This window comes from Eptatretus burgeri, chromosome 11 (genome assembly GCF_056783735.1).
Source record: "Eptatretus burgeri isolate ZD-2024b chromosome 11, Ebu_testis_v1, whole genome shotgun sequence".
Lineage (NCBI taxonomy): Eukaryota > Metazoa > Chordata > Myxini > Myxiniformes > Myxinidae > Eptatretus > Eptatretus burgeri.
In genome coordinates, this window is record NC_140971.1 from 50,158,634 (window position 1) to 50,302,812 (window position 144,179).

A 144,179-nucleotide genomic window follows, 5' to 3' on the forward strand; every position below is an offset into this window, starting at 1 on the left:
CATGGAAATGGGACGGAAACACAGGAATGAGACGGGGAACACGGAAATGGGACAGAAACACAGGAATGAGACGGGGAACACGGAAATGGGAGGGGACACAGGAATGAGACGGGGAACACGGACATGGGAGGGGAACACAGGAATGAGACGGGAACATGGAAATGGGAGGGGAACACAGGAATGAGATGGGGAACACGGAAATGGGAGGGGAACACAGGAATGAGACGGGGAACATGGAAATGGGACGGAAACACAGGAATGAGACGGGGAACACGGAAATGGGACGGAAACACAGGAATGAGAGGGGGAACACGGAAATGGGAGGGGACACAGGAATGAGACGGGGAACACGGACATGGGACGGAAACACAGGAATGAGACGGGGAACACGGAAATGGGACGGAAACACAGGAATGAGACGGGGAACACGGAAATGGGAGGGGAACACAGGAATGAGACGGGGAACATGGAAATGGGACGGAAACACAGGAATGAGACGGGGAACACGGAAATGGCACGGAAACACAGGAATGAGATGGGGAACACGGAAATGGGAGGGGACACAGGAATGAGACGGGGAACACGGACATGGGACGGAAACACAGGAATGAGACGGGGAACACGGAAATGGGACGGAAACACAGGAATGAGACGGGGAACACGGAAATGGGACGCAAACACAGGAATGAGACGGGGAACACGGAAATGGGAGGGGACACAGGAATGAGAGGGTGAACCGCGGACATGGGAGGGGAACACAGGAATGAGACGGGGAACACGGAAATGGGACGGAAACACAGGAATGAGACGGGGAACATGGAAATGGGACGGAAACACAGGAATGAGACGGGGACCACGGACATGAGAGGGGAACACGGAAATGGGAGGGGACACAGGAATGAGACGGGGAACATGGAAATGGGACGGAAACACAGGAATGAGACGGGGAACACGGAAATGGGAGGGGAACACAGGAATGAGACGGGGAACACGGAAATGGGAGGGGAACACAGGAATGAGACGGGGAACACGGAAATGGGAGGGGAACACAGGAATGAGACAGGGAACACGGAAATGGGAGGGGAACACAGGAATGAGACGGGAACACGGAAATGGGAGGGGAACACAGGAATGAGACGGGGAACACGGAAATGGGAGGGGAACACAGGAATGAGACGGGGAACACGGAAATGGGAGGGGAACACAGGAATGAGACGGGGAACATGGAAATGGGAGGGGAACACAGGAATGAGACGGGGAACACGGAAATGGGAGGGGAACACAGGAATGAGACGGGAACACGGAAATGGGAGGGGAACACAGGAATGAGACGGGGAACACGGAAATGGGAGGGGAACACAGGAATGAGACAGGAACACGGAAATGGGAGGGGAACACAGGAATGAGACGGGGAACACGGAAATGGGAGGGGACACAGGAATGAGACGGGAACAGGGACATGGGAGGGGAACACAGGAATGAGACGGGAAACACGGAAATGGGACGGAAACACAGGAATGAGACGGGGAACATGGAAATGGGACGAAACACAGGAATGAGACGGGGAACACGGACATGAGAGGGGAACACAGGAATGAGACGGGGAACACGGAAATGGGAGGGGGACACAGGAATGAGACGGGGAACACGGAAATGGGACGGAAACACAGGAATGAGACGGGGAACACGGAAATGGGACGGAAACATAGGAATGAGACGGGGAACACGGAAATGGGACGGAAACACAGGAATGAGACGGGGAAACCAGACATGGGAGGGGACACGGGAATGAGACGGGGAACACGGACATGGGAGGGGAACACAGGAATGAGACGGGAACATGGAAATGGGAGGGGAACACAGGAATGAGATGGGGAACACGGAAATGGGAGGGGAACACAGGAATGAGACGGGGAATATGGAAATGGGACGGAAACACAGGAATGAGACGGGGAACACGGAAATGGGACAGAAACACAGGAATGAGACGGGGAACACGGAAATGGGACGGAAACACAGGAATGAGACGGGGAACACGGAAATGGGACAGAAACACAGGAATGAGACGGGGAACACGGAAATGGGAGGGGACACAGGAATGAGACGGGGAACACGGACATGGGAGGGGAACACAGGAATGAGACGGGAACATGGAAATGGGAGGGGAACACAGGAATGAGATGGGGAACACGGAAATGGGAGGGGAACACAGGAATGAGACGGGGAATATGGAAATGGGACGGAAACACAGGAATGAGACGGGGAACACGGAAATGGGACGGAAACACAGGAATGAGACGGGGAACACGGAAATGGGAGGGGACACAGGAATGAGACGGGGAACACGGACATGGGACGGAAACACAGGAATGAGACGGGGAACACGGAAATGGGACGGAAACACAGGAATGAGACGGGGAACACGGAAATGGGAGGGGAACACAGGAATGAGACGGGGAACATGGAAATGGGACGGAAACACAGGAATGAGACGGGGAACACGGAAATGGCACGGAAACACAGGAATGAGATGGGGAACACGGAAATGGGAGGGGACACAGGAATGAGACGGGGAACACGGACATGGGACGGAAACACAGGAATGAGACGGGGAACACGGAAATGGGACGGAAACACAGGAATGAGACGGGGAACACGGAAATGGGACGCAAACACAGGAATGAGACGGGGAACACGGAAATGGGAGGGGACACAGGAATGAGAGGGTGAACCGCGGACATGGGAGGGGAACACAGGAATGAGACGGGGAACACGGAAATGGGACGGAAACACAGGAATGAGACGGGGAACATGGAAATGGGACGGAAACACAGGAATGAGACGGGGACCACGGACATGAGAGGGGAACACAGTAATGAGACGGGGAACACGGAAATGGGAGGGGGACACAGGAATGAGACGGGGAACATGGAAATGGGACGGAAACACAGGAATGAGACGGGGAACACGGAAATGGGAGGGGAACACAGGAATGAGACGGGGAACACGGAAATGGGAGGGGAACACAGGAATGAGACGGGGAACACGGAAATGGGAGGGGAACACAGGAATGAGACGGGGAACACGGAAATGGGAGGGGAACACAGGAATGAGACGGGAACACGGAAATGGGAGGGGAACACAGGAATGAGACGGGGAACACGGAAATGAGAGGGGAACACAGGAATGAGACAGGAACACGGAAATGGGAGGGGAACACAGGAATGAGACGGGAACACAGGAACGACATGCATTGGCATAGAAAGGGGGGTGCGGGGAGGGTGGTCCGCCCAGGGTGACAGCCAGGTGTGTGGGGGGGGGCATTTTTGTTGCAAGTGACATAATATTATTTCCCTAAAAATGAAAACAGTAACTCACGAATAAACTTAATTTAGTTGGGACACTTACCATAGCAAGGAAAAGAGCAATCAAAGATTGCAGACCCTCATCAGGACTTCTTTTGAGTGGTGTATTTTTATAGGTTTTAGGGTAAATTTTATCCCTAGATGACCCTCAAAAATTTTCATACTGATTGGATGTGGCATTCGACATATGCAATTATGACGTCATAATGAGGGCACCTATGACGTCATAAAAAATCACTCATTCCCCATGAGGACTTGCCATGTAACAAGTTTCGATTTTTTTGCTTGGTGCGATTTCAGAGATACAGAAGTCCAAAGTTTTTCCATTTTTCTAATATGGCTGCCACACCACGAGACATATGATATCATCATTATCATTACACCATTCCACACGAGTAGTCGCAGCAATGGTGACAATTTCGTCTCAATCCAACAAGCGGTTGCGGAGAAAAACACGAAAGTTCTGTATGGACTAACAAACAGACAGACAGACACATACAAATGGACCCAAATGCAATACCCTCTCCTCTGGCGAGGGGAATCAGGTCAGGTATGGGAGCATGTGCCAGAACAGCACGTCGCTGCGTCCACTTTCCGCCGGTACTCCAAGGGCCTCCGTCTGACCATCCCCCAGGCAGATGCCAGGCCCATCCCCATCTCCTTGAGATGATGGTCAACCTGTTGCAACCATGAGGCACGTGGTCGACCCACTGGCCTCCTCCACTCATGAGACTCCCTCGCTGAGAGAATCTGGTGAGCAGGATCAGAGTCAGGAAAACGAGCCACATGTCCATACAGCCGCAACTGACGCTCACGGACTATGCAGGTAACAAATCTCATCCGAGTCTCTCTCAGCAACCGCTGGTTGGACACAAAATCCGACCAGCGATAGCCAAGGATTCTCCGAAGAAACCTGGTACCAAAGGAATTAAGTCTCCATCTCAGATCCTTGGTCAGAGTCCAAGTCTCGCACCCATAGAGCAAGACTGGAAGTACCAAGGACCTGAAGACTCGGACTTTCGTCCTCCCGCATAGGTACCGGCAGCGCCACACCCCATGATCCAGTGAATCCATGACTCCCCAGGCCCGACCCAGACGTCTATTGACCTCTGACTCGCAGCCAGCAGAGACATGAATATCACTGCCAAGGTAAGTGAATCTCTCCACGACCTCAACATCCTCACCACAAACAGACACAGACAGGACAGCAGCATCCAAGATGTCACCGAAAGTCTGGATCTTAGTTTTGACCCAAGAAACCCGTAATCCCAACGGCTCCGACTCCTCATTCAGCACCTCGAGGGCCCCCAAGAGGATGTCTAAAGTCTCCGCAAAGATGACTTAAATATCAAGGGGAATAATTGAGTCGAAGTTCCTGAACCCGAAGGACGCCTGAAATAAAAGGCCAAATATTAAAAATAAAAACACCAGTTGATCGTCCCCGCCTGCTTCCTTTTTTGTACCCGCCTCGTTTTTTTGCATTATTTGTTATTTTGTGAAACGTCCACGGAATTCTTTTTTTTAAAATCGCATCGTGTTGGAAGGAAGCTGCGCAGTGAAGCAGTTCCACCACTTAAAAAGTGGCTCAGTTCGGAACTGACGGTTACGTCCCCAACAAGTGGGGTGAACTTACTGTCCTGATGCAAATCAACAACAACACAACAAAACCTAAACAGCAAAGAAATGAAAAATTAAATAACAACAACACACTCTTATCAAATGAAACACGAAAGGGTAGAAGGGTTCTTCTTATTCATTTTTGATGAACAGATCGAAGGAAGGACATAAGGTATATTGAAGCGGTTTGCACCAATTTAAATCCATTCTCTTATTATTCTTAAATCCATTCTTATTTCTTATTACCTCCGCCGCTTATTACCTCCGTTTGTTTGTCTGATTTTGTACAGGATATCTCAAAAAGTTGTGGACGGATCCGGATGAAATTTTGTGGATAGGTTCAGTGTTTGACAAGGACGAATTGATTAGATTTTGGTGAAGATTTACTTCCGGATTGGACTACTAAAATTTCTAAAGTGATTTCACCATTGAGAGATAGGGCCAAAAAGGATATATAGCACGATATCTCAAAAAGTTGTGGATGGATTCGGATGAAACTTGGTGGACATATTGGGTGTTTGACAAGGAAGAACCGACTCAATGTTGGTGATCCGGATCTGAGAATTTTTTAAGCGATTCTTCACCATTGAGAGGTCGGGCGAAACTGATATATAGCATGATATCTCCAAAAGTTGTGGACGGATTCGGATGAAACTTGGTGGTCACATTGGGTATGTGGCATGGATGAATTGATTCGATTTTGGTGAAGATCCAGATCTTGATACGAGAATTTTTTTATGGTGATTCTTCACCATTGAGAGATATAGGGCCAAAAACGATATAGTACTGGAAAGCATGATATTTACAAAAGGCATTGGCCCTGATATGTTCTCGTGGATCAGGCATTACATGGCGGAGGTATATGCTCTACCAAGTTCCCTTATAGTTTCCAATTACTTACTATAGGTACAGTACTGGAATCCTCGGGTAGGGGGAGGGATGTGTCAAAGGAAGGGTCCACCTAGTGTGCCAAATACTCTAGTTTCTAGGTATGCCCCTGATTAGAAGGGAATACAGGAATGAGATGAGAATGGCAAACTGGAAAGAACTATGAATACAGGAATGAGATGCGAATGGCAAACTGCAATGAGACTCGAACGCATCGCTCCTTTGTATTTGAGCTAAGTTTCCCAGCATGCTGTGCACTCCTTTTTGCCCACCTCCTCTCTGAGACATTATTGGCCACAACCATTGGTCAGCAAATGGAGGGCGTGGCCATTTGCACAAATCAACCTCTTCCTGCATTTGCGTTTTCACCCGCCATGGGAAAATTGTCTTCAGAAGTGTCGATAGTGATAGATGATGGATGATAAATGCAACAAAACAGATTTGCCACCCCCCAAAAGTTCCGTTCGGGGCAGCCGCACCATTCGCCACCCCTCGCCATGCTCGTGTGTCTGTATATATATATATATATATATATATATATATATATATATATATATATATATATATATATATATATATATATATATATATATATATATATATATATATATATATATATATACCGGTACCAGTGGTCAGCAGGGTACCAGTGGAAATTGTGCTACTGCTGGGCGAAGGAGGAGAAGGAGACGGGAAGGCGAGTCCGGAGGCAGTGGGAGAGGGGGAAGGGTAGAAGTGTGGAGATGAGAGTTGGAACTCTGAATGTTGGGACGATGACTGGCAAAGGGCGAGAGTTGGCTGATATGATGGAGAGAAGAAAGGTGGACATACTGTGTGTACAAGAGACCAAGTGGATGGGGAGTAAGGCGAGGAGCATTGGAGGTGGTTTCAAACTGTTCTACCATGGTGTGGATGGGAGGAGAAATGGTGTCGGGGTAATCCTGAAGGAAGATTATGTCAAGAGGGTATTGGAGGTAAGGAGAGTGTCTGACCGAGTGATGAGTGTGAAGTTGGAAATTGAAGGGGTGATGATTAATGTCATCAGTGCATATGCCCCACATATGGGGTGTGAGATGGAATATAAAGAAGATTTCTGGAGTGAGTTAGATGAAGTGGTGGAGAGTGTATCCAAGGATGAAAGAGTGGTGATTGGAGCAGATTTCAATGGGCATGTTGGGGAAGGGAATAAAGAGGATGAGGAGGTGATGGGGAGGTTCGGTCTCAACAAGAGAAATGTGGAAGGGCAAATGGTGGTAGAGTTTGCAAAAAGAATGGAAATGGCAGTGGTAAATACGTATTTCAAGAAGAAGGAGGAACACAGGGTGACATAAACGGAGTATATCGGGAGAAGGATGTTGAAGATGGAGCCGCCAGGCAGGAGGAGAAGAGGAAGGCCAAAGAAGAGGTTCATGGATGCGGTGAGGGCGGACATGCAGGTGGTTGGAGTTTCAATGGAAGATGTGGAAGATAGAGCGAAATGGAGATGGTTGGTCCGCTGTGGCGACCCCTAACGGGAGCAAGCCGAAAGAGGAAGAAGAAGAAGATATATATATATATATATATATATATATATATATATATATATATATATATATATATATATATATATATATATATATATATATATATATATATATACATACGTGTGTGTGTATATGTATATATATATATATATATATATATATATATATATATATATATATATATATATATATATATATATATATATATATATACATACGTGTGTGTGTATATGTATATATATATATATATATATATATATATATATATATATATATATACATACGTGTGTGTATATGTATATATATATATATATATATATATATATATATATATATATATATATATATATATATATATATATATATACACGTGTGTGTGTATATGTGTGTATATATATATATATATATATATATATATATATATATATATATATATATATATATATGTATGTATGTATATATGTATATGTATATATATATATATATATATATATATATATATATATATATGTATATATGTATATATGTATATATATATATATATATATATATATATATATATATATATATATATATATATATATATATGTATATATATATATATATATATATATATATATATATATATATATATATATATATATATATATATATATATATATATGTATATATGTATATATATATATATATATATATATATATATATATATATATATATATATATATATATATATATATATATATATATATATATATATATATATATATATATATATATATATGCCATTGTCTCTCTCTCTGTGGCAAATTTCTCTGTTCTTTATGCACGGCCACATCTTTTAAGTTACAGACTCCAAACTCGGGGTTCAAATACAACTTTGTGTGGTGGGTAACATAGGCTTTGTGGCTGCGGCCTCACATCAGACCTGGTGGGCGGGGTGGGGGATGTAAATTCTCGATGTAAATGTGTACCGTGTAGTGCCATCTGGTGGTGGTGACAGATTGTATTACAATTTCGATTTTTACCTGGGTAATGTTGAGGTTAAAGCACTTATTTGCATGCGTTAATTTGGCCTTCTATTCTCCACCCCTCCCCTTCCTCCCACCCCACAAAATAAAACCCACAAAACAAAACAAAAACAGAGGGGCCTGTCAAAGCCTGTCATCGTGCGCGAGACATTTTGATTGGGAAAGGACATGAGGATGAACCAGGGAGGGGGGGGCAAAGGGGGTAAGGGGGTTTGAGAAGGCCGTGAGGACGGAGATAGGAAGAGGGGTTGTGGTTAGGGATTATTGGTGAAAGCACTCTATGCATGGCTAAATTTGTCTTCCTTTCCTTCTCCTTTTCACGCAAAATATTTGGCAAACAGAACATCTAATTTGTCCATCAGTGAAGCGACGGGTGGGCTCTGCTTATATTATCATAATAAAGCTATGTTGAAAATTAGATTACAAAGCTCAAATGATAATTTTAAATTTCAGGTTAATTGGATGAAAATTGGAACGATTTTATGTGATGCTGACCTTTGACCTTTTGACCAAATTATTAATTTGTCTTTTCTATACTCTCATAATAAAGTTTCTGCTGGCTACTGTTGAACCCTTCTGGCTATTGTTGAAGCGCCAAGTGGCATGCTCTTACTGGCTGTCGTAATTTCGTCTTTGCTTTTAAAATCTGAACAAGGTGTAGCCTCCTTGATAACTTCGCCATCGGTGACTGGTTGCTGATGTTTCACAAGCAGATGGCTAATGTGAAGAAATGGCTCTTTGCGACCCTTGCCTTTAGCCACAGGTTATGAAAAGAGTGAGTGTTGAGCTTTCAAAATGCTCTTTCACTCCCAAAGTTTCTTCTTCCAAATCGCACAGTTTAAAGGAAACTTTCTTTGAAATTTTGCTTGCATTGTCTTGTGATACCATTCCAAATTATCTCTTTTAACTTCAGGCTACAAATGAAACAGATGCTCTTGTCTGTGATATTTGTAAAAATAAATTCACTTTCCCATTCCGAGTGGAAATTGTACGTTTTCTTGGACAGCCTTGGTTCCTCGTTCGTCATTTTGGCTTTCAGAAATTAATCTTAGGAACAAGAAAAAAGATAAAATTTAAAGCCTAGCTTATTCCATGTTCCATCAGTTCGACAACAGGCAATGAGCATCTTATAACTAACTGTCTGGTCATCGTAGCAGTACAGTGACTGCATCAGAGATGGATAATTGGTAATTTAAACGCAAATTATTTATGATTGACCTGTGCACTGACATTTAGCTCTTTTTTAACTCTCCAGCAGCTTGCATTTGCGACCCATGGCCACCACCACCGTTCAGTTTTACAAATACCTTACATCATTTTGCCTTTTCTCTCTCTCTCTCTCTCTCTCTCTCTCTCTCTCTCTCTCTCTCTCTCTCTCTCTCTCTCTCTCTCTCTCTCTCTCTCTCTCTCTCTCTCTCTCTCTCTCTCTCTCTCTCTCTCTCTCTCGCTCTTTTCTGTATTAAAAAAATATATAATAATTTTTTGACCTGTCGATCGTGATTGAATGGTAGAAAACCACTTCTCTGGACTATCCTGCCAGCACCCATTTTTTGGTGAGCACTTGTGAATTGCATCCATGGTTTAATGACATTTTGTGAAGATCATATTGTTCCACTGGAAAAAAAATCATGATCAAACGTTAATCCCCGAGTAATTGTCATGCAGGCTTTCACGCTCTTCCCTCAAATACAGGCTTCCATTCGCCATTTCTGAGCTACCGACATCTCAAAACAGATATTGTGTTGCGTTATTGCACATTCGAGATTTGGGGGTTCACTCCATCCCTAGTTAAGTGGTTAGAGGAATTTTGGACTATAGATTTGCAACATTTATGTATAGGTATGTGTATCTGCATCGAATAATGATATTCTAGCTGTATTTTGGTGATTGAGAATCACATAACTAACCAACTGGAGCACTGGAGTATCAGGAGGAACCCAAACAGCCAAATATGGAGTCATTAGGTGAAACCTAGATAGGATTTGTGTTTCAGCTGCTGCTCCTCTACCCACAAACCTATCCAGGTGCAGCCAAATGAACCTCACAGAAACTTAGTTTGAGAACTTAATTTAAAGCATTTAATATTTCTTAGTCTGCCCTGGGTCCTCAATACTTTTTACCAGATTCATAACTAATTATTTAGGTGTTGAGCATGGAATTATGAAACATTTTGCTATGTGGTCAACTAATCAGAGTGGGAAAACAGAATTAAGAGTTTCTTTCTAATTCTGTGACATCGTTTTGTGTGAAACGTTTTGCATGAAATCAAAGTATGAAACGTGAAACTCGGGGTATCAGTCAGGCTTCTTTTGCCTGATATCATATGCAATTTCCCCAACAGCAATTCATGAAATTATTCTGCCTGTGACATTTCAACTTCCATTTGATGAAATCTGGCAGCAGTGCCTGGATTTGGTTATAATCTCCAGAAGAAAGTGTGTCCTGCTGGGATTCATGTCCTCGCATACAGTTGTGGAGCATTGACGGAACAGCTGATATGCTGAAATGGTGCCCAACACCAATGCTTATGAGTATCCAGTGGCCATATGCCTGGTGTTGGCTTATTGGTTAGGGTGGTGGGATTTGGATCCTAGGGTCCTGAGGTCAAATGCCACTCAGCTGTTGAATTAATACCAGGTGGGGTTAACTCCGCCTGTCATTCTTCCTAGATTGGGAAAATGCGTGCCAGCTTGCTAGTATACTGCGTCGGAGTGGCGACCCATCCAGGATTGTGCCCAATAGCCAAGGAGACTGCTTAAGCAGCACCAATGCTCTGCACAGAGTATGGTCCCAATCTCCTCCTCTCCAGTGGCCATGAAAAAGTACTGCTTGATTGTCCCATGGACATTTCTAATACGTGATTATTTTTCTCCAAATGTTCAACTGCATTCTCAAATAACCAACTCCCTATTAAAGTACAAGCAATGGATATACTGCATTGATATTCATCAAATTCAGCCGAGGATGCATTATAAACAGACCAAGACACATGGCCACCGAGAAAAATACCACGGAAGATATACGGTAATCTGCAGAGATCTGCCTCATTTCTAGCTCTGCCTCATGGAACAGCCCAAAACTAAAGTGTAAACAAGTAACAAAATGTTTATTGACCAAAGAGGAGCACAACTCGTTCATACATTTTCACGTTTTGTTTGAACATCGTCTGCATCGGTACTATGCCATCTTTCTTGTGTCTCGCGAAACAAAAAAAACAATGTGATCCCTTCAATCTTCCGACTCATCCACTTGATAATCTCATAATGTGCCCATTTTCATTGAATGTCCGCAAATATTTACATTTGCTTTCAAACTGCCTCTTACACTTGTCCCTCCAATTCCATCATGTGAACTCTTTCTATGACTTGCAGCAAAGGTTTTGTTAATTGGAATGCCACTCTGCTTCAAGTCCCAGATCTTTTTTCTGCTAACATTAATTACTTTAATTTTTTTGGCTCTTTCCAGGATTGTTGGCCCATCATTGAAAGAGATACTTTTCTTTTAACGTGTTAACACCTTCGAGCAGGTATGGACAACATTTCATGATTCTATTCAGTCTGGCATCACATAAAGAAATAAAACCTCTAGTTGACCATTTTCACTGTCATGTACAGTAAGAGGATGCATCATAAACAAACAACCCACAACCAACTCCCCCCCCCCCTCCCGCCCCTCACTCATCACAAATTAACAACAAGGTGCCTTTCTTTAATGTACTCTGCTATGGCATTGATATCAATAAATGACACATTTTCTCCAAAAGTTGTATATCAAATCTCTATCTACTGTGGCTGGCCTTGCGCTTTAACCTGACATTGTAATTTTTTTATGAGCTGAGGGCAACAGAGGTCGGACTTGTTCTTGTGACTACTTTTGAGGACTATTCCTTTTCCAGTAACAAACCACAGTAATTGGGGGATTTCCCACTCGGTCTTTATAGTACGAAGAAGTGAGAATGTGGGACCTCCCTGTCTTACGAGACATATTCTCAGTTGATGAACAGGAGAGAGAGAGAGAGAGAGAGAGAGAGAGAGAGAGAGAGAGAGAGAGAGAGAGAGAGAGAGAGAGAGAGAGAGGGAGAGAGACAGAGAGAGACAGACAGACAGACAGACAGACAGACAGAGACAGAGAGAGACAGAGAGAGACAGAGAGAGACAGAGAGAGACAGAGAGAGAGAGAGAGACAGAGAGACAGAGAGACAGAGACAGAGAGAGAGAGAGAGAGAGAGAGAGAGAGAGACAGAGAGAGAGAGAGAGAGAGAGAGAGAGAGAGAGAGAGAGACAGAGAGAGAGAGAGAGAGAGAGAGACAGAGAGACAGAGAGACAGAGAGAGAGGGGGGGGGAGAGAGAGAGAGAGAGAGAGAGAGAGAGAGAGAGAGAGAGAGAGAGAGAGAGAGAGAGAGAGAGAGAGAGAGAGAGAGAGAGAGAGAGAGAGAGAGAGAGAGAGAGAGAGAGAGAACAAACAAAAAAGAGGGATAGTGCCACAGCCTATCTTGCAGAGGCATAAGGAACACTCCCTCACAGTCATCTACAAAATTATACGGTAGATTCACCATTGATGAAAAGTCTGCAAAATGATGCAATGGATTTTTCAGTGATAAAGAAGAAAAGGGTTGACAGGATTGCCTAGAGCAGGGTTTCTTAACCTTTTTATATGCCCAATATATATATATATATATATATATATATATATATATATATATATATATATATATATATATATATATATATATATATATATATATATATATATATATATATATATATATATCGAGGTGTATTATGTGATAGCGGTCGTCCGTCTGTCTGCCTGTCAGTCCGTCCGTCCGTCCGTTCTTGTCTGCACTCTAACTCCCAAAGTTTTCACCATTCACGTTTCATATTTGATACACAGGTACAGACTGTGGAGACGGTGTGTCACGACATACGTTCGTCATCTAAAGTGGTTGTCATGGCAACCAGGATGCTGTTTTCCATGTAATAGCACAATTCTGTATATGCCTTCTTGTTCGGGCATATATTTAATATTGTTACCCCCTTTGAAATTGCCGAATAATGATATTTCCCCCCACCACATTATCAACACTAAATTAATAAAAAAGACTAAAATTTATGAAAAAAAAATTATTCCAATAAATATTTTCATTAAAATATTTATACACAATTTATTGCATAACATTAACAGTCTTATATTATTTTAACATTAGCATTCCTAAAATCTGTCGTGTTGACTGTCATAGTACGATATTTTCTTTTATAGTGTTGCCAGATAAGCGCGTTAATTTCCATTGAATATTTGTTCCGCTAATTTTTCATCGCTTGGGAAGCGTATTTGGACAACGTATTCAACGCAATAATTAGTTTGAAAATTGTTCAACCTAAAAAATAATTTCCCCCCTGAAATCCGAAAATTTCCCCCCAGGAGGAAATTTTCCCAGGTTAAGAATTACTGGCCTGGAGGTATGCACAATCACCTCTAAACCATCTCGCCTGTGCTTGAATTCCGACCCAACTATGAACCGTCATCCCGGTATTTCACAGGTAGGGTATGCCGTCTCTCGCACGGACGTTATTTGTTGATAATTTAAACACTAAGAAGCAGATTAAATGTGACTCCTCACGTCTGTAATGTGTCTAACACGCCCAACATTCCTCCATTATGAATCACTTAAATCATTACCCTTTGTAATCTGTTGATTTATTTCTTTTATAAATCGTTCTGCCTGTCAATCAGCAAACCAGGAAGGCGATTGCCTTTCACACAAGATCACTTTTCTCTGCCTTTTTTCACAAGATTCACTTTTTTTCCATCACATTAGACTTGGGGGTCATTATTAACGGTGCACGAGAAACCCATCTGCTGTCATTCGTTGGTGAACGATAAAGATCCCACAGTGTCCTTCGCGAAATGTAGGCAAGCCATCGCCGGCACCATGGCCAAATTACAAATTCTTGTCCTAACTACCTGAAGAGGGATGGCAAACATACCCTGGCATAGAAACTGGCCCAGCATAACCCTGGCCCAGAAACTGCTTCGGCAGAACCAACACTCTTTTACAGAGTATGGTACATTGGATTAGAACGAAGAAATAAACAAGATTGGTCCAGGAATGCTCTCTTGAGCAACACCGTCTTCTCGTAGTCGAGTATGGAAGAGAACGCCAAACAAACCAACCCACTGCTGGTGAGCATGGCAGAAATTTCATTGCCAGTCCGGAAAAGACCCATAACAGCATGGAAAGAATGGCAGGGTGCCAGAAAATCAAATAAATTTGGGATGTATAGTACATTTCCATGACCTCTTGTTTGAGATTAAGTGTGTTCATCAACTTTTGACATGGAAGAATCTGTCTGTTTAATGTTGCATGAACTAAGTTGAAGCTAAATGATATTTAGACATTATAGAGTTAGAGAAGAGATTATTGAGGTGTTCTACAATGCTTGATTCCATTACCTCACTTAATTTGTTTAATGGGTTGACAACTCTATCGTTGAGATGGTCAGTTTTGGCATCATTATGAACTGCTGTATCATTGATGACTTTCCATGATGACAGTCTGAGAGTAGACATTGCAAATGACAGTCTTGAAAATTAAAGTGATGACCTCATTGGGTCCAGCAGCAGTGGAGGGGTCAAGAGTGGCAATAAATTTATCCACCTTCACTTTAGTGAAAAGTCACATGCTGGAAGGGAGATTTTTTTTTGAATACCTTGTCGAGACTCGAATGAGAGCTAACACACAATGCATAGCAAGGAGGGCATGAGACAAGAGGGGTGGGAAAGGGAAGGACAAAACAGTGGGGAACAGAGACATTAGGAGATCTGTGGAAGGGAGAGGGATGGAGCGGAGAACACGCGGTATACAAGATGGACATTACAGGAAATTTCAGGAAGGAAAGCAGGGAATTTGAACGAGGTGGATTAACGAGGTGGATTTGGGGTGGATTAACGTGTGTCGAACATATCGAGGATTTCGATGGGGGATGATAAGAGGTGGTGGTGAACAGCTGTCTTGAAAGCCTGGAGGGAAGAATTGGATTGAACAGAGTGAGGGAGTTTATTCCAAAGGCGGGAAAAAAGAGGAATGAAAGAGTTTAGGTGAGCAGTGATACGTGATTTTGGTAGTTTTACCAGAAGGGGGTTGCTGGCGGACCTTGAGCGTCCTGCGGAAATATGGTGGGGACATATCGCAGACACAGCAAGGGGGGCGAGACATGGAGAGGAGATGGTAGAAGACAGAAAGACCACCGACCTGCCTGCAGTGAGAGAGTGAGAGGCCCAAAGACTCAGTCTCATCGCCGAAGATACAAATGATCCTAAATGCCTTGGTTTCCACAGCGTGAAGCCGAGAAAGGTGGGAGGAAGGAGCACCAGCCCAGAGGGGAGAGCAGTACTCCATCAGGCTGTGGACAAAAGCTTTTTATGTGGTCAGGAGCTCAGGTGGGCCGAGGAACTTTCAGTGAGGAGGTAGGAGGGAGGCAAGAATGGAGAAGAAACCTTAGCCTTTTTTGCAAAAACATGTAGGTTTGGCACTCAGTTTTAGCATGAGCACAGTCCGTCATGACTCTGTATTGGTACGTCTGAGAATGCAAACACAATGATTGTGAGCTCCAAGAAGAGACAACAGGTACCCTTCATTGAGGTTAGCTATCAGGCGTAAGAGGGAAGCTGTGTTTTGTCCATTGCCTCATTGTGTGAATAACTGTTTTTGGACAGAGTAGTGAGGGGCATTAAGGTAGGAACCGATGAGGAAGAGACAACATAATATTGAGAAATTATTTCCAGGAACTGTCTATGTCCAGAGATGAAGAGATTTTGGAGCAGTCAGTGGAAGAGATGGTCGGCTGCAAGCTAGATTAATCAGACCTATCAATTTACCAGACATGGCAGTACCTTGGTAGTTCCCTGAAAATAACTAGGGTGGGAGACACTTTCAAGAGTACATTATCTGATGAGCCAAGTATAAGTTGAGTAAGAGCAGGAAACATTGTGGAGGGGTTTGAACATTATTCATTTTAGCAGATATTGAGAGCCAAAAGAGGACATTTTGATTTGGGAATCCACATTTAGTGAGGCCAAAACTGTCAAAAAAGGCCTTGACAGCAACACCATGGATCAATGGTGAGAGTTAATTGGTAATTCCCTCCAATTTCTGGTGAGAGATGTGATTTGAGTCAGATATATATATATATATATATATATATATATATATATATATATATATATATATATATATATATATATATATATATATATATATATATATGGATTATGTGGGAGCTCATTGGTTATTCCATCAAATTATGGGTGAGAGATGTTATTGGGTCTTTTTTTAATTGACATAGTCGAGGTTCGTGGAAGATGGGGTACACTGAAAGAGGAGCTGTTATTTATATGTTAATTGCTGTTGTCATTTTGCATGTGGTACAAGCTTGGGAACCTCGGCGGTGCATGTTTGTCTATGCCGTCGCTGCTGATTCGCCAACATGTGATGAAACCAGTCCGGTGGCTGAGGGGTGTGTGTGGCATTGTGATTCTCATGAATGTGCTATGTGTGTCGGCAGCTGCATAAGAATTTGGGTTGGGTTCGAAATGGCAAAGGGCTTACCTTGTGTAGCTTTATGCAGCTTTCGTAGTCTATAAGAGGATGGGGGTAAATATATATTTTCATATATATATATATATATATATATATATATATATATATATATATATATATATATATATATATATATATATATATATATATATGAAAATATACACTGGCGGGGTATGCTTACATATTGGAAGCAATAACGAGCCCAGCTTCCCCATTGTCTCGGGTCGCTCACCTGCATTTGATTTTTCACTTATTTATGTTCATTCATTTTTTCATTTATATATATTTTCATTTACAGATGCTTTCTGAATGTTCTGTTTATTTTTTATTTTTCCTGGTGTATCGACATTGATGTCCATCAGCACACAAAATGATTGTGCTTCCCCATTGTCTTGGGTCATTCATTTGCATTTAATTTTTCCATTTATTTATTACAGCGCGTGCGCTGTATACAATTGCATTGAGTTTGAAATGTCCCCGGTGTCTACCATGTCTCCGGTGTCCCCCCCCCCACCCCCCACGTGCCTCAAGACAGCCAATGACGGCCATCCGGTAGATGGTAGTGCGTAACTTAGACGGAAATAGCGACAATTGATGGAAATAACCGAGTATATCAATGGAAATTTGTGAAACTAATGTGTTATATTTGTGAAAACCATTGAATTTATTGCTTGATGGGAAAAAAAACAAGAAACGCTCCCCTCTCATGTACGAACGAACGAAAGACGTCATTTCCGCCCACCATCGCATTTCGCGCCGAACACCGAACGTTGAAAGCAAAGTTCTTCTTATTTTACATCATTCTTTTGCGGCCCCCTGCCACGCTGTATCGAACGATTTCATTCCTTCTGTTATATATAAAGGTGTTTATCACAATAATAACAAGATTTTTACATTTCAAATATTAAGTATGCTTTTTTATTGTTTTTCAACTGAAAAAGCATAAATTGCATATTTTAACATTAATGTACTCATTTGCTTCACCACACGCGCTGTATTGAAGGATTTCACTTGTTTTCATTGATAAATATTTTCATTTACAGGTGCTTTTGAATAGTTCTGTGATTTTTTTTTCCTGGTGCTTCGGCTTCGATGTCCATTGGCACGCAAAATTACTGTGCTTCTGTATTGTCTCAGGTCGCTCACCTGCATTTCTTTTCATTTATTTGTATTTTCATTTATGGACTCTTTCCAATGGTTTTGTGATTTTTTTCCCAGTGTATTGGATTCGATGTCTGTCGACACACAAAATTTCACCTTTCTACGTTACCCGGAAGGTACCGAACATTAATGTCAGTGAGTGAGTGAGTGAGTGAGTGGTTTGAATGAGCTTTATATACACTGCCTACAGAAAGTACATAACCGCTTTCAAAATTTTCACCTTTTGTTGCCATATAGTCTGGAATTGAATTGCATTAAATCAGACTTTTCCACCTTTATTTATACATCGTAACCCACAACTTGTAAGTGAAAAACAAATTCTATATATCCCAGAAAATTAATAAAATATACAAAACTAAAATATCTTGGTTGGATAAGTGTCCACCCACCTGAGTTAGTACTTGGTGGAAGCACCTTTGACAGTGATTACAGCTGTGAGTCTGTTGGGATGGGTCTCCACCAACTTTGCAATATTTGCCAATTATTCTGCACAAAACTATTCAAGCTCAGTCAAGTTGCATGGGGCACGTTGATGAACAGCAATCTTCAAATCATGCAACAGATTTTCGATTGCATTTAGGTCGAGGCTCTGACTCGGCCACTCAAGGACATTTATTGTCTTGTTCCTTAGCCACTCCTGTGTAGCTTTGACTGTGTGCTTTTGGTTGTTGTCATGATGAAAGATGAACTTCCATCCCAATTTCAGCTTTTGAACAGAGCGCAGCAGGTTTTCCTCCAGGATTTTTCTGTATTTTGCTCCATACATTTTCCCTTTTATCCTGATAAGTGCCGCAGTCCCTGCTGATGAGAAACATTGCAGTAACATGATGCTGCCACCACCATGCTTCACAGGAGGGATGGTGTTCTTTGGGTAATGTGCTGTGTTGGGTTTGCACCAAGCATAACGTTTTGCATTTGGCCAATAAGTTCCATCTTGGTTTCATCAGACTACAAAACTTTTTGCCACATTGCTTCAGAATCTCTGGAGTGTTTTTTTGCATACCATAAACAGGACTCAAGGTGGGCATTTTTGAGTAATGGCTTCCTTCTTCCCACCCTTTCATACATGTCAGACTTGTGGAGTTTTTGGGATATTGTTGTCAAATGCACAAAGTAACCAGTCTTTGCCATAAAGGCATGTAGCTCTTTCAAAGTTGCCATTGGCCTCTTGGTGGCCTCTCTGATCAGTCTCATCCTTGCTTGGTCATCCAGTTTGGAGGGACGGCCTGATCTAGCCAGGGTCTTGGTGGTACCATATGCCTTCCACTTCTTAATGATTGTGTTGATTGTGCTCCAAGGGATATTCAAGGCCTTTGAAATATTTGGTATACCCTATTCCCTGATCTGTGTCTTTCCACAACTTCATCCCAGAGGTCTTTTGAAAGCTCCTTGTTGCTCATGGTTGAGTTGTGAAATGCACTCCCCAGCAGAGGAAACCTACAGGAACAGCTTATTTTATTCTGAAATAATCAAAATCACTACAATTTAACATAGGTGGAGGCCAATTAACTTGGTGTGTGATTTTGAAGGTGATTGGTTACACCTGAGCTAATTTACAGTTTATGAGGGGGGTGGACTCTTATCCAGCCAAGATATTCTAGTTTTGTATTTTTAATTAATTTTCTGAAATTTGTAGAATTTGTTTTTCACTTGGAAGTTGGGGGTTACGATGTGTAAACAAATGTGGAAAAAGTCTGTTTAATGCAATTTAATTCCAGGTTATAAGGCAACTAAAAGTGAAAATGTTGAAAACGTGTGAGGACTATATATATATATATATATATATATATATATATATATATATACATATATATATATATATATATATATATATATATATATATATATATATATATATATATATATATATATATATATATATATATATATATATACATACACACACATGTATATTGTTACGGTTGTGGAAATTCACAGAACTCCATTCAGGTTCCCCGGAGGTCAGTTATTTTGGGAAGTGTGTGTTCCAGGTTAGATTTCCCCACCAATGTATAACGGAAATTATTCGTATGCCGGGCTGTGCATCTTCAGTTGGCCGTTATTCTGTCTCTGTCTACATTTTAACAACAACAACAACGTCAACCACGTCCGCGTAAAGCCCGTGATTTCAAACACGTCCGCGTAAAGCCAGTGATTTCAAACACGTCCGCATGAAGCCAGTGATTTCAATCACATCCGCGTGAAGCCGGTGATTCCAAGCACGTGCAAGCATGACTTGCAAAACGGATCAAAAAGGACTTACCCTCTGAAGGAGCTGGCCAATCGAAAGTGAGAGGGGCGGAGCCAGCCAGGGGTGAAGGGTCAAAGGTGAAAGTGCGAGCACCCCCCCCCCCCCGAACCCGATAAAGAGCCATGCTGGAACGCCGAGAACGGAGTTAAGTTGAAGTTGAGTTGGAAGTTGGAGTTGGGCTGAGCCGTTGGAACGAGTATGGAGTTCGTGGCTTGCGGTTGGCAGTGGGAGTGGAGAGACGCCCCATTGGAAGCTGGAGAGTTCGGAGTTCGGGCAGTTGGTTCGCTGGGGGTACGCCGGCGCAACCAGGTGGCCTGAGGTGAGACCCATTCATTCCTACAGCGCGTCGTCTGCTAGACCAGGCCACAGTGGGGGCCAGACGACCAAGGGAGCCAGTTGGAGCTCAGGGGTCCGGGCAAAATTGCTGAGGGTCGCCGAACCAGGACCCAGCGAGTCACCAAGAGGGTGGCCAGGTAGCCCGCTCGATCTCTCGAAGCCCCTTCGGTCATCCCAGCTCCGAACAATTATAAAGGCTCAAGAGCCCGGTTCTTTCTTGCTTTCTTGGGTTTTGCATGAAAGTCTGTGGCGCCTTGTCCCTAAGTAGAACTGATTAAGTTCATGTACATAATAAATAGACATCGGCTGTAGGTTTTTGCTCGTGTCTTGTCCCCATCCCCCCCATTAATTGCATATTTGCATTTGAAATAAATGTCCCCATTTTTGAATGTTAACCTGCTCGTTGTGTCACTTTCTGCCATTGACTGCCATGATGCGTTCGGAATGTTAGCTGGCTGATTATAAGCCGATAAAACATACATCTGGTCTGACGGGGCTTGGCGATAAACAAAACCACTCAGCAATCGCATACGGAATGAGCTGCTTAAGCGGCTCGTTTTCGTGCAGGTCCCATCGAGGTATAAACTCCTGGCATTTCTTTCCGCGCTAATAATTAGGTACATCGACAATTCGGCGATCGACCCTGTAGCGTGTGGACAGAAGAGTTGGCTGGTTTATGGTGTGTTAAAAACACCCATAGCTGGGTTTCGGCATTGATCGGGAAGCTGCGACTAGATTTCCACGTTCGGTGGGTGCGCGCGGCCGCAATAGAGCTAAAGGCAGTCGTCCGCATGCTGGAGTGGTGGAAATCGACAACAATATATATATATATATATATATATATATATATATATATATATATATATATATATATATATATATATATATATATATATATATATATATATATATATATATATATATATATACACACACACATATACACACAGTCTGTCATGTCACTGAACAACTCCTTCAATTTATTGTGAAATCATACCAAACCTCCGGTCTGTACAAACGCCGAAAATAACTAGGGTGGGAGACACTTTCAAGAGTACATTATCTGATGAGCCAAGTATAAGTTGAGTAAGCTGTTAGCTGTTGGGAACCTCGGCGGTGCGTGTTTGTCTATTGCTCCATACATTTTATTTATTGGCTAACAGACACCAAAACCCTAACCCTAACAGTATTCATATTGTGATAAGTTCCTGTAAGAGAACTGTATTTTACACCCTCCCATGTGTATGTATATCCTCAGGGTTTTTTTATTTTATTTTAATTTTAATTTTTTTGAAAGAAAATGTTTTTTTTTAACTTAAATATTAAACTGCAATTGCTTATGAAAATGTAATATCACAAATATGATAAATAAATTTGTGCCAAAGAAATGTTTGAATTATTCTTGGTGTAAATCATGCCAACACAGTAACTCATGTTATTGTGTAAACAAAAGTGGAAAAGAGGAGCTGTTTGGTTCTTGTGCAGTATTATCCTGTTAAAAACAAGCATGTGTCACTGTGATTTTTATGTATATTTTATCGTCATATGATTCATCTTTCCATAATGGTTTCCTTTTTTTGAACAAGCTGCACAAATGTCAAGATTTCCCATCTAATTTCCTTTTTTAAAAGGTTGAATACCTCAATGACAATGTGTATGTAATCAGCCAGAAAAAAAATAATACAGGTCATATATTTTAAAATCACATGAAGGTACCTTTATGGATTATACTTGTCCAAATTTTGAGCAAAATGCTATTCTTTTCTACAGCAGCTCTTCACCATTGTCAGAGGATGTGCGATTGCAATGAATACTGATGCGTTCATGAAGGCCTATTGGGAGAAAGACTGTGATGGAAAAAAAAAGCATCGGTTGAAGCATTGAAGCACCCAACACATGAGCTGGTCTATCAATCTGGGGCTTGTGCATTCACTGCCAGGTTGGAGGGATAGTAAAGGTGGGGAGGCAGCGGTGGATTGGGGGAGGAGGATGGGGGGGAGGGTTTAAGTGCACAGTGTGTTTTTACACTCTCCATTGGCTGCCTCAAGTGATGGATGGTATGTGTCATGGCACTCGCTGTTTGCAGGATGTGAAGAGGGCTTTTCGCTCTTATATGCTGAGCGAGCTGCCGTTTGCTGAATGTACCTTGAGCTGAACGCTGCTGACAAGCTGGGCTTTGCAAGTAGTTGTGGGAGTGGGGGTGGGAGGAGGAGGAGATGGAAGAGGGTGGGATGGGATGGCTTCAGAAGAGCAGAAGCAATTCAAATCTAGGGAGGGCAGAGGTGGAGGGACAAGCTTGTTGGAAATGCACTGTTGGCTGAAACAGCTCCAGCAAATTAAGAAAGCCATCACAATTGTCATTTCACTGTCGCTATTGTATTTATCATGAGTAGACAATGCACAAATTGTACAGAAGGAGGAGTGTTCAACTGTTTGAGTGCTGTTGGCCAAGATTGTAGCCTCACTGGAACTGGCTGTTGGCCACTATCATGGCCCATGTCATTGTTTAACAATCTGTATTGCTTGTTCTTATGGTTGCCTCCTACAGTTGCCTTATAAACAATAGAGACGTTTTATTCAGTTTGCCTGAAAAAAACATCATGTTGTCATATTGCATCCTGGAAAATTCAGCACTCAAAAAGTTAAATAGAGTTAAATAGAGAATGTATGTTATCGTTGTCCGCAACTTTTGTTTAATGGGAGAGGGTCTGCATTGTCAGACCTTAAAAAGACTTCTCTGCACGAGAAGCTCTCAAACAGCTAGGATCGACATCCTATACCCTTACCCATTGGAAGAATGCACAGACATGTCACAGAAAAGTGGAATGCAATATATTGTACATGCGACAAAAACGTCTTCCATACAACAAATTGGATTAATGTTTTTGCCAACCTTCAAATTATTCAATCAATCGACAGCAAAAATTACAAGAACGCACAATGCTATGATATACACAAGCAAGAACGATGCAGGGATTGGAAAATGTGTCTTTCTCCATTATAAAACTTCAGTCTGATCCCTGGACGCCATGACTTTTAATCTTTTGATCGTAACATGATGCAGCCTTGCTACACATGGCATGAAAGGGGCTTTGGCAATTTGTGAGGTCATGCTTAAGAAGCTAATTTCTTCCTTTCAAGTTGGCCTTGTTCATGAATGAACACTTTGTTTGAAAGACAGCATGTTCAAAGAAACAGTTTCCAGACGTTTTTCTTTTCTCAGTTATATTTGGAGTTCAAAGTTAAGTGATTAGCAGTGGAGATATCAATTTACCTAAACATGGATGAGATAACGATAGACTGATCCATTCCGGCTTTTAGAAAATGTTTTGGGTTACGATCCTTAAATTTTAAAGGTCAAACAATACCGTTGAATGTCTGTCAAGCTGAGTGTGCAAATGCATTCCGGGCCTTGTGGAAACAACAGCTGCTCTGACAGTCTGCCTTGTGTATTCAAATTCTGAGGACCCATTACCTGAATTATTTTGGTTACTTCCTCATGTATGCGTCGTTTGTTCACTCAATATTCCTGCAGTGCAGCCTGCACAGTCAGGAATATCCTCTCCTAAGATATTCCTGAGAGTACAGAATACATGATATGTTGGACCAGGTTATATTGTACCTCTGAATGTCGCTGAAGAAGTAAGCCATGTCTCTAACAGGAAACCATACATTGAATACTATTTTAGTTCTGTTCATTTCTGTGTATAACTTGAAATGATGAACTCTCTTCAACAGCATTATTACTGAGTATGCCTGCACATACTCGAATATATTTTTAAGAAGGATAAAGATTTGATGTCAAAATTCCTGTAAGAGAAATGGAGGTAATTTTGTAGGTAGAGGACGAGATGGGAATCTGGCAAGAACTTATTTTCAATTCACTTCCACTCTTTTGTCCTACTTTTCTCATGTCTATGAAATGACCTTCCTGAGTGTATTCCGTCATCCTCAATTCCCTCCATTCCTAAAAAGTGACAGTCCATCACCACCTATCATTTCCTACCTACCCATGAGCTTTTAATGCTTTCAGAAATGTTCTGCTTCTCTTGTTTTCCTGTGTCTTATGACTTGTATACTCTGTGAATTATTTCACTTCCTCAATTACCTATCTATGACTTCCTTACTTTAACTAGAACCTTATATCCTTTGTCGACCTGTTTTCTTTAGCCTCACTTTTAGTTTCTTGATATTCCATCCTATCATGTTGAGCTCTTCCATGAGCCTTGGCACCTGTTAAAAAAAGCTGTTGGTTATTGATGGAGGAGGAAGGGATTGAAAGGCGGCATGGGGGGGGGAGGCAGGGAGTGGGACATCATGGGGGCAAGGAAGAACCCATATAAGTAGGTACGTATCAGGAGAGGGGTCGGCAACATAATTGAATAATGACGTTCTTAGGATATAAATGTCTCAAATGATTATTGTGATCAGTCTAGGTTCCCCTAAATATATTGAAAGATATCTTAAGCATATAACAGCATTGCTTCTGATACATTGCACTAAAATCGATGGATAATCTCACAGCTCCCTGCAGACTCTACTTATATCAAATGGAGCGCTTTGCTCATACAATTTTTCTGCTACACTTAATGCTTTGTGACATGCAGGACACGGATAAAGTGGAGAAAGTGTCTGTGGTTGTCCCGGGCTACAAGGAAGCTGACTGCATGGCTCCCAAGCGCCTCACCAACCGAGTAAGTGGTGTCAGATTAAGTGATGAAGATGGATAGAGACTCCATCGGAACATTCTAATGGAGTAAAGGTGTGTTTCTTGCCATATTTCGATGCTTCACTAAGTGGGAACGTTAGATGGCTGCTGTTGTGCTGGAATGTGCATCAAACAATGCAATTGCTTTTACAAGAGGGGTAAGTTGTTTTCAACTAAATATTTGTCAAAAGAGCTCTGGGCATAAAAGCTCTGCTCTTGTCATAAAATCAAAAGCTCTGATCAAAATAACGACCGGATGTTATCCTGATAATAAATTTGGCAAACGCTCGGCAAGCATGGAATTTGCCGAGGGTATCAGTGCACAATATTCTATGAAATGCTTTTTAAACTTCGGTTGTGACCTGTTTTCAGCACAAAATTTGCACCTTGTTCTATCATCTATTGCACGTTTGCATCTTTGTCTTTTTTCACTTTCACTTTCGGTCCTATCGAGATTTTTCTACATCATAGTTAATGGAAAAACGATGAAAGAAATTTTAAATTGAGGTCGGAAGTTTGATGGAATTTAGAAATAACTTTATTAATTTAAAACAGCAAAAACAAAAATTAAATCGAGTTAAGCAAAATATCAGACCTCAGTATCGCTGGGATTAACTTAGCCTCCAACTCGGAACCACCCTTCTCTGTGTTAGTCAGGAGGATGCGACATTGAGTGATTCTCACTCAGCTGTTAGAAATAATGGAAGAAAGAGCTATTACTTCACCATTGATCCATTGAAAGTAACCTCACCTGCTGTTGGTATGGCCTGGATTTTCCATCTGTAAACACCTGCAAGGTTGCATTGACATGCATGTCCTTAATTTTCTGTATTCTTTTTCTAAGTGTTACTCTCATACTCGTATTCATAAATCACAACATCTATTCTATACGATAATGAAGCTAAGTGTTTATTATCTCCTTCGAGACGAAGCATCAACAGTCCATGAAACAGCTCTATTGTACTGTACTTGGTGTACATGACTCTGAATCGCTTTAATTTTTCGCTCGCTATCACGAGCAAAGGAGCAAAATGTAAGGGGGTTAAAAAGTGAAGCCGAGACTGCCGACTATTAGCTATGTAGCACGAGGTACGTCACCGAACATGATTGGTCCAGTGCTATCACATGCCGCCAAGTATTAGCTGTGAAGCACTAAGTACGTCACCAAACATGATTGGTCCAGTGTTATCACGTGCCTACCACAGAACAGACCACCACCACCACCTCTGTCACCCGTCCATGGAATGGGTAATCTACTAGTAACATGTAGTGAGCAGCGAGGTGATCACCAAGTTCATGGAATTGACGAGTTATTGAAGTGGAATTGAAATGAAAAAGTAGTCTTTTAAAATACAGCCTTTCACTACATCAATGCAAATGAGCTATTATCTTCAAATTAGATCTATTCTGATAACTTCCAACAACCCAGACTAAACATTACCTGATTTACCCTTGTGAAGTTTTGAGATGGACATTAATATGGCCTTCTTTTGTTAGTCCGGGAGCCAACCTGTGTACGAGGCTGTTTTAGGGTTGGACCTTACAGCCTCTGCTATAAAATTTTACACCCCCAGGATGTTTAGATATATGTTTGCAGTTCATGAAAACCAATGTTGGCAATTCATAAGCTCTTGCGAAAAATTTTGGCGGACGTTTTTGTTTGAGGAAGATTTGAAAAATTTGATAAAACAGCAATTGTCAATAAAATTTCTAAAAAAATTAAAAAATCACATTCATGAAAAATAAATGTGAACTAAATGTAAGAATTCAATCAGTGCATTGTAAAATGACAAAAAAAATTGCCTTTGTGGAAGTAAACCTCGTAAAAGTACATAATTTTGTGAAAAATGCCTTAAAAATAACGTTTTTTGAAGATGGCCTTTAGAACTTTTCTTATCATAGGCAGATGCTGCATTAGAATACTAATTTCTCTTAATGTGATATGAACATGGTATCCATGGCTAATTAAAACAGCAAATTTGAGTGAGTTCTATCAATTTTTAAAGAGAAAATTAACATTTTTGTCAACCAAAGTTACCCCTACCCCCAAAATCCTCTTACTCTATTGAACACAGTTCGGTTAAGGTTTGCTGGATCCAGGTTGGGTACTTCACAGTTCACTCTTCCAAAGGAAAATTCAATGGTGTTTGGAGTGACATGGCCCTGGAGCAGACATACAACAATGAAGGGAAGACATCTCTGTTCAAAGGCATATCTCAGGCACCAGCTGCTCGAGATAAATATGTGAAGACAGCACCATTTCTCACAGCTGTATCAGAGAACATAAAGTCTATGGCTAATCTAGGCCAACAGGAATCTACTCATCATGGAGAAACACATAAGCAGGCAACAGAAGAACATATGCATGTTGAGGAGATCAAGAAAGTGATATGCCAGCAGATGATAAACCCATTCCAGTGTAACAACCAAGTGGATCTGCTCAATAGAGCAACTGGTGAGAAGGATGCTTCAAAAGACTTGGTCCATGCTCAAGCTAAGGGCATGGAAGCCATTATGAAAGCAGAAGAGGTGGTCTCTATTAAGATTGAACCACTGAAGCTGGTAACTTTCTCCTCACAGAAGAAATCAAAACCATCAAGGAAACAGAGTTTAATCAGGATCTATCAAGATGAGACTGCAGCTACACGTGTGCTGTGTTTCTATCGAGATGCCGACCCAGTCACAAGACAGATGCATTTTCCCATGAGTGGACAGACTACCCATCATCCCTGTTTGAGGTTGACCCACGCTTAGCACAGGGGTTTGTAATGCGCAAAGGCAACAAGTCTGATTTCGTGGCAGTGCTAATTGCTGAAGCTGAGCAGGATGTTGTTTTACAGCTGCCATCATTACCACAGAGTGACCTATACACAGTTTATCTGGTAGACACAATGGCATTTGTAAATAAATACCAAAAAATGGGTGTGAAAACATTTGGTGAACTTCCCCAGCTGTATCTTCGCAAGCTCCTGCAGTTGAAACCTGAAATGTGCAACTGTGTCAACATCATTGGTGATCAGTATGATTTTGATGATAGCCATACTTTGAAGGGTGATGAGCAGCAGAGGAGAAACCAGACAGACCAGGCAAGACAATTCTCACCATCCAAGAGTCTAGAAATTCCGGACTGGAATTTACTCATGAAGAATCCAAGAAATAAAGGAAATCTTCAGAACTTCATTGGCACTTCCCTTTGTGAGAGTCCTGAAGCTATTCCGGATGGAGTGACCATCATTCTTGGTGGTATGATGGAAAACAAAGGTCACACTCTTTCCATCACATCAGCATCAAGTTCAGTTCTGGACTTACCTTGTGAAGAACATGAAGAGGCAGACACAAGGATTATTGCTCATCTTGCATATTGTGTGGAATATCTTGATCACCATCGAGCTGTTGTGCATGCAACAGATACAGACATAATTATGCTGTGTATATATCACTTCTGCTGCTTGAACACATTGCAAGAACTCTGGATACAACGGCAGAATCAATACCTACCTATTCATGAGCTGGTAGAAGTGTTGAGCAAGAAGTACCAGAAAATCCTCTTGATGTCGCAGCTACACTTCTGTGCACATATGTGTTGTGTGGATGTGACACAGTGAGCTACCCATTCAGAAGGGGAAAAGAAGAGGTCAGGTCAGGTATGGGAGCATGTGCCAGAACAGCGCGTCGCTGCGTCCACTTTCCGCCGGTACTCCAGGGGCCTCCATCTGGCCATCCCCCAGGCAGATGCCAGGCCCATCCCCATCTCCTTGAGATGATGGTCAACCTGCTGCAAACATGAGGCACGTGGTCAGCCGACTGGCCTCCTCCACTCATGAGACTCCCTCGCTGAGAGAATCTGGTGAGCAGAATCAGCGTCAGGAAAATGAGCCACATGTCCATACAGCCGCAACTGATGCTCACGGACTATGCAGGTAACAAATCTCATCCGAGTCTCTCTCAGCAACCGCTCGTTGGACACAAAATCCGACCAGCGATAGCCAAGGATTCTTCGAAGAGACCTGGTACCAAAGGAATTAAGTCTCTGTCTCAGATCCTTGGTCAAAGTCCAAGTCTCGCACCCATAGAGCAAGACTGGAAGTACCAAGGACCTGAAGACTCGGACTTTCGTCCTCCCGCACAGGTACCGGCAGCGCCACACCCCATGATCCAGTGAATCCATGACTCCCCAGGCCCGACCCAGACGTCTATTGACCTCCGGCTCACAACCTGCGGAGACATGAATATCACTGCCAAGGTAAGTGAATCTATCCACGACCTCAACATCCTCACCACAAACAGACACAGACAGGACAGCAGCATCCAAGATGTCACCGAAAGCCTGGATCTTAGTTTTGACCCAAGAAATTCATAATCCCAACGGCTCCGACTCCTCATTCAGCACCTCGAGGGCCCCCAAGAGGATGTCTAAAGTCTCCGCAAAGATGACTGCATCATCTGCAAAATCAAGGTCCGAGATCTTGACATTGCCAAACGATGCACCGCAACTTGATCTCTCCGACATCCTCCCTAAAATCCAGTCCATACAAGTGCTGAAAAGTGTGGGGGCAAGTACACATCCCTGACGAACTCCAGTAACAACTGGAAATAAGTCAGAGATGGTACCACCACACTTCACAGCACTCTCAGTACCAGAGTAGAGTTCAGACATCAGATCGATCAGTTTTGGTGGCACCCCACGAAGACCAAGAATCCTCCAGAGGACATCCCGATTCACTGAATCGAACGCTTTACAGAGATCAACATAGGCTGCAAGCAGCCCCTGCCGAAACTCTCGTCTGCGTTCGGTGAGGACACGAAGGGCAAGGATACGGTCAATCGTTGACCTCTTTGGTGTAAAGCCTGACTGCTCTGGACGCTGGTGCTCAAGCAGATGGTGGCGAACCCTATCAAGAATTATCCGAGCAAAGACCTTGCCCGGCACTGAGAGCAGCGTCACCCCTCTTCCAGTCAGTTGGGATGATGCCTGTGTTCCTGTGAAAAGAAGAGCGGCACAGGTTTCTCTGGGACTGATAGGAAACCTTCCCCACCTTGTTGATTTTGGAAGAGATAGTGAAATGGCAGCAACAGAATGTGTCATTGATGAGGCCAGAGTATACTGGACTGCTCTGTATGGCCAAAAAGGGTTCAGCTGTTTGGATACCCTCAGGCAGCATATGATTGTCTCTTCAAAATTAGACCTTAGGTAACTGCCAGCAACAGAAGATGCGTTTTACTTCCTTGTTTTAAGAGCATTGTATCAATTGCTTCTGTATAGACGTGCACATCTCAGTGACCGAGCACTTCCCCCAGCCACAACATTTGGCAGAACCCTTATCAATGGAAAACTGGTCCCAATTCTCATGTCTAAGCCAGCCAAGCCAAACATAGACAAAACGGTGTCTTGCATGTGCAAATTATCCAAATGTCTGAAACGATGTTCATGCAAAAAGGCTGCTGTGCCTTGCTGAGTGACATGCATATGCCTTCGTCAGAGAGGTTCATGTGGTGGAGTTGTTTCAGAGAGTGACTCTTCCTCTGAAGAGGATGTTTCATGTCACAATATTGTGTTAATCCATTTCTAATTTTATCTTCCTTAAAACCATGGCATGTAAAAGTATGTTCTTGTTCCTGACCCCATTGATAGTCAAGCATTTCTGAGTTGCATAAATCTTTTGTTGTTTGACATATAACCTTGTCAATTGTAGGTAGGTTAAATCACCAATTGTGACATAGGAAATGAACTCCTCTTTAATATGAGGGGTCATTTGTGTATATAGGTTTAGTGGTTATGATTTTAGGACAATATGAATTACCCCTATCCCCATCCTACATCTTCGCTTTTGCCAACATTTTGTTATCAGAGGGGGCTCGCATAAGTGTTGACTGTGTTGTTGCGCAAGAGTTTCACCATTGCCAACATTGGTTTTCATATACTCAAAGGGTGTCTCTTTATGAAAATCAACACAAAAATTTTATAGCAGACCGGGCAATTTTTTTTTAATTTTGATCGGTTGGCTCCCGGACTATGTGGTCTTATAGCCAGATCAATGACCAGTGTTGGAGTTGCTACGATGACGAGGTAGAAAGTTAAAGGTACAATCGACTCCTAAAAAGAAGTAGCTAATGATACGGTGTTTAAAAAAGAGCAATGCAACTTTAAATGTTTGTTTACAAAGAAACAGAAACCTCAGAAATGTGAATCAAACATTTCTTGAAAGCTTATGACATGGTTGTTTCCATCACTGATTGCTATTGCAGTAAGTCACTGCTCAAGTTCGTCAGAGCCCAAGGTCTGAAATTGGCATTTATGCAAAATCCTTGTAATTGACATTGTCAATGTGTGCCCCTCCTTGGTTCAGACAGGCATTGATCCTGACTCCAAAGTTCTGTCCAACTTTCCTGTAGGTCTCATGTGGCACTGCCTGGATGTATTATGACACCTCCTGCTTCAAATCATCCAATGTGGCAGGGTGGTTGGCATAGACAGATCCCTTGGCAGCCCCCCACAGGCAGTAGTCCAGAGGGTTCAAGTCTGGGCTATGGGGTCCCCAGTCATGAGTGGTACCCAGGGAAACGAGGTGGTTTCTGAAGAGCTGCCACAGGAAAATGATGGTTTCACCCACTGTGTGCGGGGTGAACAGTCCTGCATAAATCAGGACATGCTGAGCTGATTTGGGGTGACCTTTTTGGTTAGATTATGATGAAACTTCTGCAGCATGGCCTGGTAGCACTCACTGACGATTGTCACCATCCTGCTGTTGTCATTCTCAAACCAGTAAGGCCAAAGCGTTCCCCATCTGGCAATGAAGGTGCAGAAGCATGTGAGTTAGGCCCTTTCAGGTACCTCTCAGTGATCTCCTCAGGTGGTTCTGCCCCCTACATTTGTGGTTGTTGATGGCACCATTCAAGTGGAAATGGGCTTCATCACTGAACCAGATCAGGTTGATCCAGTTTGTGTACCACTCCATCCTGTCACTGAGCCAATTGCTCATATTAAGACTCCTTCTCATGTCATCTTGACCCAGTTTATGCCTAATAGAGATGATGTAAGGGAAAAGCTTCAGTTCCTTAGTGAGGATACGCCAGACTGATGTTGGTTTGATGCCGAGCTCCCGGGAGTTCTGATGGTGGGACTTCTTGGGACTGTCCACTGCAGAATCCCGCATGGCGTCGATGTTGGCTTGGCTCTTGGTTACTGATGCTGGCCTGACACTGTTGCCCTTGCTCTGGTTGTAAACTGTACCCTTGTGCTCAAAATGTTTCACAATACGTTGAATGGCACAATTTGTGTGTCCATCACATGTTTTGAAGTTGTATTCCCAGCAGAACCTCCGGCAGGTGTCTACATATGATTTAGTCTCATATCACGGAGGCACCACTTTTGTCTTCTGCTTCACTGTCGATGGCATAGTTGAGCTATGGAGCTAAAAATTCCAGAGAAAAAATACCACGATAACATCACCAAACTCTGAAAAGGAAAACGGTATCGGTCAAAAAAAACAAAGAAATGGCAGGAAGTCAAAGTTGTATCAATCTTTTTGAAACACCCTGTATTTGCTCTTGAAGGTATTTTGAAAGTGTAGCTTCCTACTTTTGAAGCAACTTTCGCATCAAACTTAATTGATTGAAATTAAAACTTTTGGTCAAGGAATACTCTGTGAAAAAGTGAAATAAGGTTTAGCTTCTCTTCAGAAACACAACTTTTCACAAAATATGCCTAATGAAAGAAAGAGAAAAAGCATTATCGTCGTGCTTCTGGGTAAGGTATTTTAAAAATGGATTCTTTATTTTAGATAACCTCTTCCAACAGAAACTTGTGTCAATGGACTCCAGGATTGGTGTGTTGCAGGTCCTGCAATCTTCAAAGTAAGGGATTGGTTGCATTGACAGCAAGATCAAACAACATTCGGCCAAGCTAGGTGTAAAAAAACAAACATGGAAACACGTTAACTGATGCCTGTGTTGTGTTGAACTTTGTGTTCAGTTTTACTCATCAAAATGCATTTCCTTAAGTTGGTGTTAAGATGTTTTCGACTTTTGCGGGTACCTCCGATTTGTTTGGCACAGGAAGTAAATAGACAAGTAACACTTCTCTGTAGTGGTTTTACTCCTCGTCAAGGTTTCTTTGACAAAATTAAGGTTCTTTAATCGATCGACGGTAGTCGGGGGTAGTCCAACCTTGAGATTATCGAAAAGATAAACATAAAGCAACACACCGACACAGCACTCGTATCCAGATCCGGATTCGGATCTTCGCCAAAATCGAATTAATTCGTCCTTGTCACACAACCAACCTGTCCACCAAGTTTCATCCGAATCCATTCACAACTTTTTGAGATATTGTGCTAACCTTAATTTTTTTTGAAACTTTGAGAAGGAGACTTGATATCTTTTTGTGAGAGATAGGGTTTTGCCCTATCTCTCAATGGTGAAGAATCACTTAAAAATATATCAGATCCGGATCTTCAGCAAAATTGAATCAATTCTTCCTTGTCAGACACCCAACTTGTCCACCAAGTTTCATCCGAAATCCATCGACAACGTTTTTGAGATATTGTGCTATATATCGTTTTTGGCCCTATCTCTCAATGGTAAAGAATCACTTAAAAAAATTCTAGTAGTCGAATCCGGATCCAGATCTTCAGCAAAATCTAATCAGTTCGTCCTTGTCACACACTGAACCTAACCACCAAGCTTCATCTGGATCCATCCACTATTTTTTGAGATATCCTGAACACAGACAAACAAACACAGAGAGGGGTGAAAACATAATCTGCTTCACCTCCGGTGGCGGAGCAAAAAATGCCAGAAACTGCTCATTAGCGAGAGTTGGCTCGACCTATAGAAGCAGCCAGAAAATCCCAAAGACTCTTGATCTTTTTACAGACTGTAAGATCGAACTTCAACATTAACACTTGCTAACGTTTAACTCATCTCTACAATTTACAACTGGGTTATATTCTCAACAAACGTTGCAGGATATGATAAAATAAACAATTTGTTCTCCATCGAATCATCGGCATACAAGTGTTAACAATGCATGGAACATAATATCCTGCGTAACAGTCACTCATCAAGAATTTGTGATGCCCAATTTCAATTTTTCAACCTGCACACCATATTTGTGCAAACCATCAAGAAACACAAAGGAGAATCATTAGCAAATGAAACATCAATGAGAAAGTGTTAAAGATCATGGTTAAACAACACTGCTCAAGTAGTTTGCCTCTTCATTCTCTGCCTCATAATTGGTTTGGTTGTAAACCGATGATTTGGGAAAACGTGGCTAATGTCACGATTTGGTTATTGACAAACTTTTACATGATCCATGCACGATAATGGTTGACGATCAGTCTGTAAAACAAATTCTGTCACATCGAGAAACGGCATAAATATGTCAATGCCCCACAAACAGCAAGTCCTTCCTTCTCTATGGTTGAGCGGAGTCTTCTCTCGGTTCATCAGTGTCGTCCTTGCAAAACTCAAAGGGACGAGTTTGTCCTCATATTTCTGCAAAAGAACAGCTCCAATTTCAATGTTGAAAGCATCGGTCCTTTGCATAAATAGCTTCATTGGGTCCACTCGTCTTGAGATGTGTTTTTTTTTGTTTGTTGAAAAGTTGCTTGATGATCCTGTGAGTCTTCTCGTGAGAATACCCCCATACCACCCTTTTTGGCCACATACTAAAATGACACAGTGAAACATATGTTCTTGTGGATCAGGAGGTATGCACACATAATCACCTCCACCATCGACGGTGGAAGGATGTTATGTTTTCACCCCTGTCTGTCTGTTTGTGTGCAGGATATCTCAAAAAGTTACGGACAGATCCAGATGAAATTTGGAGAACAGTTTGGGTGTGTAACAAGGACGAACTGATTAGAATTTGGTAAAGGATCTGGATCTGATAATTTTTCAGTGATTCTTCACCATTGAGAGTTAGGGCTAAACATATATATATATATATATATATATATATATATATATATCATTTTTTCGATAGATATGTATATCACAACATCTCAAAAAGTTGTTGACAGATTTGCATGAAACTTAGTGGGCAGGTTGGGTGTGTAACAAGGCTGAATTGTTTCGATTTTGATGAAGATCCGGATCCGGATCCAGCTACGAGAATTATTTAATTTCTGAAGTGATTCCTCACCATTGAAAGGGCCAAAAACGATATGCAGCATGATATTTCAAAAATGCATTGGGCCCGATATGTTCTCGTGGATCAGGCATTGTGCGCTAGAGGTATGCGCTCTAATGGGTTCGCGCTGTAATCCTCGTTGTATATCCAGTCAGGCCCACGGATAAATCAGTCGTGGGCCATGGTGCCTCTCTGATCCTTTCCACATTGTTGTTGTAAGGGCCTAACATGCCACATTCTCTTTTGTGACCCACATTGCTCACATTATCCATCCTGATCACACACTTGGAAGGTCTGGCTATCAGGGAAGCTGCAGCCATCATGTGGAGTAACTTCCTTATTGTGGAAACACCCTCGCTCCAAGTCTGAATATAGACCAAAATGTCAACAAAATAGCGATCAACATTTGCCATGCCGACCAGCAACCTTCTCATGCTTCGTAATAGCATAGCTCCTGAAATCATCATCCCGAATGGCATCTTCAAAAACTCTTAAGTGCCATCTCGAGTCACAAATGCTGTCTTGTAAACATTTTCCTCAGCTACCAATGTCTGACAATGCCTCTTCCTCAAATCAATATGAGTGGCATACTTATCACCACTGATGCCCTGTAAGAGTTTATTGACCATCACATTGGCGGCGGATCAAATGCAGTGGTATTATTAAGCTTCCAGTGGTCAACACGTGGAATTAGTCCACTTTATTTTTTATGAACTATGCCCACTGGTCATGTGTATGGTGAGTTGGACTGCCAAATTATTATCACTTCCAAAATCTCTTATATGTCCTGTCTAAGAGACTCCCAAACACAACATGGTACTGCATTTGGTTTTCAATGCACAAGCTCATTTTAAATGAGGTTAATGTGTTGAAGGATTAATGTTCCCTGAAAATCACAAGGAATACAGGTTGATAATCATTGATTTGGGACCTCAACTCCATATTTTGTCACAGGTGAGATTCTGATCAAACCTCACATCTTCCACCATTTCATTGGGCTTTCATTTGCCGAGTTTTAACAGTTTGTCAAAATTGACCACATCCTCCATGGTCACTTCAGTCAGCTCCACAACAGTAGTGGTATTGACAGCTGGATACATGTCTTCCACCTAATCATCTTCCTGCTACAGCTTCAGTTCGTCAATATTCCCAATAGGATGTCTGGTCTCTGCTAACACCACAAGAGGAGCAAACTGACCACCCTTCCGTGCCTGGACCCAAATGTCACTGCACAATTCTCTTGCCACACTGGGTCTGGAACATCCAGTGCCTTAGCTCCTGGTACGTTACCAACTATTAAATCACAATTTGCATCTGGCAGGCACTGCACTTTCACTACACCAGTCACACAAGGAGTTTCTACACCAATATTGACAATCGACATCATCTGTCCCGTATTGTCACTCAATAGCACAAATCTGAACTTCCATAGCTACCGATCCAACTTAAACATCTCCTTCCTCATTATGATTCCCCTGCAACCTGTGTTGCTCAAGACCTGTGCACAAAGTGCTCCCAACCTTCCCCTTCATTACTGACAAAAGCCCTCTAGCTCTAGTTAATAGGTTGAACACAGGCATTGCTCACCAGTGGAAGCTTCTTGTCATAAGCAATTAATGGTCCAATCCAATGTGAGATTCTAACTTGGTATCCAACACCTTTAACATCGGGACTTAAAGGAACACTCTAGGCATATTATCTTGTGTCTACATCATAGTAACGGGATAAAGAAATCCTGGAAATCATTTTCTATCACTCTATGAAGTAAATATTTCAAGAAAAGTATGTAGAATTTTGCTTGTAAATGACCGAGTTTTGACCAATCAGTTCGACCCCAAATGTGATGATGGCATCCGTCCTAACCTTCGAACAGCTGACAGAGAAACCAGAGTTATCGAGTGTGGCTTATCCTGTTAGTTTTCGTTTTTGGAGATCAAACTTGTGATGAGTCCAGTACGACCATATTCATTTCAACGCGAGGAAAGTCGTTCACGACTTTATTGATGACAGCTTGCAATCAAGCGATGAAAGCCTGGAGGAAGGTGTGGGTACTGAAAGCACCGACTGTACCTTCGGGCAATGTGTTGTAGTGGCGAGTGAGGTGGAGTGTGTCTGCGGCCATGAACTTCCTGCTGTGATTTCACTGAACCAATTCGATGAAGAAAGTTGTGTGACAGAGAACAGACTGTTCGAGAGATAAGGACGTTCTTGAAAAAGCTCGAGTTGTTTTACATGACGCCATGACTCGTGGACCTCAGGAAGACCCCCCTACTGAACGGCTGAGTCAAATGTATGCCCACTAAATATTTTTGGACCATTTGACTCGAATAAAGATCAATACCAAATGATTTGCCTAACAACTTATGTTACACACAGCATACATGCCGGCCGGTATACATACCACATGCCATCTACTATATAGATCTTTTTTCCTCAAGACTGAACAAATGCATTTAAAAAAATCTGTTCCCTTTCCCAGAGAATCAGATGTTTATTTTCTTCTTGTAAATGCTTACATTGTGGGATATGTGGTGGATAGAAATGATCACATAGTATAACCATATATCCTTAATATAATTCACGGACCGGTGTTTGTGTGTTTGTTGGGCTGCTCCTCCTACAGTTCTGGCCCAATTACAGCCAGACTTGCTACATATGATCAGCGTAACCCCAATTAATGTATAGGGGTGTTTTTATCTTTGCCAGTGGTCTTGGGGGGGGGGAGGGAGTGAGGGGGTAACGCAAATTCTCTCCGTAAATGTGTATCGCGTAGCGCCACCTCTAGGTGGGGGAGGATGTTACAAGTCTTCCAGTCCAGTATTCCAGTCCCCCCCCCCCATTTTCCAGTGCAATGAGATGTTTTGAATTACAAGCAGGATGTATGTTTTTGTTTCATGCACTTAACCTGGGTTATTTATTTTTCCTATACAGCGCATTCATTGGGCTATACACTGCCCAAATAAAGGTATGTGTCAGAAGAACGTGTTGTATGCTTGGAACAAGGTCGCCTGTAGGGCGGGTACTCTGCTGGTACTTACCAATGCCTGATCTTGGTTTACAACTCTTCATGCACTGGACACAAAAAGTGCTCTTTTTTGGACACACTCTACCATCGTGCTCTCAGATGCTTGGAAAAACTAAATATGGCGGGAACAGCATTTTGTTTCAGTAAATTTCTTGGTTTAAGTCCCGACAAATGGTTTAGGTCTCTTCAAAGCAGTTGTGCTTAAAATGCTCTGACCAAAGATGTCTCTTATCAAGTCTCTGAGGAACTCGAGCGACTCTGATTCTGGAACCATTTTTTTCCCCACTGATCTCGCTGTTTAACTGGCAACTAAAAGTAACTAATGTTTTCCGTTTTGTTCCTCGTCCTATCATCCATGTTATTCGAACAGCTAAAGGCAGCCCACTGCGGAAATCGCTTGAATACAATGGATACGAAGTAGTCGACTGATATTTATCGCTAACAAATATGCCAGGCTTCTACAATGCATAGGACGGATGTCATGAGCAAAAGCGGTGCTCGATAATGAGGTGACCCAGCAAGTTTGCATGAACAACCCAAAGGTGCGTTTACATTGATACACTTGTTTTTATAAGTCACATATACTCACAGATGTGGGTTTTGAAACATGGACGGATGAAGCAAAGCCTTTCTAAAAATGCCCGGAGTGTTCCTTAAAGGGTTCACCAGGCTGCCGTCACTAAAAAGCATTGACCACTCACACTAACTTCAGATGACAGTCTCACAAACACCATAGCACAGTCATCCAATGCACAAAGCAGCGCATGGCTCATCCCCTCTCCTCTCACCTGAGTTGACCAGCAGCGTCGCAGTTTGAGTTAGCTTCATCTCCACCTCTTCAAGAACGCTTTTCTTGCCCTCTCCTCTACTTGAGGGCGATCCCCACTGAAGGCTCTTCCAGCCTTCAATATGAGTGGTGAGCTGTTGTGCTGTCTCTGACTCTATCTCTAAAACACACATGTCTCTGAAACACACATGAGGCAAACTCTCACTGCATGTATGTATGGTCCATTAACAGTGCACATAAAGCAACACACTAACTGTCGCTCATCATGAATGTGTGACAGTTTTAAAGTATGACTGTGTGGCAGGATTTCTCTTGTTTTCATTTCCCCTGTCAGCCATACTACAGTAGCATTTTATTTCGTTTATTCATTTTTAGTGTGTCTAATTCAATTATTCCACTGTTTTTGTCCCAATTCCAAATTTGCCAAATTTTACCATGTACACTGTTATGGTTCTAGCTAATTTCTGTCTTCACTGTAAGTTGCATGATTATTATTATAATTATTAATATTATTATTATTATTATTCTTCAGTCGGTGGTAAGACATTCCATAACAAGAAAGAAAGATAGAGCCAAGTCAAAACAGTTAACTCCATGTGCTTCAGCTGCAAAAAGATCCAAGTATCTAACTTTATAGCACTAGAAGCAACGACATTTGGCTGAGAAAAGTAGCTGGCTGCTGTAAACAGCTGCCATCAAATAAAAGTACTTCACAACTGCAAAGCTACTGAAAAATAGCTCACAACATCACTTTATACATGTACATAGGTGCTCCCACTATAAACGAGGTGCTCCCCAACACTATGCCTGGTGTTGGCTTAATGTTTCGGGTGGTGGGCTTTGGATCCAAGGATCCTGAGTTCAAATCCCGCTCAGCTGTTGAATTAATACCAGGTGGGGTTAACTCTGCCTGTCATCCTTCCGAGGTCAGCAAAATGAGTGCCAGCATGCTGGTATACTGTGTCGGAGTGGCGACCCGTCCAGGATTGTGCCGAATAGCCAAGGAGACTGCTTAAGCATCACCAACGCTCTGCACAGAGTATGGTCCCAATCTCCTCCTCCTCCTTCTCCCAACACTGTGTCAGACATACATGAGGCTTTTGTTGTGGTCTTACAGACTTGTTTGAAACACACATGAGATTTTCTTGTAGTCTTATATAACTATGCTTGAGACAGATTGAGAATACATGAGACCTTTCTTTCATTCTTTTGTGCTCTTAATCCTGTGGTTGATACGTACATATCCTCTTCTTGTCTTCTTCAAGAGTTGCACAAGGCCTTCCTTGTTCTCCAACAGCCATGTCTGAGTCATCCATGGGGCATTACTCATGCTCCATTGTATTCTGATATATGTTTGAAATGCACAGAAAGCATTTTTTGTGCTCTTTTGTGCTCCCGACACTTTTGAGATATGCATGAGACCTTCCCTGTCCAATCATCGTTATATTTTTGACAGATATGAGCCTCCTTGTGCCGATTTCATTGAGAGCATCATCCCTCAAGAGGTGCAGAATCTACTGCCCTCTCACTAAAGAAGGGCTCACGTTGGCCTGTATGTCTTATTTCACCCGTAATCTGGTCCTGCAGCACTTGCCCTTGCAGCTGTCAGCCCCTCCTAAACCAACCCATGAAAAGACATTCCTCCAGTAATTCCGTCTTTGTCAATCTTCCAATGCCAAGCCTCCAAATGTCACTTGCACTCTTTTGGGCTGCTTTTCTCCATCCAAAAGAATTGCCTTCCTGGTCTGTTCAATCACATTTTCCCCTCCAGTGCTTACATGAGGCTTTCATTGTGGTCTTGTAGTTTTGAGACATGCATGAGACTTTCCTTATATTCTTGCAGCTGTGTGTTTGAAATGCTTTGAGGGTAAAAGAGAGCACAAGGAAGGCATCGCATATGTTTGAGGCAATGGATCATTTTCCAAGTTTGACCATAACATTCAGTACCCCATTCTATAAAATTATTGCTTTCCCCTTCCGAATCAACTGTTCTGTGCTATTTTTTTTTTTTTTTAAACGACATTATGTTGGAATGCCGGGATGTGATATGATGGGATTAATGCACCACCTGACCTTTTTCCACCCTCGTTTCCTTTATCCTTGTCATGTTATACAACTTCAAATGTGGGAGAAGAGAAATTATCATCGTTTCAAATCACCTGGCTGGTAAATACTCTCAGATCACAATGAAAACAAGGTACCAATGTTGTTCACTCAAAGGGGAGGGGAGAGGAAGGGCAAGGGGTGGAAGAAGGTAGAGGGAGGGGGTGGGGGAGGAGAATGAAGAGAGAGAAGACAAATAAATGAAAAAGTTGGGCAAGGGTAAAGTCATTTCATTGACCTTTGCCTTTGAGTATCAGTTCCTTAAGCTGACAGATGTGATGATTCTGCTCCACAGTTTTTCATGCAGCGTAGAATGTGAATTACCTTCCAGCTCAGTACAGTATCCCTGTAGCTTGCCATGGAGCAAATTCTGCCTTAGTCAGCGATGGTATAATTAAACTGGCTGACGGAGGTTAAAACATTGATTGCTATCGCCCATACAATCCATCTTGCACCAAGTGAAATGCCAAACGAATATGGCAGCATCTCGCCTCTGTGCAGTACAGTAGAATACTGTTTGCCTTATTTTGAATCATCCTCTCTGAATATATATATATATATATATATATATATATATATATATATATATATATATATATTTATATATATATATATATAACAAAGACATAGATATAGATATAAATATAGATAAAGATATGGAATGAATGTGAGCATAAGGCAGCAAATTGGCACCCCATGTCTTATCTTCCTTTCTTTACAGACAAACTAAGAGCCTGTCCTTACAGATGGGAGAAAGAGGAAGCAGGACCTGGAGTAAATGTTTACTATAGTGCCATTGTAAAACACAAACAAAGTCTTCCCTCTCAGGGATAGTGTGGGGGGTAATTGGTTAGGGTTTAAAAGATAAGGTAAGATATGGGATGGATTGGGTTTAGGGAGAGATAAAAGAACCAGATTAATAGAACATGTTGGGGATGATTTCACAGTGTGAGATGGTATTTGTAGTAATGCCTTTTTTACAGTACCATCATGTGCAATCCAGGCTGGGAAAACATCCAAAATAAATTAATGACATGAAAGTCTCAATCACAATGTACTATGAAGTGAACAAGCCCCAGAAAGGAAGGACTTTTTTAACTTACTGTCATATCCAGGTCAATTAACCCCAATGCTGGACGGATGAGCCGAACTGGCTTTTTGCTCCCTCAGACGACATTCCAAGTGAATGGTGGGTTGACACACGCGAGAACTGTGAGACAGGAGAACCTTAATTCTTGTAAAACTGATGGGTCATACAACAGAAAATTTATTCCCAGATTTAGTAAGGTTGCTCAGCCTCTTCATGAGCTCACTCACAGAGAATCTGGAAAGCTGGAAGCAGGGAAAATTGGAAATTTGGGAGAATGACTTGGGGTGGTGTGATGAGGGTGGTGGGGGGGGGAACAGGGATGTCAGGGTGGTTAACAAGGGTAGAAAGGATCATGGTTTTGGATCGGGGACACTCTGTTATGTTGGTGAACAGCTCTTTTGAAGACTTGGAGGAAGGAGTAAGATTGAATACAACGTGGAAGTTGATTCTACAGGTGGGAAAAAGAGGAACAAATGAGTGGAGATGAGCAGTGATTCTGGATTTTAGGAATTTCACCAAAAGGGGGTTGATGGTAGACCATGTTTGCCCTGTAGAAACCTGGGAGGACAAAGCATGGAAAGAGCAGAGGGCGATTTTGTCAAGATGCAGAAACCTTGTGATTTTGTCAAGATCTCATGGATGAAGGATGTCCCTGCAGAGGATGGAGTCATCAGCAAATAGGTAAAGGGGATTTTTCAGAGAGTCAGAGAGATCCTTTATGAAGATCAGGAATAGAACTGGGCCCAGAACACTGCCTTGGGGTACTTCCGCTTTGAAAGAGAGAGGAGATGAAAGGATTCCTGACCTGATCCTCAATCTATGCAAAATACTGGGGATTACCAAACTAAACACTCCAACCTCCAGTGTGATGGCAGTTGAGAGGTTCAACCGCATGCTGAAGATACTGTTTCTGAAACATGCACCTCATTTTAGGAACCAGTGGGACATGTACCTATTGGGAGTCCAATGGTCTTATTGAAACACTCCCCATATTTCAACTGGAGAAAATCCCTTGTTTTTACTGTTCGGCATTGACCGTCCTTCCCCCATGGAGGTATCGTACTTGCCTATGTCAGACACTAGCCCTATTGAAGTCAAGGACTATCTTGACAAGCTTTTGCTCTCCCTGTCCTCTGCCAGACAGCTTGCAGTGGAGAGCATCCAGAAGGCTCAAACCAAGTACAAGGGACATTTTACAATTGAGCAACAAACAAGCTTGACTACAGGCTGGGGTGTTAGGTTTTGGTTTGATTCTCACAAGAAGAATCTTGACGACAGGAAACTGAGACCCACACATCGGAGTTGTGAAAGTGTACTCCCATCAGCATGGGGAGATGCGTGAGCACCAGTCACGAGTTTGTGCATGCCCCATACATTTTCCCACTGGCTACTTGATACGGCAGCAAGAGAAAGGGGCTAGGCTGTCCACTCAATCGGATCGGTCAGCTGTTAAACTCAGAATCTTCCAATGAGAAAACTGAGACTGAACATGAGTGGGACAAGAGTGACTGGAGAACAGGGTCAACTGTCATGGAATTAGGGTGAAACCCAGACTCGACTCACCAAGGATGGAGTAGCAGACATCCGAATGAGGAGTGAAGATCAGACAAGATAAAGTAATCACTACTCCTTGAGAGGGGAAGCCAAGTGGGTGAAATGTTTTGACATGTGAAGATGCTTAAGGGTGAGCTTTCTGGGAAGGGACAGGGGTGATGTCATGGATGGGTGATGTTATGTTATGTAATAGATGCATTAGAATATGAGATAGACAAGAAAAACTCACTCAGAGACAAGAGGGGAGGAGCAATGGGGTTATCGGAGGAAGAAGGGGGAGAATCCCAAAAGCGAACCTTGGAGCTTGCTTGGACTTGTCTTGTATTTTGCCATGTATGATCCCTATTATTCCCCTCGCCAATTTTTAATTTTTTTTAATTACCCTCACCGAAGGATTTGGAGAGGGAATTGCATTTGGGTCCGTTTGTTACTTACGAAATCGAAACATTTCGTAAGTATATTGATGACTTCTGTCCTCTTTTTGTATGTTTGTTTGTTTGTGTGTTTGTGTGTTTGTGTGTTTGTGTGTTTGTTTGTAGGCACGATAACTCGAGAACGGAAGAACCTACCAATGTCAAATTACACCATCTGATTCAGGAGGGTCATGGCTAGTGCTGATTAGATTTTGGTAAAAATCGGTCAAAGGTCAAGGTCACAGTGAGGTCAAACATTCGATTTTTGATGGTTTGGTACAGAATCATCGTAGAAACTTTTGGTTTGCGTCGCTACCTTCTCGAGAGACAGCTTTTATTAGACAAGGTCAGAGGTCAAGTTGACGATTTCGTAAGTACCAGTCTATGACTGCTTGTTTGTTTGTCTGTCTGTTTGTTTGTCCACACAGAACTTTAGTGTTTTTCTCTGCATCTGCATGTCGGATTGGGACAAAATTTTCACCATTGGTGCAACTACTCATAGAGAATGTTTTAATGATAATTATGACATCATACATCACGTGGTGTGTCAGCCATATTGGAAGAATGGAAAAACTTTGGACCTCTGTATCTCTGAAACTGCATCAAGGAAAAAACAGGCAGTCATAGACTGGTACTTACGAAATCGTCAACTTGACCTCTGACCTTGTCTAATAAAAGCTGTCTCTAGAGAAAGTATCAAAGCAAACTAGAAGTTTCTATGATGATTCTGTTCCAAACCATCAAAAATCGAATGTTTGACCTCACTGTGACCTTGACCTTTGACCGATTTTGACCAAATCCAATCAGCGCTAGCCGTCACGCTCCTGAATCATGTGGTGTAATTTGACCTTGGTTGCTTCTTCCATTCTCGAGTAATCTGTACCACACCATCAAAAATCGAATGTTTGACCTCACTGTGACCTTGACCTTTGACCGATTTTGACCAAAATCTAATCAGCACTCGCCATCACCCTCCTAAATCACGTGGTGTAATTTGATATTGGTAGCTTCTTCCGTTCTCGAGTTATTGTGCCGACAAAAAAACACACACACAAACAAACAAACAGAGGACGGAAGTCATCAATAAAGATTTCGTAAGTAAAAATTAAACTTGGCACATAGCAAGTACTCCTCATGGGGAATGAGTGATTTTTATGACGCCATAATTGCATATGTAGAACGCCACATCCAATCAGTATGAAAATTTTTGAGGGTCATCTAGGGATAAAATGGTGCACAGAAAAAATAATCATGACGTCATCAGTCACTTGATTTGGTAGCCATATATATATATATATATATATATATATATATATATATATATATATATATATATATATATATATATATATATTGTATTTACAAACCTTAAAAAATCTTCTCTGAATTGGCTGAACATATGGAGGGAAACTTTACAAGTATGACCACCTGTCCATGAGAAACAAAAGGTTCACACATGATTTGGCAGCCATATTGGATTTACCCTAAACCCTATAAGTAAATACAGCACTCAAAAGAAGTCTTGGTGAGGGTTTGCAATCTCTGATTGCTCTTTTTTTGTAATGGCTTGTAATACCCCTTTACTTCACACTGTGAGCGGCACTATTCGATTGTGTCCAGCGGTTTAGAATGCATAGAAGACAAAGGAACACACATTTTTGATTTTTATGTGCCATACACTTTATTGAGCATTGGTTCTGCCCAAGCAGCTTCCTGACGAGGGTTATACTGGATGATTTGCCATTGTTTTCCCAGCGTAAACAAACAAATACTTGTTGAATTATATATAGTATGATTACATATGTAAGATATATATATATATATATATATATATATATATATATATATATATATATATATGTAAGATATATATATATATATATATATATATATATATATATATATATATATATGTAAGATATATATATATATATATATATATATATATATATATATGTAAGATATATATATATATAAAGAACCCATCCTTAGACTGTGTAATTCCCCCAGAATTGATGTATTATATTCCCATATGGCATATGCTATCATCTTCCTGCAGTAAATGTGGTCTTTGCTTCAAAATGCCTTGATGGTGTTGTGGTCATAGGGTTTCTTGTGTCAGGCAATACGCAAGAGCTGAAACAAAATGTATTCCACATTTACCAAAAGTTGGATCAGTCTGTCATGCAGAATATCATTGATTCTCAATGTATCACTGGTTCAAGCACTGTGTGATAATACCAAAGGACATTCTACCATATACTTAACTTGATATCATATCACAGATGGTTAAAATAAATTTTGTTTACAATCAGGAGTGTTTTTATTAGTCTGTCAGGACACTGTATGTTCAAAAAAAGTGCTGAAAAGTGGGACGCTGCACTCTAATTGTGTCAGCTTAAAATATCGTTTTCTATTGCAATCAATTTGTTGACAAAAATTTTAAGAATATGAGACCTCATTATTCTACAAATGCACCTTCAATACACACATGCTCATCTGGACTCTGTCAGGCATTATATGCAAGAAAGGAAAACATTTTTTGAAACTTAATGATAATTATGTATGAAAATTGAATAACCTTGACTGAAATTAAATGAAAAACCTTTATTACTGTGTTCTTTCGTGATTGTCTAAGATTCTTGCTTTAGTTCCACACTCAGCCTGATGTTTATTGTGCTGGAAGATTTGTCTTGTTTGATTGCATTTTGATTTTACTGCATTGTGAACATTTGTATCCATCAGAAGCCTTGGCCGAGTATCGATTATTCTGTGATTATTTTTCGATGCCTATTCTGAATCCCACTGCTCCTCCCTTCCAGACCCTCAAACCACTCTGCAAGACTAGTTCCCTGAGAGCTCACAAAAAATGATGAATGTCATCTTTTGGAGCAACTTGTCATATGACAGATCCTATTGAAATATTCTGTATTTTATTAGATTTATTTTTAAATTTTCAGTTTGACTCTGACATTTAGTACTTGCTTAATCTAGCAAGATTAAGCATCCAGAACTCACGAGTTTAAAAGGTAATTTTCCCAACCCCATCTTAGATATGATGAAAGAATCATTTGCCATTCCAAAGACCATCTCCACTGGACCACCAAGGTAATTTATGTGAAAGTAGAGTCTGCTGCAGGAAGAATCCATCAAGAAATGGATTCTGCCACAATTCTAACACCATTGTCAAAATTTAAAACATTCATCTGTGAAACTGTAGGTATTGTGTAAGGTCATTGTTTTGGGGTGTACCCTGTATGTATATTAGTGTATATATATATATATATATATATATATATATATATATATATATATATATATATATATATATATATAAAATTGGGGGGGGGGGCATAGGTCTCTGGCCACTGGAGATTGGGGAAGTGTTTGGCATCCTCCACATGTTTCGAATTACCTGCCGATCACATCAAGTGCCTTCTGATTGAATGGTTTGCGTTGGCGGGAGCAATTGTGTGGGTGGCAGACGGATGGTTGTTCTTTACTGATAATGCGATTTTACCATGTGAGATGTAATCTGTGGCTACACTCACCAAAACAGTCAGAAAATGCGTCTGATGTTTAAACGACGAATGTGGTCATCATTGATTAGATATTCATTGCAATGCCAACCTAATGAGGGCAAATATGCCTGAAATTCAGGTAGATGGCTGCGCTCAATTGAGATCACGCACGTACGCACACACATGTGAGTGAGTCAGTGGTTGGAAATATAGATTGTATGTTTGTGTGTGTGTGTATATATATATATATATATATATATATATATATATATATATATATATATATATATATATATATATATATATATATATATATATATATATATATATATATATATATATATATATATATATATGGAGGGTGAGGGGTCTACACCCTCTCATGATGGAAAGTCCGTTTTTTGTGCCTACCTGTTATTCTCTGGTATTTTGTCCACTGTTATTCTCTGGTAAAAATCTTGTCCAACCAAATCATTCCACACGGATGAAGAATCTCCAGCAAAGAATCTATACTATAATGGAGCTAATACCAACAATGCGAGACCAACACCAAAGCATCCTACAACTTCAAGGAGAGCTCACCCCTTCCTCGCTCCCCCCTCCCTCCTTTCTCACTCTTCTCCTTCCTTTCACTTTTTCTCCTCCCTCCCCTCCCCTCCCCCCTTCATAATTCCTTCAGCGAAGCAATGGGTTGTATTTGCTTGCATATCTAATATATAAAGCTCATTCTACCCACTGACTCACTGACTGACATTAAAGATCGGTACCTTCCCGATGAAATAGAAAGCTGAAATTTTGCGTGCCAATGCACATCGAAGCCCATACACCGGGAAAAATTACAGAACCATTGGAAAGTGTCCGTAAATGAAAATATCAATAAATGAAAAAAAAATGAAAAATCATGCAGTTGAGCGACCTGGATTCCAAATGGTTGCTGCAAACGGTTGGCAATCTCCAAACTTCGAGGAGTTCTGTGGCGTTCATGGTCACACATCTGATCAGCATGTCGACTTGTGTACCTGCAGCACTGCACAAGATGCAGAAGACTATGGGACTTCGTTAATTGGCTTCATGTCCATTCTCCCTTCTCATACCAGGAGCGTGATGCCCTGTCTCCATCTCTAATGGGGTTGTAGTATTTCGATAAGGCAGTGAATGTGGATGAAATCTATGCAGTCGGTAAACCAACAGCAGAAGTGATGACAGGTGACAACTATGCTGACTTCAAGTTGAAGTGTAAAGACAGAGTTTACCTCTACTGGCAGTGCAAAACATCAAGTATTGGGCCGCGGACAGGAAGTGGAGGTCAAACACCACTCTCCTCTTCATGCATGTGATGTTTGTAATCAAGCACAAAATGGAAATGTAGGAGAGGAGTACCTGCGCTTTGAGTTCGGGAGGCAGCCTCCATCCCTATTTGACAAAGGGATCATGCACATGAACACCAAAAGTGTCCTTGCAAACATCTTGAAATCAAAGGTGAATGTTCATTCAGAAATTCCACAGAATGCCCGATTCGTCCATGGTTGAGGCCATCTTTTGCAGAGCGTGTGCTGGCTCAGTGGTGCACATATGACCAGGTGTGTGACACCGACGTGGCACATGTCCTCAAAAATTAAGGCCTTCAATCCATGATCATTTTTTATGGATATGGTTACACAATTTCTCCCGGAGCAGCAGAGCAGCGTTGCCGAGCAACCCAGAATGCCTCGACAGAAATCATCTTTGAGTTTAGTATGATGACGACAACCTCTCAAAAAGCTTTCTTGTTTAAATGCCAAGAACAAAGAAACTCCTCGCTAAACTCATTACCAAGTTTGAGAGCACTGATGTGGTGTGCAAGTGGAGCATTGCAGATGCTGATTACCTTAGTGCTCAAACTACAATGACAACTGCAGAAGATGATCAAACCAGACCTGTTGTGGTTGTAGCCACTGACAATGATTTGTTGGTCATGCTTACTGCGCAGGTCACAGCTAATATGGACCTGCATATGCTTTTCGGATTTAACCCAATATCTGTCTACAGCATTCAGGAAATGCAGTAATCTATCAATTCCATAATGAAAGCCCATCTCATGTTCATAAATGCCATTACTGGTTGCAACATGATTTAAGCCTGATACAGCAGATGGAAAAAATAAGGTATTGACCATTTTTGATTGTGTAGAGGAGGACTGGGACGAGGGGGGGGAGGGGAGGTCCTGAATTCATTTTCTGAGCCGGGCTCGACTCACGATGAAGTTGCATGCGTAGGTGAGCTCCATCTCCAAAAGTTGTATGGAGCAGTTTGGTGTACCTCCGAGAAAAGCACCGTTGCATATGGCACATGAAGCAAATCGGCAGAGACTGTCTCTTCAGACGGGTTCCAACTAGAAAACTTGCTCCTAACTTTAGTGGCTGTAAAGTACCACTCCTACAAAGCATTCTTAATAGTGCAGCAATGGCCGGACAACAAGATGTCTCCCACTGAGTGGGGACGGCAATTCAGAGATGGGATGCTATTTCCAATGCACATGAACCGACAATGGTACCCGATAGTGTACCACACATGGTTAATGTGGGTTCAAGGGAGGTTGCAGGATGAAATGAAGTTGCCGCTAGGCTGGGCTATTCTGCACTCCCATATGCCCTTCATGTATTCGGCAGACATGCATAAATGCCTGTCCCATTGATGATTTTGAAAACGATTTTGCTGATCTATGGTCTCAGTATATTACAACTTCCAGTGGTGTTTGTATGTTATGCCTTGCACTTTCTGTGTCTGGCATAATTGAAGATATTTTGTTTGATTTTCAAATTATACTGCAAATATTTGAATTTAAATTTCAAATTGAAATTCTGAAAGTTCCTTTGAATTCCTCTAACCCACAAAATGGGTGTAGACCCCAAAATCATCTTCCAGTGACATGTAATTTAATGTTTTCCTGATATTCGCAAATTGCAACAGCGGCCATCCTGGATCCTGAGTTTTCCTCAAGAGAGATTTTTGGGGACTTTGCTCCATGGTGTTAGATGGACATCAAAACAACTTTCCTGAAGAAAAAAAAAATAAGTTTTCAACATTTTTTTAAATTCTCAGTTTAAACTAATGCTCTTGTGCTATCAAGGATGTCAGGATTCCTCCAGATTTATTTCATTTTGGTGTTAAACAGCAGTAATGACTGTTTAAAAATGTAATCATACCCTGTTTGTGGTTTATAATATTTTTACTTCTGGTAGGCTTGCCCCACAAAACACCACGATAAGCTATTTATACACGTTAACATGCCATTTGTCCAAGGAGAAAAAACAAAACCCATGGGGAGAGGGGATATTATTAGCATTAATATTATTTTATAATAACATTAATATTATGCTATTATCATGAGTGTTGTTATAACTTTTGTTATGATAACCGGCCTTGAAAAAATGCCACAAAAAGTTACCTTAACTCGGATGGATTTTGAGTTACCTTAACTTGCTCAACACGAATTTCGCTCAAGGCAGGAAACCCCCTTGTGGAAAGGAAGAAATGAAGTACCTACAACAATGAAGTTCTGGCTGTGTTGGGATTTTGTAAGGGGAGAAATGAAGTCGCAGCAACCTTCATTGTGCGACGTTTAGTCCTCCTGTCAAGTTTGTTTGAGATTGGATAAGTACCGACCGAACATATCACGGTCAAAAAAACAGACTAAAACACAGACACCACATTACATATTTTAGGATGATAACAACACCGTTGTGAGGAGCATTCGACATCTTTACCCTCACCGAAGGAGAGGGTATTGCATTTGGGTCCGTTTGTTTGTTTATTTGTCTGTTTGTTTGTCCACACAGAACTTTCGTGTTTTTCTCCACAAGCACTTTTCGGATTGAGACGAAATTTTCACCATTGGTGCGACTGCCCATGTTGAATGTGTCAATGATAATTTTGCATCATAGGTCACGTGGTGTGGCAGACATATTGGAAAAACGTAAAAATTTGGACCTCTTATCTCTGAAACAGCACCAAGGAAGAAATTGAAACTTGGCATATAGCAGCAAGTACTCCATCCATCCACTGGGACCAAACTTTGCAGAGCGTTGGTGCTGCTGAAGCAGTCTCCTTGGCTATTGGGTACAAACCTGGACAGGTCACCCCTCGGACACAGGATACCAGCAAGCTGGCACTCATTTTGCCGACCTAAGAAGGATGAGGGGCAGAGTCAACCCCACCTGGTATTAATTCAACAGGAAGGTTGGGATTTGAACTCAGGATGCTAGGATCTCAAGCCCAACACACTAACCATTAAGCCAAAACCAAGCTTGCATGGGGAATGAGGGTAATTTTTTTAATTCTGTCATAGGTACCTTCGTTATGAAATCATCATTGTATATGTAGAACGCTACATCCAATCAGTATAAAATTTTGGAGGGTCATGAAGGGATAAAACAGTGCACAATTTTTTTTTGATGAAATCATCGGTCCCATGACTCGGCAGCCATATTGTTTTGTTTTTTTAACTTTCAAAAATCTTTTATGTAATTGCTGAACAGATAGAGGCAAAATTTAAATGTATGACGACCTATCCATGAGGAACAAAAGACTCACACATATGACGTCATAGGACATGTGGTTTGGCAGCCATATTGGATTTACCCTAAAACATAAAAATCTTCTTCTCCAGAACAGCTGGACAGATTGAGGGCAAACTTCATCTAAGTGTTCCCCAAGGCATGCGTGTACAAGGTTGTTAAGGAATAATTGAAAAGTCAAATGGCTTGGCAGCCATATTGGATTTAAGGAAAATATGAAATAATGTGAAAATAAGGAAATATGAAAATTCTCTGGAACTGTGAAATCATTTGACGTGAAACTCCACAATTATGATCCAGTATTGACGGGGAATACATAGTTTAAATTTCAACTTGATTGGACACATGGTCTGGCAGCCAGAATTTTTAACCTCTGCCATCTACTGTTTTCACCCCTGTCTGTTTGTTTGTTTGTTTGTGAACAGTATTACGGAAAAACTCCTGGACGGATTTTGACGAAACTTGGTGGGGGGATAAGGTATGGTCCAAGGATCATGCCATTAGACTTTGGACTTGGTCTAAAGTCCAATATGGCCGCTATGGCGGCCATTTTGAAAAAATATTTGATTTTTTGTTTTTGCATTTCTACATGTTTTAAGTGATTTCCAAGCAAAAAATAAATAAATTTGTTCGAGAAAAAAATAAATTGCACCTTTTTTTTCAAAAAAATTTCGATTTTATTATTTTGGCATTTCTACATGCACGTCGATCTCGTTTAGTTTATTCAATCGTGGTTCAGTAGAGTCTGATCCGTTTTGACCGACAATGAATAGGATATCAGGTTCACTTAAGTGACCCAGCAGTATTGGCAGCAGAGGTTTTGCACTCTACCGAGTGCTCCCCCTCTAGTAACCTTCGCAAACTTTGTTGCGAAGGTTATGTTTTGATCGCTGTGTATTTATTTATTTATTTGTGAATATGTGTGATTGTTTGTTATTCGCATAACTCCAAGAGTATTGAACTGAATCGCAGCAAATTTGGTGGGATGATTGGTTATTATCCGAGGACCATTTGATTAGATTTTGGGAGCGATCGGGTCAAAGGTCAAGGTCATGAAAAGGTCAAAATCGTCTTTTTACCATAGCGCGGTCAATTTGTATCCAATTTGCATGCAACTAATGCCAAAATGTTCAGAATTCAATGCCCCATCTTGTGATATGTGACATGACACAATGAAGTAATAACCCTTATTAGCGGTTGGGAGTCAAAGGTCAGGGGGGTCACGACATTGCAAAATGTGCGGTTTTAGTCATAACACGGTCAATTCTAATCCGATTTGCATGAAACCAACACCAAAATGTTGACTGTTCTGTTCCCCACACTCCAATACCAATTACAAAATTAAGAGTACAAAGGTCAAGGTCGAGGTCATGAAAAGGTAAAAATCGTCATTTTGCCATAGTGCAGTCAATTTTTATCCAATTTGCATGCAACCAATGCCAAAATGTTGTGAATTCAATGCCCAATCTTGTGATGTACGAAATGACACAATAACGTCATTACCTTTTTTAGCGGTTTGGGTCAAAGGTGAGGGGGGTCAACGACCTTTATTATCATAACACGGTCAATTCTTGTACAATTTGCATGTAAGTAGATTCAAAATGTTTAGAATTGAATTCCCTATCCTGTGATGTGTAATATCTGATTTCTTATAATGTGACCAGTTGTCATCAGATTGACTTGACACCGACACCTAAAAAGGTCAGGGAGTTCATACAGAAATTGAACAATGTACGTGAATCAGTGTCAAACAGCAGGTAAGTTAATGTTTTTAAGTCATCATAACACATATGAGATGGCAGATGTGGTATGGGATTAAATACCCTCACAATCAATGATTTCTGGGGGGGGGGGCAAAATGTAGCGTTGGCGAAGGTATGTGCTCTACTGAGTGCCCGTTCTAGTTTTAACCTCCGCCATTTTCGAAGATCGATGGAGGTTACTGTTTTCACCCCTTTCTGTTTGTTTGTTTGTTTGTTTGTTTGTTTGTTTGTTTGTGAACAGTATTACGGAAAATGTCCTGGACGGATTTCGACGAAACTTGGTGGGGGGGGGGGTTAGGTATGGTCCAAGGATCATGCCATTAAATTTTGGACTTGGTCCCCCCCCCCCAAAAAAAAATTGTTAGAGAAAATTTTTATTTTTTTGCATTTCTACATGTTTTAAGTGATTTCCACCATTTCTACATGTTTTAAGTGATTTCCAACCCACCCCCCCAAATTTTTTTTACCCCCCCCAAAAAAATAGAGAATTTTTTTTTGCATTTCTACATGTTTTAAGTGATTTCCAACCCCCCCAAAAAAAATTTTTTTTTACCCCCCCCAAAAAAAAATTGTTAGAGAAATTTTTTTTTTGCATTTCTACATGTTTTAAGTGATTTCCAACCCCCCCCCAAAAAAAATAGAGAAAAAAAATTTTGCAACTTTTTTTTCAACAAAATTTCCATTTTTTTTTTTTTTTGCATTTTTACATGTTCTAAGTGATTTCCACCTCTACCCCCCCCAAAAAAAAAAATGGAGAAAAGAACTATAACTTTGTCAGCACTGTTGACATCATATTTAATGAATGATATAAGGTTCACTCGAGTGACCCAGCAGTATTGGCGGCGGAGGTTTTGCACTCTCCTGAGTGCTCCCCCTCTAGTTTTTAATGTTTTGATGTGGGTTTCTTTTTTTTTGATTAAAAAAAAATTGTTTGAATAAGGCTCACTTGGCTGTGAATGGATATTTTGAGAGTAGAGGAGTAGCAGTTGAAATACAAATCCTATCCAGGTTCCTCCTGATAACAATCTTTTATTATTGCTTGTTTGGGTTCCTTCTGATTACTCCAATGCATGACTTCCATTTGGTTTTATTTGGTCTTCCATTTGATCTGAATTTAATTTATTTTAATTGCATTCTGAATTCAATTGAATAATAATAAAAAACGTCATGGGTCAGGGTCAGGTGTCCGATCAAAGCGGGGTTGCATCAAAGAGGGACGTTTTAGTACCCGGTTGTCACTGCCATCAGTTATAAAGTGGTCTCTTAAATTCAGATGTCTCTTATTAATTACGTAACACACCAGTACACAAACACCACACAAAACAAGTCCTGGCGAGGGTCTTCAATCTGATTGCTATTTTTCTTGTTCTGACTGTTTTTGCCCAATTATTTTAGTTTTTCACACGTGAAAAAACAGCAGCGGGTATATAATTATGGCTTATGTTACCTGAAGTAGTCATGTTAATGACTGCCTGAACAGTTCGGTGGTAAAACCTCCAAATAATCACATGCAACTAAAATTTATGATTGAAGCAATTTCAGCAGCAGTAACCATCTTCCCTAGTTCCCCTCGGAGAGGATGGGATGTTTAAGATCCCAGGGTGTCCTTTGCCTGAAAATTTTTTTGAGCCACGACCATGTCCGAATCCAATTTGTTTTATCCATGGCCAAACGTTAATCACTTTGCTTATCAAGTTCTTACTAAGTCCATAATTGACTTTGTGGGCCCACAGAGTTCCATTCACGAAATTTAGCACTTTGTAGGAGCAAAGTTGTTTATTCCAAATGAAGTACATTCATCAAAGATGAGTATGGTATTGACACAGTGGTGAGAACATTGGAGGACCATCATCCAGGTTGTGGGTTTAAATTGAGCTGAGGCCAGTATTGTTAAAGATCCAGCTTGTAAGCTTTTTCAAACTGAGCTAGTCTGTCGAATTACCATGTTGCTATTAAGTTGTTGCTCAAAAACCCACCCAGCTCACTAATGAGTTGCTTTGAGGAGATAGTCTAAGCCTGGTGTTGGTTTTGTGGCTAGGGTGGCTGTCTTGGGATCTTATGGTCATGATGTTGAGCCCTGTTAGCTGCTGAATTAACACCAGGTGGGGTTGACTCAGCCTGTCATTCTTCTGAGGTTGGTGAAATGAGTACCAGTGTACTTACTGGTATAGGGGCACAGCATCAGCAGCACAGCTGTGCCCCAACAAAATGATAGCTACCTCGCAGCCAAGCTGCTATATGCAAGAAGAAGGAGATAATCTGCCTCTCCTACCTCTTGTGTTTGACTTGTTGTCCCTACCCATCCCCACACCATTGAGGTAAGCTTTGCAAGGGTAATCCCACTCAAAATCCTTCTTACTGAATAGGTATTTGTCTTCATTTAATTCCAGTGAAGTTGCTTTTAGTATTTCAACTTCTTCTGGTTCACTCTTCATTATTACATCCTTACACATTGATAATAATGATGTAACAAAATAATTAGTTGGTGATATTACTGTGCTTGACCTTTACTCAAAACTGGTTTGACCATGAATTATCTTCCATTATCTGCAGCTAATTATCCATGTTATTAACTTCTTGTGAAATGTGAGTCAGCTTCTATCTCTTTTTCTCAATCATTACTCACAGCAACATTGGTGTTTGTGTATATAATATGTATAATATGTATATGTGTATAATCTCACATGCAGTATGTATTTTGTGTATAATCACATATCACTGTGTGTGTAATGGGGAATAAATAGTCCTTTCTTCAGTGTTCTTTTATCGGGAAATATACACAGGCAATATTTATTGTCCACAAAAAGGGCAATGACACACGTCTTTCTGTTCAATCGACCAATCGACAACACAGTTACTGTATGTCATCGCAACCAGGTTGGTTCCGCAATTGATGACTTGCTCTGATACCTCGTCCAGCTTCCTTGGACCAGCAACGTCACCAGAATGTGTATGATCCTGCGGTTCAGGGTTAGAAGGCACAGAGAATAAAATATTTGATTCTTCAGTTACCGGACGTTCCATGTGGAGCTCTGTGACTGGTATGTTGACCCTTCTTCCAGGAGGCTCCATCGGAAAGGTGCATATCTTCGGCTGATTCTGATGAACCACTTTAACTGTTTTTCCAGCTCTTTCACGATGTATCCTGAATATGGGAAGTTCAGAGTTACTTTGATGGACCACCAGGAAAGGGTCAGGCTCCCAAATGTCTTGCATCTTGTTATGCCCTTGGGGCTTATGGTTTCTCAGCAGCATGAGATCCCCTAGTTTGATTAATGTACCTGCTGACACCTGCTCCGAAACCAATTTCCTGGCTTGTCCAGCCTCCTTTGACCACTCCCGAGCTATCTCACATGCTGTTTTCATCCGTTCGTGGTGAGCACTGACCTACTTGCATGCAGGATCCATGGTTGTATCTTCTGATGATTTAGGTGAGATGCCAAGTCCCAGTGTTATGTCCATAGGTAGTTACATATCCTGGCCAAACATCAGATAAAATGAAGGTTACCCAGTGGAGGAGTGGACATGGCTTTTGTATGTATGCCGGTGTGAGCTCAGGCATATGGTCTTTCCAACGTCCCTTCTTTTCAGGTGAGATTGTCCTTAGCATTTCATGTATATTTGTGTTCCACCTTACAGCCACCATTACCTTCAGGGTGATATAGGATTGTAAGGCTCTTCTGGATGCTGTAACACCTGCGCAAGTCTGCTATGGTGTTAAATTCAAAGTTCCTCCCTTGATCTGAATAAATTCTGCCAGGACATCTGAAGTCGGGAAACCACTGTTAAATAAGGACTGCTGCCACTGTCTTTGCCATCTGGTTTTGGGTCAGTACCGCCATGCAGAATTTTGTTAACATATCTGTTACCACAAGTACATTCTTGTACCCATCTGACATGCATTTGAGTAGCATGAAATTCACAGCCACTGCTTCCAATGGAGATGTGAATTCCATACAAACCAAAGGCAAGTGAGGAACCCAGCAATTGACCCTCACCAGAGCACACCTCTTGCAGTCCCGGTTCTATTTTTCTGCATCTGCTGTCATTGAGGGCCAGTAATAACACTGTTTCATATAATTTATTGTTCTACGGTCAATAAAGTACCCAGCATGGTCATGCTTGGCTTGGAAAGCTTCATTCCTCAGAACCTGGGGTAACACCAAATGATGGAATTCAACCACATCTCGAGGATCATTAATCACCTGGTAGAGCATACCATCCAATCTTAGTTGATGCCATTGGGCCAGTAACTTTTGAACTTCCTTAGCCTCCTTCACTCAGTTCTCACGGCTGGGTCTCTGATGGTACTTCATAAAGTTCACTACCTTGTGTCATCTCGTCAGCTGCTTGCATGTGAGCTATCCTCTCCAAAAAATACTCCCCAATCCCATAAATAACACCGCAGGTAACTTCCTGATTGTCATCCATTTTCAGCACAGGAGCTGAAAATGGCCAGAAAATGGCTTGCACCTCTGCAAATGTCACAATCACTTCATCTGTCTCTTTGTTTCGACTGTCACCATGAGGCAGTCTGGATATCACATCAACATTGGTGTTGGTTTTGGTTTTAGCAGATTTGTACATTACTTCAAAGTCAGTCTGCCAACTGCACCACCTATCCCTGTTCTGTTGCACCGAGGTTTGCAGTTGACAGATAATTCAAAGGGTTATGATCTGTCGACCAAAAAGTTGGAGTGAAGGAGGTATTCACAATTTTTTTCGCCAAGAGCCCACTTAAGTGCAAGAAGTTCAAGCTTGAAAGTGCGAAATCTCTTGTCATTTCTCTCTGTGTGATACAATCCTCTGCTGCGATAAGCCACTGGATGCTCATTCCCATCTTTGTACTGTGATAGAACAGCACCCAGTCCACTGAAGCTTTCATCTGCAGTCACTATAAATGGGAGTGAGAAATCTGGATACGCAAAAACTGGGGAATTGCAAAGACAGTCATGAAGTTCATCAAAGGATTGCTGGCAGTCTGTTGTCCACTCAAACGGTACTTCTTTTCCATCTTTCCTCTTTCCCACAAGCCGATGAAGAGGGGCAGCAATACCCAAGAAGTTTGGTACACATATTTTATCATAACACATTAAGCCCAGGAGTTATCTGACATCAATGGCACAGTTTGGGATTTGCCAGTTCTACCGAGTCGCTACCTTCCCTGGGTCCATTTGAATTCCTTCATCCGACACCACATGTCCCAATATATTGACCTTGGTCTGAAACAAGAAACACTTGCTCAGCTTCAACTTGAGGCCATGGTGTTTCATTCGGGATAACGCATTGTCCAGTCGTTCCAGGTGGGTGTCAAAGTCAGACTGGTAGGTCTGACTGGTGGGTTGAGAGAAGAATGCTACTTAGACTTTCCAACAGTTCTGTAATTTTTCCCATTGTATCAGCTTTGATGTCTGTGGGTATGCAAAATTTCAGCTCTCTATGTCACTTGGAAGATACCGAACATTAATATCAGTCAGTGAGTCAGTCAGTCAGTGAGTAGTTAGAAAGAGGTTGATATATTAGATACTTGCAGATTCCACCTGTCACTTCACTGATGGGAAGAGTAAGAGTGGGGAGGAAGAGGTTGGAGGGAGAGAGGGGTAGAGGAGAGAGAGAAAGAATAGAAAAGGAAGGAGGAGTGAAGAAGGGTGGGGGAGCAATGAGGGAGAGAGTGAGATCTTCAAAATCTTCAGTTGAATAATGACTCTTATTTAATAAGTAGAAAAAACATTACCGATAATTCTGTGAAATGAACATTCTGTGAATTGCAGCATTTTGCGAATTTGAAGGTAAATACTCACTATTTCAATAAAATCACATGTTTTCGCCTCAGAATAGTGATGTAGAACAAAAAGTTGAGTCAGACAATGCTTTGGTGATGTGATAATGAAACAACAAAAAACAATGTGATAATTATATACTTTAAAAAACTTATAATGAACACCTTCATTCACGCAAACATAAGAACAATGAAGAAAGGGAAGTTGCCACTAAATACTCCATTGAAAACACTGATGGGGCATTTAAAGGACTATATAAAAATAAGATTGTTTCGCTTTCAAGACCCTGGACCATCTTCAATCATTGAAGCTGTTGATATGGTTAAACAAAGTATTGCAATCATAATTAAAAAACACATTAAGTGAAATGAAAACTTCAAAGTTTTATATGGGAGTAAAATTGAATATGGGAAGAGAAGGAGATGAAACTACTCCCTATATGAGGACAAACCCTCACTTTATCTCATCATTTAAAGATTTTGTAAGATGTGATGTTTACGATTAACTCCAGAGACAAGAACAAGATGTTGATAACACTGTAGTAGGTAGTGGATTTGCTATGACAAAAATAATATTTTTAGATATACATATCTTAAAATCAGATCCTCTTCAAGCTTCTAATTATATTGATTTACCAAAATAGATCAAACTGAAGAAAGCGGTTGTTAATATTCAAAACAAAGATAATAAATGTTTTCTATGGTCTGTTCTAGCTCACTTACATCCTCCACAATGGACACCGGAAAGGGTTGAACATTATAAGAAATACGAAAATACACTAAATGTTAAAGATTTAAGATTTCCAATGTCATTGAGAGATATTCCTAAATTTGAGAAAAAAGATTATTCAACGTATCTGTTAATGCATATGGATTAACGGATACAAACAAAGTTCAGATATGAAAAATTTCAAAGAACTATAAAAATGATGAAACACGTTGACCTCAACTTTACTTCAAAGGAAAAATCACATTATGCTTTCATCAAAAATTTATCAAGATTAACCAAATTACAACTATACAAGAGAAAATGTAAAACGTATTCTTGTAAGAGATGTCTCAACTCCTTTCATACAAAAGAACGATTAAATCAACATTCGAAATATTGTAGCAATCATAAATCAACCGAAATCAATTTACCAAAAGCAGGTTCAAACATATCATTCAAAGATTTTAACAAATCTATAAAACATCCGTTTGTGATATATGCTGATTTTGAAAGTATCCTTGAAAAGATAGATGCTGTTTCTCCAAATCCCAAAAAATCATACACAAATAAATATCAAAAGCATACTCCTTGTGGTTTCTGTTATTATATAAAATCATCTGTTGGTGATGAATACAACAAGTTAGAACTTTATAGAGGAGAAGATATCACAGAGGAGTTTGTAAAACTATTGGAAAAAGACTGCATAAGACTAAGAGAAATAATGGTTAAAACCTATAAACCAATGTCATTAACAAAGCGAGAGAAAAAGGAATTTAGAAAGAACAGTATCTGTCATATTTTTAAGGAAAAAATTTAGGGAGAAGTCAAGGTTCGGGATCACTGTCATCTTACGGGTAAATATAGAGGTCCAGCTCATTCTCGTTGTAATCTTAATTACAAGCCCCCCAACTTTATTCCTGTCTTTCTTCACAACAACGCTCACTATGACACACATCTATTTATAAATGAACTTTCAAATACATCGAGAGATATTTCTGCCTTTGCAAACACAGATCAAAAATACATCTTTCACAAAAACAATTCATACATCCCCCATAACCCATATCAGATTTCATGACACATACAAATTTATCGCAAGTCCATTATCTAACTTAGCATCAAATATTAAAAACTTACCAAATCTTAAATCATATTTCTCAAATCAAGAAGCGATTGGTCTCTTATCACAAAAGGGAATATATCCATATGACTATATGGATTCATTTGAGAGGTTTTAAAGAAACACAACTTCCTTCAAGGGAAAGTTTCTCTGGCAAGTTGAATAAAACTCATATTTCCGATCGAGATTGTACACAAGCTAAAAAGGTTTGGGAGAAGTTTAATATAAAGAATCTTGGAGAATGTCATGATTTGTTTCTTAAAACATGTATTGTTATTGGCTGTTGTGTTTGAAACTTTTAGAACAGTCTGTCATAATAAAAATTACGATGGATTAGACCCCGTTCACTATTACACAGCCCCGGGATTGGCTTGGAGTGCTGTGTTAAAAATGACAAAACAAAATTTGGAATTAATCAGTGATATAGATATGCTTTTAATGATGGAGAAGGCTAAAAGAGGAGGAATATCTCAAGTAAGTTCCAAGAGATATGCGAAAGCAAATAACAAATATCTTCCTGATTATAATAAGAATGAGGACAACTCTTACCTGATGTATTATAATGCTAAAAATTTGTATGGGTGGGCTATGTCTCAATCTTTTCCTTATGGAAAACTTAAATGGGTTAAAGAAAAACATTATGAAAAACTTTTACAAGACATTGTTGTCTCCTCTCAAAAAGAATTGGATGAAGCTGAAGTTGGATATTATTTTGAGGTTGATTTAAAATATCCAGAAGAACTTCATAACAAACATAAAGACCTACCTTATTCCCCTGATAAAGAAAGTCCAAGAAAAGAATGGTTCAGTGATTACCAACAGTCATTTAATATAAAAGGTAAATCTCCAGAAAAAACTACTTACAACATTAAATGATAAAGAAAGTTATGTTTTGCATCAAAGAAACTTGAGGCAATATTTATTTGCTGGGTTGAGAGTGAGGGAAATTCATCGGATTTTGAAACATAAACAAAGTCATTAGTTAAAAAAGTATATTGATTTTAATACAAAAAGGAGAACAGAAGCAAAAACAGATTTTGAGAAGGTCTTTTATAAATTAATGAATAATGCTGTATTTGGAAAGACAATGGAAAATGGTAGGAATCGACAAAACATAAGACTTGCTACATTTTGGAAACAGGCTTCAAAGTTAATTAATAGACCAAGTTTTGAGTGAGCGGAGGTGTTTTCAGTGAACTTTTGTGCTATTCATTTGAAAAAAAGAGAGTATTGAAATGGATAAACCTATTTATATAGGAACATCAATTCTTGACTTGTCAAAGTCATTAATGTATGACTTCCTCTAATAATTGAAAATCAAAGTATCAGGATAATGTGTCATTGTTATATATGGATACAGATAGTTTTATATTAGAAATTAAGACAAGTGATGTATATGAGGATATGATTGATAATGTTGATATTTTTGATACAAGTAATTATAAGTCAGGTAATGTGTTGTTTTCCTCAAAGAATAAAAAGGTTATTTGTAAGTTTAAAGATGAATTGGGTGGAAAGGTCATGATTGAATTTATAGGATTGAGATCAAAGTCTATGCTTTCACATATATTGATAATAATAACATTGACAGGTGTGATAAGAAACTAAAGGGAATAAAGAAAATTATAATCAAGGAAAAAATAAACTTTAAACATTATTACAACTGTTTAAGCTTAAAAAGGAAGAGTACAGAAAAATGAATACAATAAGAAGTTATAAACATCAATTATATTCAGAAGAGATAAATAAGAAAGCATTAGGAGCTTTTGATGAGAAAAGATATATTTTAGAGAATGGAATCAATCGTCTCCCTTTTGGTTATAAGTATAAGTGTTAAGATATTGTGTTGGGAATTTTAACTGGCTACCGTAGTCTTTTTACTTATTTATAAATGATAGAATCAAGCAATAACCAAACCAAAGAGTGGAGATGTAATCAGCCTTGGTATTTAAATGGGAAACATAAAGAATGTGAGACATATCAAATAAGTCTTATTGAAGAAAAAACTGGGGTAAAATAGATAAAACAAATAAGTGGTTAAATTTAATTACAAGTAAGTTGGAGGATGTAAAGAAAAAAATTAATATCCTTGAATGGACTGAAAACTTTGATGGTTATCAATTGAACAATGGAAAAACAATTTACTACAATCTCAAAATGATATGTGGCTCACGAGGTGGTCAAATAAGAGCATTAAGAGAAGTTTATCATTTCATTTCTGCTCAACAAAGACACTTAAACCAAGAACCAAGTTCTAAAGTAATCTTTATGAATATACTCGATGGTGATGAATGTAAGAGGAAAATTAATTTATTCCCGAAAGTAGAACATGGACAAATATTCATTGGTTCGCTCTTTTTAAAGGAATGAAGATATAAAAGGAAAGAAGTGCTTTAATCAGCAAGTCTCAATTTTACATTTGCTTGTATGGGAGGGGGAGAAAATCAGTCTCCTATTTTGGGCTTTTGGGGCTTCAGCCAGTCTCAATTTTACATTTGCTTGTATGGGAGGGGGAGGAAACCAGTATCCTATTTTACATGTGCTTGTATGGGAGGGAAGGGAATCGGTCTCCTATTTTAGGCTTTTGGGCTTGAGTCAGTCTCAATTTTACATTTGCTCTTATGGGAGAGGGAGGAAATCAGTCTCCTATTTTACATTTGCTTGTATGGGAGGGAAGGGAATCAGTCTCAATTTTACATTTGCTTGTATGGGAGGGGGAGGAAATCAGTCTCCTATTTTGGGCTTTTGGGCCTTGAGTCAGAGAGTTTTTCCCTTTTTCCCCATCCATTTGAATGGCTGCCTCAGAAGCCCCATTTATCCTCTACTGGAGATAATACACCTTGAATGTAGCAATTACTCCCTGGTCCATGGGTTGAATTAGAGATGTCATGTTGGGTGGAAGAAACACAACCTTAATGTTTTCATTTAGGTCCTGGATGGGTGTTGGATGAGCTTGGGCATTATCGAGGAGGATGAGAATTTTAAAACTCAAATTCTCCTTCTCACAATATTCCTTCAACTTGGTAGCAAGCTGGGAGCTAAAATATTTTGCCTGTTATCCATCCCTTGGCATTTGAATACCAAGAGACAGTCAACCATTATTCAACATATCCCTTAATAGCCCTGGGATTTTCTGAATGGTAAACCATTAACGGTTTCAATTTCCAATCACCTTCAGCGTTACCTCCCAAAAGAAGTGTAAAGTGATCTTTCGCTGATTTAAACCCCCCAGGTGCGCTCTTCTCCTCACGAGAAATGTACGTCCCATATGGCATCCTCTTCCAAAACACACCAGTCTCATCAATGTTGAAAATTTGTTTTGGAGAATATCTACTTTTCTCGATAATGGCCTCGAAAATGCAGGAAACTTCTCGGCCATCAGTGTCAGCAGCAGCAGCAACCTCCCTAGTCATGTTGATGTTGTGATAGTTGTAATGCTTCCGGAAGTTCGAAAACCACCCAGAACTAATGGTAAGTGGCTTCACTTCACCTTTGTATCAGCTGTACGATCACCTCTTTCATACCACCCTAAACCATCCATTTTTACTTCAACAGTGACAGCCTTCCTCTGTCTTTTGCTCACACTACTAACTTCGCTACACCACGGATGCTTCCCAGTCATGATTGCAAAGGCTACACTTATTACAGCGATACAATTCACGCGCAAAATAGTAAACACTTCACCAAACGCACCAAGCTAAGATGGAGGGTTTCCGGAAACGAACTGAGGGAGGGGAGGGCGAGGGAGGTAATCTATCCAGCCGACATCAGTTGTTGTTATAACGAACACGTTTTCATGCTGTTCAGTGCGAAAATTAAATCACAGCATTACTCATGCACTCAAATCGTGTAATTCCAAATGCTCATGAATGTAAATTTAAAAGTGGTGTAAATGATAGGTGCGCAGTATTCCAAAAACGCGCAAACGCATCACGCGTAAAAGGCGAGCTGATTGTATATGCGTGTGTGTGTGTGTGTGTGTGTGTGTGTGTGTGTGTGTGTGTGTGTTTGTGTGTGTGTGTATATATATAAATATATATATATATATATATATATATATATATATATATATATATATATATATATATATATATATATATATATGTACAGGGGGCTGCAAAAGTAGGTATACAGTAAGGAGTATACCAGTATATCATTACTGTATACCTTCTTTTGCAGCCCCTGTATATAAAAATATATAGTGGAAATACATATGTATATATATATATATATATATATATATATATATATATATATATATATATGTATATATACACATACAAACACACACAAACATACACACACACATACACACACACACACACACACACACACACACACACACACACACACACACACACACACACACTGTATGTGTATACAGGTGTCCCATCTGCCACCACTGCTCGTCGTTTCCACAGGTGGGCTGCAAGACTGAATCGAGCGGTGTGTGTGTGTGTGTGTGTGTGTGTGTGTGTGTGTGTGTGTGTGTGTGTGTGTGTGTGTGTGTGTGTGTGTGTGTGTGTGTGTGTGTGTGTGTGTGTGTGTGTGTGTGTGTGTGTGTGTGTGTGTGTGTGTGTGTTATTTGTCAGATATTAATAATTTTTATTCTGAAGTGTGTGTGTGAGATGCAGCAAACTCTCTTTTTTATCATTTTCTCTCTTTCTCTTTCTCTTTCTCTATCTGTTTCTCTTTCTCTTTCTCTCTTTCTTTCCAGAGCAAAGCGATTTTGTCTTATTCATTATAACTTAAATTCCCAAATGAGCACAACCTCAGCCAGATGTTCCACTGCTCTGGCTTATTATTATTTTAAAGTCCAAAGTAATTGCTGTTTATTGCCCTTGGCATGATATGGCGAGGCCAGGAACACAGTGCCATCTCTCCATATCTGGGATAAACGCGGTACAGACAAGCTATTTTGGAACTGCATTAAGTCGGAAAATCGAGCAGCACACAGACAAGGGTCAGTGAAGTGTTAAAATGTCTGGTGAGGCATGGAAACAGGCAATATCCAAGGTTATACTGTAGACTCAGCAGCAATTCTTTAGATCTGGCATTTGAGACAAACAGCATACCCCTCAGTTCCCCCACCTCCTTTTCTCTCGTTGTCTTTCTTCCCTTGTTCTCCTTTTTGCATACCCTGCCCTCTCCCCTTTAATTCTCTTTCCTCCTTTAACACTCTTCACAATGTAATACAGGCTTAAATTGTCGCATGCCCACGTGACTATTGCACGCTGCCCCTATTTGCCTGGTGGACTGAAATACAGACTTGTGAAGAACTGACTGACTGTGCCTTTTCTTTTCATTCTGGTTCCCTGAGAACGCCTGAACCTTTGGATTTTGCCTTCTGGTCAAATTATAAACCAATTAGACAATCTTTAAAGGTGTTTATCAGCATTACACGTGTTTGGAGCAATTGGAGGGACTCTGGTTGAAGGGACCAGCTTTTTGCTCTGATCGATCTGAAGCACAGCGTGTGCAGATGGTCTCCTGCAATTAGACGAATCTAAGCCGATTATGTCAGTGCTACCACCCCCCACATACGCACCTTGGACAGAGAAGGAGGAAGTTATTCGGATTTTGTGAACATTCGAGAAGGAACAGTTTTCCCAGCTTCCTTTGCATCTTGCATTTAGTGCACTGTTGGAAAATGCAAACAAGTATGATGAGCCATCTATTTTATTTGAATGAGGTTTGGGAGAAGAGGGCGGTGTAGTCGGAGATGGAAAGGAAAGTACGCGAATATTGAACGAGTTGGAAAATAAGGGAAAGGTTCATGAGGATTGGAGGTTGAGGATTGAAGAGAAGAGGCAAGAGCATGGAGCAAAAAAAGAGTGGGGAGAGTGGTAAACAAATCTGCCATAACTTATGAACATAATAAATAGTTGGCTCCATATCTACAACTCTGTGCAAACAGCACCAAAAATGGACTGTATGGAGAAATAGGATGTATACACACTTGTGTGTGGATAAAGGGAACGAGCTGGAAGTGAGATTTAGGTGGAGGAGTGGGTGGGAAAAGAATGACTTTCAGGTGGGGGATTGACAAGTATGAGATTGACAAGGTGAAACAGAAATAGCAATTTAAAAGCACATGTGTGTCTCTGACCTTTGAAGAGGAGAGAAATTGCTTTATTGGGTCTTTATTTTTTTTGGTTTTGTACACAAAATCTAGGCTTGCAGAAGAGTAAGGAGACAGGGCAAAAAGACAACATATTGAGAGTGGAACAGTGGGGCTGCAACTGTTTGCAACAAGCAAGGGAATGAGAATAAATGAGAGGAAACCTGCAAATAAGAGGGTTTGTTGTTGGAATAAAATTGCAGGTTGTCATAATTGCTGACATGAGATGGTGGTTTTCCACTAACTTGAACAGCCTCAGGACATTGGTTTTGCAAACGAAGGAGAAAAGAGGAGCAAAGTAGCAGAGCTGTGCAGCAAGCCTGCATCTTTGGGACTTGAGCAAGGATGGAAGTTACTGAAATAATCATGCATCTTTGAAGAGCTGGGGAGGGGCAGAGGACTGAAGGACAAGATGGTAAAAAATAGAGGCCATTAAATCTGGTTGCCATGTGTGATCTGCCTCATGATGAAGATGCAAAGAATGTTGAAAGCCTTAGATTCCACAGAATACAACCGAGACAGTGTGATGCTGGGACACAATCCCAAACAGGAGAGCAGTATTCCATCTTGCTGTGGACAAAGGCCTTGTACGCTGTGAGTCTGATTTTTCAAGGGTAGACAATGGAGGATGTCAAGGATTCAGCTGTTTTTGGAGGCCATTTTGGACATTCCATCAGCCTTGGAGAGGTGATGGCTGAAGTTGAGGCCTGAAAGTTGAAGAGGCTGAAGTTCTTCCAGTAGTTGGCCTTACGAATAGATAGGTACAATTTTGTGTGACTTTCACTCTGGAGTCTTCTTCGTTAATAGCAGCATGAGGCTTTGGGGTAGCATCATTGGCTGAGGGTGTAGCTGTCGCTGATGCAATGCCCTCTGTTGGTGAGGGCAGGAATTTGGAATTTGGCCAAAGTGCCAGTGATAGCTCGCTTGCTCTTCGTGAAAGACACTGTGGGATCCTTCGTGTCCATCAATGAATGCTGGCAGATGGGATGTCTGTTTAATGTCAATCCAAGGAATGGCACACATTGATGAATATGAAACACTGGGATGACAATTTATACCTGGTTTTGGATTCGAACCCAGGATAGACAGCTTAGAGGTGAGTGTGCGTACTTATAGGCCATCCTGTCAGACCTTCTCTGGAGTGACAGGGTGAGAGTGAGTTTTGCCTGGATTCTAAATTATTTTTTGTGTTTATAGAGTCGAGGCTAATGGAAGAGCTACAACACAGAACAAACTTGAAGGGAACTCAGTAGAGTGCATACCTCCACCATGTAATGCCTCATCTACAAGAACATATCGGGCCCAATACATTTTGGAAATATCATGCTTCATATCGTTTTTGGCCTCATCTCTCAATGCTGAACAATCACTTTTAAAATTAAATAAATCTCGTATCCAGATCCGGATTCGGGTCTTCACCAAAATCGAATCAATTCGTCTTTGCAGATTAACCAACCTGTCTTCCAAGTTTTGTCCAAATACGTCGACAACTTTTTGAGATATCGTGCTATATATATATATATATATATATATATATATATATATATATATATATATATATATATATATATATATATATATATATATATATATATATATATATATATATATATATATAGTTGAAAGTGTGTCTGTGTGTCTGTGTGTGTTTGTCTGTGACCTATGCACACGAAAAGTACCGAAATGATCCTCACCAAACTTCAAATGCTGACAGAACATGTAGCCAGGAGTGTCTCGATGTAAAAGAATTGTACTTCCAAATTCCGGTTTCCGAATTATGACGTCATCACCTGATTTTGTAATGTTAATTTTTCAAGTTCAGCCGATTGACATTGGGCCAACGCCATTTGCAATAGAATGAAAAAAATAATCCTACAGTCAATTGAAGACAATGACTTCCGACTCCTCGGTTTCCGAATTATGACATGCATTCAACACACTTGCAAAAATTACCGTATGTATATTATACCGTATAATGATATAATAATCATCTGTAAGTCATATTTTATTAACATTTTCTTTGTTCATTATTGTTATAACCATGGTTATAAAAACCATTTTTATTGTTACTGTATAATGTTTTTACATCACTTCGGCCTGGATTCGGGATCAGCGATCAAATAATGTAAATCACGATTAAAAATTATTTTTTGATGACGCGGGAGTTATCTTTATTAAAATCAGTAGAGGAAATATACACCATGTCTGATATTTGGGTCTTTCATGTCTCCGCCGATGCCTTTATCTCCAGGAACGCATCATTCCCCATGACAAAAACCGGAAGCAAAAGGGTCATAGCCGACGACACGGATTCCAAATTGCCAGGGAATTGTGTTGTTGTTGTTGTTGTTGTTGTTGTGTACTATTCTCTCATGTGCACGCATTGAGTATGAAGCTCACTACGTTTGCTATTAAATGCTGTGCAGTGTAAAAACACGATCGGGTTTGATTTCTATGTTGCGAAAATTAATAAACGTTGTGCGGTGTATAAACACGATCAGGTTTGATTTCTATGTTGCGAATATCAATAAACGTTGTGCGGTGTATAAACACGATCAGGTTTGATTTATATGTTGCGAATATTAATAAACGTTGTGCGGTGTATAAACACGATCAGGTTTGATTTATATGTTGCGAATATTAAACGCTGTGCGGTGTATAAACACGATCTGGTTTGATTTCTATGTTGTGAATATTAAACCATTTCTTTCTTGTGTGTGGGATTATCGGAGGCTTTATACATATTGGCCCCAGAGGGGAAGACATCAAATATTGTTTATCCTCGAGCACTCCACTAAAATTATTGAGCTACTTCAGTTATTTCATAAACGGGAATAGGATGTGCGATGAAGGAAATACATGTTGCTGGTGAAAAATAAAAATGGTGGTGGGAAATAAAAAAAATGGTGGTGGTGGTTTGTATATATACATATTACAGATATAAATAGAATGGTGATGGCGTATGGCGTATGGCGTATGTGTATAATATTTTATAATTAAATGGTTGTTGTAGATATTTTATAGAATGGGCGATGTAGATATTTTATAGAATGGTTATGGGCGGAGGTACATTGTAACTTCCTATACATAATATAACATAATTTTTTATCAGGATAACAGACGTAAATAAATCAAATACGCTGGGCTGGGTTATGCCCGACGTATAAATTAAGTCGCAAATGATGACATGAAACCAGCCTCACATTGTTGAGGAATTATGGTTTTTTATCTGGTGCGGCAATAAATCTTAACATTTTTGAACTTGAGTCTTCTGCATATAAAACATGGTGGGGAAAATATAATATTATAGTGGTGATGAAAAAAAATAATAATGGTGGCAGCCTCTACAATTTTACAATTAACTGTGACATATACTCCTTCAGACCCGCCGTCATCCACGGGATTCTTGTGCAGAGCACGGGTACCCCTGCCAGTATATATATATATATATATATATATATATATATATATATATATATATATATATATATATATATATATATATATATATATATATATATATATATATATATATATATTTTACCCTGATCTCTCAATGGTGAAGAATCACTTTAAAAATTCTAGTCGTCGGATCCAGATCTTAACCAAAATCCAAGCATTTCTTCCTTGTCACACACCAAATGTGTCCACCAAGTTTCGTCCAAAACCGTCCACAACCTTTTGAGATAACATACTATATATCATTTTTGGCCCTTTCTCTCAATGGTGAAGAATCACTTTAAAAATTCTAGAAGTCAGATCCAAATCCAGATCTTCACAAAATCTAATTTACTTCGTCCTCGTCACACACCCAACCTGTCCACCAAATTTCATTGGGATCCATCTACAACCTTTTGCAATACCCTGCACACAGTGAGACAGACAAACAAAAAAACAGACAGACAGACAGTGGTGAAAACAACCTCCTTCCCCTTTTGTGGGGGAGGTAATTAGGAGACAAGATAACATTAACAAAAGGAACAGTGGAAAATGAAGGGGGAAATGCCAACAGCAGGGCCAAGGGAGAAAATAAATGTGGAGGGACCACAAGGGATGTGCCGGTAAGTTTGAGAGGTAGGAGTAGGGGAGAATGCAGGAGATGGATAAGGAGACTGAAGCAAAGCTTGGGGGAGTAGTGTGGGTGGTTTATCAAGTGTAGAACAGATCATGGGTTTTGATGGAGGATGATCTTAGATGGTGAGCAGTGATTCTGGATTTTGGTAGTTTCATAAGAAAGGCATTGCTGGTGGACCACGTGTGCCATGCAGATCCCTGAGTGTGGTGGGGAGGGGTGGGGTATGAGTGGACAAAGTATGGAGTGGTCAGAGGGTGTAAGGCCAGAAAGGAGGCTGAAGGAGACAGATAGACCACCAATCTGTCGGTGATGGCAAAGTGATAGGCCCATCGACTCAGCTTCATCCCGGGACAATCCAATGATCTTGAAGGCCTTGGTTTCCATGGCATCAACTCGAACAAGGTTTGAGGCAGGGGTTCCAGCTCAAAGGGGAGAGCAGTATTCTATCAATCTGTGGATGAAAGTCTTCTTGGTGGATAGGAATTCAGGTGTTTCAAGGAAGGAATTTGCATGATGGATGACACGATTAACTTTGCATGATTGAACCTGCAGTTCTGAGTCATCCTCCAGTGACCATCGAGCACGTGGTCAATCTCCTTTGCCACACCACCAGCTTCGGAATATCAAGTCCAGTGATGAGGCTGTGGATGCTTAAATAATGAATCAGTCATCCTAAGTCCACGACTTCTTGCAAAGTCAAGGTACTTAGTGCTACTCTGGTTCACAGTTGCAGACCCATGGGGACCAACACATATCTCATAACCATGTATTAGTGCCAGTTGATGCATTGAAAACCTCCAAGGCAAGCAAAGCATCTCGCCTGGGACACTGATCAACTACAGACTTGAGCACGGCATAGAATGCCTCGGTCACAGTGAGATTATTCGCCTCATTCAGAGCATAGAGATAGACTCGAGAAATGATACCAGGAGAGTGACGAATTTTCACTCTCATAATACACTCATGGACCAGTGTTACCTCAATATTCATGGGAGTCAGCTTATTGGACACAACGACAGCAACTCCTTTGGCATGGTAACCATCAGAGCGATGAGAGCAAGAGTGGGTGGAACCACCCACCATGATCTCACACTTTTTCATCTCTGAACCTCAGAGAGTGCTGCAATACTGATGTTCAAATGCTGGAGCTCAGATGATAGCAGAGACAGGTGATCATCGTCTCTTAGGGAGAGGTCATTTCAGGCCCTCACCCAAAGGGACTGCCTCACATTAACCCGAGGAGACCGCCGTCTGGTGGTCGACAATCCCTCCAATGGATGTTAACTTGGTGTCCCATCCTCCGGCATTAGTTGGTGGACGTTAAGGAACCCACTCTGTTTTCCATAAAGAGTAGGCGAGCTATAGCCAGCACCCTGAACAAATTCCTGCCCTAACCTAAAGAGGAAATTGCAATAGCAGCACAGCAATGGCTCATCCAATGATGCTACCCTGTAACCCTGAGCTGGATATGAAAGAAGAAGATTGTAAGACCGATAATTATTTGAGTCAAAAAGGTTTTGATATTGGAGCGCAACTCCAGAAGCAGGAAAATAAAGCAAGTAATAAATTAATTTCAACAACAGCATTGTGAATGTCTTGTTTATACATCACCTAAGGATCTAAATAAAACTTTAAAACAAGGCCATCATCCCTCTACAAGTTACCACTGACAAGACATTAAACTGAATTCAGCAATTGTATATTACTCAGCTTGTTGACCCCTGTGCACAAAGCATTAACCAATTGGTTCATTTTGTCTGTCTCTCTGTCTACAGACGTCAGTCTATGATCAAGGAACTACTTAATTTCAATTGGATTTTATATTTGGAACACTGGAAAAAATGAATCACAACACAGATCGAAACACAAACCTGCAGTTTTGCAGCACTTTGGCTCTGAATTTGGCAAATTACACAGAATCTCTTCCTGAGTCTGCATGCGCTAAGGTAATTTATTTAGTCTGCCTGCCTTGTAGTCAAACAAAATTGAAAATCAGTCGAAACAGGAAACTTACTGTTTGTAAGGATGTCATAAAGGGCACAAACAACAGGCATGAATAACTAAAGTAACGTGATAAAAGGTGGTGGAAAAGTCTACAAGACACTGGCATCTACAGCCGAAACGCCTAGATTTTATGTTTGTATGACCTTCAAAGTCCTTATTTTAGTTAAATTGAATCATATAATTGAACACGGGATCAACGGCGGTAAACTTCCAAAAGTTTTTCTTTCTCCAACCTTTAAAATCTTTATTTTATTTCAATTGAATTATAAACTTCAATACTGTAGAACACAAATCACCTTCTTGGCATGTTAAAAAAAACAAAACTTCCGTTTAGCAAAACATATACAAAATATTTTGCCATTTTACGTCATCTCGAGCAATCAAATTTGTCGCTTGCTCTCAGCTTTGGGGAAGATTCAAACAAAATGGCGGCTCATAGGGAATATAGATTGTTCTCGAAAACGCAATAAGCAAGAGTTTAAAATACCCTTCCCACGTCCTTTTATCTCAAGACTGCATGGGGTCAGGTGTTCTATGAACTCTCTTGTTGATAGTGCTTTAAACAAGAGATGTGAATACTTTTGTAATGTGTGCATTTATGAGGTTTGCTACATTGATGAAATAAAAACTGCCCTCACATCTGCAGCTAAAATTATCTCACTCTTACAAACAGGACAGTGTTTCCAGGCTAAGAGTGGAAGTTTCTTGAGCTTGGCTGTTGTAATATATTCGTGAAGCAGGCAGGCATCTTTTCAATCATAACCTCTTACCAGAAAATCCACACTGGGTCAGTCTATTGCTCTCTCTTTTAAAGGAAAATGTTGAAACATTTTCCAAATCTGACATCCCTCCTTGACATATGCATGAAGAGATGTAAGGAATGACATTTTTATTGTTCTGTTTCGTTCAATTCGTTACTCTGTTAATGCTTCTCGTTGGGGTGCAACACTGATTGCCCCAAGCTTGCTTGTTGAGCGTATTTTATGCTGGTTGTAACAAAAATTGTTTGCTATTGTCATGGATTTGCCCGTTTTATATTTTGATCTTTTGAAAACAAAGGAGTTCTAAAGGAAATGAAAGCCCATTTGTTCTCTGTCGATGGGATAATAATTTCAGACACAATAATCTATTCCAGATGTGAAACATATTCGTTGTTTCTCGAGGCACCAGGACGTCTACAGTGTATAGTAAGGGGTGGAAAGAAGGGGCAGAAAAGGTCAATTTAGGCAGCAAAACGTTATGTTTTTGCACATTTGTTATATAATTATATAACATGTGCTAAAATTATACCACTTTTTTGTCTGAGTGTCAGAAAATAGTTTGATGGACAGGTTAGTCAAGACAAAAGATAAAAAAAAATTTGTATCACAATTGCACCACTGACGTTTTCAGCATAACCTACCATCTATCTATCTATCTGCCTGTCTGCGATGTGTCGAGAATGTCTGCGATGTGTCGAGAATGTCCGCGGCCAGGGAAATGGAAAGAAAAAAAAATTGGCTTTCCTGTTTAAAACCTTTTGATATGCAGGTTTGGCTTCCAACCACATATTTGTGCCTTTTACAATGCATAGCCTATAATAATTTCCATTACTTCACTTAGGCTGTGTTTGCATTTGAATTATAGGTTTACATTTGGATTATTAAATTGGCTTTGTGTATGAGGATCTTTATTTATGTAAGCTTAGGAATTTAATAATGGCACTATCTCCGCCAAATAAAAAGGATGTTTAGCCCACCTTCAATATCCAGCCTAATTATTGAGAAATGTATAATAAGATGGTGTAATTAGCTTGCGCACGAGCATTCCTACCAAAGATACCATGTGATTTGTGATTGTAGACAGAACTGATCGAACACTATTCCAGAAGACTTCCAAGATGTCATTCTCACCATGAATCATACCCAAGTGGTTCTTCATTCATTTCGAGAGCAGGATGCACCATCCAGCATCTTTAAATCTGACGACAACGTCTTAACTTCCATCCCATAATGAATGTATGTGACATGGATTAGAATCATTTTAATTATCATAAGATTTGTCATCACTAACTGTATAATGTTTGGAAACAATATTTTTGAGGAAGAGAAGATTACAACAAAAGCAATCCAGATATGTGATGATCTGAGCTGACGTCACAAGTCAATCATATAGAATGGTCGAGTTTAATGAGCCTCGACTACAAATATATATATATATATCCCAGCATATTATTAAAATCTATCAAGGTCTGTTGCTTTTACTCGACAGAAAGTTTAAGATCCTTTTGTCATATCTCTTAGTGATCACCCACCTCTTTATACTTCCAAAATCAAATTCATCGACGAACCCACTCATTGTCAGTGCATGTTCCAGGAGGAACCTGCCCAAGATTTTATAGGCACCTTAGGAGTAGAAAGTTGAAAGTGAAATAGAAATGATCACAAACTCGTGGCATTTTCAATCATACTAGCTGTGCGTGCTCCAAAAAGTGATTTGTCTCTCACGAACCTGAAACTCAGCATGACAGCATGAATATTTTCGTTACATTTTCCAATCAAACGGAACCCACGGTGCGATGGTTCTTGATAGCCTGTCATACTATCAAGCTTCACACATTCTGCAATCAAGAAATGTCACAAATACCCATGGGAATTTCACAACTGAAGTTCATCTCTTGGTCTTTCCTGTTGATTATAATTGCAGGTGTTATAATTGCACCACTGGCTGCAGTCATTAATAGCATTTATTTATTCATTTCAGTGGTCTAAGGCTAGAACACAAATCACATGCTTGACAAGGATATTATGAGACAATGCAGTGTATCACATGCAGTATAGGTTAGGAGTAGGCCTTTTCAATTTTCAGATGAAATGAAGCTTGGCGGTAATGTATGTTGCAGAAAGAGAAAGGGGGGAGGGAGTGGAAGGTGCGATCAGATTTAGGAACATCTAGATACAGTCTCAGATTCGGGGATCAAGTCAGTGGAGATCCCTGCATGGTTATAATGAGTGAATGCAGACATGTGTCAGGGTGCTCACTAAAAGGGGGGTGGCAAGATTTACGGCGGTTCTTGAGAATGAAATTGGGACTTGTTTTAGACTCGAGGCTGAGGATGTGGTTGGAGGATTGGGGCAGCAGGGGGTGATTAATGGAAGGGAAGGGTTGAAGGTGTTTTATACGGATGCGAGGAGTTTGAATGGAAAGAAGGAAGAGCTGGAAGGGATGGTGAGGTGTACCACATCGTTCTAGTTGCTGTAAGTGAGACATGGTTTAGTGAGCAATATAACTGGAGGATGGGAATTCAAGCCTTCAGAGTTTATGAATGTGATAGGAAACAGAAATTCAGAGGAGGTGTGGTAATCTGGGTGAAAGACAGGATTGCATCTCGAGAAAGGCATGCCATTAAGAAGTGATTTATTTTTTTTTGGGACACAATGTCGAGGCTTGTATAAGAGCTAGCACACACAAATACAATCAGAGGAGCAGGAGATAAGAGAGGCAGGAGAGGGAAGGACAAAACAGTGGAGACCAGAGACATTAGAAGATCTGTGGAAGGGAAAGTGTTGTTGTGGGGTACATGGGATAAACAAGATGGAAACTCCAGGGACTTTCAAGTCCTTACACGACATGGACTTTCAGGAAGGAAAGCAGGGAATTTGAAGGAGGGGGATGTGGGGTGGATTAATGGGGGGAAGAAAAGATCGTGGTTTAGGATGGGGGAAGATAAGAGGTGGTGGTGAACAGCTGTTATGAAGACCTGGAGGGAAGAGTGGGATTGAAGAGTGTGGGAGTTTGTTTCAAAGGTGGGGAAAAAAGAGAGGAATGAAAGAATGAAGGTGAGCAATGATTCTTGATTTTGGTAGTATTACCAGAAGGGTGTTGCTGGCAGACCTTGAGTGCCCAGTGGAAATATGTGGGGGGGGAGGGGGAATCACAGATAGAGAAAGGGGGGGCATCACAGACAGAGCTAGGGGGCGAGACTGGAGAGGAGACAGTAGAAGAGAGAAAGGCCACCAACCTTCCTGCGCTGAGAGACCCAAAGACTAAGCCTCACGGCGGGAGATACCAATGATCCTAAATGCCTTGGTTTCCACAGCATGAAGCCGAGAAAGGTGAGAGGCAGGAGCAGGAAAGATGGATATGTGAATAATTCAGATAGGTGTGTGATAAGGGAAGAGTTTTGACTTTGGGGAATTTTAACTTGCCAGGGATATATATTGAGTAACCAGAACAGGGGAAAGGCAGAGCAGATGAGGATTTTCTATCTCTTTTCCAAGGTTACTTTTGAACCCAGATTGTAGAAAAGCCATGAGGAGGTGTGCAGTGTTGACCTCTTTTTAGAAGTAATTATCCCAAATGTAGTGGAGGAGGTGGACATGGGAGAACATCTGGGGCCAAACAGCAAAAAAATAGGAAGCACAAATTAATTGAGATGAGAAGTTTTAGATAGTGGTGTGAGGTTGTGAAATTTTAGGAGGGCAAACTTTGAGGGGATGAGAAGTGATTTGGTTGCTTTAGATGGGTAAAGTTAATGAGTGGGCAATCTGCATAGAATTAATGGGCATCTTTAAACAGGAAAATGTGTATGGTGAAAAGTTGGTATGTTCCAGTGATGTATTGAGGTTGAAGCAGAAAGAGACCAGGGTGATTGAGCAGTGAGATACACTGTGTAATCCAATATATATTGCGAATCGTGGTCTCTGTCCGTGCGTTCGTCTGTCTTCCATTTGGGATGGGTACTTTTACTTGTTAAGAAGAAGCAGAAGGCATTCATGAACTACAAAATAACAGGAATGGAGTCGGACTTACGTTAGTATAGGAGGAAATAGAGACGAGTTAAGAAAATTACTCAGCATGCCAAAAGGGAATATGAAAAGGACATAACCAAGAATATTAAACACGAGCAAATACCACCCGTCACTTCGCTGACAGGAAAACTGAGATGGGGGGGGGTAAAAAGAGGGAGGAGTTAGAGAGGGGTGGATAAAGAGAGAGGTGGGGTGTGGAAAGAGAGAGGAGGGGTGGGGAAAGAGAGAGGAGGGAGGGGTGGGGAATGAGAGTGGAGGGGTGGGGCAAGAGAGAGGAGGAAGGGAAAACAGAAAGGAGGGAGGGGAGAGAGAGAGAGGAGGGGAAAAGAGAGAGGAGGGAGGGGGAAAGAGAGAGGAGGGAGGGGGAAAGAGAGAGAGGAGGGAGGGGGGAAGAGAGAGAAGGGAGGGAGAGTGAGGAGGGAGGGGAGAGTAAGGAAGGGGAGGGGGGAACGAAAGGTGGTGAGAGGTGAGAGGAAGGGAAATCAGGCATGGGGTGGAGCGTTATTTATGATTCACACCATCTCATCAAAATGATTCTGCATGGAATAACAGTGAAGATGAAAACAAAACAATGCCTGAAATCCATTTTCGACTGGTCATACCATAAATACCACCCAGAGACGAACACCGCCCAGAGCGTCCAGAGCCAAGCTGTCCGGAGGCAAACACCGCTATGACACATCTGGAGGCAAACTCCCATCCAGACATAAACACCACCTGGACACGTTCGGAGACAAGCTCCCATCGGGACATGTCTGGTGCCAAACTCCCATCGGCAGGTCCAGAGACAAATTACCATCTGGACACATCTGGAGATGAATACCATCTGGACAAGTCTGGAGACAAACCCCGTCTGGACATAACCACCATCCAGACAGATATGGAGATATGTATCCAGAGACAAACTCCTGTCCAGACATAAACACCACCCAGATATGTTCGGAGACAAACACTGCCCGAACATAAAAACCGCTCAGAAGCGTCCAGAGCCAAGCTGTCCAGAGACAAATACCGCCTGGACGCGTCTGGAGATTAACTCCTGTCTGGACAAAAACACCGCCTGGACACGTTCGGAGACAAATTCCCATCCAGACATGTCCGGAGACAAACTCTACCCAGACATAAACCACCGTTCAGACCCATATAGAGATAACCACCATTCAGACATAATGACCGGAGAGAGAGAGAATGAGAGAGAGAGAGAGAGAGAGAGAGAGAGAGAGAGAGAGAGAGAGAGAGAGAGAGAGAGAGAGAGAGAGAGAAAGAGAAGGGGGGGGTAGGGAAGTAATTAGAGAGAATATGTTATGCTTTGTGCACACACGCACACACGCACAAACGCATGCATGCATGCATGGCTGATATCGGCAATTTTTCGGGAATCGGCAGGTTGGAGTCATTGTGTTATCGAAGACACTATGTACTGCACACAACCCAGAAACCTTGAGTCGCCTTCACCAAAAAACAATTATATTCATCCAGCCCAGAGACAAACTCCCATCTAGACATGAACGCCACCAGGACGCGCCCGGATACGAACACTGCCCAAATGCGTCCGGAGACAAAAACGACCAAGATACCTCCGGAGATGAACACTGCCAGGATGGGTCTGGAGCCGAACATCTCCAGGATGCGTCCGGAGACGAACACTGCCAGGACTCGTCTGGAGACGAAAACCGCCAGGAACCGTCCGGCGACGAACACGGCTAGGACTCGTCTGGAGAGGAACACTGCCTGGACTCGTCCGGAGACGAGCACTGCCTGGACGTGCCTTCAGACAGTGACAGACAGGCGGAGAGAGAGAGAGAGAGAGAGAGACAGAGAGAGAGAGAGAGAGAGAGAGAGAGAGAGAGAGAGAGAGAGAGAGAGAGAGAGAGAGAGAGAGAGAGAGAGAGAGAGAGAGAGAGAGTAGATGTGGGAGGAGGGAACCACACTGTATTGCGAGGGGGTAGAGCAAGGATGGTAGAGAGACAGGGATAAGGGAGTTATCAGGAAGAATGTTATGCTTAATGAACAACACGCACGCACACACACACACACACACACACACACACACACACACACACACACACACACACACACACACACACACACACACACACACACACACATAGTTGTGCTTGGCCGATATCAGCAATTTTTCGGGAATCGGCAGGTTGGAGTTAGTGTGATTACCGACTACCAGCCTGGTGTTGGCGTAGCGGCTGGGGTAGCAGCTTGAGATCCAAAAGGTCCTGAGTTCCAGCCCCTCGGCCGCTGAATTAATACACCAGGGGGTTGACTCAGCCTGTCATCCTTCCCAGGTCGGCGAAGTGAGTACTAGTTCTCGTGTGTGCACTGGTAGAGGGGCACTGCATCATCCACACAGTCGCGCTTCAAGAAATGATAGCTACCCCGGCAGCAAAGCTGCCATACAACCACCACCCATGACCGAAAATGACGTTGCATTTATACTTATCGACGTTTCAGTGATATGTTTGCAAACATTATTCTTTTTAAACAGCTGCATGTGGCGGGTAGAAAACATGTTTCGAGGGCAAACGGCTTGGAAATTGGGCATTATCAAATATATTTTGCTTTGAAACCCACAAGGAGAAACACATGATCTTTGTAAAGCAAATCCAACAAACAAATGCTTTTGAAACAGGCATGAGGACAAAGGAAAACCAGACAAAGCCTCCTTAAGATATGGGGTGAATATTTTCCTCCACGGCACGCACAACAGGCATGGCATGTCCACACATCCAGGGAGAGTCCGTACAGACCAAAATCTAGCCATATGTACCACATCCGTGTATGCAGTATACTACCTCTACCTTGGAGTAACTGTCAACTGTACATCCCGATCGGAACACAAACTGTACTGGACACCTCAATAAGGGGCTTAAGCAGTCAAGCAAGCACTACAATGGAACGCCTGGCTTGGCAAGTGATTAACAATTGCTGCCGCGCACCCGGAACTGCCGTGCAATGTCTGAAATGGACAAATCAACACTTTTTTCGGAGTTGGAACTACTGATACTTTCAAATCTGGAGCTTACATTTTGAAATAATGCTTAGTTTAAGAGATTCTCTTGGTTATTCATATCTGCAAATTAAATATAGCCATGAACGCTGTCGTCTCCAGGCGTTTATAAGCACCGCAATATACCCAGCGATTCGTAGCTATGATGAACAGGCATTCGATTATATGATTGAGTAAAGTGAAAAAACAAACTTTATTGTTAAGAAATCGTTGCAGCCTGTTCCACGTCAAAGCATGGCTGAGCAGCCCAAAAATCATTGCGGCTTCAGACCCCAGCAAGGTTACCCAGGAAACAAACGCCTGAAGACCCCAGACGGCGAGGTGTCCGAGGATTGCCTGATGAAGGATATAATGAAATATGGCCGTTAATTATTTTCAAAAGGAGTGTTTTAATTGACCCAAACATCCAATTTTCACTCTTTCACTTCCTTGGAGTTTTCTTATTATGCATGCAAAGTTTCAAGCTGCTCGGTTTAAAGGTTTTGGAGTTATGGAGGAGACATGCACGCATGCAGGCACGCACGCACGCACACACACACACACACACACACACACACACACACACACACACACACACACACACACACACACACACACACACACACACACACACACACACACACTGCCGTTTATTATTATAGATAACAGCGACATTCTCCAAGTATATAAGGGGTAATGAAAGGGTTGAGGAGTTTGGGCCCATTGTGGAATAGCATAGGGGAATTTTTGGATTATGAGGGTGAGTTGACAGACTTATTAAATAGTTTTTATACTTCTATATTTACCCAGGTACAGTCAAAATAATTTCCAATAATGAAGAGAATTGATGTTGGGGAAGAGCAAGGGCTTTTAGAAGAGATCCAAGTTGGAGTCGAGGAGGTGAAGAAACAGCAAGAAATTTTACAGGATGATAAAGCTCCAGGGCTGGATAATGTGCATCCTCAAGTGTTGTGGTTGATGGTATGATCAGCAGATGAGAAAACGGCTTAGACTACCTCCTGGTATGTCTGGGTCTGGGGTGTCTTCGTACTGCAACCAATCTGGGCTGGTACTACGATTCAAATCCTTGGTGAAAGAGCTTCAAGGGGCAAGGGGCGTAGTCAGGTCAGTCGTTCGGGACTGCCACTGCAAACATGTAACGTAGTGCTACCTGCTGCATGGTCAGGTTCTCGGAAGGTGGATGAACAACAACTGGAAAAGGGTGGATGAGCTCCCTTTGGGAGCCAACGGTCATCCAGTAAGGAGATGATGTCTCCTAAAAAAACACCCATCCGGGTTGTACCAGTTTGCATCAACTCAGTTAGCTGAAAGGGATAGTGGAACCCTTTATGTGAGGTGGATGAGCTCGTATTAGCCAACAGCAACCATAAAACGGCAGATGAGCTCAGAATTAGCCAATGACAAATGGAAAACTACACTTGTGGGGAAGAGGGTGGGTACATAGTCTCTCTGAAGCTTGGAAGGCATGGTCCTCATCTGGTGGATGACGGCAGTCCAATTCCTCCCCAAACCACTTTTATAACATAATGAGTTCCAACATGAAGAGTGTTTCAAGATTGCTGCATGCGGATACTTATTGTGAATGTTAGAGATGTTCGTACAAATATTGGGGTGCTTGCTCATTTAGCCAAGCGAAGTAAAGCTGACATTATTGTTGTTACAGAGAAACTGTTAAATTTGACTCGGACTGCTTCTTATGTGTGGATATCAGGAGCCACTTCTAAGACGAGATTGCAGTGATGGTTGGGGTAGAATTACTCTTTAGTTTTGCAATACGCCCCAGGTTCAACATCATCAGAACCTGGAACCTCCTGAACCAGAAGTCATCTGGTGCACTGTGAAGACACACTTGGGGTATCTACTGATCGGTGCTGTAAATCTCCCTGGCTCCCTGTTGGGTACTGACTCTCATATTATTGATTACTTGTCTGATAACCTGGATTTTGCCACCAAAACCACTGGTTTAGATCATGTGATGATTCTAGGTGATTTCAATGTACATCATCAGGGGAAGTTCAGTGGCAAGTCCCCAACTGACGGAGCTGGAATTGCATGCTCCAACCTTTCTCTGATGTATGGCATGGACCAACTGGTAAAAGTGTCTGCTTGTGGTGATAATCTACTGGGATTGGTCATTGTTGACTCTCCTGCTTATTACACCACAAGCATAAAGGCCAACATTGGAACATCTGACCATAGCTCAGTGGAGATTATCTTCAAAAAAACACCAGTCTTGGATAAACCATACCAACGGCGATTATGGAATTACAAAAAAGCAAGCTGGGAACCTCTCACATCATCTGCATTGTCGGGAATGGGAACAAGCCCTAAACACTGGAGATCCTGATGTAGCTTGCAAGAACTTTGAGACAATCATCAAGTCAAGTATGGAGAAATTAATTCCTCATAAAGACATCAGTGTTCTATCGACGGATATTCTAAGGTTTACTGAGGCTTGCCGAATGGCTGACAAAAATGTCTGTCTGGCATATAACAATTGGAGTAGGAGCTCCTGTGCTGTTTCCCATGATGCTGTAATAGGGGCAATGCAGACCTATCAGAAAGTGGTGAAGGAGGCTAAAAGCCAACACTTCCAGAGGACAAAAGATCGTCTGACCAATGGAGTAACCAAACCCCAATGATTGGTGGTGGCCTGTGAAGAGGATACAAAGGAAAGGACGACATTGCAGAAGGAAGGTCAGACCTTCGCTAACTCTCAGGAGAAAGTGGAAATCTTTAAAGTGTCCAATTGATGATGCTGAAAATGACTCTCCTGATCTTTCATCTCATACCAACACTCACCTGAACACTTTGAAGTTCTGGTCTCTTGACATTAGACAGATCTTGCAGAAGCTAGACATAAATAAGGCATCTCGACCTGATTGAATTTGAAATAGAGTTGTCAAGGAGTGTGTATCAGTATTTTTCACACCTCTTGACAAACTCTTCCATTTCTGCTTTAGCCGTCGCCACTTCCCTTCCTCCTGGAAGATAGTCAATGTCGTGCCAGTGCCGAAAAAGAACTCGCACTCTGTCCCAGATAATTACAGGCCTATCAGTCTTCTAAGCTGCATTAGCAAGGTTATGGATCGAGTTATCTACTCCAGTACTGAGGAAATATTTCATTAGAAATAACCTCTTCAGCAACAATCAGTTTGGCTTCCATTATGGTCATTCGCCCCCAGACTTACTCACACACCTGAGTCATGAGTGGATGTCTTGTCTCAACAGAAGTCAGGAGGGTACAAATGTGGCACTTGACATCAAAGCAGCATTTTATAGAGTATGGCACAAGCAATTGCTGGCCAAACTGGATACTAATGGAGTCTGAGGGCAGCTGTTCTCGATACTTGATGGGTAGACATATCCAGGTTAAGGACCAAACATCAAATTTAACTCCAATAAATACCTCAGTACCTCGAGGATCAATTATTGGCCACATCTTGTTTTTAGTCTACATTCACGATTTGTGTGACAACCTGCCTAATCCTACCTGCCTCCATGCTAATGACAGTACCATCTACTGCCTGTTGAATGAAGAGAATGCCAACATTTCTCTGATGGAGGATCTATAGAGGATCTACGAATGGGGGCATAAATGGAATGTCCTATTTGCGACTGAGAAATGCAAGGTCATGTCTCTCATTAGATGACGACTTTGTGAGGAGTGAGCAGCCTCTGGAGCTGTTTTTGGGTGGAAAGCCCCTGCAGCGAGTACATGATCTGGACATGGAGTCAGGTTCTCCCAGAGCTTTTGATTCCAGTCTCAAGTGAAGCCGTTAGAGCTGGATAAAGCCGTTAGAGCTGGATAAAGAGTGAGTGTCCATAATATTTTTCCATATTTGGATCCACATTATCGAGCCCGAGTACACAAAGCCCATGTCTTGAGATCTTAAGAAGCTGGATGATGTGCAACGTCATGCTGTACATATTATCAAGACCCCTCCACTTCGAATATTGACCCCCTACCACACAGGAGAACTGTAGCAGATCTGGGCCTAATGTAGAGACTACACACAGACAATGCTAATCACGAAGCCAATCAATGGGGCAAAACTTCCCATCAAACTAATAGTGCAGACTCTGTTTGACCAATATGGAAAAGACATAGTGAGCAAGTTGGAAGAAAACAGGTATGGGATTATTTATATATAGGGAACACAGGGGAAATTTGTTTGACACGTGCATACAGTAAAGGTTTTATTCACAAACAATGGCAAAGTACATATTCACGGTGTTTTTGAGGGTTCAACACGTATACAACGGGGGAAATTTGTATGGCATGTACGTGCAGCAAAGAGAATAGAGACACAGAGGAAAACCTGTTCCCTTGACACTTATGAGCCCCTTCTACAATCGGACAGGATTATCGACACATGAGATATGGTGCCAATCAGAATCACAACCGGAGAAATGTAGAGAGGAAGAAAAGAGTAGATAGAGTGCAGAGCACAGTGTGGGTACAGCTCCTTTCCACCTTACTCAGATGTATGCAAGCTCGTAAAGTGTGCAGACTCATGCAAGCCTCCCCTTGGTGGCTCTCCTGGTCCAAACAGGCAGACATGATTGCAGGTTTGGCCAAAGGGCTCGTGGGATGGAGAGCTTCATGGACATGAGTGAGACGCATCAAAAGTCCCAGGACACGATACGTGTCAAGAGTCAAAGCATTTGGTGGATCGAACATTTGGTGGATCGAATGCTTGGTTGATCAAACACTTGGTAGATCGAATGCTTGGTGGAGCGAATGCTTGGTAGATTGAACACTTGGAAGATCGAACCAATGCTTGGTAGATCGAAGGAATGCTTGGTAGATTGAATGAACACTTGGTAGATCAAATGAATGCTTGGTAGATCAAACGAATGCCTGATAGATCAAAGAAACACCTGGTAGATCGAACGAATGCTTGGTAGATAGAATGAATACTTGGTAAATTGCATGAATGCTGGGTAGATCGAACGAACACTTGTGAGATCGAATAAATGCTTGGTAGATCAAAGAACACTTGACAGATCAAACAAACGCTTAGTCGATCGAACAAATGCTTGGTCGATCAAACGAATGCTTGGTATATTGAACGCTTGGTATATTGAACGCTTGGTAGATCGAACGCTTGGTAGATCGAATGCTTGGGAGATCGAACGCTTGGGAGATCGAACGCTTAGGAGAGTGAACGCTTGGGCGATCGAACGCTTGGTAGATCGAACGCTTGGGAGATCGAACGCTTGGTAGATCGAACGCTTGGTAGATCGAACGCTTAGGAGAGTGAACGCTTGGTAGATCGAACGCTTGGGAGATCGAACGCTTGGTAGATCGAACGCTTGGTAGATCGAACGCTTGGTAGATCGAACGCTTAGGAGAGTGAACGCTTGGTAGATCGAATGCTTGGTAGATCGAACGCTTGATAGATCGAACGCTTGGGCGATCGAACGCTTGGTAGATCGAACGCTTGGGAGATCGAACGCTTGGTAGATCGAATGCTTGGGAGATCGAATGCTTGGTAGATCGAATACTTGGGAGATCGAACGCTTGGTAGATCGAACGCTTGGTAGATCGAACGCTTGGGCGATCGAACGCTTGGTAGATCGAACGCTTGGGAGATCGAACGCTTGGTAGATCGAACGCTTGGGAGATCAAACGCTTGGTAGATCGAACGCTTGGGAGATCGAACGCTTGGTAGATCGAACGCTTGGTAGATGGAACGCTTGGGAGAGTGAACGCTTGGAAGATCAAATGCTTGGTAGATGGAACGCTTAGGAGAGTGAACGCTTGGAAGATCAAATGCTTGGTAGATCGAACGCTTAGGAGAGTGAACGCTTGGAAGATCAAATGCTTGGTAGATCGAACGCTTAGGAGAGTGAACGCTTGGAAGATCAAATGCTTGGTAGATGGAACACTTGGTAGATCGAACGCTTGGTAGATCGAACGCTTAGGAGAGTGAACGCTTGGAAGATCAAATGCTTGGTAGATCGAACGCTTAGGAGAGTGAACGCTTGGAAGATCAAATGCTTGGTAGATCGAACGCTTGGTAGATCGAACGCTTGGTAGATCGAACGCTTGGTAGATCGAACGCTTGGGAGATCGAATGCTTGGGAGATCGAACGCTTGGTAGATCGAACGCTTGGGAGATCGAACGCTTCGTAGATCGAACGCTTGGTAGATCGAATGCTTGGGAGATCGAACGCTTGGTAGATCGAATGCTTGGTAGATCGAACGCTTGGTAGATCGAACGCTTGGTAGATCGGACGCTTGGGAGATCGAACGCTTGGTAGATCGAATGCTTGGGAGATCGAACGCTTGGTAGATCAAACACAAAGTGAGGCTGCTTGGATGTCTCTTGTTCAAGGTGTTCCACGGAGGTTAAAACCATTGGCACTCACAACTGAGTTGATTCACTGTTTGCACATCCGCTCTTGCTACGGAGGTCAAACTATCTGTGCTTTCTGGAGGTCGAGCTATTCTGCTCTGCACGGAGGTTAAGCTGTCTGTTCTCCACAACTGCTTTTTCCACTCTGTTTCTTGTCCTCCAGCTCTGGAGGTCAAGCTCGATCTGTTGTTTTCCGTGGATCCAAGATGATGCTGAATGTGCAGGACATGCACATGATGTCAGCTGCAACATCTGGAAATTAATGATCTTGCAACTGTAATGTGTTGTTTTGCAAGTAAACAAAAGAACCAAGAGACTACTGCAGCGCTAAAAATTGCCTCCATTGTGTCCAAATAGGTTTTTTTTTGCAGGAATTGAAAGGAATTAAGAATCTTTTGTAAGAGTCAAAAGGTAATTTTGGTCCATTGTTTTGAAGTAATAGTGATTGGTGTTGTGTGGACTCGTAACTGGGGGTTGGTTTCGGATGTGGAATCGAAAAGGAGGGAGGGGGAGGTTTGAAGGGCAAATCACAGGATTGTGAGGACTGGCCATGAGAGGTTACGGGCTTGAAAGGTGAACATGGTGAAGGACCGGTGATGCATGGGCAGCGAAAGCCATAGTTGGATCCAAAGATGGATTGATAGATGAAGGGATTAAAGAGAACCCAAACATTTTAACTCACGATGAACATCTGTTCCAAAGTCCCACAACACAAAAGATAGGAGATCGATCTCACATAAACCCAATAAATATCTGTCTGGGGAAAATCCTGCACGTCTCTGAATGCATATAGGGGTCTTTTCCATAACCCAGACAATATATTGTTTTCATTGTATATGTGGGTGTTGGTTTTGTCAGTGTTTATTCGTAAAAAAAAAGAAAAACAAAATGAAAAAGCGGATAAAACAGGAATGGCTTGCCTACTGATGATACTACAAGTCAAAAGATCAGAAAGTTTGCAGTGCAGAACCAAATGTTAAAACGGGTCATAAATGGAAGGTGAAAGAAGAGTTGAACCAGCCAAAAGAAGTATTGGCCATACACAGACCAATGTAAAAGGATTTGGATTTGGGGAAGTCAATATATACTCTGCTGTGCTCAAAAGCGAGTAATGAAGAGAAAAAGGACATAGTCACCCAAGAGATCCAAAATGAGGAAAATATTTTACAGATCATGAAAGCTGTACAGCAGATTCAGCAAGGCCATTGGATGGCTTGAGAAGACGCATTTCAAAGATCGCTTGTTAAGAGTGATATCTGACATTTGGCTCCGATGAGTCCCAGTTATATTATTAGAGCCTCTTGCTCCCATAGCAAGTAAATTTTGTGTGATGGTCCATGACAGATGAGGATAAGACAGGATAGACAGGTGCTGGAACATATTTATTCATGTGAAGTGTCCTTAGCAAGGGGAAGATATACATGGCATCAAAATAGGATCTTTAAGAAGATATTCTAAAAGGTATGCGAGGCAGAAGAAAAGGCCAAAACACAGAAAGTAAAGTAGTTTACAAAATCATTCATAAGAGGATCTGGACAGAAATCCTTAGCACCAAAGTATAATTGTGAAGTGCAATACGCCAATTAGAGGTGTCTTAGACTATGCACAGGATTGGGAAATGTGGCAGGAGACATGGAAGGTTTCAGAAGGAATGCCAATGCAAATCATACATCGAGGAAGTGCCCGGATATAATTCTCTGTTCTGCAATGGGCAAAATATGTATTTTCATTCAACTCATAGCACCATCCGAGTCTAAAATGCATGAACAGCATGAACACAAAATACATAAGTAGGCTTGATCTAGTTCAATAATTATTAAGAGCTACAAGATGGTTCAACTAAATGCTGTGGAGGTTGGTGCATGTGGATTTGTAGCAGCATCATTGTATAGTCTTTTGTGAGTATTGGAACTGAATCAGAGAAAGATTAACAGTGTTCTCAAAGAAATAGGAATAATTGCCGAGAAAGCATCATGTTGAGTTTGGATAAAAAGAAATGAGAGTGGCTTCGTGGACTCCAGATTAGTTTTCTCCAATTTTAGAGATTTAGAGGTTCAATCCTGCTTTTCAGTCAAAAAGTGCAAAACAGCATAGGAACACAATAAGATGATTCATAGTCGTTATCGTAGTGTGGTCTGGCCACCTTTGAGTGTCAGAAGGTTAAAGGCCAAAACACTTGTTTGAGCAGACTATCTTTCCCTGAAGATTCTCTGCTGTTTCACTCCTTGTGAGCTTCTTTCCATATGGGAGGTGGTAGAGCAGAAATGTGCTGTGTTATGGGATATCTTTAACAGCTCATTGGAGTCAGGACAGGTAACAATTGTGAATTCAGTTTGAATTCAGTTGTGGAGTACAGTCGGTGTTGGAGATGTCAAATAAGGAATAGATAAGGAACCATTTGAATAATTTCAAACAATTTAAAGGTAGTCAGTGTGGATTTACATAAGGGAAGTGATGTCTAACATATTTATTGGAGTTCTATGAAACGGTTTCTAAGTGGGTGGATGAGGGAAGTACACTGAATGCAGTATTTTTCGATTTTCAGAAAACATTTCACGAGGTTTGGTAGATAAAACCCCATAGGAGGTTGTTAGTGAAGCTAAGTGCTTCTAGAATGGCTGGTAGAGTAACTAACTGGTATGGAAACTGGATTTTTGATCGGAAGCACAGAGTGGATGAGTGGGAGTGTGTCTGGCTGGGAGGATGTACATACTGGGGTACTTCATGGATCAGTACTGGGACCATTATTAGCCCCTGTTGGACTTAGTCCGAAAAAGGGGGCTTATGGATTTGGTCTCGATTTTCGGGTCTGTGCGTGCGTGCGTCGGCAAACATATCTCGGACATATATGGACCAATTTTGTTCATACTTGGCACAAAGACAACACATGACGGAATACATATGCACAGCATTACCCTCGCCGAAGGAGAGAGTATTGCGCTTGGGTCTGTTTGTTTGTCTGTCTGTCTGTTTGTTTGTTCGTCCACACAGAACTTTTGTATTTTTCTCCGCAACTGCTTGTCGGATTGAGCCAAAATTTTCACAATAGGTGTGACTACTCATGTAGTATGTTTTCATCATAATTGTGATGCCGCAGGTCACGTGGTGTGGCAGCCATGTTGGAAAAAATGGAAAAACTTTGGACCTCTGTATCTCTGAAACCACACCAATGAAAAAATTGAAACTTGGCACACGGCATGTACTCCACATATGGAACTAGAAGGGCAATCCTTGGAATGCATACCTCTGCCCCATAATACCTGATCCACAATAACATATCAGGCTCAATACATTTTTGAAATATCATGCTGTACAGTACTTTATCGTTTTTGGCCCTATCTCTCAATGGTGAAGAATCACTTTATAAATTAAATATTTCTCGTATCCAGATCTGGATCTGGATCTTCACAAAAACCGAATCAATTCTTCCTTGTCATATACCCAACCTGTCCACCAAGTTTAATCCGAATCCGTCTCCAATTTTTTGGGATATCGTGCTATATATCGTTTTTGGCCATATCACTCAATGGTGAAGAATCATTTTAAAATTCTAGTACTTGTATACAGATCCGGATCTTCACCAAAATCTAATTTTTTCGTCCTTGTCATACACCAAACCTGTCCAGAGAATTTCATCTGGATCCGTCCCCAACTTTTTGAGATATCCTGTGCACAAACAAATAGACAAACAAACACAGACAAACAGACAGAATGGGGTGAAAACATAACCTCCTTCACCTTCGGTGGTGGAGGTACTAAGGGTGATTTTTTGGGGTGACGTCATAGGTGCCTTCATTATGATGTCATAATTGCATATGCAGAACGATACATCTGCTCAGTATGAAAATTTTTGAGGGTCATGTAGGGATAAAATGGTCGACAAAAAAAAAAGATGATGATGATGTCTTTGGTCATGTGATTCGGCAGCCTTTTTTTTTTTTTAAACCTTCAAAAATCTTATTCTCTGAATTGGCTGAATAGAATGAGACAAAACTTTAAACATATGACTGCCTATCTATGTGGAAAAAAACGTTCACACATATGACATCATAGGTCACAAGGTTTGGCAGCCATATTGGATTTACCTAAAACATAAAAAAATCTTCTCCTCCAGAATGGCTGGACAGATCAAGGGGAAATATTCCCCAAACTGTGCGTGTACAAGTTTGTGAATGAATAATTGATCAGTTGCATGGTCTGGCAGCCAATATTATTTAATTTTTTTGATATAGGTTCTTTTTGTTTTCTTTTTTTATCATTATGTTTTGTTTTAAATAAGGCTCACTTGGCTGTGCCTGGATGGGTTTGAGGGTAGAGGAATAGCAGCTGAAATGTGAATCCTATCCAGGTTCCTTCTGATGACTTCATCGTTGCTTTTTGCTTGTTCTGGTTCCTTCTGATTACTCCAATGCAGGACTGTACCGATTTGATCTTCCATTTGATTTGAATTGAGCTTATTTTAATCCATTTCTAAATTAAGTTGAAAAAAAAAACAAAAAAAAAACGGTCATGAATCAGTGTCAGGTGACGATCAAAATTGGGGTTGCATCACAGCGGGATGTGTTGATACATGGTCATCACTGCCAGCAGTTTTAAAGTGGCAGTTCTAATTATTTCTCATTGATTACCAAAACACCAGTACACAAATGCCACACAAAATACATCACACAAAAGAAGTCCTGGCGAGGGTCTACAATCTATGCTTGCTCTTTTTCTTGTTTTGTTTTGTGATGCAATCTAAGACGGCCGACTGGTTGCCATTTTACTTGTAAAAAATAACCTCGGTGTTGAACAAGTCCTCAAACATTTCTCCAAAATGCATTTACTGATCTTGTACAAACATAACACACAGGTCATGAATGATTGTTTAGATATGCATGTTATCTTTTTTCAATATTAGATCCAAGATGGTCAACTGGCGGCCATTTTAGTTGTAAAAAAAAACCCCAATATTGAACACATCCTCAACCCATTTCTCAGATATACATTTACCGATGTTGTTGAAACTTGGCACACAGATCATGAATGAGGGGTTACATATGCGCATAATTTTTTTCGAGATCAGATCCAAGATGGCCGACTGGTGGCCGTTTTGTTACTTAAGTGTGTGCCCAACCATTTCTCAGATATGCATGGGCCGATTTTGTTAAAAATGTGGCACAATCACAGTACACTATGGCATACACTTACGTCTAACTTTATTTTGCGATTTGATCAAAGATGGCTGACTGGTAGACTAGTGGTCATTATATTTGTGAAAAACCCATTGTTCAACACATCCGCAATCATTTCTCGGACATGCATTTCCCGATGGTGTTCAAACTTGGCACCGAGCTAATGAATGATGGCTTACATATGCACATCTCCTAATTCAAGATCAGATCCAAGATGGCTGACTGGCGGCCATTTTAGTTGTAAAAAACTCGATGTTGAACATATACTCAACCATTTGTCAGACATGTGTAGTCCAATTTTGTTCAAACTTGGAACAAGCACAGTACATGATGGCTTTATTTTGCGATCTGATCAAAGATGGCTGACTGGTAGACTGGTGCCATTTTATTGTACATAAATATGGGCTAGCCCTTTGACTCTATACAGCACAATTACAAAAACAAAGGGGGCGATGATATTTTGTCTTTTTTACTTGTTATTCATAATTTACGTCAATTATTTGGATTGTGTGGTTAAGAGTGGCTTTATAAATTTTCAGACAATACAAAGCTGGGAGGTATGAGAGGTGTGTGTTGAGTGTTGCAAGGTGTGCATGGATGTACTGCAGAGAGAGAGAGAGAGAGAGAGAGAGAGAGAGAGAGAGAGAGAGAGAGAGAGAGAGAGAGAGAGAGAGAGAGAGAGAGAGAGAGAGAGAGAGAGAGAGAGAGAGAGAGAGAGAGAGAGAGAGAGAGAGAGAGAGAGAGAGAGAGAGAGAGAGAGAGAGAGAGAGAGAGAGAGAGAGAGAGAGAGAGAGAGAGAGAGAGAGAGAGAGAGAGAGAGAGAGAGAGAGAGAGAGAGAGAGAGAGAGAGAGAGAGAAAAAACAAAAAAAGAGGGATAGTGCCACAGCCTATCTTGCAGAGGCATAAGGAACAATCCCTCACAGTCATCTACAAAATTATGTATGTATTAAAAGAGGTATGAGAGGTGTGTGTTGAGTGTTGTAAGGTGTGCATGGATGTACTGCAGAGAGAGAGAGAGAGAGAGAGAGAGAGAGAGAGAGAGAGAGAGAGAGAGAGAGAGAGAGAGAGAGAGAGAGAGAGAGAGAGAGAGAGAGAGAGAGAGAGAGAGAGAGAGAGAGAGATATGTAATGTGCTTGGAATAGGTAAGAATAATGAAAATAGGGATTATACAATGCAAGGGGCAGTCTTTGAGCATGTCACACAAGATATGGATAGGGGGGGGTGGTGGTACTAGATATTGGTGGGGGATGTAGGCAGTCAGCACAGTGCCAGGCAATTATCAGTAAAGCTGATCGAGTTTTAGGTTGTATTCGTAAGGGGGTTGCATTATTAATCAAAAGAAGTGAGTGAGGCCTCATCAAGAATATTATGTGCAGTTTTGGTCACCACATTTGTAGAATGATATTGTTTTCATAGAGTGGGTACAGTGTAGAGCTCCGAGATTGATTACAGGGCTAGCTCGACTAAGCTATGAGGAACGGTTGAAAGAGACCGGACTTTATACTTTGGAAAGGATGCGATTGCGAGGGGATTTGATAGAGATGTTTAAGATAATGAAGGGTATAGACAAAACATGTACAGACAAGTCTTTCTGCAGAATAGACTGCGAAAGGGCAATGGGCCATTGCCTGAAAGTAAAGAAGAGGAGAGTTAGGGCAGTAATAAAACAGAGGTCTTTCTGTCAGAGAGTAGTTAAAGCATGGAATGTTCTCCCTGGAAAGGTGGTGGCAGCAGAAATAATGGATAGGTTTTATATTGCAATTAAATACATACCTATATGCATTGAATATGGATGGGTGGTGGGACTATCCCATATCCCAAAATCCCATATTGGTGGGACTTGTCGTTAGCTTGTGCGTGACTATGTGATTGTTTCTGGGGTTAGCGCCGTGCAGGCATGATAGGCTGAATTTTCTCTTTCTGCACCAAAGTTCCTTGTACATCGTTGTATCTCACCAAAATTATTCATTACATTCCAAGAAGCACTATCCACACAGCTAAATTGGAAAAATAGAGGAATGTACATACAGTAAGTACAGGGTGGCCTGAAATTAACTTAACCTGCTAAATATCTTCCACCTCCTTCCTTCCCTTCCCTTCTGCACTCCACCACTGTGGTATGCGGAAACACTGACTCAGTTATGCAGGAGTCAGTAGGAAGTTAGACAGCTTTTGCAGAACACTTTGGAAAACCCTCTCCACCAAAGCAGACATTGTTGAAATGGGTGAAAAAAATGGGCTTTTGAAACAGGAAATGTGAATGCCAATACATGCAGTGGAAGAACAATAACAAGAAGAAACTCATGTGCTGCTCTGATGGCATCAGTTGATCGGTTGCTGAGAAAGTCAACAAGAAAGAGAGCCAGTGAACTTGCCATACTGACGACAAAGCAAACTCACATGAAAACGGATATTCAGCTGAAACCATGGCATCCAATATTGGTGAATGAACTTAGTGATGCCGAATGGATCGGCACTGTGCATCATGCATTGTCATACTTGATATCTTCCCGACTGTCCTGTCTTCAAAGAAAAGTGTTGTTTTCGGGTGAATGTGCCATCTATTGAAGTTCACGGGTACAAGATGTGGTGTTCTGGTTGAAGGAAAATCCATATTTCACATTGGAATTGGAGCATCATCCTTCAATTGTAATGCTATGGGCAGGAATGACTTCACGACATTTATTTGGTCCCTATTTTTTGATGTGCCAATAAATGGCATAGCTTACTGGCATATGTTAAGAAACTGGCTGGTCCCACAACTTGTTACTGTGGGAAAAGCTGAAAGTGTCTGGTTTCAACAAGATGCTGCACCCGCGCATTTTGCTTTGCATGTTCGGGACTATCTCAATGAAACGTTTCCTCATCGGGGAATTGGATGTGGATCACCAATATCACAAGCTTCTCTATTGTGGCCACGATGCAATCCAGATTTAAAGACTCCAGACAACTCTTTGTGGGGCTTAATGAAGTTGAAGGTGTTGACAAAGGGGTATAGGTGGCTGAAGAATTGCATACTTCAGTTATGGCCTCTTTCGCAAGGATGACTCCACAAATGCCTAATATGTCTAAAAGGACTTTGGCGACACATTCACTTGTAAGTACTGTATAATAAAATCTGTATATTAAAAGAGTTTAAGAACGAATGCATTACTGGGGTGCGGTAAAGCGACTTTCAGGCCATCCTATAGAGGGAGAAAGATGAAACCACTGATGATTCACAGATGATATTCTTTTAATTTAAAAATACCATAAGAGTACACGCCATAAGGGTGATCTTGTTCCAAGCATGCAACACATTCTTCTGACACATACCTTTAGTTTGGCGGTGTATCAGCGACTGACAGTTCTGTCTCGGCAATGGCCAACTCTGTCTGTATAGGCAAATAATATTAACCCAGGTTATGAGCATGAAGCAAAAACATACTGACTGCATATAATTTAAAACACCTCACTACATTGGAAAACGTGGGGACAGGAAAACTGCACCATAAATGGTGGATACTTGTAATACCCTCTCCCACCTAGAGGTGGCACCACACGATGCACATTTTCATGGCTAATTTGCATTCCCTCATGCCCCTACCCCAAAAACCACAAGCAAAGATAAAAACACCCCAAAACACTAATTGGGGTCATGCTGATTCAAGTCTGGATGGAATCAGCCCAGAACTGTAGGAGGAGTAGCATGACAAAGAAACAAACAAACATACACACACACACACATACACACACACACACACACACACACACACACACACACACACACCGGTCTGTGAATTATAGTGAGGATACAGAGTTTTTCTTCCAGCAAACAATATATTAGGGTTTTTGGTAAACTATTATTTCTAACATTTACAATGGTGTGGTCATTGTAACACATTGAGGTAACCTGGTATGTGAGAAATACTGATGAAAAAGTTAGTCTCACAGAAATGCGAACTGTTTTTGAACTTTTTTTTTTGAAACACACTTATTTAGAAATCATTAGGGATGTTCAGTCATTAAGTAGCTCCTGCAGCTATATCCCAGGGTTGTGATAATTGTTCTCTGATTGTTAAGTGGTGTTACTTGGCAGACATTCAATGCATTTCTGTCGGAACAAAATCGAAACCAGGTAGGTTTAATTTCGCTCCACCATCTATAACAAACAAAACACCAAGCTCAGCTTTCAGCAACTGCTTTTTATTCCTTCTACGAAAACTCCACTTAATTGACATCTGGGCATTTTACTGGGAATTGCTGAGGAGCACTCCGGCTATCTCCAGGTTAACCGGTGTGGAACGCGTTGATCTTCAGCAATGCTAACGGCAACTGTATGTGTGAGTTAATGTCTGCAAGGCAGTCCATGGTATATCCAATTGAAAACGGAGATGACCAGGCCAACGAGGATGGAAATGCAATTTCTGGGATCTGTAGAGACATACACTTAATGTCATTGGAAAGACAGCAAGCATTGCTTTCTCATTTGGCTGCACGGAGGCTGTCATTTCCAAAGGCACTGGATATCGTCTCTTGTTCCACTCCTTCAGCTGTGGGTGTACTGGATCCCCTTTTCCATTTAAGTGAGATCTTTGGAAAGACAGTGGGTTGGGGTGAGGTTAGTGGAAGTGGTAAGGAGACCTTTGCCTCAGGAGGAGCTGATTATGTGCCAGCTAATTCTTCCAAACTTGTGATTTTCTCCAACATACATCCTGAGTTACAACTACTGGAGATCATTTTCCCCATTTTTGTTTTTGACTATGTTTATTATTATTATTATTATTATTATTTCTGTTAGTTATCTGTTTGCTTGTGTTTTTGTCTCATTCTATGTTTGCCTTTTCTTTGGCAGTGACAGTGGTTCAGCCAGCTACTAACATACAAGGCCACATTCAGCTGTTGCCAGGTTTCATCTTGATACTCTTGTTGGTATCCTCTTCTTCCTGTTTACTCCTCGGTAAGTGAAACGGTGCACTGTAAACACCATGAGTAGATTAACTCCATGAATCTGCAACCTTGTGAATGCATTCAGATTTCGGCTCTCCGAGCGTTCTCCTTGAACATACTGTATGTCATGCTTTTGACACATTCTGGCACACAGTGTGCTTGCTGAGCTTTATTCTAGCTGCGTCCAGGGCCAACTTCACTCATCAATAACATCCCTGCTCTGAATCGCATTACGCTCCGAGCTAACACCCCCTCCCACAACCTCCTACCTTTCCCTTCACACTCTCTCATCGTTATCTTCCTCCACTCCCAAGTACAGCCAAATGTCATACAATCACTTCCACTGAAACCAAAGCCGAACGTGTTATTCGCACACTCTTTCAAATTAATTGCCCTTTTGTTCCAAAATTCATATTATTAGCAGACCACCTATCAGCCATTTTGTTTATTGCTTGATGGAGGATCTATTTGTCACCAGTGTAGTGCTGAATGGATCTACATGGTAGTGTTTTCACTGTTTATTCACAGATTAAGTTGAATAACATCTCAGTTCGTTAGGGATGCCTTGCTATTTCAGAATGCAAGCAAGCGTTGCCTGATTCAGATCAGACTTTCCTGGGGCGAAGTTTTTTTTTTCCTGTCATGTCTGATTTCGCTGCTGTACTTAAGGGTTAACTGACCTTAACAAGAAGGCTGGTATGGAATTTTTTTCCCAGCATGGATTATGCTTGTCCTTTTTGAGAAGGTCAAACACTGTTGGAGGTCCATTACACATTAACAGAAAGAGCTAAGGCATTTATTAAAATCAATGTTAAACTCCTCAGGCTGGAACATCAGCTAAAAAAGAACGACATTGCATTGATAACTCTTCAGCAATGAAAGCTCTGAAAGACATTTGTGGTGATTTGTTGTTTTTTAAAAAAAGAATTGATTTTTCAGTCTCGCATTGCAATTTTATGCTGGTTTTTGACATCATGGTTGTTCCCTGAACTAGAGATTGTGGAACTTGATTTCTCAGCACAACAAAGGTAAATGTTCACATCGTCATCACTGTTTCCTTCCTCAATATGAGATTTGCTGACTATTCGAAACCCAATATTTATTCGTGTTAATTACTACCGCCACCGAAGGTTTGTTATTTTTTTTTACCGCTGTTTGCTGTATACGTGGCAAGTTGGAGGTGATGAAAATCGGGTTGGTGGGAATTGAAAGCAGGTTTTTATTTTATTTATTTATTTTTTTACCAAAACGTAGTGTAAACACTTTTCGAGATGTTGTCAGTGACTCAAAATACACCAGAATACCGAGAAAGTTGTTTATTAGCGAGACGGTCTCGTAGCTGTTCAGAACTCATCTCAAATGGTTACTTACTGTTACAGTTCAAGTATGGACTCATCTCAACGATCGTCTCAAAAGATCAAACTTATGACCCGGGGGGGGGGGGGAGGGGGGACCTCATTTGAGAAGCACCCTCAGCAATCGGTCTTGTTCTTACCAACTTGTGAGAAGATACATACGTTCTTATTCGGCATTACTTTGAGGCAGGACAAGTGTGTGCTGAACCACTACAAACAGAATGCCAAAACGTGGCTCACGGTCTGCCCTTCTCATCAATAATACAAGACTGATGTTGGCTTAACGGTAATGCTGCTGTCTTAAGATCTTAGGAACTTGAGTTTGAGCCCCTGTCTGTCGTTGAAACAACAACAGGTGGGTTGACTCAGCCTGTCATCCTTCTGAGGTCGGCAAAATAAGTACCAGCTTACTGGTAACAGGGGCACTGCATCAGCAGCACATCCGTTCTTCCAGAAAAAAATGATGCAAACAGCAGGCACAGGGTGGATACTTGTAATACCCCCTCCTCAAATCATCAAGAAATGCATAAGAAACAACAACATATCTCATGGCACCAATTACCATTCCAAATTCAAAATTTTATCTCTCTCTCTCTCTCTCTCTCTCTCTCTCTCTCTCTCTCTCTCTCTCTCTCTCTCTCTCTCTCTCTCTCTCTCTCTCTCTCTCTCTCTCTCTCTCTCTCTCTCTCTCTCTCTCTCTCTCTCTCTGTCTCTGTCTCTGTCTCTGTCTCTGTCTCTGTCTGTCTGTCTGTCTGTCTGTCTGTCTGTCTGTCTCTCTCTGTCTGTCTGTCTGTCTGTCTGTCTGTCTGTCTGTCTCTCTGTCTCTCTGTCTCTCTGTCTGTCTCTCTCTGTGTCTGTCTCTCTGTCTCTCTCTCTGTCTCTCTCTCTGTCTCTCTCTCTGTCTCTCTCTCTGTCTCTCTCTCTGTCTCTCTCTCTGTCTCTCTCTCTGTCTCTCTCTCTGTCTCTCTCTCTCTCTCTCTCTCTCTCTCTCTCTCTCTCTCTCTCTCTCTCTCTCTCTCTCTCTCTCTCTCTCTCTCTCTCTCTCTCTCTCTCTCTCTCTCTCTCTCTCTCTCCGTGTATATGATTAGTGTTGGCTTGGCTTAATGGTTAGGGTTGTGTGCTTGGGATCCTAGGATCTTGAGTTCAAATCGCACTTGGTTGTTGAAAATACTGTTGAATTAATACCAGGTGGGGTTGACTCGACATGTAATCCTTCTGAGGTTGGCAAAATGAGTGTCAGCTTGCTGGCAGCCTTGTTGGAGTGGCGACTTGTCCAGGATTGTAACCAATAGCCCAGGAGACTGCTTCGGCAGCACCAATGCTCTGCACACTGCTCTGCACAGAGAATAGTCCCAATGGATGGTATTTATTTTTATTACACTTTTAATTTGCTAATTTGTTGATTCCTTGTATGAATTAAAACAATCCAAATCGAATCAAATCCCGATACTTAAAATACTCGAAAGTGACTGATAAATATCACCAAGAAGTGGAAGAGCGAATTCTAGTTGGTAAATTCGTTTTTGCATAGTCTTTAAATTATAAAATACTTAATAACAACATGTACATGGGAGAGTAAAAACAATCCATTGGAACGACATATTCACAAAAACAAAAATTATATATTTTTCCAGACATGAGTGTATATAATTTGTCGTAAAAACAAAATATATCTTTATTTATTATTATTATATATATTTGCATGTGTATGACAAGGAGTAGGTATCTCCCTTTTGTGATATTTGTGCTTATTGTAAATCATGTCACATCTGCGTACGTATGTACCTTTGTGAATATACATGCGTGGTTGACATAATTTGGGGAATATTTGGTGTAGGCAGCCACATTGTCCCATGGATCCAGAATTCCTTCATTCAAATTCAACCATTACAACAATAACTCCTCTCTCCCCATTTTGTATATGTAGTCGAGGCTCATAGAAGAGTTAGAACAGAAATGAAGGGAACAAAATTAAAAGGGGGAGACACAAACAGCAGAGTCAAAAGGAGAGTGTGATCAAAGGGAGGGGGAGAAGGAAACGTGGGGGTGAACAAGCTGCACACAAGTTTAATGAAACACAGCGAGAAACAGAAAAGGAACAAAGCAACTGACAACTTACAAACAAAAAGAGGTGAGGTGAGGCTGGGAAGGAGAAAAAAATCACAACTTTGGAAATGGGGTCATTTGAGGTACAAGAGATCAAGAGTATGGATGGGGCATGACCTGAGATAGTGGCGAACAGCTGTCCTGAAGCCCTGGAGGGAAGAATGGGACTGAACAGACTGTGTACTTTGTTCCACATGCAAGAGAAAAGAAGAACAAATGAGTGTAAGTGAGTCTGGATTTGGGGAATTTAACAAGGAGGGGGTTACTGGCAGACATTGTGCACACCACAGAAACCTAGGAGGGACAGAGCCAAGAGAGAGCAGAGGCTACAAGACAGAGGGGACAGAGTAGACAATTGCTCTATGGTTGCCGTTGTATCATGATGGAATGTAGAGTTACCATTAAAACAGCAATGGGGGTGATTTGGCTTGTTACCCTGCGCATGAGAAGCGAAAAGTGGGGTTAAGCAATTTGTTCTCCTTCTGTCTGTGTGTATGTCTGTCTACAAACGTCAATTTATGATTTTAATAAAGGAACAACTTTATTAAAGTAGAATGTTATATTTAACCTCCACCATCGAAGATGGACGGAGGTTACATTTTTCACCCCTGTGTGTTTGTTTGTTTGTTTGTTTGTTTGTGAACAGTATTATGGAAAAACTCCTGGACGGATTTCGACGAAACTTGGTGGGGGGATTAGGTATGGTCCAAGGACCATGCCATTAGATTTTGGACATGGTCCAAAGTCCAATATGGCCGCTATGGTGACCATTTTGAAAAAATATTTGAATTTTTGGTTTTGCATTTCTACATGTTTAAAGTGATTTCGAACCCCCCCCCCAAAACAAAATTGGTAGAGAAAAAAAAAAACCCAGAAATTTTGCACCTTTTTTTTTCAAAAAAATTTCGATTTTTTTTTTGGCATTTCTCCATGCGCGTCGATCTAGTTTAGTTTATGCAATCGTGGTTCAGTAGAGTCTGATCCGTTTTGACCTACAATGAATAGGATATCAGGTTCACTTAAGTGACCCAGCAGTATTGGCGGCGGAGGTTTTGCACTCCACCGAGTGCTCCCCCTCTAGTTACCTTGGCAAACTTTGTTGCAAAGATTATGTTTTGATCGCTGTGTATTTATTTATTTATTTGTGAATATGTGTGTTTATTTGTTTGTTTGTTATTTTAACATGAATTGGAACATGAAACACAAAACAAACCTGTAGTTTAACAGTATAATACTGTTACGGCTGTGGAAATTCACAAACCACCATTCAGGACCCATAGGTGAGATATCTCTTAAGTACATGTGTAGTTAGCCCAAACCCGTTGTCTAGAGGGAATTTATGTGAATCATTCGGGCCGCGACGCTTTGAGATAGCCGTTTTTCTGTTCTATCTTTATTTTGAACCAACCATGTCTCAACCGCCATCACACAACAACCACCACACCAGCCATCGTCACCAACTGCAACCACGCTCCAACCCTCAAACAACAACAACAACGCCAACAGCCACGACCTTTACCTTCACAAGTCAATCTCAGATCATCGCATCACCGCCATTCCCAAACGGTACCATAACCATCAAACCACCACCGAAAACCCTCCACCACCTTCACCTCTCTCCTTCTACAGCCATTCCAGCACCACCTATGAACACTGAGCGTCGGGCTGTCTTGTGCCCGTTCAGCGATACGCACCGAGCCGCGAGCGCAAATAGCGGCCTTTCCGAGGAAAATTCGGATCAGGAACGCTACACGCCCACTTTTGCTCCGTCCAATTAGCAAGCGTGGAGCGGCTTGGCCTCGCCTCCAGGCGCGTCTGTGTGACATCGATATATGCAAATTCTAGGATCAGGGGAGATTCACGCCCCCTTTCCTCCGACCAATGGGCGAGCGTGGCTCTGCCCCCGAGGTCATTCTGATCTGGATATTTGCATATTGTTTTCTCCTACCGGCCTATAAAAATGGCGAGCGCAAGGCGAATAAAGCAGAGAGAGTGAGTCGAGTCATCGGTGTGGCAGGAAGGGTGGAGTCGGGTGGCGAAGTGATCGGTGTGGCAGAGAGTCGAGAAAGAGTGAGTTGAGTCATCGGTGTGTCATCAAGTTGGGTTCTGGAGTCGGCTGAGAATAGTTGTGGGAAGAGGCCAAGGAGCTCGGGTCCGAGGTGAGAAGGACGGCGGTTGGCGACGAGGTCGCGGTGTGAGATCGCTCGTCGCGGGACCCAAGCCAGCCAGCCATTCTCCCTCCCCCAGGGCATCAACAATTCCCCCTTTCCCTCACGCTGAGATAGTGCAACAAGGGGGCCCCATTCCCACCCCACTCCAAACGTCGTGCCAACGAAACCCGCCAAGGAGCACGGAGTCGGGGCACAGCCACGCGGCCACATCTGCGGCTCGTCCGCCAACGCATCACGTGGACGCGGGTAGGACCCCCCCCCCCGGTCTCGCGGGCCTGGCCGATCCTTCAGGTCACACGCGCATATTGGCCTACAGGCCCGTCTGCCCCCTTGTCTATGAGGGTGGCTTCTTTCCTTTGCTTCTGAGTAAATGTGTGTTGGCGCCGTCTGTAAAGTAGAACTGTATAAGTGTTGCCGTGTGTGCGCATAGTCGGTCGTAACTCTGCGTCGTCGTTGCTTTTGTTTTGATTGCTATATGTGCATTTTGACTGTTTGGCTGTATATGTGTCCTTTCCATGTGCCGGGAAATAAATGTACTTTGTGTGAACTGTTTTCCCGTTTCGCTTCGTCTTTTCTGTATTGACCCTCCATCCTGCTTCACGTAAAGGGTTCATAGTGGGCTTAATACGCCCGGTAATTAATCGGAACCGTCGAGGCCGAAGATAACACCGCTCGCTTATCACTGTAGCACAGAACGGACCGCTTAAGCAGTTCGTGTCCAGAGTCGGCCTGTGGCGTGGTACGATCAACCGGTCGACCATCCGCGCAGGTACTTAGATAGATCAAATTTGGCGAGCAACCCTATCCTGCATGGGTGGGCAATTGGCACGGTCGTGGTGGGGTTAAACCCCCACCCGTGACTAGCTCCCGGCGTTGTTCCGAGAAGGTCATGACTGAATTGTCCGTCCGGTGGGCGACGCGGTCGCGATTGGAGTGACGTGTCCGTTCGCACGCCGGCGGGCGCGAATTCGCAACAATACTTTGGCTCTGGATTCATCCCAATCACACATGCACAGAGTCGTGAGATAATTATTTTTACTCTGTCTACTTGTTTGGCAATCAAACAAAATGGAAAATCATTCCAAACAGGAAACTTACTCTTTTTAAGAACGTCATAAAGGACACAAACAACAAGCATGAAGAGCAAAAGTAATGTGTTAATAAGGTGGTGTAAAAGGTGTAAAATAAGGTGGTGTAAAAGACTGTCTGTGCATCAAAGGTGGTAAACTTCCTCAATTTTTTTTCTACGACCGTTAAAATCTTTATTTTATTTTAATTGAATTAAATACTTGGAACACCAGAACACAAATTGCCTTTTTGTTTCTTTCAAAAACCTTCCGTTTAGTAGTACTTGGAAAAATATGCATGTCCTGAGGGCAGAGTATCCAAGAGAAAATCTATGAGAATCATCATTCATGCCATGATTCCCTGAGGGCAGAATAACTGTTTGCAATCGGAAATTTGCAAATAATTCTGTAATCTGACAAATATGATGCCATATAACAGTGTGGTTACCATCATGTCTGTCATGCAAGGTTCACGAACAAAACGAACATCGATTGTGCTCAGAAATGCAAAGAATGAGTTTAAAAGACACCACCCATGTCCTTTTTCTCAAGACTGCATGGGGTAAGGTGTTCTATGAACACTCCTCTCATTTATACTGTTGTTGAAAGTGTGTTTTTTTATGATCGTCTTTCAGAGAGGTTCTGGCATGATTTGTGCCTTGTATCCTTCATGTGCCTTGTAGTCATTATTGTAGTGTGGCTGTGCAGGAACTGATATAAAGAATGACACCACTCGGTTGTGTGGGTTCATTCCACTCATCCATATGATCAGTTGAAATGTGATACAGCTGTAATACTAGAATGGAACTTGGTAGAGCGCACACCTCCACCAGGCTGAACAACTTATGTTTTGTTTCCCTCTGATAGGCAGGATCTGCACCCATTCATACCTTACCCAAAATCTAATCACCTTGTTCTTGTTACCTCCCCAAATCATCCACCAAGTTTTGCCATAAACTGTATATAACTTCTTGAAATATCGTCCTACATATAGTTTTTTGGCTCTATTTCTCAATTATAATTATGAACAATCACTTTCAAAATTCAAAAATTCTCATATCCGAATTTGGATCTTCACCAAAATGGAATCAATTCATCGTTGTCACACACCCAACCTGTCCACCAAGTTTAGCAAACTCGGTGGTGTCATGTAACCAGACTCGGTGGTGTAATGGTGAGAGCATCTGCTCCGAGTCTGGGCGGTCCGCCGATTGAAACACCAGCCGAGTCATACCAAAGACTTTAAAAATGGTAGGTGCTGCTTCCTTGCCTGACACTCATTTAAAAGGAGAAAGCATGGAAATATCCCCATTGGTTTGCATCCATGGGGAGGAGGAAATTCCCCCTGAGGAAATGCCTGCTTTGCTTTGTGTGTTGAGAAAAGTTGTGCCATTGTTGTGATGTCGCTGGTACCAAGAGTATCCTGTGACGTTTTGGTACTTCTCCCAAGCTCAGTGGCTGTGTTAAGTGTTTGTGTTGTCAGTATGTCTGTGTGTGGGTGAATGGCAGCTCCATTACGAGTCTTAGACTTTGTAGTAAAAAAAAATAATTAAGAGTTTTGTCCAAATTCATCCATAATATTTGAAGATCATGCTATATATAGTTTTGGCCCTCTCTCTCAATGACGAAGAATCACTGAAAAATTATCATATCTGTGTCTGGATCCAGATCTTCACGAAAATCTAATCAATTCGTCCGTCACACACACACACACACACACACACACACACACACACACACACACACACACACACACACACACACACACACACACACACACACACACACACACACACACACACACACACACACACACTGTGTCCGAATCCGTCCATAACCTTTTGAGATATCCTGCTCATAGACAGAGAGACAAACAGGGGTGAAAACAACCTCTGTCCACCTTCGGTGGTGGAGGTTAAAAAAAAAACAATGTCAATAACATTTTGAAGTCTTATAATTCAGCCAAGCATGCCCAAAATGGTGGCAACTGCAACCAAGTCATGGTGTGGATTGGAGCCCACATTCTGAGCCTTTGAAGGAAACAGTCTGCTAAACCAAATGCTCATGAAATAGAACTATTGCCAGCCACATGTTGGACATAGAAAACAGACTCGATATTTGAAAGGTACCCAATTTAACTAAATTACTGAAATTACCTTGAACCTTGTCTAAGTTAAGCGTGTTCACAAACAAAGAACGGTTCATAAATTGTTTCAGCACAATCTCTGATTTTTGAAACCATGGCAGAAGTCACAGCATCAGGGTATGTTGAAATATTGTTTCAAGAACGTGATGGTCGACTTGATGATGTAGTGAGAAGCAAAGGGAGATGCACCTAATTTATAACGAAGGCAATTGTGAACCAGAGGATAACGCAGTACCAGATGTTGCAGGTTCTCTGTTGCCCAGAAATGTACTTTGTTTGGTGTAGGTGTGCAAAGCATATCAGTTTTGATTCATGAGATTTGCCATCGCAAGAGGAGCATTTCAGATCACTATAGTCCTTAATGGAAGCTACACCAGGAATGAATTGCCTGCCTAGTGTGGATCACACAACCCTTGGAGGAGCAACACCGAGTGGCTCATTTTACCCGTGCTGTGGCCGACCTTCCAAGGGCCCACAAAGCAACCAAGTATCGATCTCCCTGAGTGGAACAGTAAAGTGATCCAGTGAAACGACCTCACTGACTTGTCTCCCTTGGTTTGCTCATCCATCTAGCTTACTGACTTAATTGGCATTTCTCCAGTCTTTATTTCACGAACACTAAAAATATCAAAGGATCCTACACGAAAGCAAAAATAATTATGCATGTTACACATTTTTGGCATTTTTTTGGGGGGGGGATTATGTTGCATCTGACCTGAGAACTTTTCAAATTTCCATCCTCTGGATCTTTGCTCTTATACAAGCCTCAACATTGTATATTTAAAAAAAACAAAATCTTTATTTGCCTTTAATGGTGGAATGATTTGGGGGGATGCATAGATGTGTAATTCCTGTTTCTTCATCTGTCATCAAAGTTGGCTCTGATTAAAATTTAAATAGCCAAACAAGAAAAACGGTGCACTCTTTTATTGCGCACCGAATCGAAAGATCAATGTTGAATTATCCATGCTGAACATTTAAAACAACAGTGGATAGACACAAAGGGTGCTTCATCAAAGCAAATCTGCCTTTCATGCTTCTGCCTTTTTCTTTTTGCCAGATAATTACACAATGTTTTGTCAAATTTCTCTTTAATCCAGATTACCGTGACAACATTAAAGCCAAATATATAATTGAGCAGCGCACTTTGTGGACCATTGTCCTCTTGTTGCCGAATTAACAGTGTTGTATCAGTCTGTATGTGTGTGTTTCTCTCTGATCATGAGTATATCTAAAAAATAATAATAATTAAAGGAATTGCCCTGTTAGCTTCAACAGCATGACCATCAGGGCAACCTTCACATTCCATTGCTTTTACTCGATGAGCTTCAGAAATCCATCCCCATGAGCCATTAACTTTTAACCCCTCCATTTTGATTCCATGTAACTTGTAAGTAGGATCGTAACACCACCAATCCGTTTTCACGACAGATAAAAGAGGATATCTGTTCCTCGAGATGAACCAGGACTTCACGGTAAGATGTGAAAATAATTCCATCCTTTTAAGGACTGACCTTCTGGACTTGTATTCATTGTTTCGATAAACCAGACCAATTTCCAAAAAGAAAATGAATCCGTGTTTTTCAGCTCAGCCAGAAAGCGGAAGAATCGATGCTGATGTTGCACTCAAATGGCGAGGGAATGCTTTATTGTCCAAGCCAGATTTTTTCGTATTGCATTATCATGCTGGCCATGAAAGCCGAGCCATTCTCGAGCGAGACAAAGCATGACAGGAAACTGTATAGGATGGGGAGGTGGGTGGTTGGGGGCAGGTTAATGCCCAGCTTTCAACATCGGTTTGCAATAATAAACATTTCAAGCAATTTGATGTCGAGCGCAGGGTATGGCACATATATATATATATATATATATATATATATATATATATATATATATATATATATATATATGTATAATGTATATATATACATTTATATACATATATATATATATATATATATATATATATATATATATATATATATATACATATATCTGCATATATACATATATACATATATATATATATATATATATATATATATATATATATATATATATAATATATATATATATATGAAAAAATATATATATATATATATATATATATATATATATATATATATATATATATATATATATATATATATATATATATATATTTATGATCAGCATAAGTTTCAGCAGCATGCTTTGTGCATCATCGATCAGTTTGATTATTCATGTGGATCGATTTTAAAACTGCCCTTCAGCTCCACTCCCTCCGTGATGATACAGAGAGTGGTAGAGGTAGATTGCAAAGCTGGCTGTGCTGTTGATTGCACAATGGTGAACAATTAAGATTCATTAACATTCGGTTTTTAATCCAACAAATCAATGAGAGTGTCCTGGTCAACATCCCTTCTTTGTGATGATCTTCGACACAGGAAAAATAGCAAAAGTGAATGAATTTGTCCAAATATCATCTCCTGCAGAAACTTTCCAGCATTGATAGAGGTTTGTGTTTTTTTTTTTTTTGAGAATTTAAGTTCTAAGAGTAATAGTTAAAGATCCCAAGGAATGTATGCTCTACAGAATGATGAAGAGGCAATACTGTATTCAACACACAAGCTCATCACAGGCTCAGCGTGAAACTCGGAACATCGAGCAGTGTGAATATTTTAAAAAACATTTTAATGGCTGTTTGGTTTGCTGCTTTACCAAAACAATCATGCCACAAATAAGTACTTCCTCTGCTCTGTGATGAAAAATATATTTATTTAATGTGCTTTGAGTAATTCTGTGGCAGTGCTGCCTTTTTTATAGGTAATATGGTTGTTATGCCAAAATAATTGACTGGCACCACATGCAGATAACTCCATGCCAGAAGGAAATGAGCCAGCTGGGTTTTTAACGAACAAAAAAATAGGTGGGGAAATTGATCCCCTTAACTACAGATGTATCAGCTTACTTCCAAACATCACCAAGGTCATGGAATTGGAATCCATCATCGCAGTTGATATGAAAACCTTCCTTTATGTCAGGTCAGGTTCGATCTGTGACCTGCTACAGGTACCATGTAAACCTGTACTAACCTGTTCCATGGTCGTGTTGTCGGCGACTAAACCGTCTCCCCCACCAGGTTTTCTGGTGAGGAGGGTGTTTGGATATGGACACCCAGCAGGATTAAAAACAAAACCTGTCAAAGGGCGGAGGAGCTCTTTGTGAGCCAACGGCCATCCATATCTAGTGCCCAACTGTGTCTGCGGACATCCTCCTGCAGTTGGGTTACTTTTTATGAGGAGGTTGGTGGCAGGATTTGCACTCCAGCCACCTTAAAACCCTTCATTCCGCAAAACGCAAAAACGCAAAAAAATCTGAAAACCCACTCCGTGGGAGTACCTCCTGTGCAGCTTCCCTTCGCAGGGCAGCTCACCGGATGACGAGATTGGGGCAAAGCCTTCGGGACCCCCGATCTATGATGATAGGAGGGAAACCACGGGGTAACATCCCTGGGTCAGATTGCAGGAGAGCGTGTCGGAGTGGTGCTGAGGTGTCGTCCACCAGACGGCGGTCTCCTTGGGTTAACCTGAGGTGGTCCCTTCGGGTGGGTGCCTGGAATGTCCTATCCCTAAGAGAGGATGATCACCTGTCTCTGTTATCATCTGAGCTCAAGCGTTTGGACATCGGGATTGCAGCTCTCTCTGAGGTTCGGAGACTGGATTGCGGCGAGATAATGGTGGGTGGTTACACCTACTATTGGTCTGGTCGCTCTGATGGTTACCATACCCAAGGAGTTGCTGTAGCTGTGTCCAATAAGCTGACCCCAATGATAATAGAGGTAACACCGTCAACGAGCGTATTATGAGATTAAGGATTCGTCACTCCTTAGGTGTCATTTCCCTGGTCTCTGTTTATGCTCCGACTGAGGCGAGTGATCTCACCGTGAAGGATGCATTCTACGCCACGCTCGAGTCTGTGGTTGATCAGTGCCCCAGACGAGATACACTTCTAGTCTTGGGGGATTTCAATGCATCGACTGGAACTGATAGGGATGGTTATGAGGTGTGTGTTGGTCCCCATGGGTCAGGAACTATGAACCAGAATAGCACTAAGTTCCTTGACTTTGCAAGAAGTCATGGACTTAGCGTGGCTGGTTCATGGTTTCAGCGCCCACAAGCTCATCGCTGGACTTGGTATTCCAACGCTGGCGGTGTGGCAAAGGAGATTGACCATGTCCTCATTGACGGTCGTTGAAGGATGATCCAGAACTGCAGGGTCTACCGGAGTGCTCAGTTCCTCAATACTGACCACAGGCTTGTTGTAGCAACTCTAAAGCTGCACCTTAAATCCTGGAGAATGGTACCATCCCAGCCTAGGCTGGATGTTGGCAAGCTCAGGGATGAGAGAGTAGCTGAGGAGTTTGTGAACAGGCTGAGTGGACACTTGGGGGGTCTGGGTGCTTTGGGGGGTCCTGAAGAGTTGTGGAGTGCCTTCAAGACCACCGTCCTTGATGTTGCCGGTGGATGTCTTGGAGCTCACTGCAGGGCAAAGAAGAATTTTGTCTCTCAAGGGACACTGGATACCATTGAACAGAGTCGCAGGGCCAGACTGAATGGCAGAGCTGAGCTGTTCAGGGAGCTGAGGCGTAAAACTGAACGTGCACTGAGGGTGGACAAGGAGGCCTATGTGCGAGGAATCTGTGAGGGGGTAGAGCATCACCTGTGGACAGGTGATTCTCGTCCCGCTTACAGGGGAATTCGCACATTGCGTTCATCCAAGCCCATCCCTCGGAGCAATGCAGTTCGAGCGGAGAGTGGTAGGCTCTTGACAGAGGAGTCTGAAGTGAAGGCCCACTGGGCCGGTTACTTTGAGCGGTTGTACCAGGGTGATCCCCCAGCTGTCGAGTTGGACGTCAAGGGTGTTATAATCCCTGTTGCTGACCCTCGAATCAACTGTGGTCCACCTTAGCTTGTGGAAACACGGGCTGCGGTGAACCAGTTGAAACGGGGAAAAGCTCCAGGGATCTGTGGCATCCATGCTGAACTTCTCAAGGCTGGTGGAAATGCTGCACTCGTGTCGTTGCATGCAGTTTTGTGCTCTGCCTGGAACACAGGCATCATCCCAACTGACTGGAAGAGGGGCCTTGTTGGCCCTCTCTGGAAAGGGAAGGGTGATCACCAAGACTGCAACAACTACCGAGGGGTGACACTGCTCTCAGTGCCGGGCAAGGTCTTTGCTCGGATAATTCTTGATAGGGTTCACCACCATCTGCTTGAGCACCAGCGTCCAGAGCAGTCTGGCTTTACACCAAAGAGGTCAACGAATGACCGTATCCTTGCCCTTCATGTCCTCACCGAACGCAGACGAGAGTTTCGGCAGGGGCTGCTTGCAGCCTATGTTGATCTCTGTAAAGCGTTCGATTCAGTGAATCGGGCTGTCCTCTGGAGGATTCTTGGTCTTCGTGGGGTGCCACCAAAACTGATCGATCTGATGTGTGAACTCTACTCTGGTACTGAGAGTGCTGTGAAGTGTGGTGGTAGCATCTCTGACTTATTTCCAGTTGTTACTGGAGTACGTCAGGAGTGTGTACTCGCCCCAACACTTTTCAGCACTTGTATGGACTGGATTTTAGGGAGGATGTCGGAGAGATCTAGCTGCGGTGCATCGTTTGAGACTGTCAAGATCTCGTACCTTGATTTTGCAGATGATGCAGTCATCTTTGCGGAGACTTTAGACATCCTTTTGGGGGCCCTCGAGGTGCTGAATGAGGAGTTGGAGCCGCTGGGATTACGGGTTTCTTGGGTCAAAACTAAGATCCAGGCTTTCGGTGACATCTTGGATGCTGCTGTCCTGTCTGTGTCTGTTTGTGGTGAGGATGTTGAGGTCGTGGAGAGATTCACTTACCTTGGCAGTGATATTCATGTCTCTGCTGGCTGCGAGTCAGAGGTCAATAGACGTCTGGGTCGGGCCTGGGGAGTCATGGATTCACTGGATCATGGGGTGTGACGCTGCTGGTACCTGTGCGGGAGGATGAAAGTCCGAGTCTTCAGGTCCTTGCTACTTTCAGTCTTGCTATATGGATGCGAGACTTTTACTCTGACCAAGGATCTGAGACAGAGACTTAATTCCTTTGGTCCCAGGTCTCTTCGGAGAATCCTTGGCTATCGCTGGTCGGATTTTGTGTCCAACGAGCGGTTGCTGAGAGAAACTCGGATCAGATTTTTTGCCTGCATAGTCCGTGAGCGTCAGTTGCGGCTGTATGGACATGTGGCTCGTTTTCCTGATGCTGATCCTGCTCACCAGATTCTCACCGAGGGAGTCTCATGAGTGGAGGAGGCCAGTGGGCCGACCACATGCCTCGTGGTTGCAGCAGGTTGACCATCATCTCAAGGAGATGGGGATGGGCCTGGCATCTGCCTGGGGGATGGCCAGATGGAGGCCCCTGGAGTACCGGCAGAAAGTGGACGCAGCGACGCGCTGTTCTGGCACATGCTCCCATACCTGACCTGACCTTCCTTTCAGCCAACAACCTCATCTCAGATCACCAAATTGATTTCAGACCAGGTCACTCCACCTTGAACATGCTGCTTCAACACACCCAACAATGGATGGAGGCCCTCAATTTCAGACATGAGATCAGGATGGTCTCTCTCGACATATCTCATGCTTTTGATATAGTCTGGCATCTTGCATTGCTCTCCAAACTCTCTGCCAATGGCATCCAAGACCAACTCCACACATGGCTTACTAACTTCTTCTCCTCTCATACTCAATGTTACTCTCATAGTCAATTTCTTCTACCAACAAATGTGTGTCACTCAAGGCAGTATTCTGGGCCCAGTCCTGATCCTGATATTCATCAATGATCTCTCTCACTCTCGAGAAAATCCTCTTTATCTATTTGATGATGAATCCTCCCTCTGTCATGACATCCTTCATCCTTCAGATCTTGATCAAATCACAAACTGGTCAAACACATGGAATAAGTCTGACAAATCTCACACTTTCACTCTCTTTCTCCAAAAGGACTGTTTGGCAATGCCTGACATCTACTTTCTCAACAATCCTCTTGAGGAAATTCAGTCACTCATACCCTTGGGACTTACTATCAGCCATGATCTTTCCTGGGCAAAACACATTTCAAAGTTGGTCTCCATAGCCAGTCACAGACTATGCATCCTCCGTCACATAAAAGCACTTCCTTTGCACACCTGAACTCCTATCCACATACAAGGCCTGCATCTGCAGCTTCATGGAATACTGCTCCCCACGATGGGTGACATTCTTGCCATATAACTTGCTCAGCTTGACGCTGTGGAAACCAAGACCTTGAAGATTATTATAATCTTCCACGTTGAAGCTGTCAATGGGCCCATCACTTTCCCATTTCAAACAGGTTAGTGGTTTCTCTGTCCTTCCATACGTTGTTCGCCCCAGATTCCTGCAGGGCACACACAGTCCACCATAAACCCCCTTCTGGTGAAAATCCCAAAATCCATGATCACTGTTCACCTCCATTCATTCTTTCCTCTTTTTTTTTCCTCTGCTTGTGGAACAGACTTCCACATTCTCTTCAATCTCATTCTTCCGTCGAGGTATTCAAGACAGTTTTTCACCACCATCTCAGATCATCCCCAATCGAAAAGCATGATATCTTCCAGCTGCTTTATCCCATAACCCCCCCCCCCACCCCTCCCATCCCCAAGTGGTCCTCCTTCCAAATTTCCACTTTTCCTTCCTAAGAGTTTCCTTCTCTATCCATCTTGTCCTTTTCTGCCCTCCCCCATTCCTCCCTACATCCATTGTTTGTCCAAGTGTCTCTCTATTTTGTCCTCCAAATCCACGGTTGGCGTTTACCTCTATTTCTTGCTGTTCCTTTTGGCCTGTTGCGTCCTGATCCATTCAGTGTACTAGCTCTTCCCCGAGCCTTGAATCTGTGCACAAAACAAAATGAAAACATTCTAATGCAACTATTACTGCTACTTCTTTTAAAGGCCCCTAATTTATTCCCACCTTTTCAAGAGGTCAGCCAGAGAAAGCTGTGTCTAAGTCTTTCATGAACCAGTTTGCCAGGCTTGATATTCCACTGAAAGGGGCAGGAATTTGCTATTTATTCCTGTGTGCCAGTGATAACTTGCTGAACTCTTCATGAAAGACACCGAGAGATATTTATTGTCCAGCAACTAATGTTAGCATTAAAGGCACCCAGCTTAACAGCCATCCTCGATGAGATGAGAAATTGGACAAGTACACTATCTAAGGAGTAAAGGGCATTTCTTAGTACAAGCTGTCAACAAGTGGTTGTAGTGTGAATTTGAAATTCTGACTTTGAATCTGCTTGTTGCCAAGCTCGAATTTGCATCATAAGTGCACAAAATGGCAAATCCAATATGGCCACCGACAAGGCATTATTTTGACAAATTTGATATTTTCATGATGATAATGGGATGAATATGACTTTTGAAAGTTATTCTGGTCATTTTAATAAGCCTCACTGATATAACAAACATTGCGCTGATGTGTATCGATTGGCCACCATTTGGATCTGCGGTCTGTACATCTGGCCATGTATGTGACATGGAATGTGAGGTCAGAAAATCATTGATTGAAGCTACATTTCCCTCCAAATATTTTTGTATCAAGCTCAGTTGTATAAAGTTGTTTCTGCAGGGAAATATACAGATTTTAAATAAATTAATCTTGTTTTATTTGTTTTCATAATCAGTAACGATGGAGCCACTGTTGACATTGAAAAGGCCATGTGAGATGCATTGAGAAATGTGTATTTTTCTGTCAGGAGGGCAACAAACCAAAAGACAGCTTTCGAGATAGGGGTAAAAAAAGGTTTTAATTTCAACAAAGAAAATAGTGAAAACGAGAATAGAGCTATTAGATGATATATTTAGCCGAAGTGATGAACTGAACCTGACTGGCATAGAACTTGTTATTGCAAGTACAAAAACAAAAACAAAATTGATCGTTTAGAAGCATCGTACTCTCTTTGAGAAAACACAGCAGCATCCTGTGCAGCCATGTCAGATTCAGCTGCAGCATGTAGTAGCACATAGTTGCCAGACTATTGCGGTGTCTGCAAGAGATATTGATGTCCTCCTCTTGTTGATCATGCACTCTCATCAGTTCCATTGTAAGGATTTATGGATGATGTCTGGAACAGTGAAGAAACATGAATATATCAACATCAGAACCCTTGATGATCAGCTTCATCACGAGTCTGTACCAGCACTCCTTCCATACCATGCACTGACAGGGTGTGACAGCATGTATTTCTTTGGACGGCTGCAGCAGTAGTATTCTTGGAAATGCTTCCAACAGAAGTATAGCATGCTGGCTGGATTAGGGGAAGGTGAACTTACAATGAATAAACTCGCTGCTGCCGATAAATTTGCCTGCCACATGTACAACTTTGAACAAGTTGATTCTCCTGACAAGGTTCGCTGTTTGATGTTCTTCAAAAAATGAGCAAGCCAGAAGCTATGTCTCCAACGAGCAATGCACTACACTTCCATATGATGTGGTCCCATTACCAAGCACTAACTTGGAAGCAAGCTAATTGTCCTGATCCCGTAATAGTGTTGTGGTGCCGGGTTCGGTAGCGAGGACGACCGCCAGATGGAGCAGTCGGGCCGTCTCCTACTGAACACCGGAATTGAAAGGTCATCACCCCGGATAACTCCGGAGTCGACGGGTCGCTTAAAGGACCGTGGTCACCAATATTTTGACGGCGTGAGGTAGGGTCCACTTGTCTAATTCCAATTTACCTAAGTACCCACGCCATCCAACTAGCGGGGAAGCCACACCCTTGGCCGACTTTGACCGAACCGTGTCGCTGTTACCGAACCGGATCCGGTGTTACCTAGCGGAAGTTACCAAAGCTGCGCCGGACCAAATGAACAACTTATGGCCCAGACGGCCTCACTATTTCTCAAGGCCACACCATGCTGGGTCAATGGTAGAAATGACAGGCAATGAACTGGAACATTTAACAAGAGGGTTTATTTATAAGGGAGGGAGACACAGAGCAGACTTAATCACGAATAAAATGCAATGTACAAAGAGCAATCAACACTTTTACAATTCTACTTAACAGACTGGCACCAAACACACACACGCACACACGCACACACACACACACACACACACACACACACACACACACACACGCACACACACACAGACACACACACACACACATACACACACACTCCCAAAAGAAATGGACCCCGCCGGGTCTTTATTTGATCTTCCAGCTGAGGAGAATAGTTCAGCTGGGGGACAGAGCCTGACCGAATACCTGTCCGCCTCGTGCGGTCACACCGATTCCAACCCACCACTGTGGGACTCGAACCCACGACCCGGAATCCACGAGCCCACGATCCTGGCTGCCACAAACGGCGATCGAGCACCACAGTCCTGGCTGCTCGACCACCACCACCACGAGGAGCCCCAGAAAAGACCGCAGACCACGACCTCAGATGATGACGATGACAGACCAAAGGGCCAAGAGCAAAGACAATGACAACGACTCTACTCTCCTCTTGACAACGACTCTACTCTCTTCTTTCTACAACAGCTTGCCACCTTCTCTTATCTCCCCCCCCCCCCCGTGGGTCGAGGGAACCGCTCTGAGGTAACTCGCCTCTGGATTGGACGAGGGGTTGGCAGACGCTCAGTGGCCTCCGCTTATTGGACGGGCCGAACACTCCATCTGGCCTGGGCAGAGTCAGCCCTGAGGTGATGAGCCTCCTGATTGGCAGGGGGGAACCCCCTCATTTCCTGGACGGAGTCGGAGCTCCGAGGTGAGGAAACCTCCACTCACGTCCGTGGTCGAACGCATGTGGGCAATGGCGTCGATGGTGCAAAGTAGTGAAAGCTGGGCAGGCGAAGCGCCCGTTCGCCCGCAGAGAGGGAAGAAGATTTAAACATGTAAAAAACCTGACTATAAAAGAAACCCGCAGCGCACACATGAAATTAACCCATTAGACAGAAGGGCGGGACCCTAACTATAAACACCTACTTATCGAAATAACTGAACTGCGGGGACTGCTGACTGTTTGTGTGCAGGAGGCTTCCAAATCCGTAACAATAGTACAACCTGAACATATGAGATGGGAACGACAAGGAAATGTGCTGAGGCCGACACTCCTCCATCTGGACCCTACATCAAAAGTGTACAGAGACAATATTTCTTGTTCCTGGAGCACTGGCTGCAGGACACTTCGCTGCTCCTGCAAGAAAGCGAAAATGCTGTACACCAGAGCTTGGGGTTGCAGAGACAACATATCAGATAATTAATGAATGTGGAAATGTTGAATTGGTTGCACAATGACTGTAATTCTGATTGTGTAATTTCTTTGCATGTATTTTTCCAATTTGAATTTGGATAAATTTCGTTGATATACTATTACATTTGGTTCAAACATAGGATTATTGTTATGTCATTCAAATATTACAAAATTGATGAATTGGTCATGTTCAAAATGTTACTGGCAGTCGACTCCTTAGAATATTCCATGATTTTTGCCCTTGCTGTTTCTTTTATTATAATGTGCTGTATTGAAAATCAGTTTTCCAGTGACAAAGTACGTTTATGTGACAATACTAATGAATATACCTTTGTTATATCTTGTGTACACAATGTGAGTATCGAATAAATGCCAAAATAATGCCTTTTCAGCGGCCATATTTGATATTGCCATTTTGTGCACATAGGATGCAAAATCGAGCTTGGCAACAAGTAGATTCTAATTCAGTATATCAAATTCACCCTAAAAAGGCTTGTTGACAGGTTGTACTAAGAACTGTCTCATGACGTAACGTTAAAAAAATGCTTCTCGTATACCCAGTGGATGGCACACTTTGTGATGCAATGCACAATCTGAGAAACACAAACTCTTCAGCTTGTCGTCATGTTGGCAATTCATCCCGCTATCCCAGGATAATGACTCCCATTTAGGACCAATACCTTTGCATGACCAATCTAAGCAATCGGTTTCAAACTTCCCAAAGTACTGCAAACACTCCCTGGACCTCATAGGATGAGTGTCAATATCATCGTGAGGCATCTATACAATGCAGAGATCTGTGCTTGTTATCCTGTTCAGCATCCGTCTTTCACCACTGCACATCCAAGCACATATTCAGTGGTCAAATCAATACGTCTGATGGACATGAAGGCAATGCACAATTGTTATGTCCAGTGACTAATCCAGGTTTCTCCTTGAAAGGCCAGATGGCCATGTGCTGGTATACAGAAGATGTGATGAGTGAATGGCCCAGTCCATGTCCAAGAAGCTGCAAATTTTGGATGATTGGAAGTGTCATGATGTGGGGTGATATTGCTGAAACCTTTCGCACCAATTTGCTTTGTATCCATGGCAATCTGACAGCAAATCGATATATTAATGAGATCTTCCAGCGACATGTTACTTACTCTTGTTACTTGCATGAAATTATTAAGCAGCACTTGGTCGAGGAATCATATTTATGCATAATAATGCTGCTGCTCATAAGGCCATTTGAACAGGAACGTTCTTGTCAATGCCAATGTTAATGTCATGACACCACGGCCTGTCATCTTGCCAGATTTAAATACAATTGAACATCTCTGGGATATCATTGATGTCACATTCAAAACTTGCCAAGACGGAACAGGAGAGGATTCACAAATGGAATGTCATTCGCCTGACTCAAATTCAAATTCTCATGTGGTCAATACGATGACGGTGCAATACAGTAATTGCTGCCAGAAATGGACATATCCGGTGTTGAGATTGTTACTTCCATGTTGGATCCTGATGTGAAACCATTCACCACAACGACGTATACGTGAATACGTCAAAATTTAATGGACATGTGATTATTCACCATTTATCCCTGTCAGGGGTTTGCATGTCATCTGTGTCCCATTACGTCACATAAATATATCGCATCAACAACAATCACTTCTTCAAATATATTTATTGAAGATAATGTATGACAATAAAATTATTCAATAACATCCCAAATTAATGAGAAATGTCGAAAGAAAAATTAAATTAACGATGTAATTTATGGATAAATGTTATCACACAGTTACCTCCACCGAGGGTGGATGGATATTATGTTTTCACCCCTGTGTGTCTGTCTGTTTGCTGTGAGCAGGATATCTCAAAACGTTTTGGACGGATTCAGATGAAATTTGGTCAACAGGTTGGGTGTGTGACATGGACGAATTGATTAGATTTTGGTGAAGATCCGATTCTGGATCCTGATACTAGAGTTTTGTTTACGTTATTCATCACCATTGAGAGATAGAGCCAAAAGCAATATATAGCACCATATCTCACAGTGTTATGGACAGATTTGGACGAAACATGGTCAACAGGTTGGGTGTGTGATAAGGACGGATTGATAAGATTTTGGTGAAGATCCGAATCCAGATCCAGATACGATAATTTTTTATTTTTTTGAGTGATTCTTCATCATTGAGAAATTTTATTTTTTGCTCACCTGCAACGTAGTTCCGGGAAGCTTATGGTATGGTGTGTCGTCTGTCTGTCAGTCCATCAGTCCATCAGTCCATCAGTCCATCCGTCCATAAACACTTGCAACTTTTCTCTGTTGCTAATGGGATTGGAACCAAACTTGACTAAAATGATATTTATTATGTTGCATCTCAAGTTTGGTCACAGAATTTAAAAAAAAATCCTGATCCAAGGTGGTTCACCTGCGGTCAAAGTGGGGCCAAGCTTCACCTCCCAAAATAGGTATTTACTTTTTACAATGAAACCTACACACACGATTTTTATGAAACAACCACAACCTTCATTACATGCCTGGTATTGGCTTCATGGTAAGGGTGGTGGGCTTGGGATCTTAGGATCCTGAATTCAAATCCCCCTTGACTGTTGAATTAATACCAGGTGGGTTGACTCTGCCTGTCACCCTTCCAAGGTCGGCAAAATGAGTGCGAGCTTGCTGGTATCCTGTGTCGGAGTGGCCACCCATCCAGGATTGTGCCCAATAGTCAAGGAGACTGCTTAAGCAGCACCAACACTCTACAAAGAGTATGGTCCCAATCTCCTCTCCTCTCCTTGCTGGTATCCTGTATCAGAGTGGTGACCTGTCCAGGATTGTACCCAATTGCCAAGGAGACTGTTGAGGCAGCATCAATGCTCTGCACAGAGTATGGTCCCAGTGGATGGATGGAACCTTCATTACCGATGATATACCAGAGTTTGTTCACGGCATGAAGAAAATCAGAGTCTAAGGAGGTCTATTGAGGGGGTGGGGCGGGGGGGGTTAGTGGGGAGGGCTCAAACTAGGTCCATGTTTGACCCCCAAAAATAGGTATTTGCTTCCTTCTCTGAAACTGTACACACAATTTCAATGAAACTTGACCACAACATTCATCGTCCATGATATACTAAATTTTGTTCATGGCAAATTGAGGTTGATGGGTTTATAGGGAGGTGTTGCCCCCAAAAGGTATATGCTCTCTTCTCAGAATCGACACACAATTTTGATGAAAGTTGAGCACAACATTCATCACATGTGATGTACCAAAGTTTGTTCATAACATTAAAAAATAGGGCCCATAACATTGGTTCATTGGTGTATTTTGCTGATTCCGTCATACATTGACTTCCTCTTCAGTGTCATTCTACCAGTTGAGCACCCAGGGGGTATTGCCCCTATTTTTAGCCTATCTGGAATTTAAATTCCAGATAAGGTATTGTCATCACGCACTGTCCATCTCCTATTTCAACTTCTCCGGCCAAACCTTTTGGCCAATTTGGCTGAAATTTGGCAGCAACGTTCCCCTCCTGACTGGCAACAGGTATTGCAAATCTTGTTCTGGTCACACAACTTAAAGTAGGTCAAAATGGCAGACAGTAAATTTCTTCAAAAATCTTCTTCTCTTGACCCACCAGTCAGAATGCTACAAAATTTGGTTTACAACATTAGGGCAGGGCGTAGATCTTAAATTACAGAGGCCATGCCGATCATGTGACCAGAAGTGTGTCAAAATTGAGGTCACACATATTCCTTTCAAAATATTTTTTCCAGACTCACCAGTCAGAATGGCACAAAATTTGGGTGACAACATTAGGGCAAGGTATGGATATTAAATTGCAGGTCATGCTGATCACATGACCAGAAGTGTGTCAAAATGGCTGGCTTAGTCAATCTCTGGCAAAATCGTGTACATTCCTTCAAAAATCTTTTTCTCCAGACCCACCTGTCAGAATGCTAACAAATTTGGGTTACAATATTTTGCCAGGGCCCAGATAAGCTACAGGTCCAGTGGCTCTAATTTTTGTATACATAGTCAAAGCTCGTGTAGGAGCGAAAAATGGGACCAAAAATTATATATAACACGCTATTTCAAAAAGTTGTGGATGAGTGATGTCAAACCTAGGTGGATGAGTTGGTTAGGTGACAAGAACAAGCGAATTCGATTTTAGTAAAAGGCTAGATCTGGATCTTGACTATCAGTGGGATACAAAACGTGAGCTGTTCAGCCTGGGGGAGGTATATACTGGACCAAGTGCTGTTCTAGTGAATACTATTTTTTAACGATCATTCTGCTCTTCATTAAAACAAATTTACTCACACAATAAACTTTTGTCAATGTTTTAATTTTCACCTTGTAATACACTATAGTCTATCTCCTAACTGAGGATAACACTTATGATTGTAATACTTTGCCATACATGGTATATGAGAACAATTTTGCTTGATTCAGAAATTTCCAATTTGTTTGTCTGTATCAAAGTATATTCACTGCACAAATTTGGTCCATTTTACTTCTTCAATGTGCAAACTATGCCTTCTCATATTGCAAACTGTCAAATAGGGCCCAGCGATATGTCATAGACGAAGGGTGAAAATGACTTTGTGAAGAGCGATTACATCTGCTGATGCCGAGATAAAGAAATAATGAAGACGAATGTTGAATTGCCCATTTAGACATCGGTTGGCAGTTGTGTGTGGGTGACTGCGGGAATGAAATCATTATGGTGTAAATAAAAAAATGGACTCCAGATATGAAGGCCCACTTGCCTTGGGGGAGGCACAGCGAGACAAAATGTTTATTTTATAAGTCTTATGCAGCCATTGCATGTAAACAGGCCTTAAACTGGGTTAAGCTCCCAAAAAGAATGCAGATTTCCTCGTTTTTTTTTTTTTTACTGAACTTCACTCTTCCCAATTTTACGCAAACAGTTGAAGTGCTTGCAGGTGTGATGGAAGCGAACTGGAGGATAAGATTCCTGTATATGTTCTCCCTTCTCAGATTAACTGCATCACAGGATCTGCATCATAGAAATGCTGTGCAAAAAGCACCAATATGGTATAAAATAAGTTTGGAAATCATACATCGTAAAACATTTAAATAAGGGCCTCAGGGTGACAAAATGGTCATTACACAAGTGATCGTTTTGTAGGACATTTTATTAAGAGAAAATAATTCTCACATTTTAGTCTGGTTATTATAATGAAAGACTGACTCTGTAAGGTGATTGTTAAGATAATTAGTACTTTGAATTTGCATGGGAATATACTTGCATAAAATATAACAGCATTGCATTTGCATAAATTTTCTCACATTATTTGAAGTGAGGAAGTGTGCATACATAATTGTCATCTTGATAAAAACTTTACACTGAGATACCCAAAGCAGCAGTTGCTGATTGATCGTAGCTCATTATATGACATACATTTAATGCCCACAGAATTCAAAATACTCCTTTCTTTAAAAAAAAAACAAAAACAATAATTGATGAAATGTGATGTGAAGCTATTGTTTGTAGAAATAATAATTGGTCCAAATTTTAAATATGTCGTCACATTATTGGGGTGGGTGAGAATGGAGTGTGGGGATGGGGTGACAAAGGAGGTAGCAGGGATTATATTTCTGTTGCTATATGAGTTAAACAATTGTCTACTTCTGTGTGTCAGTGACTAACATTCTCCACACTGTCCTTTTTTAATTGTTGCTTCAGACCAGGTGTGACTACAATTAGGTATGAATGGGATTGCCTTTCCAAAAGTCAAGTTTTCCTGTTAGTGTTGGATGTAGGGGAACCAAGTTGATATACAATGTGACAGATGTTGTTCTTGCTGTCTTGTAATGTCCTTGTAATTCATGTGAAAGTATAATGTCCTTGTCCTGCATGTCATGGATGGACAATCTCCTTTATTCGCCTGAGATTGTTCTGAAACAAACATATGGCCATTATTTGGAGGAAGGTGTTGTTGGGAAAGGGTGGGGGAAGATAATGATTCTACTTTGTCTCATGAAGTTCCACTTTAGTTTGCTGTGCTGCAATAAGGTAGTATTTTAGGATCAACTCTGTTCTTGGTCAACATCATTGAATTCCAATGGGCTGGCAGGATATCTCAGAGGTAGGCGCATTCACCTTATAGAGCTGTCTAGCCTGGGTTTTAATCTCAAGCAGCTATAAAAAGGACACCCTGGTATTTCTCCTTTCATTATGTGTGCTGTCCATCGGAACTATGTTAAGCTGGAGGACCCACATGTGAGCTTTGGTTGTTGGTGAACGTTAAAAATCTCATGGTGTCTTTTTTGAAGAGTAAGTGAGTTATCAATGACACTGAACAATCTTGAAATTCCTGCCACCTTCAGTCAAATGCCAGGCTTGGCCATCCATCATAGGCAGTACAATCACACAGCACATTATCATTTATCAATGATGCGAAAGATAAACCAGACCTTAGTGTGGGATGCAACTGATAAAGTAAATCAGTATTCTGTACAAGGAGAAATGGAGTTTGATCTTTCACTGTTCGTTCTGCTTTAAATACAATGGCAGAATTTAACAAGAAAAGCGTTCGTAAGCATCCACAGAAATCAAAGCAAGTTACAGATGTCTGCAGCCCATGTAAAATGCCTGCAATATGGAGGATTTGCTGCCATGATGGTGGAGGAGATATTTCTCTTTAAGCACAGTTAATTTGAATTACTAGTGTCAATGGCAAACAAAGGGTTCAACATGTTCTTTCATCATCTTCCAGCATCAAGCGTGCACACCGCTCAAGATTTGGCACTCGTGTTTTAATTGCTACTGAAAGAGAAAGCTCCTGTGATTAGAGCACATGCAACCACCTTCGTAAATGCAATTATGACCAGACAATAAAATACTGGCACACTCTCAAATTAAAACTGTCACATTGCTCAAAAAGACCAGCTTCCTGCGACTCAGTCACAACAAACACGGAGAGGTGACCATGCTTCATGACTTCAGTAACCATACTTAGCAAAGGTTTTTTTTTTAATGTCAGTCGAGGCGATAAAGTACAAAAGGCATGCAAAATATAATTCTGGGTTTATTATGGCTTGGTATAGCAACAGCCATGGACCATTGGGAATTTAGTGAGTCAGGCATCATTAGGTTGGTTACTGGACCTCACGCCTCCTGAATGTTTTTTTGTGGGAAATCTGAAGCTGCTCTTCAATGTTGACCATCATATATAACATTGATTGTTGCAAGATTGATGTTTACAATCAAGGAATGTTCAAACATAGTGTTCAAGTTAGATTCATTAGCTTATCGAAGTTAATGGGGAAGAGTTTGTTCACCATCAAAGGTAAGCATATATCTTCTACTGTAATAGAGGTTGCGTGGCTGTAGTGATGTCAGCAATATTCACTTGTCGATTGGTCATGTAACTGACCAATTGGGTGTGACTGTTTTCCCCTTAACACGTCAATTGGTCGTGGCACTGACCAATTGGTCGTGGCACTGACCAATTGGTCGTGGCCGTTTTTCCCAGCATCATTATTCACTTGTCAACAATGGTCCATGTTAAAAGCATGGCAAATGACTTGCTTTGCTCACCTCGTGTTACCTCACCTCTCACAGTGGTGATTACAATATTAGTGATTATGGTGTGGCATCTTTATCACACGCTTTTCTCACCTCATGTCTCCTCACTCCTCACATTGGTGATTACAATATTGGTGATATGATTACCGTGCGGCATCCTTATCTCACATTTTCTCACCTCGTGACTCATCTTGGTGATTACGATGTTGATCATGGTGCTACACTTGACAATTTCATGTTTCTTTGACTCACTGGATGCAAAGTGGCCATCATTGCTCAGTAGGCCAACACGGGTATCCCCATTCATAGTTTAATGGTAGCAAGTGCTTATCTGCATAATCATAGTATCGCAGATTCGTTGGATGTCATACGCAGAAGAGACACAAGGAGGAGTGTTCATACAGAAGCCTTCGGCTGTTTATTCATTCTAAAAGTTATTTAATTCGACATTTAATTCATTAGATAACTAATACTAATAACTAATAATAAATAATTAAATAAAGAATATTAATTAATTAAATTAAGTAAATTAATTTTTTTAATTAAATAACTTCGAGAAAGTTATTCACTCACTTCAAAAGCTCCAAAAAGCTCCTTGAAATCTCTGTAAAACTGAAAAGGAATGATGTTGTTTTGTGATGACAATACTTCAGAAATGCATTACAGTTCCCCAATAAATCAAATATGATAAATCAAACGAACAGGAAACTGACCTCAAATGGCATCAAAATACTTCATGCAAATGGAACAAATGTACGTGACATGCAATGTCAGGTCAGGTATGGGAGCATGTGCCAGAACAGCACGTCGCTGCGTCCACTTTCCGCCGGTACTCCAGGGGCCTCCATCTGGCCATCCCCCAGGCAGATGCCATCCCATCCCCATCTCCTTGAGATGATGGTCAACCTGTTGCAACCATGAGGTACGTGGTCGACCCACTGGCCTCCTCCCCTCATGAGACTCCCTCGCTGAGAGAATCTGGTGAGCAGGATCAGAGTCAGGAAAACGAGCCACATGTCTATACAGCCGCAACTGATGCTCACGGACTATGCAGGTAACAAATCTCATCCGAGTCTCTCTCAGCAACCGCTTGTTGGATACAAAATCCGACCAGCGATAGCCAAGGATTCTCTGATGAGACCTGGTACCAAAGGAATTAAGTCTCCATCTCAGATCCTTGGTCAGAGTCCAAGTCTCGCACCCATAGAGCAAGACTGGAAGTACCAAGGACCTGAAGACTCGGACTTTCGTCCTCCCGCACAGGTACCGGCAGCGCCACACCCCATGATCCAGTGAATCCATGACTCCCCAGGCCTGACCCAGACGTCGATTGACCTCTGACTCGCAGCCAGCAGAGACATGAATATCACTGCCAAGGAAAGTGAATCTCTCCACGACCTCAACATCCTCACCACAAACAGAAACAGACAGGACAGCAGCATCCAAGATGTCACCGAAAGCCTGGATCTTAGTTTTGACCCAAGAAACCCGTAATCCCAACGGCTCCGACTCCTCATTCAGCACCTCGAGGGCCCCCAAGAGGATGTCTAAAGTCTCCGCAAAGATGACTGCATCATCTGCAAAGTCAAGGTCCGAGATCTTGACATTCCCAAATGACGCACCGCAACTTGATCTCTCCGACATCTTCCCTAGAATCCAGTCCATACAAGTGCTGAAAAGTGTGGGGGCAAGTACACATCCCTGACGAACTCCAGTAACAACTGGAAATAAGTCAGAGATGGTACCACCACACTTCACAGCACTCTCAGTACCAGAGTAGAGTTCAGACATCAGATCGATCAGTTTTGGTGGCACCCCACGAAGACCAAGAATCCTCCAGAGGATATCCCGATTCACTGAATCAAACGCTTTACAGAGATCAACATAGGCTGCAAGCAGCCCCTGCCGAAACTCTCGTCTGCGTTCGGTGAGGACACGAAGTGCAAGGATATGGTCAATCGTTGACCTCTTTGGTGTAAAGCCTGACTGCTCTGGACGCTGGTGCTCAAGCAGATGGTGGCGAACCCTATCGAGAATTATCCGAGCAAAGACCTTGCCCGGCACTGAGAGCAGCGTCACCCCTCGGTAGTTGTTGCAGTCTTGGCGATCACCCTTCCCTTTCCAGAGAGGGACAACAAGGCCCCTCTTCCAGTCAATTGGGATGATGCCTGTGTTCCAGGCAGAGCACAAAACTGCATGCAATGACACGAGTGCAGCATTTCCACCAGCCTTGAGAAGTTCGGCATGGATGCCACAGATCCCTGGAGCTTTGCCCCATTTCAACTGGTTCATCGCAGCCCGTGTTTCCACAAGCGTAGGTGGACCACAGTTGATTCGAGGGGCAGCAACAGGGATTGTAACACCCTTGACGTCCAATTCGACAGTTGGGAGATCAGCCTGGTACAACCGCTCAAAGTAACCGGCCCAGCGGGCCTTCACTTCAGACTCCTCTGTCAAGAGCCTACCACTCTCTGCTCGAACTGTAGTGCTCCGAGGGATGGGCTTGGATGAACATAATGCGCGAATTCCCCTGTAAGCGGGACGAGAATCACTTGTCCACAGGTGATGCTCTACCCCCTCACAGATTCCTCGCACATAGGCCTCCTTGTCCACCCTCAGTGCACGTACAGTTTTAAGCCTCAGCTCCCCGAACAGCTCAGCTCTGCCATTCAGCCTGGCCCTGCGACTCTGGTCAATGGTATCCAGTGTCCCTTGAGAGACAAAATTCTTCTTTGCCCTGCGGTGAGCTCCAAGGCATCCACCGGCAACATCAAGGACCGTGGTCTTGAAGGCGCTCCACAACTCTTCAGGACCCCCCAAAGCACCCATACCCCCCAAGTGTCCACTCAGCCTGTTCGCAAACTCCTCAGATACTCTCTCATCCCTGAGCTTGGCAACATCCAGCCTCGGCTGGGATGGTACCATTCTCCAGGATTTAAGGTGCAGCTTTAGAGTTGCTACAACAAGCCTGTGGTCAGTATTGAGGAACTGAGCACTCCGGTAGACCCTGCAGTTCTGGATCATCCTCCAACGACCGTCAATGAGGACATGGTCAATCTCCTTTGCCACACTGCCAGCGTTGGAATACCAAGTCCAGCGATGAGCTTGTGGGCGCTGAAACCATGAACCAGCCACGCTAAGTCCATGACTTCTTGCAAAGTCAAGGAACTTAGTGCTATTCTGGTTCATAGTTCCTGACCCATGGGGACCAACACACACCTCATAACCATCCCTATCAGTTGCAGTCGATGCATTGAAATCCCCCAAGACTAGAAGTGTATCTCGACTGGGGCACTGATCAACCACAGACTCGAGTGTGGCGTAGAATGCATCCTTCACGGTGAGATCACTCGCCTCAGTCGGAGCATAAACAGAGACCAGGGAAATGACACCTAAGGAGTGACGAATCCTTAATCTCATAATACGCTCGTTGACCGGTGTTACCTCAATTATCATTGGGGTCAGCTTATTGGACACAGCTACAGCAACTCCTTGTGTATGGTAACCGTCAGAGCGACCAGTCCAATAGTAGGTGTAACCACCCACCATTATCTCGCCGCAATCCGGTCTCCGAACCTCAGAGAGAGCTGCAATCCCGATGTCCAAACGCTTGAGCTCAGATGATAACAGAGACAGGTGATCATCCTCTCTTAGGGATAGGACATTCCAGGCACCCACCCGAAGGGACCGCCTCAGGTTAACCCAAGGAGACCGCCGTCTGGTGGACGACACCTCAGCACCACTCCGACACACTCTCCCGCAATCTGACCCAGGGATGTTACCCCGTGGTTTTCCTCCTATCAAAGATTGGGGGTCCCGAAGGCTTTGCCCCAATCCCGTCATCCGGTGAGCTGCCCTGCGAAGGGAAGCTGCACAGGAGGTACTCCCACGGAGTGGGTTTTCAGATTTTTTTGCGTTTTTGCGTTTTGCGGAATGAAGGATTTTACGGTGGCTGGAGTGCAAATCCTGCCACCAACCTCCTAATAAGAAGTGACCCAACTGCAGGAGGACGTCCGCAGACACAGTTGGGCACTAGATATGGATGGCCATTGGCTCACAAGGAGCTCCTCCGCCCTTTGACAGGTTTTGTTTTTAATCCTGCTGGGTGTCCATATCCAAACACCCTCCTCACCAGAAAACCTGGTGCGGGAGACGGTTTAGTCGCCGACAACCCGACCATGGAACAGGTTAGTACAGGTTTACATGGTACCTGTAGCAGGTCACAGATCGAACCTGACCTGACAAAAAAAAAAAAATGCAATGCATTGACATGAAAACGCGTACAAAATATATTCCAATCTTTCTTACGACATGAAGTCTTACAATTAGCTACATAGAGAGATATACTGACCACTTTAGTCCTCCTTAATGAGTTGCGCTTGTATGTAGAAAAAACGTAGAATGGGCCTGGTCACACTGCTGGCCTCGTGGCTCAATATGAACCTCACAACGCAGTATAGGAAAACCAATGCTCAAGCAATACAGCAGGCAGCTATGCAACAAGGCCATGAAGACCAATGAAAATTTGGTCCAATGGACCAACGGGCTCATAAGTGATTCTAAAGAGCAAGTCTAAAGGATAATTCAGCAGGGTGGTTTTAAAGGGGTCTAAAGGGTAATTCTGAAGAGTTCTAAATGGTTTTAAGGAATAATTATCTATCTATAATTCCAGCAATCTGTGTGTGTGTGTCTGTGTGTGTGTATGTGTGTCTGTGTGTGTGTCTGTGTGTGTGTCTGTGTGTGTGTCTGTGTGTGTGTGTCTGTGTGTGTGTGTGTCTGTGTGTGTGTCTGTGTATGTGTCTGTGACCACTGTTTCTCGACAACCGCTGGTCCGATCTTGCCAGATCTTGAAACTTGCCAGATATATTGCTGGGGACCTGAGGATGTGCCTTGTCAAGGTTTGATATTAATCGGACAAGTGCTTCCCAAGTTATGGCCATTTATTTACCAATCAATGACAGGAACCGTTGCTGCAGCCATTATATATCAACCAATGACAGGAAGCGTTGCTGCGTAGCCATGGTCGATGGTGAATAGAAACTCAGCCGCGTTCGCCATGACGGGTTTTTTCCTCTCATCTCCTCTCCTCTTCTCTTCTCTCCTCTCCGTGTTTTTCCTTGCGAAAAGGCAAAATACGTTGGCGCTAATTGAATAATTGGCCATTAAAAGCCTCCGTATTCTTGCCCTGGACGAGGAAACAAAGAAGAAGTGCCGTTTCCTCAGCGATGTTTATGAAGATATGCTAACGAGATAAAGGTGTGTACAATGTACATGGAGACGATTTTTTTATTATTATTATTTATTTATTGAAGAAAAATTGTTCCAAAAATAATTTATCAAAAAAAGTGCACAACTTTTTTTTGTTTCCAATTCTCAAAACGCTTTGGCCTTTGGAAGTGTAAAGGAATTCAGCTCCACTCAGCATGCTTGCCAACGAAATACATCTCAATTTGGTGGTAAAAACGATTCACAACGACGGGTTTCCTTACTCATTGCTCTGCAGTCTGCATTCAACCCCTTCATTTGTCATCTTATTGACCTCATTTCATCTATCAATAATTCCAGCAATGTGTGTGTGTGTGTGTGTGTGTGTGTGTGTGTGTGTGTGTGTGTGTGTGTGTGTGTGTGTGTGTGTGACCGCTGTTTCCCGACAACCATTGGTCCGATCTAATTGAAACTTGCCAGCTATATTGCTGGTGACCTGAGGATGTGCCTTTTCAAGATTTGATATTAATCGGACAAGTGATTCCCAAGTTATGGCCATTTATTTACCAACCAATGGCAGGACACGTGCTGCGTAGGCGTGGCCGATGCACCATTTAGTTACCAATCACAGGACACGTTGCTGTGTGGGCGTGGCTGCGTAGGCTGGTGCAGGCTGGTGCAGGCTGGTGCAGGCTGGTGCAGGCCGGCCGACGATGACATAACATGCCGTGCTGGTTACGATGGGGATCGATCGGTGCCTTAGTTACCGTGGGGTAGGAGTGCCAATGGTAAATGGCAGCGAATGTCATGGCAAGCAAAGACAGGGAGGTAAACTTGATTTTAATTAACTCTGTGTGTAAGTATCACAGCAGTTGTTACTTCAATGCAAGCGATAATTTGTGGAATGATGTGAACATTCCGTACAGGCATGCACTACCTTTGGATAGTGATGACTTACTATATTCTAATAATTTCTCGATTTCTTATCCGCATTTATAGATAAACACAATGCCCCAATCCAGTCGTCGTTTATGAGAGCGAAGGAATGGCCTGTGTGGTTGTTTGAAAGTTTTTTTTTTTGCATGTACGGCCATGCACATATGGGCACGCGAGAGCGAAGGAACGGCCTGTGTGGTTGTTGTTTCTGGCACGCGGTTTGAAACTTTTTTTTATATTTTTTTGTATGTACGGCCATGCACGTATGGGCACGCATGTACGGCCATGCACGTATGGACATGCACGTACGGACACGCACGCACGGCCACACGAAAGCGAAGGAACGGCCTGTGTGGTTGTTTGTGGCAAGCGGTTTTAAAGTATATATATATATATATATATATATATATATATATATATATATATATATATATATATATATATATATATATATATATATATATATATATATATATATATATATATATATATATATATATATTTTGCACTTACAGCCACGCACGTACGGGCACGTGAAAGCGAAGGAACGGCTTGTGTGGTTGTTGTTTCTGGCACTCGGTTTGAGTTTTTTTTTGCGGGGGGCGAGGGGGGGAGGGTTTGCACGTATGGCCATGCATCTACGGGCATGCACTAGTAAAAGGTAATTCTAAAGGGTATTTCTCAAGAGTTCTAAAGGGTTATTCAAATGGGTTGGAAGGGGTAATTCTGAAAGGTATTTCTTAAGGGTGTTTCAAAAGGGTGGTTCGAAAGGGTAATTCTAATAGGTTCTAAATGATAATGCTGAAGGGTTCTTCAGGGTAATTCTGATGGGTTCTCAAGGGTAATTCCCAAGGGTTCTAAAGATTAATTCCCAAAGGTTCTAAAGGGTAATTCCCAATGGTTCTAGAGAGTTCTAAAGGGTAATTCTGATGGGTTCTAAAGGGTAATTCCCAAGGGTTCTAAAGGGTAATTCTAGAGGGTTCTAAAGGGTAATTCTGATGGGTTCTAAAGGGTAATTCCCAAGGGTTCTAAAGGTTAATTCCCAAGGGTTCTAAATGGTAATTCTGAAGGGTTCTAAAGGGTTATTCTAAAGAGTACTAAAAGGTAATTATTGTGGCTTCTAATGGGTGTAAAGGGTAATTCTGAAGGGTTCTATAGGGTAATTCTAATGGGTTCTAAAGGATAATTCCCAAGGGTTCTAAACGGTAATTCTGAAGGGTTCTAAAGGGTTATTCTAAAGAGTACTAAAAGGTAATTATCGTGGCTTCTAATGGGTGTAAAGGGTTATTCTAAAGGGTTCTAAAGGATAATCCCCAAGGGTTCTAAAGGGTAATGCTTCTGGGTTCTTAAGGGGAATTCTGATGGGTTCTCTCAAGGGTAATTCCCAAGGGTTCTAAAGGTTAATTCCCAAGGGTTCGAGAGGGTAATTTAATGGGTTCAAAAGGGTAATTCTAAAGTGTTCTAAATGGTAATTCTGAAGAGTACTAAAAGGTAAGTCTCATGACTTCTAATGGGTGTAAAGGGTAATTCTAAAGGGTTCTAAAAGGTTATTCTCATGACTTCTAATGGGTGTAAAGGGTAATTCTAAAAGTTAATTCTAATTGGTTCTAAAGGATAATTCCAAAGTGTTCTGAAGGGAAATTCGAATGGGTTTCATTCGTTTCTCGGCTTTGCTTATTTCATATTAAAAATGGCAAACTGAATCACTTCCTTCATATATGGATGCAATTTTTTTTTAATCCTTGAAATGCTTTAAATTGAAACATTAACTTAAACTTGTCCCACCACTGGGTACAGGTACTTTTGCTTGTCTACTAAATATAAATGTAAGTTCGTTTTTACCAGCAACGTGTTGCAGGTCTGCAAGAGCTCTGCATCGTTTTTGTTGTAGTTCTTGTTGGGGGTCGATTTTTGAAATGTGCACTTATTCGTCGGACAGCTGCTGGACCCCACCCACGTTTGTCACTTGACTCCAACCACCATGATGCTCAAACAAAATAATACTGTATTATACAGCCATCATCTTGGTTTTATTTTCGACTTAAGACATCAGACCAGTAGGCTTGTGCTGATTATACAATGCCCAGGTATGTTGCATTATATTTCCATTGGCTTTGTTTGGGTCAAGTGTTACTCACGATGAGGGAACCCAAAAAATATCTAATCAATGTCAAATAAAAATGATTAGTAAGGTTAAATCAAGTTTGTCAGCATGCACCGTTTTGCTCCCTTTGAGTCAGCTCCGTTTTAAAAAAAAAAGGTGTTAGGTAATTTTTGCACAGCTTCCCATGAGCGTATGATGAATCAGCTCGATCTGATATAACCATGGCGGAGATTGACATGGATAAGAAGTGTCGAGTTAATCTTTTAATAGCGCATTAAATGTGTGTTTCCCACTCGGCCCATTACCGGATTTTGTCAAAGGTTGTAACCATTGCACGGTCAATCTTGTTGGGCGATGTATGCATGTATCTGTGGGTGGACTGCCTTTGCCCCACTAGTTGGACAGCTGGCCTGACTCCACCTACAATTCTGCCATTTTGTGAAGGTGCATATAGGCCTATGGCTTTAGGCCTCAGACTTCTGGCATCAGCCATGGCCCAATGCAATTGGAATTATCCGAGATGTACAACCATGATGTATGAAATACCAGCAAGGGTACCCGGCATTGCAATGCCGGGTTCCTCCTTCCGACCCTTGCCCTGCCACCTTACCCCCTCCCTACTCTCACCCACCCTCCAGACTCTCACCCTAACCATTCCCTTCCCACTTCCACCCTTTCCCTCCCTCCAGACTCCAACCCCACTCCTTCCCTTCCTCCTGCCACCCCACCGCACCCCTCCCTCAAGAGTCCCACTCCACCCATTCCCCTCCCTCCTCCCATGAAGGGACCCGGTGTTGCCGTACTACCACATCTTTTGTACCACCACAACTAAGCACATATTTAGAGAAAAACATTTTATTTTTGAAGCTGCAGAATATTGGACAAAAATATGAAACAAAATTGAATATATATATATATATTGTAATGCTTTTGGGTTCCAATATTGAATGTTTTTTTTTTTCCATCAAGAGCCAGATCATGCAAATTGTTTGATGTTCCAACTCTAGAGCAGCTTCCCACATAAAATTGACCAAGTGAAAAAGATACTTGAAAAATGTTTTGTTGTCAGACAATCAGAATGCACTCTCCAAACAACTAAATAGGAATACTGATCAAAATTGCTTGTTTTAAAATTATTGCAATTGAGTGGGAATTTTACAAGGTGTAAATTAATTAATACACTACACATCGGGGTCTGGTCATCTTCTTTTTTCCTATGCAGCACAAGACTGCAAGTGGCATGATTGACTGAGGGTGTGGTAGTGTTGCTGATGCAGTACCCCTGTAGGTCAAAGCAAGAATTTGGAATTTGGCCAGGATGCCGGGATAGCTCCCCGATTCTTCACGAAGGACACCAGAAAGGGATCTTTGATGCCCAGTTCTTCGTCCATCTGAGGGACAGCACACAGATTGTTGAATCAACCTGTCTGTGAAACACTGGGATGGCAGTTTATAGATGGGTTGAGATCCAAACCAGGGCTAGGCAGCTTTGAGCAAGTGTGCATACCTCTCAGCCATCTTACCGTGGAGTGGGGATGCTTTCCTTTGTAGCCACTGAAAATATTTTTGAATTCTTTCTTGAACACGAAGTTCACTTTACTCATTCTAATCCTATAATTTATTTTGCCTTCCTTACTCCGGGGATTTCCTCATGGAGAACTGAGCCACGGTCACCGTATCCACTGCTTGTGCCACAGGAGCTTTCAACTGCTTTAAAATTATTTCCATGACACTCAATGAAGTTACACTCCAGGCATATCACTGAATTTGTTTTGTCATTTTTCACAGAGAACTCCAAGCCAAGCGCGGAGCTGTGTAATTGTGAACGGGGTCTAATCCTTAAGAATTTTTATTATGACAGACTGCTCTGAAAGTTTCAAACACATCAACCAATTACAATACTTCAGTTTTAAGATACAAATCATGATATTCTCCAAGATTCTTTATATTAAATTTCTCCCAAACCTTTTTAGCGTGTGTATAATCTCCATCGGAAATATGAGTTTTATTTAACTTTCCATAGAAACTTTCCCTTGAAGGAAGTTGTGTCTCTTTAAACTTCTCAAATGAATCCATATAGTCATACGCATATATTCCCTTTTGTCAAGATCAGATAAGAGATCAATCTGTTCTTGATTTGAGAAATATGATTTAAGACTTGGGAAGTTTTTAATATTTGATACTAAGTTATATAATGGACTTGACATAAACTTGTATGTGTCAAGAAATCTGATATGGGTTATGGGGGATGTATGAATTGTGTTTGTCAATGAGATGTATTTTTGATCTGTGTTAGGATGGCAGAAATATCTCCAGATGTCTTTGAAAGTTCATTTATAAATAGATGTGTGTCATAGTGAGCATTGTTGTGAAGAAAGACAGGAATAAAATTTGGAGGCTTGTAATTAAGATTACAACGGGAATGAGCAGGACGTCTATATTTACCAGTAAGATGACAGTGATCCCTAACCTTGGCCTCTCCCTCAATTTTCTCCTCACAAATATGACAGATACTGTTCTTTCTAAATTCCTTTTTCTCTCCCTTTGTTAATGACATTGGTTTATAGGTTTTCACCATTATTTCTCTTAGTCTTATACAGTCTTTTTCCAATCATCCTACAAACTCCCCTGAGACATCTTCTCCTCAATAATGTTCTAACTTGTTGTACTCATCACCAACAGATGATTTTATATAATAACAGAAACCACAAGGAGTATGTTTTTGATATTTATTTGTGTATGATTTATTTGTATTTGGAGAAACAGCATCTATCTTTTCAAGGATACTTTCAAAAGCAGCATATATCACAAACAGATGTTTCATAGATTTGTTAACATCTTTGAATGATATGTTTGAACCTGCTTTTGGTAAATTAATTATGGTTGAGTTATGATTACTACAATATTTTGAATGTTGATTTAATCGTTATTTTGTGTGAAAGGAGTTGAGACATCTCTTACAATGATACGTTTTACATATTCTCTTATATAGTTGTGATTTGGTTAATCTTGAGAAATTTTTGATGAAAGCATAATGTAATTTTTCCTTTGAAGTAAAGTGGAGAAGGTCAATGTGTGTTTCATCATTTTTATAGTTGTTTAAAATTTTTAATATATGAACATTGTTTGTATCCGTTAATCCATATACATTAACAGATAGATTATTCATTTTCTCAAATTTAGGAATATCTCTCAATGACATTGGAAACTTCAAATCTTTAACATTTAATGTATTCTCATATTTCTAATAATGTTCAACCCTTTCAGGATTCCATTGTGGAGAATGTAAGTGAGCAAGAACAGACCAAAGAAAACATTTATTATCTTTGTTTTGAATATTAACAACCGCTTTCTTAAGTTTTATTTCTTTTGGTAAATCAATATAAGAAATAGCTTGTAAGAGGATCTGATTTTAAGATGTGTATATCTAAAAAGATTATTTTTGTAATAGTAAATCCATGACCTACTAAAGTGTTATCAACATCTTGTTCTTATCTCTGGAGATCATCGTAAACATCACATCTTACAAAATCTTGAAATGATGAGATAAAGTGAGGGTTTGTCCTCATATAGGGAGTAGTTTCATCATCTTGTCTTACCATTTTCAATTTTACTCCCATTTCAAACTTAAAAGTTTTCATTTCCCTTAATATGTTTTTAATTATAGTTTCAATACTTTGTTTAACCATATCAACAGGTTCCATGATTAAAGATGGTCCAGAGTCTTGAAGAGGAAACAATCTTATTTTTATTTGCCCTTTAAATGCCCCATCAGTGTTTTCAATGCAGAATTTAGCTTCCCTTTCTTCATTGTTCTGATGTTTGAATTGAATGATTGAAGGTGCTTATTATAAATAATTTTAAGAATATCATTATCACATCTATCACAATGTTTTGTTTCTTGGTCAAGTGGAGATATTTGTCTGAAAATATTGAATGTGTGTTTGTTGATTTTAAAGGTGTTTTTTACAATATTTATATTCATGATTACAAACATCGGAGTATGTTGTATTCACCATATTTATCTATCTATAATTCCAGCAATCTCTGTGTGTGTGCCTGTGTGTGTATCTGTGACTGCTGTTTCTCGATAACCGCTGGTCCGATCTAATTGAAACTTGCCAGATATATTGCTGGGGACCTGAGGATGTGCGTTTTCAGATGTTTGATATTAATCGGACAAGTGCTTCCCAAGTTATGGCCATTTATTTACCAACCAATGACAGGAACCGTTGCTGCGGCCATTTTATATCAACCAATGACAGGAAGCGTTGCTGCGTAACCGTGGTCGATGGTGAAGAGAAACTCAGCCGCGTTCGCCATTACGCGTTTTTTTCTCTCCTCTCCTCTCCTCTCCTCTCCTCTCCTCTCCTCTCCTCTTCGTGTTTTTCCTTGCGAAAAGGCAAAATACGTTGGCGGAAATTGAATAATTGGCCATTAAAAGCCTCCGTATTCTTGCCCTGGATGAGGAAACAAAGAAGAAGTGCCGTTTCCTCAGCGATGTTGTTTATTAAGACGTGCTAACGAGATAAAGGTGTGTACAATGTACATGGAGACGATTTTTATTATTATTTATTTTTTGAAGAAAAATTGTTCCAAAAATAATTTATCAAAAAAAGTGCACATTTTTTTTTGTTTCCAATTGTCAAAACGCTGTGGCCTTTGGAAGTGTTAAGGAATTCAGCTTCACTCAGCATGCTTACCAACGAAATACATCTCAATTTGGTGGTAAAAACGATTCACAATGACGGGTTTCCTTACTCATTGCTCTGCAGTCTACATTCAACCCGTTCATTTGTCATCTCATTGACCTCATTTCATCTATCTATAATTCCAGAAATGTGTGTGTGTGTGTGTGACCGCTGTTTCCCGACAACCAGTGGTCCGATCTAATTGAAACTTGCCAGCTATATTGCTGGGGACCCGAAGATGTGCCTTTTCAAGATTTGAAATTAATCGGACAAGTGATTCCCAAGTTATGGCCATTTATTTACCAACCAATGGCAGGACACGTGCTGCGTAGGCATGGCCGATGCGCCATTTAGGTACCAATCACAGGACACGTTGCTGCGTGGGCGTGGCTGTGTAGGCCGGTGCACGGCCGGCCGCCGATGACGTCACGTCATGGTTACGATGGGGATCGATCGGTGCCTTAGTTACGGTGGGGTAGGAGTGCCAATGGTAAATGGCAGTGAATGTCATGGCAAGCAAAGACAGGGAGGTAAACTTGATTTTAATTAACTCTGTGTGTAAGTATCACAGCAGTTGTTACTTCAATGCAAGCGATAATTTGTGGAATGATGTGAACATTCCGTACGGGCACGCACTACTTTTGGATAGTGATGACTTACTATATTCTAATAATTTCTCGATTTCTTATTCGCATTTATTGATAAACACAATGCCCCAATCCAGTCGTCGTTTATGAGAGCGAAGGAATGGCCTGTGTGGTTGTTTGAAAGTTTTTTGTTTTTTTTTGCATGTATGGGCACGCGAGAGCGAAGGAACGGCCTGTGTGGTTGTTGTTTCTGGCACGCGGTTTGAAAGTTTTTTTTTTTGTATGTACGGCCATGCACATATGGGCACGCACATACGGCCATGCACGTACGGCCATGCACGTACGGCCATGCACGTACGGCCATGCACGTACGGCCATGCACGTACGGCCACGCACGTACGGCCACGCGAGAGCGAAGGAACGGCCTGTGTGGTTGTTTCTGGAAAGCGGTTTTAAAGTATATATATATAAAAACATATTCTTATTTTTTTTGCACGTACACCCACGCACGTACAGGCACGTGAAAGCGAAGAAACGGCTTGTGTGGTTGTTGTTTCTGGCACTCGGTTTGAGTTTTTTTGCGGGGGGGTGGGGGAGGGTTTGCACGTACGGCCACGCATCTACGGGCATGCACGAGTATAATAAAACTTTGGTTAAAATAAAATGTTCTTGATAAAAACTTTGTTTACTTTAAAGGTGAATCTGTGCTAAAAAACCATTTTATCCTCCAACTTTTTCACTTAATAAATACAAGGTGTCAAGACACAAAAGACAAGTTTCATTCAATCTCTTCATTTGCAAAAGATACTGAGAAATATGTCAAGGATGTGAAATTGAACAAAGATAAATATAACAACAATTGGATAAAAACAATTATGGTGAATAATATGAGTTCTTCAATTTCCTTCAGTGGAAGGGCTTTTCATATATCTGGAAGAACATCAATTAAAGTATCTCTAACAAAAGTTTCTCCTCTCCTTCTGGTAATATATTCAAAACTAGAAAAAGCAATGAAATAAGATAAAGTATCAAAAAATAAAAACCTTATGGATGAAGCTTTAGAAAGAAAAGATAAGACCATCTGTAATATGCAAGGAGAAATTTGTATTTTTTTCAACAACCCCAAAGATTTAAATCCTGATGAAATTAAGGATGTTAATATATCAGGTGAAATGACATTTCGTTGAATAGTAGTTGAGGATCATTTTAAAATTACCTTTAATAAAAAAATGTAGTAGTTGAATCTGTTAATGAAAAAAGTATATAGTAATCGATGGTAATGTTTTTTTTTTCTACTAATTAAATACGAGTCATTATTCAACTGAAGATTTTGAAGATTATGAGAGTGATTATGATACCGAGAGTTTTTGTACAAAGGAAAGGTATGATACTGAGAATTTGTGTTCAAACGATAGTTCTGAAAGTCGTTTTATAGATTATTGTGAAAGGATGAACTTCAGTTTAAGTTTAGTTTTACTTTATAAATATGAATAATTCACGATATTTTGAGCCTCTTGAATTCGCTGATTCTCCATATGACAAATTTGAGAATTGTCCTGCACGTGATAGAGTGGGATTAAACTCAGAGTGAAAAGCCTATAAACAATGTATATTCTGTGATTATGTTCTAATTAATGATAATAAAAAATAGAAAAATGAAAATAATTCTTTTAGATTTACACCAAAAATGAATTACTTTGCAAGATTGATTAGAGAGATGAATGTAAAGTATGAGGGTGATAACACACCTTTCCATACAAGGGAAGAAACTGAACGTATTAGAGAAATGTTCAAAGGATTGTTGTTATATATTATTCACGATTGCCCTTTTCAGGGAAATATCAACACAAGATATTGCATCAATAAAATGATGAATTATCTTGAAATTAAACCCGAACTTCGGTTAAAATATAGTGTCTAAAAAAAGCCAATAACAAATTAAATAACCTGTTGTCCAACTATATAAATGAATGATTTTTTTAACCCATTTGGGAAAATAAGATAAAATTTAACAATCATAAAAATCTTCCAAATTCATTAAGATGTCTCATAGTTGGTTCAAGCGGATGTGGAAAAACCTGCTTGCTTTTGAAGATGTTCCTGACTCCCAACTTTTTAGATTATGATAATTTAATAATTTTCACAAAGTCGAGTTTTCAACCAGAGTATTAACTACTCTCACAAGGTCTTAATGCTGGTCTTCAAAAAGAAGATATGATCTGTTTATTTAAACTTCAAAACAATCTAAATGATTATAACATTGAAGATATAATACAACTATTTTGTGATACACAGAGATATAAAAAGAAATTAAAACCGATAACTTGTATTCTGAGAGATAATACGGATGATATATCTTCTCCCCCAGATTTGGATAAATCAAAAAGAACCTCGTTATCTTTGATGATTGTGTTAATGAAAGAAACCGAATGGTAATGGACAGCAACTACCCAGGAGGGAGACATTCTTCTTGTAATTGTATTCAACTTAGTCAATCATACTTTCAACTTCCTCATTGTTCCATCAGAAACAATGCTAATACTTTTATTTTACTCAAGTTAATTTCAATAGATATAAACAATTTTTGGAGAGATATTTGTTCTACATTATGTCGAAAAAGGAATTTGGGGATTACATGAAGCACACTATTGAAAAATATAAATATCTTATTGTGAAACAAGATGAGATATTAAGGGATATATTTTTTGTTTTATAAACAATTACATATATAAATCACAACTATTATTATAAATGTTATGGGTAAATTTGCTTCTGGAAAAATCTTTCATAAATCAAGGTTCTTGTATAGTACAAATGAGAATAAGGTAAATTTACTTTAAAGACACCCCATGATATGCATTGTATCAACAACGAGAGCAATAAGACCTGGAGAAGTAAAAGGTGAAGATTATCACTATATTTCAGTGGAGGAACATATGCGATAGAGGAATGAAGGTCAAATATTTGAGGAGGTTTCTCTTGGTACAACAAAATATTCACATTGTAAGAGTGAGTTAAAGAAACTAAAATCTGTTGGTCTTGGGATATTAGAAACTAATCCAGAAGGAATGAGGCAAATTTTTAAACATCTGAGTGGGGTTAAGATTTTCTCATTCGGTTTTGATGATGATGAAGAAACTCAACGCAGACCTATGAAAAACAGAGATGCAAGTATTAATGAAGAAGAAATGACAACTCGTATTAATGTTAATAAAGAATTTGATGAAATATTTAAAGAAAACGATTTATTTGAACACATCTACTTTAATGATGAAGAAAAGGAAAATTTCCCTGTTGATCCTTACAATTCATTGAATGATATTTTCCAATAAATAAATGGATGCAAAAGAAAGAGCAATAAGATTAAAGGAACAGCAAGAGTTGGTTTCAAAAGTTGTAAAACAACAAGAAGAGAAAAATAAGAAACGCAAACAGAAACGAACGGGTGAAGAAGCATTTGAAAGAAAACAAGAGAAATTTTTTAAACCACTTTTAAAAACTTCCCAAGAAAAAATTATAGATGTTTCCACAGTTCCCACAATAGAATATACTCCTAAAAAACTTCAAATGTTAAAAGATTTCAGTCAAATGACTGAGGAAGAATTTGAGCATTTAGGAGAATTAGAATAAGATGATGAAGGATTATTTCAACAACTGGAAGAGATTAATAAACCCCCTGATTATATTGTGAATGCTCTTCAAAACAATGAATATTCAGCGGAATCAAAAACCAAAGCAGGACTCATTCCAACAGAACAGCCAGCAATATTTCATCTTGTTCAAGAAAAGGTATTGATATTTAATGATGAATTAAGGTTCTTGAGTTCTGCCCAACCTCCTTTTAAACTAACTCCGAGATTAATGTTTCTTCTCACAAAAGATGGAAGAGAAGGTTCAACTTTGAGGGATGAATCAAAGTATTTTGATAAACCATTGGATATGAAAAATAATGATGATAGAGTAAATATTGATCTGCCGGACAAAGATAATTATAGGGTTAGTCTTTCTGGTAAAAGTAGGAAGAATGAGAAGGAGAAACACATTATTCAGGCTTTAACTATCCTTGGTTCAGGTTTTAGTTTTCTTCCAAATGACCCATAACAATTAGTTAATAGACTGTTATTGTTGTTCCGTCATAAGAAGGCTGGAAATAACAATTGCTTTCATGAAGCATCAGCTATTTTAGACCAGTTGATTAACATGAATATAATTACTAAATGTCAATACAAAGACATTTTATCTCATATTAAATAAGATGAGAAGCACAATCCTTAATTTTAATTTCACAACAAGCGACCACACATCTTCATTCCCATACCCATTACAACTTAACACAACAAAAAAAAAAAATGAGGCTTCTTTATTGTCCATGGAAAGTTATTATACCATATTTAATATATCTGAGAAAAATGACAAGTTTAGTTATAATCCGGGAAGTGGATACAAAACGATAACAGTTTCA

At 41.4% G+C, this 144,179-nt stretch overlaps 1 long non-coding RNA gene across 1 annotated transcript; it reads right to left on the reverse strand.

Moving 5' to 3' along the window:
* Window positions 1-21,753: 21,753 nt before the first annotated feature.
* Window positions 21,754-97,032, reverse strand: LOC147017045 (uncharacterized). The gene is made up of 4 exons (XR_015049313.1): window positions 96,903-97,032; window positions 67,584-67,675; window positions 39,429-39,604; window positions 21,754-23,036 (listed from the first exon to the last, which is right to left on the reverse strand). It is a non-coding gene; the product is annotated as an uncharacterized LOC147017045 (long non-coding RNA).
* Window positions 97,033-144,179: the final 47,147 nt, after the last annotated feature.